The sequence below is a fragment of the Paramormyrops kingsleyae genome, chromosome 6, assembly GCF_048594095.1.
Source record: "Paramormyrops kingsleyae isolate MSU_618 chromosome 6, PKINGS_0.4, whole genome shotgun sequence".
Taxonomy (NCBI): domain Eukaryota; kingdom Metazoa; phylum Chordata; class Actinopteri; order Osteoglossiformes; family Mormyridae; genus Paramormyrops; species Paramormyrops kingsleyae.
The window spans coordinates 28,057,781-28,178,810 of NC_132802.1; the positions used below are offsets into that span (position 1 = coordinate 28,057,781).

The window sequence follows — 121,030 nt, forward strand, 5'->3', positions numbered from 1 at the left end:
CTTTTGCTGGTGTGTTTCTGAATTTGTTGGTGTGTTTTGCCCTTCAGTGCCTCCGTAAGAAAGACCTCGGTGTGTATGTTAATGTTTCCATGTCCCACTCTCGCCAGTGTGGGGAAGCAATAAAAAAGGCCAATAGGATGTTGGGTTACATCTCTAGGTGTGTGGAGTTTAAGTCAAGGTTATACAATTCCTTGGTAAGACCCCATATAGAATATTGTGTGCAGGTTTGGTCACTATACCTTAAAAAGGACATTGCTGCCTTAGAAAGGGTTCAACGTAGGGCTACAAGAATGATTCCTGGTCTTAGAGGAATGTCTTATGAGGAGATGTTAGTTCAGCTGAATCTGTTCGGCCTCGAGCAAAGGAGACTAAGGGGGGACATGATCCAGGTATATAAGATTCTAACAGGTCTGGATGCTGTCCAACCAAACAGTTACTTCAATATTATTTCAAATACAAGAACTCGTGGCCATAGGTGGAAATTAGTGGGAGAACATTTTAAACTGGATCTGAGAAAGCATCTTTGCACATTGTGTAGTTAGAGTATGGAATAGTCTTCCTGTTAGTGTAGTGCAAGCTAAAACCCTGGGTTCCTTTAAATCAGAGCTAGATAAGATTTTAACAATTCTGAGCTATTTGTTGAGTTCTCCCCAAACAAGCTTGATAGGCTGTATGCCCTCCTCTTGTTTGTAAATTTATGTTCTTATGTTTAAAAGCTAAGCTACATCTAAATGGTACATAACAGGCGAATGTGATACATATTTTACTGTAGCTCAAATTTCATTATTGCTAATTTTAACAATTACAGTGTTACACTGAAATTATGCAGCTTATCTTACTCATAAAAGATCATGCTTCCCCTCTGATCTTTTTGCTGAAATGGTCGGCCAATGGACACTTGTGTTTTACAACCTGGGGTATATTTAAATGTACTTCTTAGAAAAGTACAATAAGAGAAAAGGACTGGCTCTTCCACTACAGAACAAATACACTTACAAAAAAGAAAAGAGAAATGTTGTGGCAGGATCTGAAGCATAGCATGAAATTAGGTTCATACCAATTTCAATCCTGTCAACTGGGCCAACTGGCATTATAAAATCAATGCCGGTGGCAAATTTGAAAATAAGAGTTTGAGCTGCCTTGTCTGGCACTTTGTGGGTGATAGACAGAGATATAAATCAAGGAAAACCTGCTTCAACTGAGTAAACCTGCTATGACAATTTTGCTGTTCTTTTGCTCCTTCTCAGACACAAGAATCTCCACACCGATACTTGAATGATAACACAAACTCCTTTATTATTATCAGTATATATATATATATATATTAAAAAAAAAACATTCAGCAATTGAATCCAACTTTATGGTAACACAGCAGAACAGATTAAGGTCAGGATCAGGTAGGACCAGCAGGAGTTGACATTGTGGAGACTCTGCTTGAGGCCCAGCTTCGTGTGGCAGGGCAAATAGCACCAATGAGGTTGGTTTCCAGATCATCACAAAAAATAAAGAAAAAACAAAAACAAACAAATATATTTGTAAGTTTGGCCCTGACTTCTGAGAAAAAAAAAAAAAGTAGAGGCACGGGCTGAACATGAATAAATGACAATGTAATAACCCATAGCTACTGCTTTTCATAGCACTGTGTTGTCATGGCTGTAACAGGTAGTGGAGAAGTAGAGAGCACAAAGGGAAAAAAAATGTGATGGATTAGTTTACAGAAATACTGCCGCTCACTTGTACTGCACTTTGTGTGGAAAATAGTTGTACGATGAGCCTTTGTAAAGGAGCCTCTGATGAAGGTGTACACTGATGTATACTCTAATTTTTTATATCACTAATATTACCAAGAACAGAGAAAGACAAAAAAAATTAAGTATGAAAGTATGTATGGTATATTTCAGACATGTGTGTGTATCGGTGTACACACTTCCTCACACACACACACACATGCTCCCTTCACCTACCACAAAAGGCTGTCTGACACTTCCAGCTCAGGGGACAGGGATGTGTAAACATGAACAGGCCTCCACATTCCGAGTTTTCCTCTCTGCCTGCCTGGCTTTTGGATGGAGGGGAGGTGACATGAGGCAGCATCACGGTAAACACAACGCAGCCATGTGACAAGTGTGGCGATGGCTGTCGGTGTGAAGTGGACGTTCACCTATTCGCACGGCGGCAGAGTGTGCAGAGCCGGGGTTTTCATCTGACACGACAATACGGCAATACGGGAATGATCACAGATCCCCATAATACTCCCTCATGGTCAAATCACAATGTGCTGGAACCTTCCTTTGCCACTCGGACATGGGCAGGCACACAGGTATATTTCTTATTGAAAAATCAGAATAAAAATGGAGAATACGGTCCTAAGTATAGTGGAGAAACCACCAGCACAGTGATTTATGATGCAGGCTCAGGAAAGCTTCCTCTTCCCTCACTTGTATGACGGGCTTCTTGTGTGTGACCTTCTGTGCTGCGCATGTGTGCCTGCGGGCGTGCAGCAGGGGGTGCTGTGGAGCAGCACACAGCTGTACAGATGGTTGCAGTCCGGGAGTTGGCTGCTGTGTTGCCCAGGTGTCAGGTGGATGCAGGTCTGCTCTCGCCTGCGCCGGGACCCCAACCCCCACCCTGGACTCTCGCCACAGAAGTCGGCAGACTGAAACATTGCAATTCCGCTCAACCAGGCCAGACCATTTCATCACACTGGATAACCAAGGCTTTACTAAATATATGTTTATATATATATTTTCATATAAACATACATATATCTAAAAATAACATCATGCACAATTATTAAATCTTCTCAGCACAAAACAATTATACATCCAAGCACTTGTCACTCTATAAAATAACAGCATTAAAAACTGCAATACTCCTTTCTTGTAAAATGCATTTAAATAAACATCTTATTATGATTGTGTTAAATGTAACATCATATGAACTATAGATCTGCTTATATAAAATATATGAAAAAATATGTACCTGGGACCATGCCCAGGATAACTATGGGTGTAAGAATATATATCTGTAAATAAATTCTATATGCCTATAGCTTTATGCAATATACTAACTATACATGTTTTACTGCAGGTAGAAAGGAAGATTGCAATTTAAAATCCTGAACTGTAAACAGTAAGCAGACTTCCCTCTGCTGCAGTCTGATCTGCGACTATCCATGGCACTGAGTATGAACACCATAGCTATGCACCATCTGAAGCCAGGCAGTGAAAACGAGTCGCTACAGTATACTACTGTATCTCCCGCTGCTCCCAATGGCAGCCCATTTGATTTCAGACACAATCCTTCACATCTTCATTTGCTAGTGAATGGCTAAGGAGAGGATAAAAGATCAGCTTTTAATTAAACCAACCCAAAATGCAACGTCCTAGGAACCCTTATTGCATTTCTAGTGTGTTGATCGGGAAATGAAATACCTACAGTAGCAGCAATAAATCAAAATGTGAAGTTAATGAAAGAGTTACTTTGTTGGAGCTGACTTAATTCATTTAGTCATTTTTATGTTCGATATACAGTTGGTTCAGTGACAATAAGTGCAATTTATGTGTTAAGTCAATTGTCAATTGAACAGTAAGAATGGGAAGTACAAATCATTGCGAAAGGTCAGAGTATCATGCTTTCTTAAGCTCATTTTAATGCCCATTTGAATGGAGCCATGACACTTTTTTTTGTTGCCCACGCTCTGTCCTGGATACAAAGTGCCTCACTTGGATCCCACATGCTGTCTGAGCGTCTGTGCACACACAGGCCAGTGTCTAGAGGAGGGGGGAGTGTAATTTCGAGAGGTGATGTGAACACAATGCATCAACTAGCTGTGTATCTAAAACAGCTTTCCCACGTCATATGTGGCTCAGCGTCCCTGAACACGGAAGCTGGATGCCTCATACACTGAAGAATATAAGGGACTCTACTCTGATGGCTAGCATGGCTGTTCCCTTATAGAAAACCAATATATGTAAAGAAATTCAATAAGGAATATAATACAGATTTATTTATCTTCATAAACATTTATATAAGAATGTTATTTTTTCCAGGATGTCAAAATCATTGTAATACAATATATTTTAAATATACACATTATTGCCACTTTCAAAAATGCAAAAAATGCAGCATACATTGTTAAATCGTACATTTTTATACATTTTACAACATATATGTTCTTACATATATGATCCCATGTATAAAAATGGCAATAATAGATATATTTGTAATGTAAGAACCATGTTTTTTACATATCTAACATATCTAATAAACATATCTAACTTTTCATAAGGGCTGAGACCCAGGGGCTCACAGTGTCAGGACCAGACTATGACAGATAGCTTCTGTATCACTGGGAACTACCAATTTCATCATCACGTCCATTTCGACAAAACAGAAGTGGGAAAAGTGGCAGATTTTGTCAATAAAGGGTTTTTGCTTTTTTCTTTGTTTTGTTTGTGCCAAATTTATATATTTTTTTTTTGTCAGTAAGCAGCAACTACACGGAACTGTAGTTTGCTAATGCACAAAAATTAATTTTGATTTTTTTCTAACCAACCTCTAAAAGAATAAAAATGGCTACTATTTACAAGGAAACATGTAACACCTGGATAAAAAGTTAGGATGGTGGCTCAGAGAGAAAATGAATTGTCACCCTTCAACAGTAACAGAATGATGGTCAATGCAGAATCACCTTATGCTCAGTGTACTGTAAATACACACAAATAAGATTAAAACAGCAAATCCTAAACTGTGCTGAAACTATCTGGTGTTCCGGCAATGCTTGTTTCGCAGTTTCGGCTCCACACTAGACCGATAAGCATGCCCTGACAATTTCTGTCTGGAGGTAATCAACGATCGATTATTGAATTTGCTATTGATAAGCTTTTTCCTGCTGGGGAGGCCATACCCAGGCACAATACTGACATTGTGATGGACACGGCTGACTTGACCAATGGATAATAATTGACCAATGGATAATAAGAGGAGGGCCTCAAGATACGAGTGCACTCCGCCAGACTAGCCTGAACAGGACTTTAGCAGACGGCATTTGAATAAACCAGTCGGATGGATTTCTTACAAGTCAAAGTGTGTCTAGTCTCTCTTGGGACAAGGCAGAGAGAGGAGAGCACACCCGTTGTTGCAAGCCATACATTCAAACATAGGCCTACAAATAAAATAAAGCCTTTCTTGTATTTTATGCGTACCACTGTGGAATAATAAACCAGCAGACCCAAATTTTAACAGAAAGTGCAATATGGAGAAATACTATTATTACTAGCAATATATTATACTGCAGTAGTATTGGAACGACACATATTGGTTGTATTTTTTTAAATGAGCCTTTTGGCCAGTACCCATAGGAATGGCTGTGATCCCTACTGAGAGTGCGAAGAGTGTATCCTTTTGTTTGTGTTAAAGGGGTCAAACCTTAAACACACAGGGAGTCACGGGGAGGGGGGGTTCTCCTAAAATTGAGGCACCCAGTGTGGTGGGTAAATAAGTATGTAAAATCATGTATGACAGTGACAAGCAGCTGGGGTCACACAATCTCTACCGGTGAACTCTAAGGAACTGTGTTTATATTTAACAAAAAACACTCCCGGTATCGTTTCTGTGTGTCTGACACACAGCTCAGTACCACTGTCATTAGTACCAATTAAAAAAAATACAGGAAATGAATTTGTGCATTAAAGAAAATAAATAACATCAATAACACTTCTCAGAAACATACTTGACATTCTAGAGGAAACAGTGATATTAGTTTTTTCTTTCATTATTTAGACTTTTCCTTAGGCGCTTGAGTACAATCATTGGGTTTGCAAACCTACAAACCATTCTTGGCCACCTTGAAGTTTTTGACCACAGACCTCTCAGCCCCCCCCCACTGCAGCTAAATCTTCCCAATCAATCCCAGTAGAAAGACAGTGGAAAGGTCAGATTAAACAGATCACAACAGAATCCCAGTCCAGTGGTCATGCTCTGAACCACTCCAGCATATACTCCTGTGCCTTATTGCCGAGCATCGGGGGACCAACACATACATATCAATATATATTCAAAAAATACTACTAATAAAATAATAATAAAATAAAACGTACAAAAATGTATAAATCAGTAGTACTGTAGATGTAGTAGCTGTAACTGCAGTGGAATGAGAAAACGAAAATGTCTTCTGTTAATGACCCTGTGTCTTCCAGTTAAAGTCTGTAGATTTGGTAAATCCCACCAATAACAGGGCATTTTCTAAAGTGTGGGGGAATAGCAAAAATTCAATAATAACAATAGTAATACTACTAATAATAAGAAGAATCCCCTACTGGAGGATTTTCTTTTAGTGGTTGTGCAAAAGGGAATTGAAACAGAGAGACAGTGAGAGAAGGGGAGGTGAGAGTAGTGGACCTATGACTCAGAAGGTGGGCGAGATGCCTCCTGCAGCAGGGATTTGTATATAGCGCAGTTGAGGAACCTGGGGTAGGAGTCTCTGTGCATGAGAGTGTAGATCTGAAGCTGAGCATCCTCAAACGTGAAGGGAGTGGGCTCCTGCATCTTCTTGTTGATGACCTCTCTCACCCTGGAGTCCAGACTCACCTGCCATGAGAGGGAATAAGAAAGATTGCAGTTTAAGATTTCAAATTATATTTCATATTGCTTTCCCCATCCTGGAAGAAGAGGTCTGGCCTGATTTATGGATTATTTACTTATTAATCAATTAGAATAAGCATACTTTATGTTCCCGACATTCACACTTGAATGTAAACACAAAGATTATACACCAAAAATGTTTTTATGATGTGTTAATTTAGATTAATGAAGTATATATAAATATTATAGCACACACTTTACAGTATGAGATATGAATTGACATCACAGGAAATCATGGGACTGTTTTGCTAGTTTATATTTAGTAAGTAATATGGGATCATGTATATTGAAGATAGACAGGCATTTTCTGCTTTACGAATGTTCACGTTACGCCACTTTGCTTTTCACGAAAGACCTACATTAGCACATTTTTGCTAACTGAATGAAATCCGAAGAGGTTTTTCACTTTTATGAAAAAAAGAACCAAAATGAAGAAAAGACAACCAAAATAAAAAAAATTATAGTTTAACAAACAAACAAATAAAAGCAAAAATTAATTATGGGTTGGCCGAATGCCCGGCAGTGCTACCCTACTTAGTGCTTGCTGTGCACTGTATGATCGCTGCCATGAGAAAGTACAGTACGTGGTATAACTGATCAATCGTAATAAAAATAATAAAAAACTACAGAATCATGTATTTAAATGTATTAAAAATCTATCAAATTTCTGAAATGTTTGCTGGCTTCTACCTGTACTGGGTGAAAATATGAAGTGGGGCTCTAAGGAGAATGGTATGTATTGAGACACCCCTTCCTCATTCCAGAATTCCACCCAGACCACCCAAACTGACAGGAATCTTAGTGATATGAAAGAAAACAGAGCAGTGTGGGCTAGGAATGAATGGGAGGCTATGACTTGTGGTTTTACACCACAAGATATGGACAAATTTGTTGGTACCCTTACAGCTCACTGAAACAATGCTTAATTTCCCCAGAAAAGTGGTTCAATTAAAAGCAATTGTCTAATGTATACCTGCATGCCTTTAGTATGTGATAGAACCAATAAAATTGTGAAAAGAAATTATTTGTTTTTTATTTTACAAAGATATGCTAAAATAGTATGGACAGATGTGTTGGTACCCATAAAGAGACTATTTATCCTTGCATTAGTCATGTATCAGACTAAGCGTTTAACTTTAATTAGTATCACAGGTGCCTTCAAACTTTTCATCAGCCATTCAGCCTATTCAAAGGGAAAGAACATGCTAGTGTGTTGTTTGGTATCGTTGTATGCACCACACTGAACATGGACCAGAGAAAGCAAAGGAGAGAGCTGTCTGAGGAGCTCAGAAAGAAGATTATAGATATCTAGGGTGTAACAAGATCTCGTGTGACAAGATCTCGCGATATTACAACATGACAAAATTTCTCGTCGAAGTGAAAAGCGGTCTCGCGAAGGCGCTGCAAATTACCTGCTGTAAGCATGTAAGATGCCCCAGCCACTTTTAAATCTTTTGTGTGGCAGCATTTTGGTTTAACCGGCGGGAAATATGAACGGTGAAAGGGTGCAAGCATTGTAGGAATATAATGCCGTTCACAGCGGCTAACGTTACTGCTATGCAAAGCCATTTTCAGCACCATCATAGCTCTTTACTTAAACCCACTGCACCGGTGAAGAAAACATTAAAGGGCCAGACAATGCTTACAAATGTGTTTGTACCCCAGCTTTCACAGTCAAGTGCTAGAGCCACTTCAATAACAAAGGATATCGGCGTTTTCATTGCAGCCGACATGAGACCATTTTCTGCAGTAGAAAATCCGGGGTTTCGGCGACTCAACACATTAGAACCGAAGCATTTTCTTTCAAATTAATCAAATAAAAGGCTGTTTTCCAGTAATATATTTCCTCTTTGAAGTTTTCCTCAAAATATTGTTAAAAAATTGTCTCGTCTTGTTCTCGTGAACCCAATATCGTGTCTCGTCTCGTGGGCGTATATCGTTATACCCCTATAGATTACCATGTTACAGGTAAAGGTTATTAGACCATCTCCAAGCAGCTTCATATTCCTGTGACCACAGCTGCCAATATTATTAAAAAGTATAAGGTTCATGGGACTTTAGCCAACCTCCCAGGACGTGGATGCATAAGAAAATGCAACCCTGGGATGAACAGAATGATGATGGTAGAGAAAGAGCCAAGGAAACCATCCAAAACCATTCAAGCTGAGCTCCAAGGTCAAGGTAGGTCACTTTCTGATCACACCATCCGTCACATTTTGAACAATGATGGGCTCCGTGGAAGAAGACCCAGGAGGGAGGACTTCACTATTGACAGCATAAAAAATCCAAAGTAGAATGCACCAAAATGCATTTTGACAAGCCCCAAAGTTTCTGGGAGAATGTCCTTTGGACTGATGAGACAAAACTGGAGCTTTTTGGCCAGTCACATTAGCTCTATGTTTAAAAAAGGAAGAATGAAGCTTTAAAAGAAAAGAACACAAACCTACTGTGAAACATGGAGGGGGCTCAGTTTTGTTTTGGGGCTGCTTTGCTGCATCTGGCACGAGGAACCTTGAATCTGTGCAGGACACAATGAAGCCTCAAGACAACCAAAGGCATCCTGGTGGGAAACATACTGCCTAGTGACAGAAAGCTCAGTCGCAGGTCAAGGGTCCTCCAACAGGATAATGACCCAAAACATCCAGCTAAAAACACTTAAGATTGGCTGAGAAAAAAACATTGTACTATTCTCAAATAGCCCTCAATGAGCCCAGATCTTAATCCTATTGAACATCTATGGAAAGATCTGAAAATTGCAGTGTGGAGACGCCACCCTTCAAACCGTGAGATACCTTGAGCAGTTTGCTCAGGAAGAGTGGGCCAAACTACCTGTTGGCAAATGCAGGCGTCTCATTGTGAAGTAGAGATCGCTTGTTGGCAGTGATTGCTGCGGAAGGTGGTGCCACAAAATACTAAATTACGGGTACCATCTTTTTTTGTCTGTGTCATTTTCATTTGTTTAATCATAAAAAAAAATTCAACTGAATCAATAATCAAAAGCTGTCTAATTTGGGTTAAATATAGAATAAACAATAAGTGATGCCATTAAACTTTTGGCAGTTTTAAGTTATTTCAGAGATTATGTTTTTCTTTTGTACACCTCTGTATATACGTATATCCCATTCTTAATACATAGGCTTTAATATGGAGTTGGCCCACCCTTTGCAGCTATAACAGCTTCAACTCTTCTGGGAAGGCTGTACACAAGGTTGAGGAGTGTGTTTATGGGAATTGTTGACCATTCTTCCAGGAGAGCATTTGTGAGGTCAGGCATTGATGTTAGACGATAAGGCCTGGCTCGCAGTCTCCTCTATAATTCATCCCAAAGTTGTTCGATCAGGTTGAGGTCAGGGTTCTGTGCAGGTTAATCAAGTTCCTCCACACCAGACTTGTTCATCCATGTTCTTATGGACCTTGCTTTGTGCACTGGTGCAGTCATATTAGAACAGGAAGGGGCCATCTCCAAACTGTTCCCACAAAGTTGGGAGCATGAAATTGTCCAAAGATTCTTCAAATGCTGCAGTATTAAGGGACCAAGCCTAACCCCTGAAAAACACCCCCACATCATAATCCCCCCTCCACCAAACTTTAAATTTGGCACAATGCAGTCAGGCAAGTACCATTCTCCTGGCAACCACTAATCCCAGACTCGTCCATCTGGCTGCCAGACAGAGAAGCCTGATTCGTCACTGCAGAGAACACTGCTGTAAAGTCCAGTGGCAGTGTGCTTTACACCACTGCATGCGACACTTTGCATTGCACTTGGTGACGTAAGGCTTGGATGCAGCTGCTCGACCATGGAAACCCATTCCATGAAGTTCTCTACTCACTGTTCTTGAGCTAATCTTAAGGCCCCATGAAGTTTGGAGGTCTGTAGCTATTGACACTGCAGACACTTGGCGACTTCTGCACACTGTGCGCCTCAGCATGCGTTGTCCCCGCTCTGTGATTTTACTTCGTGGCCGAGTTGCTATTGTTCCCAATTGCTTCCACTTTGTTATAATACCACTAACAGTTGACCGTGGAATATTTAGTAGCAAGGAAATTTCATGAATGGACTTATTGCACAGGTTGCATCCTATCATGGTACATACTGCAAAATAAAACAAATATAAGTGGAATCTGAGTCATGAGCTTTCCTATAATACCCAATATACAACATCCTAGTCATCTCCATTTAGTTAATCTCAGATTTCAGAATCCATACTCAGCACATTGTTCACATCCCCCTCCCTCCCCAAGAGACGGGTGGAAAAAAAAGCTGTGTTGTTACAAAGTCACTCTTCATTAGATAAAGGAGGCAGAACCAACAGCCAAACAGCACCGCTTATGAAAATGATGGATGCTGTTTAGAAATACTGAACTTGATGAACCCTCTATCTCCTGGCAAGTTAAAGCAGTGCTCCGACTATTTATAGCCATTTTGGTTGTGGAACGTGCTGAAATTTATAGTTTCCTGTAGCCAGCCTTTGCTACAGAGCCGCTTTAAGGGCTTTTACTTGAAAGGGGGATAAACAGAGACTCAGAGAGCCTCCAAGCTGTGAACTTTCCAGCTGAGAGCTGGAGGAGTAAGGAAACCTGACAGACAGCCCCTTGGGCGCAGTCTAAATAAAGGACTTATCTCAGACCCCAATGAAAAGGAAAAAAAAACATAAAAATAAGTAACTTGCTGTTGTCAAGAGAGATCACCGACTTACATTGACAGGCTCCAAGAAACACCAGTGAGTACAGAGCTTTCAAGTCCAGAACTTTAAATAGAACTTTTATTTTTAATCTTCAACTCCATTTTTCACAGTAACAAAAGCTCAGTTGGGGGTTTGGGGGGAGGCTGATCTTCAGAAGGCTGACTAATTGTAGGTCTGACTTTGGCAGGGCTGTGATTTGTCCTCATTTATCAGAAGCCAGCCTATTGTTTCTGGTCCGCTATCAAGGAATCCCCTGCCCTCGACAGAGCCTGACAGCGTGAATCCCCAGCGGACTAACCCAGGGAAAGTATGCCTTCCTCTTCAGCAGATACTGTACACACAATGGCATGCCAGATTTAAAAAGAACGCGACGTGGCTGCACTGTGTGCAGTGTTAGAAGCGGTCGTGATTCTGCCAGTACAGCTGCTGGTAATGAACGTGGGAGAAGCCAGGAAATGGTTGGTCACACAGGGCAACAAATACATAATGTGCAGAATGTGCAGACTTTTGTTTTACAGGAACAGATATTGTGAAGTGGGCATTTTAGGGAAGTGCAGCTCCGGAGTTTGTAATGTCAGCTCGGAGCACAGTGCATTTATCCAAAGGGACATGCATTACTCCTTTTTAAGATGTTCGGTGTAAAATAATGCAGTGTATGTAAGTACTATGGGCAACTTAAAATTTTCCAGGTACGTGGGAGTCGAAGAGGCAGTGATGTGTGCAGGGACAGTGAAGGCACAATGTGGACCTTCGTGGGTTTACTGTGATGTCATAAACACAACTGCAGTCACTTTTTCCTCCCAGGATGAAATAGTCCAGAGCCTTTTCCAGAAGCAGATACTTTGCTATTCAGGAACAGCAGCAGATGCTCCATTACTCCAAGCTGAATAAAAGGCAAGAATTATAGATGCTGGGAGCAATTTGAGAACTACATTCATCCTGAGCATAAGGACTTAACCGAGAAAACCGCAAACCACCATAAATGCAGAGCATAGCGGCTAGAATCAAACCCGGGATATTGCTGGAATTACTTACTGAAATGCCTGGAGAAATGAAAAGAAACATAATTCATTTGCATTTGTTATTGCTGGAAATTTTTTACTATTGTGCCATTCCAGAAGGTACCATAAGGTTCTGGTCTTTGATTGCACGTTGAACCATGAAAAGCCATGAAGGTGTTAGCTCTGTTTCAGGCCTGAAACCATTAAGACCCATATCAATGTGGACTGCAATAAACAGGGCCTAACTGACTGATTTTTTGTTCACCTACAGTGGCATGCTAAAGTTTGGTCACCCCTGATCAAAATTTCTATTTTTGTGAATACTTAAGCGAGCATAAAATTAAACATGAAACATTATTTTCAACACTTTAAGGAATAATTAGTATATTATTTTTGTTTTGTACAATTTTAAAGTGGAAAAAAACTAAAGGAGCTCCATGCGAAAGTTTGGGCACTTCAAGAGATTTGAGCCAAAGAGATAACTTTCACCAAGGTCTCAGACCTTAATTATCTTGGTAGGGCTACGGCTTGTTCACAATCATCATTAGGAAAGGCCAGGTGATGCACATTTCAAAGCTTAATAAATACTCTGACTCCTCAATCCTTGTCCCAGCAATAAGCTGCCACAGGCTCCTCTGAGCACCTGACTAGCAATAATAAAACAATGGAATAATAACCAATAATAATAATAAAAATAAAATTATTGATGTCACAAGCAGAAGAAGGCTACAAGATGATACCAAAGCATTTCCAGGTAGCTCAGATCGTAATGTAATTAAGAAATGGCAGTTTCAGAAATGGTCAACATTTACAAGTTGAGGTTTGGAAGAGAAAGAAACCATTTCCGAGAGAACTGCTCATAGGATTGCTAGAAAGGCACATCAAAACCCCTGTTTGACTGCAAAAGACCTTCAGGAAGACTTAGCATCAGAAGTCTGCAAATGAACATCTAAACACGCCTGATGCATTTTGGAGACCAGTTGACCAATGAAGAACTTTTAGGTAAAGCAAAGGAATGTTAGGAGAAAATAGGGTGCAGAATTTCATCTGAAGAGCACCTTTACAAGTGTTAGGCATGGGGTTGTGTTGCAGCCAGTGCATGAGGAACATTGCCCTGGCAGAAGGAAGAATGCATTAAATTAAATACCTGCAAATTCTGGAAGCAAATGTCAGACCATCTGAAAAAAAGAGGATGGCTTCTACAAGATAACGGTTCTAAGCACACCTCAAAATCGACAAAGGACTTGTCTTAAGAGCAACAAATTGAAGGTTCCCTGACCTAAACATCATTAGGTAGGTTTCCAAACAAGTGATTTTATGTGCAAAAGCACTTTAACACTAAAAAGTGGTCAATGGAAACTTTTTCCATTTATTTTTAGCAGATAAAGTCAAGTTTGGCAACATTTAGCAAAAAACTACGGTGGAAACATTTTTTACAAGAAAGAATGGCATTTACGCAAAAGTTTTAACAAGTGTCAGGACTTTTATCATGTGTCTTTCCTACAGCAAACACGAACTTGCACACTGTGCAAATAGAGCAGTGGACTGTTGTTTTGCTGACACCAAATGCTTGTCTCACGCTCTATACTCGGCGCAGGTTGCCAGTTTGTACAGAGTAACTGCAATGCGCTTTTGGGTTGGAACTGGTGGTTGGTGGCTGCCTATTACTGGCCCAATAAAAGGTCCTATGTGCCGGCATTTGAAATATAAAACTGAATTTGTCGAAACTGACTGAGATCATAAAATGTTTAAGCCAGAGGTTTGGTGTGGTGGATGAATAAACATGTACAGTTTTGACTAATTGAGCTAATGAAATTATTTTAAAATGTCCAATGCTCATTAATTCCCTGTACAGGCAGTCTCCGGGTTATGAACGAGTTCCGTTCCCTAAGTCTGTCTTTAACTCTCTGGAGACGGATATCCCACCCGTATTTTGTCATAGAAACATTTAAAAAATGCCCCCAGAAACGTACTTTTCAAATATACATAGGTAGAAACTAAATATATTTTTAGAGCTTTGTAAGGAGAATAAAGTCCAGTGTCTGAGTCCTGAAGCAGCGCTGATCGCCCACCCATTTGCAAATAGCGATATTCATATGATAACGATATGATAATCACAGGGATGTTATTGGGTGAAGAAAACACGTGAAAATGCCCATAAAAAAAGCACATGTCTGGGTTTTGTTTACACTGACTGGGGACCTGAAACCCTTTATTTTGTGATTTGAGAGAGGAAATGTGGTGAAAATATATTGCTTCAATTCATGGATAACTGTGAATTTGGGTAAGCAGTAAAATTATAAAATTTCCCTTGTTTTCTAATTTTGATTGCTACTGTAAAAACGTGTCTTTATAAATAGATGCAAACTGTTGGTAACTAGGTGGTTATTTTAATGTTTTTCATTATCTTTATGAGATTTTTTTGCAAGTATAAGACTACAAAGCAATCGTTTTGTTTACCTTATGTTTCTCATGTCGTAAATAGCTTAAAATAGTATTGTTTGTATTTGCTGGAAAGAAGATTTTACTTAAAATATTAACCTTTGCAGTAAAAACATTTGTATAATTCACATAAATGATGCAACGGTGGTACGTTTCCCAAAAGCATAGTTGCTGATTATGTTAGTGACTTACAGAGTTAGAACAATGCAGCTGAATCTAAGTTGCTAAAGGAGGCTTTTGGGAAATGTGTCCCAGTTCAGCAGTAAAATGTAAATATATTTTGCGGAGTATTCCATTGTGGCGTTTAGCAAACTGAAGCATGGCAGCGGCAAAAACAAAAATAAAAAAGATGGTTTCTGAACAAAATGGCCTTCTTATTGTAGCCATAAAGGCACTGTCCACAAATAACCACACTCCCACTGCATGTAATGGAGACACACGAGGTCTGATGCTGAACTGTGAGGTTCACACATGATAACTACTTACAGAGAACATAGAAACATGCGAGTGACTGGCACAGATCGGGGCACATACAGGTACTGTAAACACACTTACATAAACTGAAGACACAGCCCAAGTATTTAGAACACCAAAAACAAACAGGGCTATGTGAATGCTGGGATACGGTAATAGGATCCGCTATGCAGAACCATGTCACCCGCGCTACAATATTATTATATATACAAAAACTCCTTGGAAGTGCAAAGCAGGTAATGTGTACCTCTGCCTTCAACCCAATAGAAACTGTTTTGAAGTGTGTGTGTGTGTGTTTGTGTGTATGCACGCATAAAAATACAACTGCCACAGTCATGGTGTACTTTCTTCCAACCATGACCAAGATTCTGCTTGTTTTGAGTTTCATTTTTGCATTTCAGCACCTTGATCCCCTGAGGCCCTCAACCGCGATAGAAGAACAACTGGAACAAAATAAATCCAGCCTGGATCCTGCTTTGTATGGTAGAGCTAAAATAGCTTAAATTTCTTTTCAACAACTATATACGGGTTAATTTAAAAATATGAGGCTTTAACTTCTACTATGTTATCTGCTTTTGTTGGTCTATGACAAGTAATGTTATAAAATTCTAGATCCTATTTCCAGAGCGAATTTAAGTTTTATGGATTTTCCTGGACCTGTACTGTATGTCAAACAAAAACATGCAGATGAAAGACATTTTTACCTCTTTGGGCGAGAGTATTGAGATGTAATTCTCATAGATCATCCGTGCCTTGTCCTCAATGGCGGATTTGTTTATCTCCTTCTTGAGGTCCTCGCAGGCCATCCAGAACAGCATGTTCTCCTCACTGTACTCAGTCCTTAAGAATTCCCTGAAGACGTTTCGACCAGCCGGGTTCTTCATCATCTTGTCGAAGGAGTGTGCCCATAGCTGCATCTCATCCACTGTTGGTTTGGCGCTGTAGATGCAGGAACGCCACAGATCAAAGACGCACTATGATCGGTCAACAACACCTAGCGCCTTAAACATCGGAAAATTCAGCCTCAATTCTCAGGACAAACAACCGACAAACCATAAAGATCCCAAACATTACCACCCCTATGACACCATTAAAGCCCCCACGAAACATTGGCCTATACCCATCCACACAAACATACTCTGACAGGTACTTCACTCACCACACGCACCCAACTTCTCTGAATCTTTATCAGGAACATGTTACACCCACGTGACAAAAGCATGCAATCACCATGCAACTGCATCCTTGTGATTCTGGTTGACTACAAGTAAAAGAATAGGGGGGCTGAAGGAGACCTTCCTGACCCGTTATGAGAGAGCAGGGGGAACCTACGTTAGCGTCTGGTATGTGTGTGTGCGTGTGGGCGCTCACCAAGGTTCATAGTTTGGTATGGGCTCCAACTTGGTCTCCAGGGACTTCCTTCTGGCCTGACCGCCGTCTTCATTCCTAACAGTAAGACTGAAAGGTGGTGAAATGGCATTGAGAAATAACTGCACAGCCTACACCTCAAGTCTGGTCAGACTCTGCTGAACACACACACACACACACACACACACATAAAGATGCTCGCATGTGCACATGACTGCAAACAGACGCATGCAGACATGGAGCAGGACACATGGACTTTCCCTGGAATTGGGCCACAAAAAAACCCGCCTTTTAGAAAACGGTACAATTATCAATGTGACACACTCAGACATGTAATACCAACACACCAAAGGGCACATAACCAAGATATTTTTCTTCTCTTTCTTTGATCTCCTTCACATTTACTCATCATGACACCTCTTGCTTCCTCCCTTCCTGTTTGCTTCTGAATCAGTTTTAACGGAAGGCAGAGTGACAGTTTCTGTTATTCTGAAGCAGGACATTATCTGAAGAAACTAAAAGCCAGTCAGCAAAGGGCAGGCTTTAGGACCAGGGGGAGCATGGGGCACTGGGGCCTCTCAGGTCTTGCACCTGGCATGGGTCGGTAGGCGCTGGACTCTCAACAGGGTCGCGTGACGGGAGGTTTAGACAGCCGTGCTGTCAAACGGCCATGCTTTTCTCCCCCAGTTGCTTTCCGGAAACGCAAAGACACGAGAAACAGTTCCTGTTTTCTGGTGCCTCCTCCCTGCAAGATGCTTAGCCCCACCCCGGCTCCAGCAGGGTTTCTGCATACCCCTTAATGCCAAACGAGTCACCTGAGGTTTCTCAAGTGAGACACCCCCCCCCCCCCCTTAACCTCAGAGTGTACCTGCTGGCTCCTTTCACCACCAGCCACAAACGGTGCTGTTAAACAGTAAATGTGAAAGATGAAAATGAGAGTCAGGAGAAGCGACTGGCTGTTACACCTTAACGGCGGTCAAACAGAATGTTCTTACACTAACGGAAGTTTTTCCTGAATATTACAGTCTGATTACACCAGTTAGTAAGACCAAACCTTTCACACCACTGCAAAACATAACGATCAGTCTATCTGGATATCTTTAGATGGGGGGTATAAAACAAAAGCTTAATCTGCATGTAATCTCTCAATCTGCATGAATTAAATGCCCTGTATGTTTGCAATATTCTAATGTTTTACTTTAATTGAGACAGAAAATGTTTTCTTCCTTTGTGAAACGTGCTGTCTGTAACTGGGCAGGTAACTGTGAGCGTGTGAGCTTGACACACATGTTGTTTTGTGAGTGTGTGACATACGAGGAGCCATTCCTGATGGGATTTGTGTGTGCAGGACCACTGGGGTGTCAGCACAGTGCCTAGCATGCAAAGCTTCTGCTGAAAACAGAGGGCAGATCACAGGCGGGGGGCAGGAATAACGCCATGCCACTGGGACCAGTTGCCATGTTAGGTCCTGTACTTTCTATAAGTGTAGTGTATTTCACCTTCCCATCAAAGAGGAACATAAACATGAATTAACTATAGTTAGTGAGATGATTTTTCTCACTGTCTGCATCTGCTTCCAGGTTAAAATCCTCAGGGACGTACGGTAGAAGAGACACCCTGTGCATGTGAAAGACGATGTTTTGCACGACACTTCATTCTGGCCATATGAAGGGATGCAGTAACATGGCCAATGAAGAAGGGGTGCATAAAGAGCTTAAAGAAGTAACGATCGACGAGGATAACAATACACAGAGATCTGGCCAAGGGTCTAGCGCACGCATTTCACACATACTCTAAATAAAAGAGTAATGAAAATGTAAACATGCAGAGTCACGGTCGGCGCGTGGCGCAGCGCTGGCGGGATGCGGGGACGCAGAAGGAGGGGCTTCAGCGACAGACATACCATGAGCAGCTACAGCAGCAGCACCAGCAGAAGCAGCAGGCGTTGGGCCGCTGCGTGGGGCCCCTGCGGGCCCTGCTGGGAGACGTCTCACTCCGCACCATGGGGCTCTCTCGCTCTGCCGGGACAGGACCTGTGTACTGAAACACGGGCACGGGTCAGTCGCCTGCTGCCCCTCCCTGGACCCTGCCATGTCACTTATAGCAGGAACACAGTATTCTAGCAATGTCACAAACACCATATTTACCAATATGGGTCTTTGCAGACATTACTGACAGGGCCGGTCAGTCCTATAGGCCAGTGGGTCTCAAACTGTTTGCCTGAAAACCACCAAAAAGCAGTGATCCAGTCTCCTGATCCTTTTTTTTTCTGAACCTCTGATCTCACGGCAAAGACATTGTTTCAGGGGTGACCATTGTTATCCAGAAAGGGCCAGTGTGTATGCTGGTTTTCGTTGCAACACTCTAATTATATTACTAATTAGAGGACTGATTGGCTGAGGAGTCCTCACACCTGGGTTTGAACAGCTGACCTACAGGTTATCCCAAAAACCTGCATACACACCGGCCCTTTGCGGATAAGACTGCCCACCACTCTTCTATTTTATGAGTATTCAACAATAAAATCTGCTGACCCAAGTGGGGGAGGCTGTCCCCCATGATTAAATTCACCAAGAGGGCGGGAGGGGGACAATTCTGGGGTGGGGGGCAGGGGGAGTGCAGACAAAAAAAGGATTAAAATTTTTTTTTTAGAATATTCAGTAGAACATCACGCGACTCACAGTTTGAGAAGCACTGCTATAGGTGTCAAAGGCAGCGGCCCAGGGTGCCAACCAGGAACTGCTGACAGCCGGGCACATGCCACACAGAGTCTGAGACACAGTAAACTGGCTTGGCTGCAATGTGGGGCTCCGGCCTCTGAGGGGGCATGACTTAGCCAGCCAATTTCACTTTGTCCAGAAAATTTTTAATAGGGCAGTCACATGATTCATTTTTTAAAATAGCAATTAATCACACATCTTGCCAATTAACTGCACATAAAATCAAGTTGCAATACAATCAAAAACAAGATTATAGTTTGTATATTCTGTATACTGTATTTTCTCAAACTATTCTCCCATTGGGTGAAATCAAAATTAATGCAATTAAAGTTAACGTGATCAAAGAAATAATAATGTGTTATGACTTCAAAGAGCATATTGTTTCTGATATATTACTGTTATCGTTATTATTATCAGTGATTATTCTATCATTACATAATGATATGCAATTTCTTTACTCCCTTTCTTTGAGCATTTATTTTGCCACTGCTGGAGAAGCTGGTCTGGGTGCCGCATGGGCGCCGTCCAGCCCCTAGGCGTCGGTCTTCATTGCTCCTAATGCTGCTACATGTCAGCGTCTTGGTGCAGTCTGAGGCCCCACAGGGAGCAGCCAACCCCAGCTTACAGTCCCCATGAAACACCAGGTAACACAGGAACCATTCATGTAGCTGATTAATTGAGCTCTCTTGTTCTGGAATATTACAAGCAAACCTGGTGCAGTGGAGATAAAATAGGATGACCAGCAACAACGTGGATGAATATAATCAGCACAAGGGTGAACATGCTACTGTGAAGGCCTGAAGCTCCGGAGAGAAGATGGAACGTCCATATGGCTGGCAGGAGTTCACATTGACTTCACTATTCCTAATAATAATAATAATATTTTCATTTCGGTGAGGGGCATGAAAAGACGCTAACTGTCTCCAGAGAGGACTGGGAATTTCCATGATCTATGACTCAGGGGATGTCTGTCTTCATTCATTTCAATTCTTAATTACTCTGTCATAATTTGTGCTGTAGATCACCGCAGCTGCTCTTTCAGGTGTAACTGAAAAATAACTATTTCAATTTTAGGTTTTCTCTTGCTTGTAGACTGGAATTAACTAGAGATGGGCGATCCACATTTTTTCAGTTCCGATCCGATTCCGATACACAACTGCCGATACCGATAAAGATTCCGAAACAAGAGCTCTTTTTACTTTGTTATACTTTATATATAATTTTTTTAAGCTAGTAAATACAGATGGAAATAATGTATGACAAAAAATATTTAATTAGGCTACTACAAACATACATAACGTACTGTTCCACCTCATTTGTTTTAAGCGTTTTTGAGGCATTTGCAGTTCAATACGAATATCTTCAAAGCTAGTATACACAAGTGGCGAATGCTTAAAATTTTAACAATTTTAATTTATTTTTCTCCCATTGGCGTCAGCGCACTTACACTTTGTTGCTATGGCAGCCCCTCTTGTATCACAAGCTGCAGCGAGTTCGCAAAACAGTCCAATTAAGTTAGCGATTCCCAAATCATCCATTGCTTTGTTTTATCTCGCAGTTGCGTGTGCTTTGTTAAATGGGATTGTCCATTAAACGCTATTCCCACCTCAAAACTTTATTTTACATAGATTGCAAATCGCTGTGCTACTGGTTTCTGTTAAAAGCGTAAAATACTCCCAGATCGTCATGTTTTATCTTACGCTCCTCGTACTGCGAAGGGTATGTGCATGACGTCACAGCAGGCGGAAGTCACTGTACTCACACCCACTGAGTGGCAAAAAAGACTGAGGGGCAGCAATAGCATTCGATTTGAATGCCGCAAAAAAACACATGTAAAATGGGAAAGACCTGTCGTGCGATTGATTGGCAAAAACTAAGTAAGTATAGGACGTGGATCAGTCATGCATGCTGGATACCCGATCCGTCAAATAGGTCTGGATGGGCACCGATACCAATCTGAATATCGGTATCGGTGAATCTCTAGAATTAACCCCCCCAACAAAAAACCATGAATCATGGTCTCTCAGCTTAGCAGGCAACACAATGTGTGTTAAGATCAGAGCCACTGGTTAAATGAATAAACTCTGGACTCATTTACACTGAGGTTTGCCAAAAGTACAGTACAGACCTTTGTGTTATTCATACCTCGCTGTGCACAGGGATGGTAAATTAAATGACAATAGCAATAATTTGAATTAGAACCGGTCAACGTGACAGGTCATATGAGTGAGTCACAAGCAGTGACCATCATCTCCATGCCATGGACGGTGACCTCCTCCTCTGAGACATACTTGGTAGTAGTGTGATCTGTTAATACTGTACATCGATGAAGAAAAGTGAATAGATAAACGACTGAATAAACCCAACACTAATGCCACCCGCCACCCGTTTGACTCCAGTGGCTATTTTTAATCAACCCTTAATTCCTTTCTGATTAAATCCCTCCTACCTGCCATGAACAGTGAAACACCTGCACTTTATGTCAGGCATCTGTACTGTAAGTAACAACAAAAAGTTACAAAGTAACAAAACAGAACAGAACCAACACAATGGACGGCTACAGAAGAGCGCAAAGCGGAGACATGCCAGTCGTGCTACGTTACAAACACATGGATGGATGGGATTTCAGAAAATTCCTATCAGACAGCGCATCAGAGGGCAGATCCCAATGAAAGCCCCCAGATCTCTTCCCTTGAATCTCATGGTTCGGGAAGCGTAATGTGGGTGCGCACACAAGCATGAGTGGAGTTTAAGTAACAGTGCCAGGAATAAAACGACAAACGCACTCTGGCCCAGTCTGAACCCCAGTAGATGTGGGTGCATGTTTCCCAGCATCCTTCAGGCTTCTTACTCCGGTATTTTTTTCCCATTTTGTCCTGGCATTCACTATCACTATATTTTTAACTGGTAGCCTAAAAAGGCAACCCTACAACAAGGTTTACAGCTTCATGCAATGTTCGCCATTTGGTATTCACTGGTGAAGAACTGGCCTTGGTTTTTTTTTTTTTTTTAAAGTTTTCCTGCTGGGGGCTCTCGAAATCACTCAAATGCACCAACAGCAGAAAGCCTGCAAATGCTTCCGGGGATTAAAGCCATAATATAGCTTCTGATACTTCTGTTTCAGTATGACACTGAGCTCTAGCTACAAACCTGCCCCCATCGTCTCACCCAGCCTCCGTCATGCTGACGCTGCCCGCATCGCCACCTGCCACACAGCAGTTCAGCTAGCATGGAGCCGGTGCCCTCGCCTCTGTTTGGGCTACAGACTCTGTAGGGGGCTCTGCAAAGTGAAGAATCAGTTCAGTACCTGGAACACCCAGGACAAATCAGCACAGGGTGTCCCAGATGGCCATGAAATTACGCTGCCCCCCGACTGGCTGCGGCCTCAAGCCTCGCCTTGACCCCACAGCGTAGGCTACCCAGCCTGCAAACGCCTCAAACTCACATCCTCCCTGAGCCATCATTGCTGCCCTTAACTGGAGAGGAGTTAGCGGCCAATGGTGGAGTGCCGAGAGGGGTAGGGTGTTACAGCCCAGCTCCGATGAAAATGAAAGACAAAAAAACCACGGCAAGTCTCTGGCCAGCATCTATGTTTACTAATGATCTAATTCGGGCAGGCGCCCCACTCCGTGGAAAGAAGCTTTTGGGAAACCTGGTTCTTTGGTGGGAGGGGGGACATGAGCCAGGAGTAGGAGAGCCTGCATTACAGAGCAGTGATGCCACGGGGGTGGGGGTGGGGGGTACGTCATTGCAGAGGGCTTTTTCCATGCCCCCTGCCAATGAAAACATTTGGCGCAATACAGATAAGGCCGAGACAACTCGGGCAAATGAGAAGATGGCCGTGACTGGCGATGTGACCGTCGCAATTCAGATTTTACTCATTGACAGTTTTCACTAACTCAACAATCCTGTGCTCACTGTAATTTTGCTAGATAGTATTGACCGAGCGCCTGTCCGAGATTTTAATGACATTCCCTACACTGATAACTGCTAGGACACACATTATTTCAGTCTGAACGCTTTTACATGTATGTTACAGGCAACTGTAACATTTTACTGCATTTTTTTCTGCAACTTTGCTATGGGTTAGATTTTGGACTCACATGAACATAACAGTTTGTGCTGTGTAGGTTTCCCCCCCCCCCCATAACACTTAATATTTAAGAGCCAAGTCTATTATGTATGTGTGTATGTGTGGGTATAAAGGTGTGTATATACACACACACACACACACACACACACATATATATATGCATGTATTTTTTAAGAAGTATGTTATGTGCCAGGCCTTCCAAAGAAAATCAATAAAGACTTGAATGCAAAAAAACATGCGAACGGAAATGACAGAGAAAAGGAAATGAAATGACAAAGTGTAGGGCATTGTGTTTTCACACTTAAATGAGCACAACCGATGAGATAAATCAAGAATTGCACAGCAGAGCAGCCGGTTTCCTGTCAGAAGGACACTTCCTATCTCAAAAAACCACATACACGATATCTCCAAACTCTGGTCCTGAAGATGTACAAAATATCACGGGACTCAGTCCTGAAAAAGAACAACAGTATAAAAACACATCCAAGGTGTGCTGCAGTACGACTACTGATAGGAAGACCATTTAATTACAATGAAGTATCTCTGTATTAAAATGACCCCTTAGTGTGACCTAGTGAATCCTCATCTGATTGGTGGGCTCGGGCACACGTCAATGTCTGGAAGGCCGTCTCCATCTGGGCCCAGGGACGCCCCAAAAAGAGCCCGATAAACAGCAGGTTGCTCAATGGCCCAGCGTAATCTTGCATCGAATAAATGTCATTTTGTAAAAAAAGAATCACACTTCCCCATATGTTTGGAGTTTTACTGGTTTCAGGTCACAAAGGACAAGGCTCTTTTCCGGAAAGAGATGACCGGATACGGAGTAGCCCTGAATATTCCAGCGTTAGCACACCTCATGCCGGCCTTTGACCTTGTCGTTTGAGAAACACACATCGAAGGTTTTCGACACCCTCAGTCAGTTAGCGACACAGCATCGGTCATAAGGTCTTACTGATGGTGCAAAGAGAGAACCTTATAAGGCCTTGAGGAAATGCTGGGGAAGTACTGCTCTCTTTCCTGATAGCTTATTTGAAGTGTAAAACATTGTCAACAACAGCAACATTCATAATGATCATCGCATTCATGATGAGGAGGATCCATGGTGTTGGTTTGGTTACAATGACTGGCCTGAAAAATCTGTATGAGCAGATGTGATGACAAGGTGTGCGTTTCCTGAGTGTATGTTGGAGAGGAAACACAACATCCTGTCAGATATAAGCATGAGCTCAATTTGTTACTTTCAGTCAGTTTCTATAAATAATGACATTTCAAGACATAGAAGGTACCAGTAATGGTGACAGCACCTTGCCTGAAAAGGTAGTAGCTATAGAACTATTGGCCAAAAAAACCCATTTCATCCCTTTTGAGACCTCGTGTATTTTGCAGAAACACAGACGCACCCACCCACCTTATCTCTCATTAGTTCATCTTCTCAAGAGGTACAATTGCAAACTGAAGTAATATCCTGTTATGTTTGCATGTTTCTCTCTCTCTCACTTTCTCTCAAGCTGATCGGTTTCATGGTGCGCAGCTGTCGAGAGTTTTTAATCACAACAATTTTCAAAATAAATTCTCTTTTTCAGGCTTTTAAAAGCACAACCTTTCACAGAGTTAAATACCAGATCTTGAGAGGGGATGGAGGTATTTTAGGCCTCAAAAATGCAGTCTTCCTAACCCCCCCCCCCCCCCCCCCCAATTTTTTTTTCATGTCTATGTATTTTTACCACAGGGTCATATCAAATATGTGTAGGCAGCAGATCCCAATTTTCTTCAAAGCAACTGGAGTTAATCTAATAGTGTGGAGGGAAATCTGATAAATACACTTAACTTTTTTATCCATCCATCCATCCATCCATCCAGCAGTCTTTTAACCACTGATCCTGGTCTGAGTCATGAGGAGGACTGCAGCCTATCCCAGCATGGCAGGGCTACACTCTGGATGGGGTACCAGTCCTATTATAATTATTATTATTTTTTAAGTCTCATGCATTTTTATCACTAGACTATTACCTTCTGACCTTTTTGATGCATTCCCACAAAAAATTTATTCTCTCCAGCCAAGGATTTACCGCTGGTACCATGTGAGGATCATCAGTGATTTTTAGAATTTAGTGATCAGTGGTCATTGTCAACACACCACAGCACACAACAACGAAATGTGTCCACTGCATTTGACCCATATGTGACTTTCGTGACATAACAGGAGGCAGCTAAATCAGCGCCCGGGGAGCAGTGCTTGGGGGCGGTACCTTGCTCAGGGTACCTCAGTGGTGCCTTGCTGGTCGGGGATTTGGACCTGCAATCTTTCAATTACAAGTGCGCTTCCTTAACCATCAAGCCACCACTGCTGTGTATTTAAAACCGCTTGGATGGATCTCAGAATAGAGCAAATAAAAACTGCACAAACGAGACTGTGATGAGTGCAGATCCATCAGTCTGGCTGGTATGAATGTTACAGAATCTTCCCTTCAGTCTCCCATAAAGACAATCTGAGGACCACATGGGTCACAGTGGTCCGTCAGTAAGCACCTTCTTAAAAACAAGGAGCTGGCAAATATTTTTTTTACAAAATTATGAAAACTGAAAGCGCCTCCGGCCCCGAGGCAAAGCGCGGATGCATCTCGCAGCCACTGTGATCCTCTTTCGAGTGCAGCGCAAAGAGGCACTTGCACGCAGATGGAAACCGCTTTCACATCTCCCTACCAGACGATTTTGGGGAAGGAATGTTAGGTTTCCCCATCAATGCTGACCAACGTGCTTGCCGATTTCAGACTCTACCAGAGCCCTAATATTCCTGCAAAGCCTCTTTCTACACCACTAATACTCCATTCACTAATACTCCATTGCAGTGTATTAGTATTATTACTTAAACAATTGGGGCAGTTGCATCAGATAAGTCCATACAGGGTATGTGCAAACGTGACACTGTGTTCAGTCCATTTGGCTGAAAGCACTTCCTCTTTGATACTGTGTGCTTGGTGTAACTGAATGCTAGTGGCCTGGCACAGAGCACCGCTACTCTTCTGTACTACTGATTTGAATAACAATCATCAAAAATGGAAGCACACATGTCTTTGCAGAAAAATATCATACACCTTTACAATAAAACAGAACTGCAACTGAGTTCCTATAATTGTTTTTGATTATTAAAAAAAAAAAATTCTAGCAGATGTATCTAAATTGCCCATCTAGCCATCCAGGCACCCCTGTGCTATTCGCTTCACTTTCTATCAGTGGATCTGCGTTACCAGTAAGAATTATGACCCCAGAATCTTCACCTTGTTCTCTTTTAACTACTGGAGTATGGCCTGACTGCGGTGGTTTCCTTAGCCTAAGACCACCCATAAACCTCTGCGAAGCCGCGGTCAGAATGAACGTATTTAAGAGCAGGAGAGGATTCTCCGAATGCCACTTAAGGGCCCATACAGCAGCATGTGTCCGATGAGCCAGCTGCTAGGATGCGAGTGGCCCGCTGTCGATTGGCGTACGTGGGTGACGGGGGCTAATCAGCGTGATGAAAGCGGCTAAACGTGGAAGTGAAACTAGGGCAGTGAATTGCAAAAAGGAGCCGACACTGCAGTACTGATTTACCAAATTAGCTAATAGCTATAAACACGTGTGAGTTACTCAATAACAAAAGTATATAGCTTATATTCAGTTGATTACACTTCATAAAGTTATCAGCATGTTACATGACTACAGATACGATAACAGAGTGTTAATGTGAAGTCAACACAATATTTCAGTTTATGGTCTTTTTTAATAATCTGGATATTACAGTATTATCACAGCTTGTCAAACATACAGCATGAGTACAAATTCATTAGCATAGGCCTTGAAACACTGAAATGTGCTTTGTAGCATTTTAGTGTCTGACTGAAATATCTCTTAGCAATGTTAGCTGTGTTACTGAAGCATTACCGGTGATAATCTGATGACACACTTTCCAAGTTTTCCTGGTTGTTCATACTGTATTTTCCATCCCCAGTGTGACCAGTATCCCAAGGAATCAAACATATGGCGGTGTGTTTCCCATAGTTACTCAGTATGTCAGCAACATCCATAGTTGTGACTATGCAACTGAATGAGCCCAACTATGTAAATTGCTAAGGGGAGTGTTTGAGAAACGCACCCCGGTACGATATTGGCTGTGCATCCTGTGTATCACAGTGTACTCCTGAAACTCCCTGCTGTCGTCACAATTATATCGTTTATATTGGTTTATATTGTTCACTTATCACTTTTTACATGCAGTTTGATTCTTGTTCACTCGACTGTTCATGTGGAAAAAGGTCTGAGGGGCACAAATAGCTATTTAAGTTAAATATCTATAATAAATATATATTTTCATACCTCTCCTGTCCAAAGCTGGGTGACTTACTTGGCTAGTCGTGCTGTTTTCATTACCTGCTTGATTCCTGTTTACATTCTGTGATGTAGGTGCGCTTCCGTTGAGGATTATGATGCAGAGCTACGACATCACAACAACTGAAATTGCAAGACAAGGTCAACAGATGTAGGGGTGCAGCTCCACCTTGATTTAGGCTTGACAGGTAAAGCTGGGATATTTACAGGATGGTGTATCCATGAAGTAACGTCTCACTTCCACGCCTCCTGCTTCTATGAGAAGCCGTGAGGTAACGTTGTTTACACAAAGTGCAGCGGTGCGTGTGATCGCTGCACAGTTCTAGGTAAACACAGAGCACTGGCGGCCCCCTCGATCAATCCACCTTGAATGTGACGCAGGAAGTTAGCTGCCAAAACCCCACTGTCACAATAACCACAGCAGCAGTGGCATCACCAAAACTGTTTCAACTGCCCCGACTAACTAGCCACAAACCTCTGTGAGACTGATTCTGTCTGTGTGTCACAGATGCCTGTGAGGACAACAGGTATAATTTTGGAAATCCATTTTTATAGAAATATATTTAACACTTAAATGGAAATATAGGGACTGTTGGGAAATAGAGGGAAGAAGATGACTGACTGAGTCGCTAAATGGTATTTACAGTGGCCAACCACTTCAATACAGGGGTATCACAATGTAAACAGAATCTGAGAGCATTCATTGTAATATGATAACTGCTCTTTCAATCCTGTCAGTCCATCAATGTTTTTTTCTGTTTTAATCTGTTTGTATTTTACTGTACTTGAAAATAAAAAAAAAACATATAAAACTATTAACAAACAAAAGAAATTAATCAGCATCAAATGGATGATGATGATAAAGCAGCACACTGTTTGAGACACCGGCCACTGCTTCCAGGCATGAAGCCAGCAGAGAATGCCTTGCCCACAATGTAAATGCCTCCTGACTTCCAGAATGGACAGTACTAAGAAGAACGCAGAGGAATCCCCCCCCCCCCATGTGTCCACACATCATGTCACTTTCCACACCTCGTCCACACACCCTAGGCATGCTGTAAGTTCATGAGAGGTTCACGCCAGCACTACATCCGCTCTACCGCTGAGCCTTCAACAGGACTATGGAGAACAGGGCTCACACACTACTTTCCTTGAGAATTAAGGTATTTAAGGATAAACCATAAGCTTGCAAAGAATCCACATTTCCAAATTGAGAAGTAAAACAACAGGAAGTTATATAGCTTAAGAGCAAAGAGATCATAAAGGAATGGCTGTACGAACACAGATGCCAGTATGTCTTTCCTCCTTAAACCTCAATCGCCATGTGTGTGAACAGGCACCTCACATTCATGCAAATGAATGTGACACAGAGAGGGCCGGTCAGCCACTGGTTATGCTTCAGCCAGCTGAGCGACCAGGCAGACTGTGGGGCACAAGGTCCAGAGTGAGAAGAAGTGAGGGGTACCGCTGACGGGCCCAGGCCGCACACCACCGTGAGCGCTGACGTTACACTTGCCCTTGGGTGAGGGGCAGCTAGCTGGAGCTCAATCCATACATTTGAACATAATGCACAGAAAGCATCGTGTACGCAGCCAACAGCCCGGCCTCTGATGGGCCGCACTTGTGTACTTTTTATAAGAGTAGTGCTTACGAGTTCATACATAGACAAAAGGTCATCAGAAAAATACTTTCAGATTCAGTACTAAATAAAACGGCAGTGACGTTAGACGTATCCTCTTAATATCCTACGACTGCTGACACTTTTCCAGGTGTTACCATGTGACACACATGCCCACAGATACATAAAAAGATGCTTTCATTATGAGATGCACTGTGCTGTCCTTGTAAAAACATGCCAGGGCAAATATATTTGGCTGGATCTGTGAGCGTTAAACTTAAAAAAAAATTTATAAAACACTCACCTTCCAAGGAGTCTGTCAGTCTGGAATAATCAACTAATGGTTCTTCCTCTCCTGTGCTTCTCTTTTCCCTTTGTGAATTTTCCCTCAAATCCCTCCATCCACCACTAAGCAGTCAGGGTGACGCGACAGCCGGAGATGCCACCCGGCCGAAGACCACTGGCTCTGCGTGACAGGACAACCACGGGCGGCAAATCAGACACCCTCACCCCGAGTCAGTGACATAAAGAGCCAGCAAGAGAGAGAGAGAGAGAGAGAGAGAAAGAGAGACAGAGAGAGAGAGAGAGGAATAGGAGAAGGAAAGGAGAAGAGCACAAAGCAAGTGCAGAAACCTGGCAAAAGGGAAGTTTTGAAACCTTGCAGATGTCGTAAGAGGCTCGGGGTATGTTTGAAACTTCCATGAGTCAGCCCCCTCCCACCTACAGAGCACGTACCCCAGCACGTGCCCAGAGCTGCCCTGAGCAGGTAGCGCTGACATGGCCACTCTGTGCTTGGTGAATCTGCCGTTTCAGACAGACTAAGTGACCACACCAGTGAGCTCACGGGTACCCGCTCAGGCCGGTATGACATGTATGAAAGGCCAGCCCCTCTCTACCGGGACAGACCCCGACGCACACTGCGGACAGCCAGCAAAACAAACTTTCATTAAATTGATCCTATCATAGTTTGGGGCCACGCTCAACTCTTCTGTACTTCCCTGCAAAAATAAACACTTCTTGTGACATTCACAAGTCACAGTTTGCTGGAAGATGATTAAGGACTACCGGCTCGGGAGAATCTAACCCGGACAGCAGCTAATGTTCATCAACAGTTGGTGGAATCGGTTGAGGCAGAACCAACCCACAGCTCATACTAAACTAGCTATACAAAAACACACACTGGATTCACTGGCAATCTAAGGGGGCACACGTTGTATTACCAACTGATTTTACATATCAATATCTTTATTTAAGAATTAGATATATAACTATGCAACGTTACAACATTTCAACTCTTATGTGGACTCCAGCCCAATTCAAATTTAAATTAATGCATTAATTTCTTATTAATCAGAAATGCTCTATAGGTTTCAAGTTAGTTTCTCTAACAGCCTGCTAGGAACTTCCCTAATTTCCATTTACCAGTCAATGCATTGTTTTGTTTCTTTGTGCCATGGCTTTCTGTCTTACTCACTTTCCTATCTGGGTGGTGATGATGTTCTGTAAGTCAGTAAACACTGTCTGTCTTTTCCACTCAGAAAATACACTGCACTCTTAATGCTTTGTTATAAGACACCAAACATGTATTATGAGGGAGGATTGCAAAATGGCAGCGCCCTGCCACTTTCAAACATTGATCGCCTTGCATGACAAGATTTCTGATCGGAGAAAATACATGCTGCCCATACATAGGTGATAAATACAAATTAAAATACACACACATTTGTTTAGTCAAACATTAGCCCAAAGTGCAGTTTAAGAAACTCTATATATAGGCTTGAGACATCTATAAAATTAACTATGGCCATAGTCATCATTCTTTATGAATTGTAAAAGTGTGTGTGAGGGGTAGGGATCAACTTGACCCTTTTGTAGTTCTGTTCTCAGGGTCTAATATAGCCTAGAAAACCCTTGTTACATTAAATGATGGAGATTATAGGAATTCTGGAACCTGGAATTGAACCTTAGAATCCTGACGCTAACAAGCTATAGAATGCACAAAAACCCAGTCACTGCTGATAAGCAAATAGGAAATACTATGACTATCATTTAAAAAAACACATTAAAAGGACTCCCCCTAAACTGCAATCAGAATAAAAACACTGTTATTTAGGTAATCATGAGAATCCAGCCTGCTCCTCCTCTGCCCTTTGCGGCAACAGAGTAACTTCCCATAAAAAGTGCCCGGACATCCCCGTATAACAGGAATTCTTTGTGCACTACTATTTTAGTGATAATTTGTGATATAATTACCCATCAAGATGAAGACATTCCTCGCATCGTAGCCTCGGGATCCGAAACAGAATGCTCCTCTTAAAGCTTTGGGAATTTCCTCTAATGCCTTTTTCTTGAATAAAAAAAGACGGTGTTGTGCCAAAATGTGACAGTGAAGTAACCTAAAGCATCTCTGGGCGGCCGGCCATGCTCACGCCCCCGAGTGACAGCTCCATGTCATTACTGCGACTCTTATCCGCTTTAACACATTATGACACAAGACCAAGTTGCTTTAACATGTGGAAAAAAGTGTTTCTTTTTTCAGAAATTGAATTTTACTTGCAACTGTCGCAGGAGATGAAGTGCAGCGATGCAGCAGTGAGAGTGCATGTGTAAGATAGACTGGCACAAGCAAATGCCACAGAAGGAAATTGACAGGGGCTATATTTAGGGCTGAACATGTGAAAATAATTGAAAGTGAATTCAGTTAAGCCATGCAGTCGTGGTACATGGCAGAGACTCAAAGGATAGGTTGCCTTTGCTGCTTTTTGGCAGAGGCAGGGGATAGGTCAGCTCCTGAGGCTGGACAAACCCTCGTCCGCACATGGACAGACCCACCTCCACATAGACATGCCTAAACCCACACTGACATTGCCACACGCACACTGTCATTCTCACACGCACACTGACATTCTCACACGCACACTGACATTCTCACACGCACACTGTCATTCTCACACGCACACTGTCATTCTCACACGCACACTGACATTCTCACACGCACACTGACATTGCCACACGCACACTCGACATTCTCACACCCACACTGACATTCTCACACGCACAGTCAGTCTCACACGCACACTGACATTCTCACACCCACACTGACATGGCCACATGCACACTGACATTGCCACACGCACACTGACATGGCCACACGTACACTGACATTCCCACACGCACACTAACTTTCCCACACACACTGACATTGCCACATGCACACTGACATTCTCACACGCACACTGACATTGCCACACGCACACTGACATGGCCACACGCACACTAACTTTCCCACACACACTGACATTCTCACACGCACACTGACATTGCCACACGCACACTGACATTGCCACACGCACACTGACATTGCCACACGCACACTGACATTCTCACACGCACACTGTCATTCTCACACGCACACTGACATTCTCACACGCACAGTCATTCTCACACGCACACTGACATTCTCACACGCACACTGACATTGCCACACGCACACTCGACATTCTCACACCCACACTGACATTCTCACACGCACAGTCATTCTCACACGCACACTGACATTCTCACACCCACACTGACATTGCCACACGCACACTGACATTGCCACACGCACACTGACATGGCCACACGCACACTGACATTCCCACACGCACACTAACTTTCCCACACACACTGACATTGCCACATGCACACTGACATTCTCACACGCACACTGACATTGCCACACGCACACTGACATTCCCACATGCACACTGACATTCTCACACGCACACTGACATTCTCACACGCACACTGACATTGCCACACGCACACTGATATTGCCACACGCACACTAACTTTCCCACACACACTGACATTTCTACCTCCACACACCGACGTCTCCACCCGCACACTGACATTGCCACACGCACACTGACATTCCCACACGCACACTGACATTACCACATTACCACACGCACACTAACTTTCCAGCACACAATGACATTCCCACAAGCACACTAACTGTTCCATTTCTACCTCCACACACCGACATCTCCACCCACACTCTGACACTCTCACCCACACACTAACAATGCCATCTCCACACTGACATTTCCATTCACACTGACATTCCCACCAGCACACTGATCTGCACCTGACCATTGCCAACAAAACTGCTGCTCACACGACAGGGATGCCAGTAAACAGCATCAGGTATCCTTTCCGAGATCTCCCCACTGTCCCAGTGGAATATTATCCTCAGCTGTATAACTTTCCTACAGTGAGTTGAACACCAGCAAAGGCAGCAGGCTAGAAGGCCCACTGCCTTCAAATGCCCTTCTGATCTAACATTAAACCCGGTGAAATATGTAAAGAAGAACACTGCTGCTTACGGACCGCGGCTCTGAGGCCTGCATGGTGACCATGGCCTAAAAGGGGGGGTAAGACAAAAGTGTCCAGAGGAAGCTGTGACTTTGACATGTGCTCTCTCACAAGCAGCCAGACTGAGGAAGCATCTGCAACATCATCAACGTTTGTCACGGTATCTGTCTTCAACAGAAGTGACACATAATAAGGTGCATAAGAGAATGAGTGTATGTCCGCATTTGTAGATCGTATAAACAATAAAATGGAGGGTAATATTCATGTTTTAAAGTCCCCCATTTGCTCCCGTTACCACCTTGGATTGTGTACTTTGTTCCTTCTTAAAGACCTGCACCACATGATCAAACGAAAACCCCAACATTACACATTATAGATCAGCCCAGAGAACAGTGATGTCACTGTCTCTGCTCAGCTTCAGACCTACTTCCGACTTTGTACCAAAGTATAATAAAGGATAAAGTCCCCTCTTCAAACTCCAAAAAGAAGTAAATACTGTACAAGATTGACATAGGTCACATTCTTTTTTTTTTTTATTTGACAAAGAGATAGGTGTATGGTTATGGTTTTCTGTTCAGATTCTAAACGTTTTGTTGAATTTAAGAATTAGATACTCTGTGCCAAACTGAGACAAAAGGAAAATGAAGAATACAAAAATCAAACTCAGCCCGAAAGGGAAGGACATACATTTAAGACATAATTTTGTCACCATCACCTCCGTTGTGCACTATTGTCCAACTCTGATCTTCTTGTCGTCTAACACACCCAATTTTGATACCAAAATGTTCCCAGTCATGTGACACGAAGAGTTTGCATGAGGGGAAAATTTCCTTTTCAGTATCCCCACTTCTCTTCTTCTCTCGAGGTTTCTGGCCTTGCGATGTCCATACCCAAAATGCATTAAGCTAAAACATGCGTGTGTGCTTGTTTGTGTGTGTGTGTGACATGTTAACCCTTAGAGGAGGGACTCAGTTGATCAGGGCTGTGAACAAGGGTTACTGGCAAGAGCTGCTTAGAAATGTTTGGAGCGGGGAGGTCAGCCGGAGATGGTGGAGGCGTGGACTAGCAGGCATGTGATCTTGGGCCGCCTGGAGCACTAGGCAGGCCAACAGGCCAGCTGTGCAGCTTACAGAGAATACAAACCCAGCCACACTCGTGCTGGGGCTGGTATTATTAGATGCCAAATCAATCAAGGTGTGGATGGAGGACTACCAGATCAAGATCCAGACATGGCCATCCCAATTTCAAGACCGGAAACCCATCGAAAACCTCTGGAATAATAGGAGGAAGACGGATAGTCACATTCCATCAAACAAAACTAAGTTGTTAAATTGTTTTCGCACCAGGAGTAGGATAAAGTCAGCCAGCAACAACGTGAAGGACTGGTAGCATGCCAATATTGATTGTTTAACTAGTGGTGGGTGATATGACGATAATTTATCATGACCGATTGCAACTGCATCCACAATAAGCATTTCAGAGTTATCTTAAGCATTGCAATAAAGTACTACTTAACACTATTATTATACAGACAGAACAAATCGGCAAGCACCTATCACACGATAGCGTGTGTGCTTGGAGGCTACAACAGTGCTACATCTTGTGTGAAACGAAGCAATTTCAGCATCGCAGGGCTGTTTGTATATCTTACTTGTTTGTCAATTACCTGTTTCACTGGATCTCAAATTACTGAAAAGAAATCTTGAATTAAAAACGTTTGATCTTTTCTACACAGTTAGCTAACTTTGTAAAAACAAACTTCATATACCATCGGACTGCTAAAAATATTGCACTTGTGTCACGAGGTGAATAACACACCGGCCATAGAGCGGTTGGCTAAGCTGACGAATAAACGGAGTGCGGCATGGCTGATGGGGAGAAACTGGCTCAAGAAAAAGGTCTAATTTGATTGTGTGGGGAAGGTTTGGATTTGTGAAATCCAACGTGCACCAGTCTACTGCAATTTGCAAACTTTGTAAAGATACTGTTCATACAAATGTGATAAATATTCACTCGTACTCAAAACTTTTGAAGCTTTACTATTTAAAAAAACAGTCTTGTTATAATGAGTCAATTTCTTATACGTACCGTATTTTACATACCTCAAAACAACTTATGTTATTTTATACAACAATTAGTTCCGACCAACATATCTGATTGGAAAAGAGGCGTCCTGTGAGTGCGGTTATCAGAGTATTTCACATCAGCCGTATCACTTCGCTTTACAGGTGTGTCTAAAAACTGTTACAAATGCCTCACTTTCACCAACATGGGGCTGGTGTTGGGCTGGTTCCCACTTGGTGCCTTTTGAGAACCTGCCTGCGTTTCCATTTGTCTCAAAAATGAATGACAACGAGTATGTTATTGTTTAATTAATGCTACAACCACTTGTTGATTAACTAACATTAGTACCAACCAGTTGTTGTTTAAAATTACTACATACATTCCAATTTAGTTGGTCTGTAGACAAAAAAAACTGTGATCAAGATTGTATTTTTCAGGTCCCCACAAAGATCTGTGAATGCAACCAAAAAAGTAAAAATGCCAAAAGTCTCGGATTTTGTTTGGTTAGTTATGGATAAGGCTTGGGCGGGGTAGGGGTGAAGGGTGCAAATGTGTTTTGCAAATGAATGTTCTCAATAACAAAAAAAATAATAATAATAAAATTAAAATAACAATTAAAAAAGCCTTTACACAGAGTAAGGCATTGAACAGCAAAGGGGTTGCTCAGGTATGACAGTGGGGTAATGGATGTTTTATTTCAGGGTCCTGCTTGCAGACTACATGTCTAGATCTACGTTCCACAGCTTTCTGTGCTTAAATATGGGAGGCGTGGCTTTGAGGGGGGACACGCTCCTTTACCACAGTAACAGTTGTTTTGACAGAGTTTCTAAAAAGGTCTCAGGGGGGCATCTCAGCTGTGGCTCAGCTAGGGAAAACAGAATCATATCACATTACAATGCTTACAAGACACCTTAAAATGATAACCCATATCAAAAATGATAACCCTGTTTCTGACTTGAGCCTGGTCTTCTTAAGGTTCTGTTTGACCACCACGCCACTGCATGCACCCAAGGGTGCAGTACGGACATGGATACCCTGGCAGATTCAGGGGGCCCAGGACTTAACAGTGGCCCCTGAACATGTAAAATTATGGATAAAATTGGGTTGGGGGGCAAGGTGACATTTTGCTAGGGGGCCTAGAATTTCTGACTACGCCCATGCTTGAACATAACATGTATGGAAACAGATGATGGGTAAATTCTCCAGTAAAACTCCTTTTTAAATCAACATCCTGATATTTTGTGGTGATTATTTGCTTTATTCTCAGGATGCAGGTGTCATTACATTAGACCAGTGATTCTCAGCTAGTTTAACCTGATGATCTACATCCTTCCTATGTCATGACCCAAATTCGTAATATTTTGATCCAAATTTATTTCACAAAAAAGTGCAGTAATGGTAAATAGAACATAGTTTTTTAACAATAGCACAATGCCTTCATGCACTTCACAAAAAAAGTCTGACATAATATAACACAACCCAATGAAAGTAGTCCCATGACCCACTTTTTGGTCGAGACCCATGATCTAAGAACTACTGCTTCAGAACACAAAGCCCTGGCTACTCATTTTAAAAAAAAGAATGGGTAGATTTCTGAGTACAAGACTGCCCATTCAAAAACAAGCGTTTCAGCATCCTGGCATCTCCTTTAATATGCAGGCAACCCTTCAAGAAGTTTCCAAAAGCTAAACTACAATGTTAAAACGAAACTCACTATGTGTCACACCATGAAGTAACAGGTACAAACCTAACCAGACATCAATGTCTGACTGCATGACTACATGACTGACTGTATACAGTATATCACAAATATATCACATTTATCAGTGTTATCTATTTCTCCCCGAAACATTTATGTCAAACAGGAAAATAACACAGCATCATACCAGCACATTATACCGTAAATGCACTTCAGTATATTAACTTTACTCCTCCTGTAACCTAGTTGTCTGCAAAAATACGACATATGTTTTTTCCTTTCAGGAATGTTTAGGCTTTTTTTTTACTTCTCCCAGGAAAACCGCATTACCCAATAAACACCTATGGCTCATGTAACCCAGAGTCCTCTCTCCAGTGAAGCCAATGTGTTTGATTAGGCCAGCCAGACATGTTCCAAACACGTCCTCCATGTTTCAGCAAGCTAGGCTTATCGTTTGATTCATCCCTAAAAGGCTGCAGTTTTGGGCCAAAAAAGAAAAAAAAAGCAGGCTGGAGTTACGCGCAGGATCGACTGTCGTGTAGCATTCCCCCCACTGCCCCCCCCACCCCCCCCAAAAAAGAAAACCAGAGCCCAGGATGGAACCTTAACTATGTGATATGGAATGTTGACCAGTGAGCTCTCCAACGAACACTACTTGGAACAGGAACGAGCAGAAGCGAGAGGATATCGTACCAGTATGTCCATCATGGCTTGGCGGCTTGCGGACAGATAGTCTGGAAATCCTCAACGTTGTTAACAGCCTGGGTACACGCATGTCATCCCCCTGCTGGCTGCCGATCCCTCCTGTGTCACAGGAACACAAGGAAGGATAGGAGATATTCTTACTCATGGTACAATGAACAACACAGGGTTTTAACTTTCCTTCTGTAACACAAAATGTTTAGTAACTTTGCAGATTTAAAACACAGAACCGTAATAAAATGTTTTGATTGATTTTTTGCTGTTTTGAATGTTATTTTAATTATTATTTAATTGATCTAGGGAAAAAAATGATATTTACCATTTCTTTTTGCAGGCCCATGTATAAATGACCATTGAGGTACAGTAATAAGTCACCACTTTGTCTTTTAAAAATGAATAATGTTCACGCATCAGGTCTATCTTGGAATGGCTCTGGCAGGAAAAGGAGCATATTAACAGGGATATGGACGAAAAAGCAAAAAAAGAAAAAAATAGCAAGGCCCACAAGAAACTGCAAGGCTTCCTCCCACCTAAGACTACACTCCAGTCTATAGCACTTAGCATAGCAAATAGCTTGACCTTGGCAGGGCAACTACCTACTCAGGGACACAGTGATACACTATCTAAGGAACATACAAGAAAAACCTGATAGCATCACTGAAGGAGTGTGTGTCATTAATGGCAGCTGTGAACCCCAGAAATTAGTCTTAGTTCTGAGTTTTTAAGCCTTTTTATAAAAAACCTGCAATATTAACACGGGTATGTGGTATTCATTGGTAATAAATGGTGCATATAAATTAAATTACTTAACCCTTAGACACAATCCAGGTTCAAGTGTAATTCTCAATGTTATTAATATTTGAATACTATTCCTGTCAGCATTGCAAATGGCTCCATTTGGGAGTAAACACTGGACGAAGCCTGGAGAAAGGCTGAGGTCCGATATCATGCTTCTCCTTTACAAGCTTAGGACCTGAGAGGAAGCAAGAAGAAGAGCCTGAAAGAAAGAGGAAACAGGCAACTAAAAGAAAGACAACAAAAAAGGGAAGGAGATGACACAGAATAAAACAAGAGTAAACGGTGACAAAAGATCTGTCAGAACAAATGAGACAGTGTTGAAAATCTGTCATTTGGAAACTAGCGTCCTGCATCCTGTGGTTGTTAGAAACACAAAGCTACTGGTATTCATTCAAATTAATGGACAAATCAATTACACTATCATTACTAACGAAATCGCTCCTGTATGTGACCATTAGTGTTGGGCGGTATACCGGTTCATACCGAAAACCATTTTTTATTATTATTATGATATGAATTTTTCTTTTATCGCAATACCGGTTTAAATAGCCTACACAACGTTCGGAAAGTGGCGCAGCTGGAAACTGTTGAAGGGGGGACCTTTTTCACTGCTGCACCGCTAAAAATGTACCGCAAAAGATCAGAAACGGAAGATATAGCTGACGTTGGAGTTGAAAATAATGAGACACTGGGGTTGTCAGAAAGTCGATTCTCAGATACTAATCGATATTAAAAATTAGTATCTGATTAGATACTCATTTTCACCATTATTGATATTGATAAAGCTCACATTTCAGCAACACTAAACTATTAAACACTTATCAAAAATGTTAACTTGGCCGGAGCACACCTTAACATTAGCCGTTTATCTATAAGCAGTTAGCCAACAAACATGTTAGTCGTATGTTATCGTTAAGGTAGCGGATAGGCGCATTGGCTAATAATAAAATAATATAGTTAATGTCGAAACAATGCAAAATCATAAAACAAAAAAGTGTCCTGTAAAATCCTGTAAAATGTAGTAAACGCCCAGTCATACTTAAAAAAATATATATCTTCGAAAAATACCGTAACATAAATTTTTGGTCATACTGCCTAGCTTTAGTCACCATCACTGAAGAACCAAAAAAATCTCTTTTGAAACAATGTTAAATTGGGCCTTCTAAATTTGACCTGACTACAACATACAATTTATAAGTGGCACACCAGAAAATGCAAAATACAGAATGAATCAAAATTCCCTGTTATAACCCATTCATTTGCCCCATCTTTGATTAATTGGTAAAATCTTTATGCTCCACCAAATTTGCTGAATGAAGTCTTAATCCTCATCACAAAAGCAATGCAAACATGTACTTGATTACTAGCAATGTTATAAATAAGCAGGTTTTTTTAAACCTGGGATATTTATAATGTTATACCCAGAGGCAACAAAAACATGAAGTGGATCCATTTAGCTTATCTTCTGCCTTTGTTCAAGCTCATGAAATACACACAGACCATCTGAAGAATGACTTCTACTGTTCATTTATTTCTATATACTGTATGAAATAAAATCAATACACAGTTCACATGAGATTAAGTGTGGTTTATACATACAAACATTAGAGAGAAAAACCCATAAAGGGATGTTGTATTGATATCTTCAACTCTCATACCATACAAACTTGACAGTTTGGTTTTCAGTGTAATTGAACTTGATTACACGCCCCCCCCCCCCAATCAAAACATTTTTCATCATCATCAGCATGCACCACACATAAAGTTGACAAGCCCATGTCTCGGTACTTAAAGGCCTGAAATTTGAAATTATACCATAAAAGTAGAGTAGAAGATGAATAAATGTGCTTGATAAGCATGTACCTTCCCCCATCCTGAATATGTCGCTAACCCATCATGTGTGTGTGTGTGTACAAATATTTTTAATGTACAAGCCATCATAACTGATTTGATAACTACTTTCCAGGACTATTTACATAACGACATCGTTTCCGATCACCAGACAAACCACATCAGACAAACCAAACCAAAAACAGGTAAAACTTCCTAAAAGAATCATACTTAAAACAGTTACTGTAATATGACTCATTTATGTCACTAAATTAAATGTCAAAATTGACGGACACTTAACCGCTATTTACCTTCCCTTTAAAGCGCGCGCTCTGCCGATCGGCAGGCGAGAACACATCCGAGAACCAACGCCGCCACGCGACATGAAAGCCCCGCCCCCTTACCTTCCTCCACAGTACGAGAGCGCGGCATCCGCTACGCGCCCAAGACATTCATTCACCAAAGGTCGCGCGCGAGCGCCGGGAGCGTGCCTTACTATACAAGAACGGCGGAGATGTGAAGAGAGGGACACGCAAACCCGGAGAAGAAGCAGGAAAAATACAATATTGGAGCTACAGCATCTGTACCCACCTAGGCAACGTGCAATAAGAACACACACACAAGCCTCACACGGAATCGGTTACGTCGACACACTGTTTATTTTCCAGACTGTTCCTATTAAAAGTCATTTTAGAATTTGTCAATATATTTTAATCATACAGAGACGATCCCTTTGAAACTGTGAACTTGTTATAAGGATGTCATGTCTAATACTGAGTTTTAAATAATTCGCATGTACAGAGGTATTGTGATTAAAACAATCGACTTGCATCGGTTCAATTACAGCACTCTTTCATAACGATACTCCAGTGAGAAATCGCAGCTTGCCCGCTATGCTGAACCGATGTTTCCTCGACAAAACTGTCAATTCAAACAACCGGTATACTCATGAAATACCGAGTGTGCGTACCTCTTCACGGTCTTCAGTATTATTCATTACATATTCATAAAATAAACACTCTAGAACACGAATTACTCCCTCTTTCAAAATACCCCTGCATGGTTAGAACTAGCTTCGCGTTATGTTTCGTCTTAGAAAATACAAATCTTAGCTGCGATTCTGAACATGGGGCAATTTACCAGTCACAAAAATTAAGCATACAAGTAAAAAATAAGCGGTAATCATTCTTCACTTACGAATAAGCGCGGTGGACTCACCAGCGAGGACGATCAGCCGCTAATTCCCGAAAAGACTTATTCAAGTATCCGAATGTATGTCCTGAACAATATTTTAATCCAGCAGTATTCGAATCATGGGGAATCGGGACAGTTAAAGGCGATCTATTCTTGAGGAATCACAGACCTTTTAAAAACGGGAAAACCCACCATCCAATGACTAGCTAACGATCTTGCCGTAACCATGATATAATACTTACAGTATTTGCATTAAAAGGACCTGGCGGGCGGCAGCCGTTTCGTTTTCTGAAGCACATCCGTTTCTTTTATATGTTTTGTGTATATAAATACAGTATCTTTTCCTCTACTGTTCCAGCTTCAGAATCGACACCCTTAGAAGCAGGCAGAGGTTGAGCTGCGCATGCGTTCACTTAGACAGTTCTACTCCGGCGGTTTGCAGAGGACTTCCTTAGAAATTGTCCTTTCCATTGGAACTTCTTTCATTTTCGTGCGCAAATCTAACCACCACTGGAAAATAACAGTTGTATTTCAATCGCTAAAACATATAAAGAAATAATGGGAACAGTAATAATGCAAAATAATTCCTGATGCAAAATTCATTACTTGCTGCATGAACACGTTCTCTCACCAGCACTTTAGTTTTTGAAGTTCTTTTTCTTTCCTCTAAGAAATAAACTGAAGGTAGAATGCATAATTTAAATGACCTCATGACTTGACGAGTGCAAATAATATTTATTTGTAAGCAATGACAACGTCTTGAATTATTCTGTACGTTTCAACACTATTATTGAACACTAAAAATGAGCTTCTGTTCGCAGGAACGCGATTTAATTCCCAGCAGGTGTCGCTAAACACCAACGATTGTGAGATACTGCAAGACTCTCTTCTGCGCGTTTTAACGTAAGCATTTTAACCTTGTTTTCCCGTTCCGTTGAATTTCTTCTCATTTTCAATAGCCCATACAGTACATTTGTTAAAGCATGAATCATGTGGTCACTTTCATATGCATGGATCACACACACAAATGTTCAGAATAAAGCTAACTTTAGTTTGGTAGACTCGGTGCATTGGAAAAGATTATATTGCTTGGAAAAGTTTAAGGTAGAAGAGAAAGAGGATGACTAACGACAAGATGGAAGCCCTCAGTTATCACCATAATTAATGTTGCTGGTAAGGTCTTGACAAAACACAGTATAGAAAGAATTAACATAAACTGAATAGTACCAATAATAATATTGATGATTACAATGATGATGGTGATAATGATGATGATGATGATGATGATAATATATCATAGGAATAAACATGCAAACATTTTATCACTCTAGCTGTAGAGTGAAAAAATCCCTAAGTTATCCATTAGATAACTGCAGTGCCAACCTATGTTGTATGCCAAATATCCACTTGGTGTCAGTCACACTCTTTCTTTGGTTTTAAAGATTCATTTGCCACTTTAATTAAAGGCAATGAACACCCAACGGATATCACCTTGTCTGTGAAAGAACAGCTTAAGAATAAAGTGTATTTGTCTTTTTAAGCTGTACTTTTTCAGTACTTCAGGGTACTAATTATTTACAGGTCTTGTATGCTTGTATGCTTGGTGTTATCTTGTTGAATTTACTTCAATAACTGGAAGTATCTATATCATTCTAAACATTCTAAACTATTTTTCACACATTTTAATGAACTGTGCCCAGAGATTCTCCTCAACTCTCTCCGAAAGTGGGGCAAATCTCGAGTGGCCAAGGTAAACACAAGTAAATACATGTCCATCCATGTTGGCACCCAACATCAAAATAATAAAAAGGACATATGCATTTTTTATGTTTTAAATTGAACCATAGAGTAGATAGGTAGATAGTGGTGCGATCACCCCCAAAATATAACTGGCCCTGATGGCCACCCCAATCAAAATTTTCTGCTAATGCCACTGTCCAATAGAAGTCTACTTTTCAATTTTATGGCATTGTTTCTCTGCAATGCACAAATGAAAATATTAAATGTATCAAATTAGTAATGGTCAGCCATTTTCCCATTTGATACTGTTATATAAAAATAGTATTAGTTCTGAGTTTTTAAGCAAGCCAAATTTTTTTATAATATATTGGCTTGCACTTGATGTTTCTATGCAATCTTTAGAAGGGATACTACAACTCTGTAATGTCACTTAGATATATTGCTGCAGTGATCCTACCACGGCAACCACGAGAGGGGTTTGCATTTGATGAGATTTTTTTTGTACCGCAGGAGATCTCAATAGGTGGCCCACTAGATACCTTCATTTGGATAGTGAATGCTCTCCAAATTTAAATGCAGTATATAAATGAAAGGCTGTATGAGATTTCCGAGCAAAATTCCAAATCTTGATAATGAAATTGGTGGTTGTTTGTTGCACACAAAGAAATAAATATGTGACTTTCCCTGGTGGGAATAATCAAACTGCGGAACTGTAGTAAAATATGCTCCTTGTCATACTAATAGATTTTGCACTTCATGATTCCTTAGTAATATACTCTTTGCATCAAATAATTTGACATTAATTTACCGTAACTAATAAGTACTCAAATGAAATAGCATGTTTAAACTCGTGGTTTTCTTCAATACAGGGAAATACTCTCTATACAGCTTTCCACTTAAAAATCACTTATCCAGTTAGATTCTAAGCGATTTAGAGGATTTCCTGGGCAGCATAGCATGTATTATATCCAGAAATGCCCAACTGGTATGCAGATGGAATCTAGCCCTCAAAAATGTGAAAGTACACAGCAGCATGACAGAAAAATCCTAGGATTCAGTTATTTTTAGATTTTATGGGAGGTCTTATTCCCACTCTTCTGCTACACTTACGTATCAATTTGATAGAAAAGAGGATGCAAAACTTTTTTGTTTCTTTTTTGCATTTTTAAAATTATTTCACTTATAACTCACTGTTTGATACATGAATCAAGAAGGACTAAAAAAATATTGTGTGAAGGTTTTGGCTTCTTAGATCAAAATCATTCTGGTATAGTTGCAGTACCAGTTAATACTAAGTATTGTAAGAACAGTGCCTCTGAGACCCACTATGGTCACCAAAATGATTGACAGCTAGATGCAGGTTAAACTCCTAATCAACCAGCATAAAGGGGAACAGACTCATGACCTTCCTGAGAGGAAAAGCCTCCCCAGTGTCGGACACTGGGGAGATGATGACCTCGCTCCTCACTGACATTCCCCTCTCCAGAACCTGTCTTCTCCTTCCCAGTGGTGGTTCTAGCTTATATTGCTCCCTGGTTAACCCCCCACCCCCTTCAGGCTCCCCCCCCAACAAAAAATGTGTGTTTATCTCATACTACCCCCACCCCCCAAGAAAGTAACACCATTCGGCACTGTAATTTTCATTAAGTAGTTAGGAAAAATACAAATAAATTATGATTAATTTAAAATGGATGTTACGCATTGCATTAGTACGGTTAGCAGTGTGCTATTTGATAGATTGCCCTGCTCCCTCTACCTCTGGCTTCCACTGGGGCAACCTGAGGTCAGCCCAGCCCCATCTCCCTCCCCATCTCATACTTCTTTGTGGTAGCCTGCCTACAGTAGTTACAAACTAGAAGCAGGGCATCCACTTCAACAAGGTTAATTGACCCACATGGTGATATGATATAATTGATATGAGGTGCAAATGGGTGGTAGAAAACTGGTTGCACAAGTGTCATGATTGATTTGTGTGTGTGTGTGAGTGTGTGTGTGTGTGTGTGTGGTTGCTCTGTGCCATCTGCAGTAAGATGCCACCTGCTCATGTTGCTCATACCTAAGTCCAGCAGAGAGATGAGACTGATACATAGTAGAGGACTTTGGACTGCAACCTCTATCCTTGGATCTCCTCTCAGCCTGACACCCCCTCCACCCACTTCCTCTCAGCACTCCTGCACCACCTCTCCTCTCCCTAGCAACCCTCACCCGTTTCCTTGGATTGTATAACTTGCTTAGTATAACACCATTGTCTCTGGGATGAGCCTTGTGAAAGATCCATTGTTTACATGGAGGATTTAGGTTTAGGCAATCGTGTTACAAGATACCCAAATAAACCAATACACCCATCGGTCTGTTCTTCCAGAGTAACGGAGCCACTGTAGAGGAATGGGCCCGGTTCCTTGAGGAGCACAATGCCACCATTATCCAGCAGATAACCATGCTGATAGAGGTAATGGTACTGCAGGACCTAACTGAGACACGGTGGACTCCTCTCCCGGAAGATTGGTGGAAACCACAGGAGATGCTCACCAAGCTCACCCTTCATGATACAGAGGCTTAATTCTACTCATTGAAGGTGATTACTGAGAGGGAGTTATGGAATTCCCAGGATGGGACCAGCTTCTTTCCCCTTTCCTCAATAGGGAGGCCCAGTGTACCTGCTATACTACTAATTATTTTCTTTGGTCAGACTACCACAGCAAGCAGTATTAATACCTGTTTAGGCAAGCTATCTGCTAATATTAGCACTTGGGTCAAAAACCTTGGCGTCGTCTTTTATCCATCCCTTAAGTTTGACAGGCAAATAAATGCAATGGTTAAGAGGAGTTTTTTTTCCAACTTAGGGCCATTGTGAAACTTAGGAGAGAATTCAGCTAATAGCTTAATGTTAATAGCTAATAGCTTAACCTTATCTAGCTCTGATTTAAAGGAACCCAAGGTTTTAGCTTGCACTACACTAACAGGAAAACTATTCCATACTCTAACTACAAGCTTTGTAAAGATGTGCTTTCTCAAATAAGCATGACAGGACTGTCACAAGTCTTACAATGGGCGGTAAGAACTAGCAAAAGTATTTCTGGAACAGTTATACCAGTTCTGGAGAGCATTTATTATCAGGGCCCACAGCATCATAACAGACAGTACTCACCCCCAGCACAACCAATTCACACTCTTACCATCAGGAAGATGCTGCAGGAATGTGACATCAAAGCCCTTGAGACTACAGGACAGCTTCTGCCCACAGGCCATCAGACTTGTGAATGACTCTTGCCCACTGCCCCTCCTCCGGCTAAATGAAGGCCGCACATCCAGGGATAAAATTAATCGATCAGGAAATTACCTTTAATTGCTTTCATTTGCTTCGGTGTTACCCACGACATTTGAAAAACCGTATTGACCCGTGTATAAGACAGGTTTTTTTCCCTCAAAATACTTCTGAAAAAGTGTCTTCTTATATTCAGGGTCTAGACGAAGAAAGTAAACAGATGGTTGCTCACAAGTATTTTGCTTTTCATATGAAGTTATTTTGTGTCATTGTATGCAGTGTACTGAATATGGTTGCACTAAGATGGCAACCCAAGGTGACTGCGGAATACTATTGACTCCCCGGTCGATAAATCCATTGCCCCTTAGTTTTTATATATATATATATATTAGTTATATAGTGCCCTCTATTGGTCAGCAGCCACTGGTGAAGGTGTATTCAGTGTGCTGGACAGAGCACCAGGGTAGTTGGGCTTAATGCCAGGACTTTGCAGTTGAAGTGCATTCAGTGTTATACCTGATTCACAAGTTAATACCTGTGTAAGTAAGGCATGCTGCAGTACAGAATGAAGCCACGGTGGGTGGAGACTGAGCTGTGCTGCTACCTAGGGGGTTGTAGAGGTTGTACTAGTAACTGACCATGTGCCCCTACAGTGGATGGCCCTTGTGAAGGACAGCAAAAGCCGGGATCTGGTGGTTTCTCTCCCTGAAGGAGGCTCTCATTCCTAATGCACCAATGGCCTGGTCATGGATATGTCAATACTAATGGTCTCCCATCTCCACATCTTCTGGGTAATGACTACCTTTGGGCTGCAGTGGTTCTGCTGGGCGTGGGGGGGGGCACAGTGACAGGAGGATGTACTCATATTCTGCAGAGGTGATTTACATCCTTAAGAGCGTTTTGAAGTATGTGTCATTTTATCTCTAGATTGAAACTGTTCCCAGACATAATTGTGATCACCTTTAATTCAAAAAGGCGTCAATGACCAAGAAATGCTAAGAAGAACCAAAGAGAGGACTGGAAACCTTTTAAGCAAGCTGAGGTGATCTTCAGTAGGTTCTCTCCAGTATTCTCTTTGGTTCTTTTTAGCATTTCTTGGTCATTAATGCCTTGATGGCAATTTTAAATACCTGGGTCATGCTGAGGATTCAGTGCTGTAACAACACCTCAGTTCCATTTTGTCTTCATATACTTTTGTGATACAGTATGTTCTGTGGGGGTGGGTCAGCATAAAATGCAAGGTTGTTGCTGGCTGACTCAATATTTTGGACTTAATCTATAATGTTAGGCAATGACAAATCAAGAAGACTCATTTCAGTCCTGCTGATTCCCCTCCAGATTGTAGGTGGGGATAATAATCTTTACAATTAACTCCCACTTAAGTGGGAGAAACTGTCTATTCTGTTATGGGTAAAAAGGAAAACAAGGTCTAAGCAGAACATTACAAAATATGATGCCTGAAATGGATGGCTGATACAATTTGATGGTTTCATAACCCTAAAAAGAGTCAATAGTGACATAAAATTAGTAATAAGACCAAGAACTGAGTATCTAAATCCTCTGTGTTCTTTATAAAGCATGTAAATCTTCAAAAGTATCCATATACCCATTTGTGAATGATTCCAGTGTCAGTGTGTACACTTCTCTTTTTTTTAAACCCTACTGTAGTTATAAAAGTTATAAAAGGCATACATTGAGTGTGTGGGACAATACTCTTCTATTATCCATTGAAGAGAAACAAACTGTAGAAGCAGTTCTGCTGTCTTGAGGTAAAGAGACCCTACATCAACTTGTCAGTATGATTTCTCCCTTGTGTCCATCTGTTAACCTTAATAAGCACAAACAACTTTCTGTGGGCCTTTACATTTTTTATACCTTTCAATCAGCAACATTTATTCAATTATTTTTTTCCCTTAAAAGGCAAGACCTTGATCTAAGGGTGAATGTGAGAGACAATATAGAATAGACCAGTCTATCACAATTAAATTACCTAAGTTGACTGACAACAAAAGCTCTAAGAAGCTTTGGTGGACAAGAATAACTTGATTTACTCATGCTTGGAAGGTACAATAATTGAGTTTACATTCAATATAAAACCACCACTTGAAAATAAAAGGAGCATTTATTGGAAAAAAACAATGAAAAAATAAACAACAGAAATTGCAGAAATAAAAAAGCAGACATATAATTAATTCAGTAAGGAGAATAAATGGAATCTAATAGAATACAACGTAACATATCTTTAGCATGGGAACAAAAACCAAAATGGTACAACGTTCTGCAGGTTTAATGTTACAGTACCACTTTTCCACTTTAGTGTCCAGGTTATTCTTAGTTCTGTATTTCAGAGAATCTGTGAGCATCATCTCAGCCTACACATTTGGGTTACTTTGTTAGTAATACCTTTTTAAAGGTATGTTAACAGACTTTGAGCTGACCATATATATTTTCAGAAATACCTTTAAAAGGCATATTGATCTCACCAATTCAGTGTTGAACATTTCACTTCATATTCAGGAAGGGCTCAATTTTTCAATGTTGAATAGTGCTTTTTGACTACTAGTATGAAGTTGCTTTTTAACAATGAAATGGGTCATTTCTAAACCCTGGTTAGAATTACACCAGTAAGGAGCAGCTACACTTTACAAGGGGAACATTGGTTAAAAAATTACCAGACATCCAGGTGCTAACCATCATGAATGAATGCGAGAAAGGAGTGTCAATCCATGTGTATCTCAGGAAAAAATAAAGGGGACTTTATTTAGGAGCAGACATACAAACAGAAGCATAAACCAAAGGACTGTGAGGGGTCAAAACAGGATGTAGGAAAGAAAACTATGGAGAGACAATGGCTGACCTGAAGACAGGGTAGACTTAGGTAACATTATAACAAACATGGACAGAACAACATGAGTGGGAAGCAATATAATGACCAGCTAAGGAACAGGGTATGGCAGGCACTTACACACATCAGGAGAAAATAAAGATTGATCAAGGACAGGTACACCGTAAGGGGGGAGGGGGGGGGGTCAGGACGATTCCAAGGGTCCCGGAGTGACAGGGGCCCTACAAAATTTGGAAAATAACTGGATTGGTCTGGACTGGGGGGCCCAAAATGATATGCTTTCATGGGGCCCAAAATCTTTAGCAACACCCCTGGGTACAGGAAATTAGAAACAAGTCAAACACTAGGAATTACGCATAACTGGGAAGAGGTGAGGGTAATTAGGAGCCAGAGGGGAGGATACAGGATGGCCAGCACTCTCTGCTGGCAAAAAGGGAACATGACAGGATTGACAGAGATGGACTGTGACACTAATCTGAGGTTAGGAAGATGACTGCTAGGGGTATAAAGAGGTGGTATCAGTGCAGGCAGGTAACATAATAATAATATAATAATAATAATAATAATAATATTAAATGTCTTGGCCTTCACCCGACATTGGAGAGCCATGGGGATGTCTAAGAATGAAAAATAAAATTTTCAATAAATACGTTGCTTAGCATTTATTCTTTCTCACTTTTAGTGCTACCAAAACTCACACACAGTGCTATATTCTAAATCGGTTTACTTAGCATAGTCTGGAATACAATTCAACCAGCATTATCTGTCATGGTGACGGGGCATGGTTCAGGCAGGAAATGAGGTGGACGATCCACTTGCAGCTCCAAAACAAAAAGGGGTTTTACTTAGGGAGGTACAGAACACTGGGAATCACACAAAATTAAAGACCACGAGGGGTCAGAAAACTAACAAAATTTAATACTGAAAACAAACTACAAAAACCATAAGAGAAACACATCCAGGGAGCAGGACAACACAGAGAGCAGAACCAGGAACAGGATACAAGGACCAACGCACCTAACAAAATTACATCATGACATCACAACAGCAGACTAAAGCAAAGAGTGAGGGAAGGCTCTTAAATACACAGACATCCAGGGAAAACATGGAATAGGTGTAACCTAATCAGTGAACCAATCAAGGGAGACACATGAGCAACGAGAAACAGATGAACACACTCTAAGAACTAAGAACACTTTCAGAACACACATAACTAAGAGAATTAACACACATTAAAGACTAAGAATCTACTGTAAGGACTACGGGACATACCAGCAGGAAAAACTAGAAACAAGAACACAGAAATAATCACAATAAACCTTGCGAAACTCTAGAATAAGAAAACACCAAATAAACACTAGAGAACAAAAATATAGGTGAGACTGGTCTCAAACCAACCTTGAACCCACAATACAAGGGAACAGAATCTCAGCCGCACACTCAGCCTAGGGAATACTCAGTCTGGGGAACTGGGAAAACACACTAGGAACTTAGGTACACTGGGGCGGAAGGGCAAGAAACAGGCAAAAGGACAGGATGGCCAGCGACACCTGCTGGCCAAACAGGAAGGGAACACGTAGGGCAGGATCGGACACACTGACCCTGACATTATCTCAGTATTCCAGTTGCAATATTAAGATACTGTATATTGCATTAAGAAATATACCTCAAAAATGTGCCTTTGCAAACCTATTACATATAGTAATAGTTAAGAAAGAAACTCTTTTTGAATGAAGCCAAGGGGAGAGTGGCATTCATTAGTTGAATTAGACATTATACCAAGTGCCTCTTAGAGAGGAGATGAGATAAAATCAATGAACATCAAATGATTCCTCTCAAAGCTGCCACGAGTCATATGCAGAAAACAACATTCTCTTGTTAGCTTTCTCACTTTGTCAGTAATTGATTATGAAACACATGTTCCCTCATTCCATTCAAAACAAATACCGGTAAACACTTAACCTTATGGGAGGAAAAAAAATCATACAAATATTTTTTTAATTATTTGTTTTCAGGAAGTACATTAAAAAACAGCTGGCGTTCCTCATAACTCTGAGCACGGTGGGTGATTGTACTCTACCTGCTTGTGCTGATGTAACAGGAAGAGGGGCGAGAGCACAGAGTGAAAGAGAGTAGCGCAGTCTGATCAAAATATAGGCAAAACTAGGCCACAGTAAAGTTAGCTTCCTATTCAATATTCAGTATTTCGGCTGTAATATGTATAAACAAAATCATGCCAGCCAATTTTTAATCACAGATTCTTGATGTCCAGTACTGTACAATGTACACCAATCATTTTCGTGATTCAAGCCCTTTCACTATTTGTGTTTAATCTTGATAATACCTATGAGAATAGATTATTTCAGCTGTAACAAGATGTTGGTTCAGCATTTAGAGTTAATGACAAGTCTTACACACCCTTTGTGTCATGCCCACTCCATCCTGGACTCCCGCAGACGTCGCGGCACGCTCCAATACCTGGTGGACTGGACGGGGTCCGACCCGGCTGACCGCTGTTGGGTCCCTGCTTCCTCCATGTCTGAGACGGCTCTGCGGGATGCTTTCCACATGGCGCATCCTGGGAAGCCGGCCCCCCTTCCGCGGGGTCGCCCTCGCAAGCATCGTCGGCCTCCGGGTGGCGGCCGTCAGGAGGGGGGTCCTGTCACGCCCACAGAGGCGGGGCCGGATAGGTGCATTGCACCAACAGGGGATTGACACCGGTTTTAAAAGCAGAACCGACATCATCCCTCGGTGCGAAGTATTGAGCCAATGTTATTGCGCCTAACTGAGCGAATTACCTGTCTCTCGTCTGCCCTGTTCTCCCTGCCTTACCTGTCGCCCTGGTGTGTTGTCCTTGCCTCCGTGCCTTCCCTTTCCAGACCCGTCCCCGTCCGTGACTTACCTGCCCCATCAAGCCCGTCCTCTCCTGCCTCGTGTGCCCTGTTCCTGTCTCTCGCTGTCGGACGGATCCCCTTGGTTACGAACCCGGACTACGCACCTCGACGACGATTACAGCACGCCTCCACCTCTCCTCTGCCCCGCTTCCCAGAGCGGGACTTCCAGCTCGAACCGTATATACGGTTCCCGGTCTTTTGGAAAGGAAGGTCTTTGTTCGCAATAAACCTTCCTAATCCCTGCACGTCTGGATCCCCGGTCTCCTCCTTCCGTGACAGAATACTTCGCCTTGGAATGGATCCAGCAGGGACCCTAGAGCATCGTGTGGCTGCCGTGGAGCAAGTCCTGGCTGCCCGCCGTCGCCGACGTCCTCCCACGGAGGTTCCCCGAGGAACAGCCCTCCCTGCCATCGAAGCTGCTGAACCTATGCAGGTGGACCGGACGCCCCTGACACCTATGGAACGAAGACGACGGCTCCAAGGGGGATTATGTCTATATTGCGGAGGAGCCGGTCACTCCATCGCCTCTTGTGCCTCTCGTCCTGCCCCCGGCACGGTTCAACTCCCGGTAGGTATATCCTCCTTTTATACGAATTCGCTTTCCCAGTTCACTGTGCCCATATGTTTAGAACGGGGAGGTCACAGATATGAGGGGAGGGCGCTCATTGACAGCGGGGCCGCCGGCAACTTTATTAATGCTAACCTAGCTGAACGGATGAATCTGACCCTGCAGACTGGCTCATCCGATTTCCGTTCGACGGGTGACCGGGGAACGTATGCCGGAGGGTACTATACTCTATCGGACTCAACCCTTCCAGCTAAGTGTGGGGGTTTTGCACACTGAATCATTGGAGGTTTACGTACTGCCTAAGTCCAAAGATGAAGTCATACTCGGGCTGCCCTGGTTACGTAAACATAATCCTCGTTTGGAGTGGAGAACAGAGGAGATTGTAGCCTGGTCGGACCAGTGTCTCCGGGACTGTATATCCCTTCCATGTCAAGCAACTGGCGTAGAAAGTCCCGAACCAGAAAACCTTGACGTCGTTCCAGCAGAGTACCTGGATTTCAAAGACGTCTTCAGTAAGGAGAAGGCATCCGGACTCCCTCCTCACAGAGAGTGCGATTGTGCCATCGACCTGTTAGAGGGGGCTAAAATGCTGCGGGGTAGACTGTATCCGGTCTCATTAACCGAGGAAGAGTCCCTGGAGACATACATCCAGGAGGGATTACAGCAGGGAATCATCCAACCCTCCACCTCACCTGTAACAGCTGGATTCTTCTTCATTAAGAAGAAAGACGGGTCTACGACCTGTGGTGGATTATCGTGCACTTAATGCGATCACGGTAAAGCGACGTGATCCTCTCCCTCTAATCCCTTCCTCCCTGGAACAACTGCGAGAAGCGGTTATATTCAATAAGCTCGATCTCCGGAGCGCCTATAACCTGGTACGGATTCGAGCAGGGGACGAGTGGAAAACCTCTTTTGTCACCAGTAGGGGGCAATACCAATATTTGGTGATGCCGTACGGGTTGGCTAATAGTCCGTCAATCTTCCAATCTTTTATGAACCGAGTCTTCCATGACATGTTGCACAAATTCGTCATAGTGTACATTGATGATATTCTGATTTATTCCCCTTCTGAGCAGGCTCATGTCCAACACATACGACAAGTCTTACACCGACTTCGAGATCACAAGCTCTATGTCAAGGGTGAGAAATGCGAGTTTCATCGGAATCAAGTAAGGTTTCTGGGGTATGTCATTCAGCCCGGAGCTGTAGCCATGGACGTGCAGAAGACCTCAGCGATCTGAGACTAGCTGGTACCCCGGACTCTCAAGGATCTACAATGGTTTCTGGGATTCGCTAATTTCTATAGATGATTCATACGTGACTATAGCAAGAAAGCCGCGCCTCTCACGTCACTGACCCGCGGTAAGCCTATCCGACTGCATTGGACAGCCGAAGCTGACCAGGCTTTCCTTCGACTAAACCAAGCCTTCAGTTCAGCTCCTGTTCTCAAGCAACCCAACCCGGAACTACCGTTTGAAGTGGAGGTGGATGCTTCGGAGGCAGGAGTAGGAGCTGTTCTGATTCAGCGTGATCCAGAGACAGGACGTAGACATCCCTGCGCCTACTACTCCAGAAAACTGACAGCCATGGAACGGAATTATGAGGTGGGTGACAGAGAACTACTGGCTTTGAAACTGCCGTTGGAAGAGTGGAGACATTGGTTAGAGGGAGCTCGTCATCCATTCGTCATTCTGACAGACCATCGTAATCTAGAATACCTCCAGTCTGCCAAACGCCTCTCTTCGCGTCAAGCTCACTGGTCTCAGTGGTTCTCACGGTTCACCTTTCGAGTCAGCTACCTACCAGGGAAGAAGAACGGAAAAGCAGATGCCTTATCAAGACAATTCGATCCCCCCAAGTGCGAGGATCGCACGTGTCCCATCCTAGATCCGTCTTGCTTTGCCTCTTCCATCACCTGGGATTTGGAGGAAACCATCAGGTTGGATAAGGAAACACGCAATGTCCCCTCCAGGTGTCCCCCGGGGCTTCTATACGTATCTCGTCCTCACCATCCAGAATTGATGAAGTGGGTCCACTCAGAATATGGGACTGGACATCCTGGTGTATCAGCCACCCAACTCCGTGTGGCTCGTCGGTACTGGTGGCCGGGGTGGCGTCAGCAAGTACAAGCCTGCGTGGACAGCTGCCCGGACTGTGCCCGATGCAAGTCTTCCTCGTCTCGTCCTTCTGGACTCCTCCAATCTTTACCCATTCCTTCCAGACCCTGGTCGCACGTGGTGATGGACTTCATCACGGACCTCCCTCGCTCCTCTGGTAAGACTGTGATCCTCACTATTGTTGATCGCTTCTCTAAAATGTGTCGGCTGGTCGCACTGCCGAAGCTGCCCACGGCAGTGGAACTCGCTGATGTCCTGTTACATGAGCTTTTCCGCGTGACGGGCATCCCGGAGGACGCGGAGATTCGCGTCCCGGGTGTTCAAGGAATTTTGTACCAAGTTACGTATCTCTCTAAGTCTTACCTCAGCGTATCGTCCCCAGTCCAATGGTCTTGCAGAACGGACGAATCAAGAGGTCTCCAAGGCTCTTCGACTTCTGTGTCGCACCGATCCTGACAGCTGGTCGTCGCATCTAATGTGGGTAGAATACACTATGAATTCTCGGGTGAGTCCAACCACTAAACTCACTCCCTTCCAGTGTGTGTTAGGATTTCAGCCTCCTCTGTTCCCCTGGGATGCCCCTGCGGGACTCGTACCTCACGTGGACGCTTGGTACCAGGAATGCAAACAGGCTTGGAGGAGCATCCACACTGCGTTGCGCACTCAAGCCGCCCGCAACAAGGTTCAGGCTGATAAACATCGTCAGCCGGGGTTCCCCTATCGCACAGGACAGAGGGTTTGGTTGTCCACCAAGAACCTACGTATCCCGGGATGTCGCAAGTTCGCGGAACGATACATCGGACCTTTCAAGATCCTGCGAAGGCTGGGACCTGTAACGGTGAGACTCCAGCTTCCCCGTGTTTATCGGATCTGTCCGACCTTTCACGTCTCTCTTTTGAAACCTGTCAAACACAGTCATCTGCGCCCAGACACGGAGACCCCCGACACGCCGCTTCCTCCCATCGAGGAGGTGGGTTCCCCCTCCCAGGTCCACTCCATCCTGGACTCCCGCAGACGTCGCGGCACGCTCCAATACCTGGTGGACTGGACGGGGTCCGACCCGGCTGACCGCTGTTGGGTCCCTGCTTCCTCCATGTCTGAGACGGCTCTGCGGGATGCTTTCCACATGGCGCATCCTGGGAAGCCGGCCCCCCTTCCGCGGGGTCGCCCTCGCAAGCGTCGTCGGCCTCCGGGTGGCGGCCGTCAGGAGGGGGGTCCTGTCACGCCCACAGAGGCGGGGCCGGATAGGTGCATTGCACCAACAGGGGATTGACACCGGTTTTAAAAGCAGAACCGACATCATCCCTCGGTGCGAAGTATTGAGCCAATGTTATTGCGCCTAACTGAGCGAATTACCTGTCTCTCGTCTGCCCTGTTCTCCCTGCCTTACCTGTCGCCCTGGTGTGTTGTCCTTGCCTCCGTGCCTTCCCTTTCCAGACCCGTCCCCGTCCGTGACTTACCTGCCCCATCAAGCCCGTCCTCTCCTGCCTCGTGTGCCCTGTTCCTGTCTCTCACTGTCGGACGGATCCCCTTGGTTACGAACCCGGACTACGCACCTCGACGACGATTATAGCACGCCTCCACCTCTCCTCTGCCCCGCTTCCCAGAGCGGGACTTCCAGCTTGAACGTATATACGGTTCCCGGTCTTTTGGAAAGGAATGTCTTTGTTCGCAATAAACCTTCCTAATCCCTGCACGTCTGGATCCCCGATCTCCTCCTTCCGTGACACTTTGCATTTCCAGACTTCTTTACAGGCAAATTTTGATTAATTTTTGAATGTTAGCATGTGGCTCATTCATTTCCAGACAGGTACCCTGAGTGTCACAAAGGGTGTAATAACTTATATAATAGCTCTAAGACAACCTGAGATACATCTAGTGAACAGTTGACTGTGGGGGACACTGATCACCCCTTTGATTTTCATGTTATGTATTTCCACATATAATTATTACTAATTTCAATTAATCTGTACATTCAGTGTGCATTGGAATGAATAAATAAATGGGCTAATAAATTAAAAATAAGTTTGCACGCTCTCCCCATGTTCGCGTGGGTTTTCGTCGGGAACTCCAGTTTCCTCCCACAGTCCAAAAGTGTGCAGGGTAGGCTGACTGGCATGTCTAAATTGGTCCTGTAGTTGTGTGAGTTTGTGTGTGGCTGGGTGAGTGTGTGTGCCCTGTGGTGTGTTGGCGCCCACCCAGGGTTGGTTCCCGCCTGCGCCCATTGTTCCCGGGATAGGATCCGGGCCCCCCGCGACCCCAGTGGGGATTAAGCGGTCATGATAATGGATGGATGGATGGATAACTTTACAACTAATTAAGACACTTGCATCATGTATATTGTGCTATAAGCAGTTCATTTTGGGACATGGTAGCAGGGTTGGTGATCATTGTTTTAAAGTTTGGCATTTAAAGTTTAAAGTGTGAGTAAGGTATACTGCAACAGAGGAAGGAGGCAGACCATGTGGTTCTACTATGTCAGCTAACTAAAGAAATTGATTAACTGTGGTCCTGTCTAGGGTGCTCGGAAAATGACATTTTTCGGGACTTTGCAGGTTTTGTAGTGTAGGAAAAAACTTATTCTGCATATAGGGTTCAGTACTATCTGTGATTTCAGGCATCTGCTGGGTGTTATGTCCTGCCCGTCATGTCTGGCTAGCTCTCCTCTCTGACATGGCCCTAATTAGCCACACCTGTTGCTTGTTGTTCCTTGTTAATCTGTATAAAAGTGCCTGTCAGTCTCATCAGCCCGAGTCTGGTAATTAACATCAGTTCTCCTGTTACTTGTACCCTTCCCTGTGCTACTCTTCACATTTTGACCCCTTGTGACCCCATTTTGTTTCCCTGTGCTAGTTTGTTTATTTTGCTGTACACCTACCCTTGAGTCATTCCTTTCCATGTCAGGACAGAATGACCGGACTGCGTAAGCGATCAAATAGCCTATGCAGCAACAACTCCCCCTCCAGGGGTGCATGTTCTCAGTGGATTACATTCACCACGTCCTGAGCCCTGCCATGTTAGCCCTGAGCCATGTCAACAGTAAAGCATCCTGAGACCATTCATGTGTGGGGTTGCTTCCCAGCCAAGGCAGTGGGCTCACTCACAATTTTGCCTAAGAACACAGCCATGAATAAAGAATGGTACCAAAACATCCCCCGAGAGCAACTTCTACCAATCATCCAAGAACAGTGTGGCGGTGAACAATGCCTTTTCCAGCATGATGGAGCACCGTGCTATAAGGCAAAAGTGATAACTAAAGTGGCTCGGGAAACAAAACATCGACATTGTGGTTCCATGGCCAGGAAACTCCCCAGACCTTAATCCCAATGAGAACTTGTGATCAATCCTCAAGAGGTGGGTGGACAAACAAAAACCCACAAATACTGACAAACTCCAAGCATTGATTATGCAACAATGGGCTGCCATCAGTCAGGATTTGGCCCAGAAATTGATTGACAGCATTCCAGGGCGAATGGCAGAGGTCTTGAAAAAGAAGGGCCAACACTGCAAATATTGACTCTTTGCATAAATGTAATGTAATTGTCAATAAAAGCCTTTCACACTTGTGAAATGCTTGTAATTAATAATAATACATTATTAATATATCATAGAAACATTTAACAAAAAGATCTACAAACATTGAAGCAGCAAACTTTGTGAAAACCAATACTTGTGTCATTCGCAAAACTTTTGGCCACAACTGTATGCAGACAAAGATGCAGACCGATCATTTTTGTAGTTATAGACCTTTTGCTACTGTATGTGCGCTAAATCTTGCTAATGACTACGGAAAGAGGCAATCTCTGCTGTACTGAGATATTGGTTCAGCGTTTTGAGTTGATAGCCACTCTTGCAAACCCCTTGATTTTACAGATTATGGGCAAATTTGAATTAATAGAAAGTTTGCACGTTCTTCTTGTTCAGTAGCTATTGCTCACTTACAAGCACTTATGGTGAATGGACATAATCAGAAAATCAAGTGGTCTGCAGTGTCCACTATCGTCCACTGCTTAAACCACACTTTGCTGAGCATGTCTTTTTTATTTAGTTTTATAATTATTAGTCCATTTATTCTACCCTTTGCATTTTGAATGGTGTAATTATAAATGAGTATGGATGTCGTTCTAAAATATGTCTACACTGTTATCATCTTCCCAGCTACATACCCATGCTGTGGGTGTGTGTGTGTGTGGGTAAGATCCATTGCGATGTCCTCACAATGTGATAAAACCTGTTATTTTGATGTTGTGGGGACCACAAGGGAAAAATCTATTTTATACAAATCTGTGACTGCAATCAAAAAACTGAAAATGCCAAAATACTTTTATTTTGTTTAACTACTTATGGTTAAGATTAGGGTTGGGTTGGGGGCTAAGGTTGTCACTGTTGGGATTAGCGTTTTCCCCATAGAAATGAATGGACGGTTGCCACAGACATACGAATACAGGTCTGTGCGTGTGTAATTGTCACATTGTGGGGACCAGATTTCACCACAATGTGATAAAGGCCTGAAAATCTTAACCTTGTGCAGACATTTTCTCGATTCCCGTAAGGATCACCTCAATTTTATAAAAATCTGTGCATGCAATCAAAAAACTAAAAATGCCAAAAGTCTTCTATTTTGTTTGGTTACTTATGGTTAAGGTTAGGGCTGGGTAGGGGTTAAGGTTGTCACTGTTGGGATTAGTGTCATGCCCATAGAAATTAATGGAGAATCCTCATAAAGATATGAATATGTGGCCAGTGTGTGTGTGTGTGTGTGTGTGAGAGAGAGAGAAGCGAGAGAGTGATAGATAAAAACTATTGAATGGTTTTTGAAGGGTGCATGTTGGTCTCACTTTGTAGTGTACCCCTTTGTCTTGATAATGTTTGAAACAGTCAGCATTCATTCATTCATTCATTCATTCATTTATTGTTTGAGCAGGTTCAACATTTGGTGTTAAAAGTAGCATGGGCTGTAGCAGCTAACACGTTAGCTAGGTATTTTGTTTAAGCTATTGTATTTGAAGCAGCATGCTCATTGTCACGGCCTGCCTACCTGCCCCTCCCGTTTTCTCCCTAGTGTGACTCTAACAAGCACACACCTCTCATTAATGCCCTTGTGTGATTCACTCCAATTGCCTCTTGTTTGCTCCCTTGTTAGTCCTTGTATAAAAGTGCTTGTCAGTCTTGCACTCCCCAGTCTATTCATTAATTTTGGCATGTTTGCTTGCCTGTGTTCCCAGTGCAGGCCTCCAATTTTGACTGAATGTGGAAATGAATGTTATGTTTAAAATTCTTCTCAATTATGTTTATGGTTATACATGTTCAGTATAATAATTCTAAACAATTGCATTGTTTATTTATGGTTTTTCATAAATGCAGTAATAGTTTACTGAAGAATACTTATATTAATACTTTAATTTCCTACAATTAGAAGTTGAACAAAAACAAAAACTGGATTGTTACATTTATTTCCACTTTTATTCAAATATAAATACAAATAATTTTGCCCTCACCAAATACAAATATAGGGCTCTCTGCACATCCCTGCTACACGCATATCCTCCCGTATACTTTAAAGCATCTCTAGATTATAAAAGTAGCGAATGAATGAGAAGACGAACAAAGCTCTAACAATGAGTGCTAGAGAGCGACTGAGGATCTGTCAGCAGGGTAATGCAAGGGCTACATTCAGATTTTTCTGTTTGAAACTTTTTGCATGTTTTTTTTTTTATCTTTTCAATATGCGGTTGGTTGGACCCGCAGATGGGGAACTCTCTGATACAGAGGGCTGACTGGATGTCAACCTGCCTCTATTGAGGCAATGTTTTGAAAAAAAACATTAGCTATTGAATAAACAATAAATTGATTGATAAAAAAGTTAAATGTGCCAGAGAAGGGTTCCATCAGCCTTTCACATCTTGTCTTCTTAGACTGAACCCCATAAAAAGGAATGAAAGGTACTGTTTGATGAACAATTCATTCTCAAAAAACATTGTCTTGTATGGCGTCCAATAGTGATATTTAAAATAAATGTTCAATAAGTGTAGGTAAACCATTTATTGTGGTCTTATCATATCCTCATAGAGATGGGGAAAACTATTTACATACGATTGGGCATTATTGTGGTACAGAAAAGTAGGGTCAGACCACAGATGCCTGCTTGCCACCTATACTGTAGCTCGAAAGTCACAGCCTGAGGTTGGTTGGCGGTCACAGGCAATGCCTTCAGAGGTCAAGGCGAATTTCATGTTTTTCACCACAGACCTTAAAACCAAACAGAGCATATTTTTCTGTCATTTTGAAACACATACAGCAGTCTTCATTTACTTCAGTTGATGCCAAGACGACATGAGTGGCTTTTAAAAACCGCTAGCAGTGGCAGTGACTGATCAAAGGGCCAAACTTGAAACCAATTGTTACTGTGCTCTCAGAACCTTGGTTTGTTCATGTTCATGGCTGTTACTTTAATACACCAATGTAAAACATTTGCTTAGTTGTAGTCTTTCTACTAGAGCAGATTTTGAAGGGAATATTAACATATCAATTGAATCATCTGCATTCCAGGCAAACAAATATATGGTGCAGGATTCATTTAACCGGTCTGTAAATTTTGCCAAATACACAGGTCACCTGACCAGTCTGAGGGATCAAACATCTGTAAATGGAATAAGTTACTAATGTGATGTCTAACCTATTATAATTGCCATCATTTATAACTACAGCTGTAGTTTTCCATTTTATGCTTCAGGTAAACACATTGTAGTGGCTTGTAGATATTAAGCTAAACAACAATAACGCAGCAACAATAAATTTGGCATTGCTGTTTTTGTGACAATAACTGTTAATATATGAAACCAAATGTATAAAAATAAGGATCTGATGAACTCCACATCTCCACAGAGCTCATTAAACAAAACTAGAGGATATTATAAGAATATCAAAGGTTATATGTATTCTATAGCAATTGTGGAAATTGTCACAACTAATGGGATGTATATGAGTGCAGTGATATTATTTATATGTGGTGGCCTTACCCACCTTGATAAGCATTTGTGGCATATTTACATTTATATTTTATGTGCAGTGATAAAATCTGTGCTAATGTGCTAATGTTTAATAATTAATTAGAATAACCAGCTGTTGTTGAAGACAAGGTTGGTGAAAATAGTCAAAAAAACATTCAATTACAACTGGTAAATTTGCTGAAATATAACATTAACACAGCTAGACACATTTCTTGTATTCTTCCTTGTCATGGTTAATAAGTTTTTGCACTTGACCTGGAATATCTTCTGATGCTGCTGCTGCCCGTTGAGGCTGAATCATTCAATCAGTGATCATCAATGCTTCACATACCTTCTGTTTCGTCAGTATTAAATTATTACAAAAAACTACATGCCTGCAGGATTTGCTACATCTAGAAGTTGATCTCACAGAGAAAATGTGCTGATGACTTTAGTTGTGTGAGTGCAGCACGCTAACTCACTATCCTCGAACCTTGAAGTTCCTTTACACGCAACACGTCTCAGAAAAATAAAGGTCTTGAATCCAGTCGTTTCTTTGATGTCTGTATCTTTACTGTATACTTAAAATTATACATAACAAAAAATGAATTTCTAATTGCTACAAATTTACATAACGTGACATGACATGACTATCAAAAGACTATGATACTCCTAGGCTCAATGCTTCTGCTGTCTTACGTGCTTTTACACACAATTACGTGTTAAGGATACTAATTCTTACATTGTAACAAATGCAAAGCTATAAAAAATATCCACATGTTAGAAATATAGTTACAAATACTAATGAAATATTAAATCCAAATATTGAAATGTACATATTCAGGTACAGCACAAAAATGAGCAAAGGCATAGAAAGTAAAAATCCAGACCAAGATTTTGTTTCAACCAACCAGTTGGATATGAAGAGTCACAGTGACAGAGTACTCAATGTGCTGCTACAAACTGCAGGAAAACAACCCGTTCCCGCACACTCTGTCAAGACGTACATGAACTGCATGAACTAACATGAACTGCAGTTCTGCTCAACTGAGCTGGGGTACATTAAGGGGCTACTGTCTGCCATGATGGCATGGTAAATGCACAGGACTGGGTTGAAACAATAAAAAGCTTGCATGCTTATTCTGTGATCAAGTGCACAGAATATTAAATAAAATACAAACAAGTACCCTTAAAGAATAGCAAATAGCAACATGTATTTTGACTACAGTTGGAAGTTTAAAAGTATAAAAGAGGGAGGGTATGTTTTTCTATTTATTTATAAGTAGATATTCAATTTCCATTTATTACAAGGTCAGAACAACATGAAGTCACAAATTCATTCATCCATCCATCCATCCATCCATTATCCAACCCGCTTATCCTAGATAAAAGGATTATTACATATATACCATATGTGTGCAGATTACGTAATTTTCCCCCCAATTTTTATAAATATTTTACACCTACAAAAAACCTTTCACTGTAATTGTTCCTTTGTCTTTTTGCGTGGGACATTATGTGTGGATAAGAGGAATAAAAGGTTTTTTGAGAAATGAGGCTGACCTTTGAGTAACAATAAGTATATATTTTGAATATATAGAGTAGCTCTTGGAGAAGTTCTCAGATGAAAATGGATGTTGAAAGCAAAGTCCCACCAGAAACAGTCTCACTAGACACACACGCTCGATTATATATTCATATCTTGAGCTTTTATGTTCTTCACTGCATTTTGATTTTGTAGCATTGCCTTTCTTAAGTAGAACTCAACATCCTTCTCTCATGTATTCTTAAGAGTGATTGATGTCTGAATCAGAGTTTACATAAACTCTAATTTTATTATTTATCAAATGCAAAATCCCTGATCAGGCTGTATATAATCTGAACAGCCCTCTCCCAAATGTAGACAGTTTTCTGCAGGTCATCCTGCAGGTAAAAAGGATCAGCTTGCGTTTCATTGGCTCACCTCAGTCTTGGCCAGTGTTTAGTCTTTAATATAAAATGGGCGGCTGGGTAGGAATGGCGCTCAAGCTGTACCTGCTGTGGTGGTGGCAGAAGTTGGATGAGCATGCGGTGTGGTCAACTGGCGCACTGTGGAATGTGCAATAAATGAATAGGCGTAGTTTCAGTCCTGCATGTCACAATCAGGACTCACAGCACTGGGGTAAAAACACATTTACTGGCTTTCACATTTCCAGTTGATCCATTCAGTAGAGATGGGGATGTAGTGTTCTACTAGGGGATGTGCAAGGAGTAGGGAATAGGGCAGAAGATGATGGGGCAATTCAGAGATACATTGTTGTCATTCCAACTGCAGATTTTCTAGTTCAATGAATGGTTCCTCACTAGATTTCTTCCAAAATGAGATCAGTGAACCAGATGATGCTTTTCATGACTGAAATACCCCCTGTGTAATGATGTCCATGTGAAGATTTACAAAGTGTTATTTGGGGTTTGGCTATTGTTGTGGCACAGAAATGTTAATGAAAGCCCCTCTATCACACAGCAATATCACACAGGATTGTGGGGGAGCGAGGAATCCATGCCTTCGTTGTGGGGGCCCCAACATCCTGTCCAGCTGTCGGTTTCAGTCTGCTATTTGTCATTCTTGTAAGATATGGGGCCACGATTCTCGTGCCTGTATGAGAAAAGCTCGTAAAAATGTTCAGCCTCTGGCTACAAATATAATTGATGTCCAGTCGGCAGATATGGACATTTCTGATGCGGAGGAATCTTTTAATCAACAGCCTGAGGAGCTATAAACCCTGCCAGAGTAAAGACCCATATTGTGTTACAATAACAGAGAATGGGATGGACCTACAAATGGACTCCGGTGCTGCATGATCACTTATCAGTGAAGATACTTACTGGGCTCTCTGGCCTATTCAAGCATCCATGTTAACTCGTGTCTTAAGGCAGTGGTTGAGTGCACCCCTAAAGGTGCTGGGGAGAGTGGTTGTTGAGGTGAAGTATTGGAACATAAGCTGCTCCCTTCCTCTGTTGTTGGTACAGGGACATGGCACTAGCTTGCTGGGCCGAGACTGGTTTGCAGCATTAGGCATCAACATTACAGGCATCAGCCTGGTACAGCAGCAGTCATTGTCGGCCATCCTAGACAGATATGCTGATGTTTTTACAGATGTACAGGTCCTGCAGTATCCATTGAGGTTGACCCCACTGTAGCACCAAAGTTTTTCATGGCTCACCGCATGTCTTCGACATTGCGAACCAAAGTGGATGAAGCTTTGAACCTGCTAGTGAAACGAGGAATTTGTGCAGTTGCGTTGAGATCCTAGAACTGTCACGGAAGGAGGTGTTAGCCATGTTGTATGATGCGCACCCAGGCGTTGTGAGCATGAAAGGTCTAGCCTGGGACTATGTTTGGTGGCCAGGCATGGGATGCACAGATTCAAGGTGTGGTCAAGGGTGTCGACTGACTACTACTCTAGGCTGCCTGCATCCAGATTTTGGGGAAATAATGCAGCGGAAGCAAGGGCAGATGTATGTGAGAAATCAAAAGTGGGTCAGGCAGTTCCAACCAAAGGATTTAGTGTTCATGTGAACCTATGGTGGGGGGCCCAGGTGGGTTCTGGGCACGATCGTTCATGTGTCTGGCCCGGTGTCATATAGAGTCAAAACACCTGACGGCGGCAACATCCATCGTCACCATGTTGAGCAGCTTTGTGGCCGATGGCATCCCCCTCGCATGTGCCTCCTCCAGCAAATGAGGATTCACTGCCCCCCCCTGGGGTTAGACCCTCTGGGGACAGCACAAACCACAGGCTGCTTCAGCCAGCTTCCCACTCAGTTTCCTAGTCAGCATCAGGGTCGTCAGCATCAGCACCTTTGTTGGTGTCTCCATCTGTTCAGCGGTCCTCCCGTTGTCGGGTTCTGCCCAAATATTGAGGATTTTGTAATGCATGGGGAAGGCGTGTGATGTATTAGGCAGTGTTCTTTGGCAGCTGCCAGTCTTTAGGGGGCGGGTGATTGTTGTTACCCAAAAATGTTCATAGGCACCCCTATCTGTGCGGTCGCGTTGAATGTTAACGTTTTTTTCCTCCTATCTGATTGGATATTTGAATAAACCAGTAATGACAGAACTCCCACTGACTGGGCTTAACTGTCCAAACATCTGAAAGAGTCAGTGTTGCTGTATATCTGTTCAAACTAAATTATCACATATTGCATTTCATAATTCAAATGGAGAAAAAATGACAGGGGGAATGATTTAAGTTTTGGGCTTTTTCCACAGTTGTTGCAATTCAAGTAAATAAACATGAGCAGTAATTATCCATATATTCTTTTTGGAACATCTAGTTTTAATAACAGGGAGAAAAGAAGCATGGTTTCATTCCCAGAAAAAGCACAACATTTTGTTAGCACTGAATAACATTGTGGCAGACCAAACAGCAGATAATTTAAAAAATATATTTTTTTGGTGGACTGTTTCATTTATTGAGCTCACCGCACTACGGTCAGACATGATCAAAACTAACCAAACTGTTTTTTTTTATATAGAAAAAGACTACTTGGACAAATAGGGTTTGAAAATTCCCTTATGTATTTTACGGTCACGCTGAAAAAAATACACTAAATATGATACATACACACACACAAAACTGAAACTTGGTTTTGAAGAAGACATCAGGACTATCTTTAGTGCATTGACATTCACTTTGTGTTGAAATTGTATTTACTAATGTCAGAACTTGATCTGCTCTTGGCCTTTCTTGATTTTGTCTTAATAAACTAAATGATAGTCACTTGTCTGCCTTATCCCAGATAAGTTTGTGAGAGGTGAAGATCAACACTGAGTTGATTGGAAAATGACTGTAATGGTCTGAGGGCTGCGATTAATGTGAACAGAGGGAAACTGGTATCTTTTAATACAGTCAAGCAAAGACTGAGAGCAGCTGGACTGCATGGTGGAGTTGCTGCCAGAAAACCTTTACTTTGTAGTGTTAACAAGAAAAAGACACTACTATAGGCTAAACCAGTGTTTCCCAACCCAGTCCTCGGGGAACCCCGGACAGTCCACATTTTTGCTTCCTCTCAGCTCCCAGCGCATCTATAACAGGTATTCGGTGTTCCTGATTGGCTGGGAGCTGGGAGGGAGCAAAAACGTGGACTTTCCGGGGTTCCCCGAGGACTGGGTTGGGAAACACTGGGCTAAACAACATAAACACTGGAGTATTCAGGACTGATAGCAGGTCTTGTAGATGGAAGAAACTCCATGCATGGCATGAGTTAGACCAACAAGTTTGAAATGAAAGTCTAGAAAATGAGACAGAACTGTTTGTGTGCTTGAAGAGGTGTTGGGAGGATTTCGACACAAATTATTTCCAAAAATTGCTGGAAAGGATGCTGTGAATCTGTACTGCCCTGATAAAGGTAGGGGGTGGTTATTTTGATGAAACTCGCACTTCACTCACATTCATTACAGTGCACAGTAAATTGTTGCATCACACTTCAAAACCAGTCACTTACATTTGTTTTAAATATATCTAGTATTTTCTTGTAATAAATTATTGAAAAAGCAGTGTATCATTTTTTTTTTTTAAATCGGAGGGTGGGTCCAAACTTCTGGCCTGTAGTGTATATATAATATAATGTGTAGATATGCGTATCTAGTGAGACCACAGGTTAGCACAAAAACAAATCTGTGCTCATTGTTAATCCACTTAATGAAACCCAGCTAACCCTGAACTAGACTAATTGTCTTGTTATGTTTTTTATAGGGTGAGCTGGCTGACTTCAAGGAGGATGTAAAGGATGATTGTTTATCTGAACTCTTTTGCCTTGTGGCAGAACTTAGCTCCAAAATACACCAAAGTTATCCTAGACCCATGTACAGTTGATATAGAAAGTATTGCTTCACGTTTTTCAAATTTTGTGTTCCAGTCTTATGCTAAAATAGTTTAAATTAATTTTTGATGTCATCAATCTACACTCAATATTCCATAATGACAAAGCAAAGGCTGGATTTAAAAAAATATTTGCAATTTTATTAATAATAAAAAACTGAAACATCACAATGAATTAAGTATTAAGACTTTCTGCTCTGTTTTACTGCCATTCTCTGCAGATCCTCTCAAGCTCCACGGTCTGTCAGTGGACAGATATCTCAGATGTTCTTTTGGGTTCAAGTCCAGGCTCTGACTTGGCCACGCTAGGACATACACAGAGTGGTCATTAAGCCACTCCTGCATTGTTCTTTGCATTGTTCTTAGGGTCATTGTCCTGTTGGAAGGTAAAACCTTTAGTCCAGTCTAAGTATCAGAGTGCTCTGGAGCAGATTTTCATTAAGGATCTCTGTACTTTGCCCATTCAGTGTTCCTTTAACTGAAAAACACCCCCAGCATGATCCTGTCACCGCCATGCTTCACCACTGGGATGGTACTGTGCAGGTGATGAGCGATGCTTGATTTCCTTTAGACATGATACTTAAAACTGAGGCTAAACATTTCAATCTTGATTTTATCAGACCAGAATCTTAGTCTGAGAGTTCCTTAGGCCACTTTAAGCAAACTCCAAGTGTGCTTTCATTTGTCTTTTCCTGAGGCTTTTACTGAGCCCAGATCAGTGGTACAGTATGTTGCAGTGATGAGCTCAGCCAGAGTGACCGTCCGGTTCTTGGTCACATCTCTTTCCAAGTTCTTTCTTCCCCAATTGCTCAGTTTGGCTGGGCAGCCAGCTATAGGAAGCGTCTTGATTGTTCCAAACGTCTTGCATTTAAGGATTATGGAGACCATTCTTGGGATTTTTAATGCTGCAAAGAAATTCTTCCTGAGATCTGTGCCTCAAGACAATCTTGTACGTCATCTATACAGGGAATTGCTTCGACCAATTGCTTTGGTTTTTGCTTTGATATACATTGTCAATTGTATACATTGTCTGTGGGACCATTATAAAGACAACTGTGTGCCTTTCCAAATCATGCCCAATCAATTAAATTACCATAGGAGGAATCCAAAAAAATGTTTAGAAATATTTCAGAAATTATTAATAAAAATGGGATGAACCTATGCTAAATTTCAAGCATCATAGCAAAGGGTCTTAATATTTATCTCAATGTGATGTTTCAATTTTATTTATTTGCAAGAGTTTCTAAAATTCTGTTTTCAGTTATGTCATTATGTGGTGCTGACTGTACACTGATGAGGGAAAAAATGAATTTGAATGATTTCAGCATAAGGCTGCAACAAAAAAAAATTTGAAAAAACTAAAGGAGCCTGGATACTTTCTAAATGTTTGCAACTGGCTGCACCACAGAACATAGTGATGGTCATGTAATGTCTTATACAGGATAAGCGTTATATTGCATAGCAGCATTCATAGAGTGATATGTAAAGTACCATTGTGATTAATGGGAACCTGGTCATTGTGTGAGGGATAGTCATGTGACCTAGTCATTTGTGTTGATTCATTCCAGCTGTACCTATTTGCTATACATTTCTATAAGTTTATGTTCAGTCTCTATATCTCTTCTCCATCTCTCATTAATTATTGACTCAATGCACATGTCTTAGTATTGTGTTGCTGTGCCGCCTTCGGAGTCATACGCATATTCATATTAACATTTTGGGATATATAAAGAAAAACTTGTCCTGGAAAAGTTCACACATTTATGGTCCAGAGTAGTCATACGAATGCTTTGGAGGAAATACAAAAAAAGTGACATTTAGAGTTCAAATAGAAATGTGCTGCTAATTTGTATTAACAGTTTTAGCACATGGTGAAATGTGCTTTATGTATACGACTTGCATATACATTTGCCGATGTTCAGTTTTGATATACAGCAGAGAAGACTATTCCATTATGCATGAGTTTATAAGGGATGAGTGATGAAGATGACATACTGTAAAACCAAGTGCATCCACGAGAATAATAATAATTCCTGCATTGCTTTTTTCTATTAAATTCCCCCTTTGTTTGTTAATTTGTTTGTTAGTTTGTTAACAATGTCTTGCGTTCAGTTTGAAATTAACAAGTAATATACAGTATGTAGGCTCTTTCTTTTATTTTTTCTTGGGGGGGGGTTGCATTGATCATATTTTGGGACATTTTTTCAGTCGCCATTTAGATAACTTCAATTTTATAAAAATCTGTGAATCTAGTCAAGACAGTAAAGATGCCAAAAGTCTTGTATTTTGTTTGGTTACTTATGGTTAAGGTTGGGGTGGGGTAGCAGTTAAAGGTGCTGTGATTGGGAGAAGGGTTTTACCCAATAAAAATGAATGGAAGGTCCCCATTTAGATAGGTATGCCAACGTGTGTGTATGTGTGGTCAGGTATTTAAATGTCTCCAAATGTCCCCTCAATGTGATGAAAGCTTGTTATTTTGACATAGTGGGGACGATTTTTTTTTAATCATTTTATAAAAGCCTGAGACTGCAATAAAAAAACTAAAAATGCCAAAATTCTTATGATTTGTTTGGCTACTTATACTTAACATTGTCATTGTTGGGATTAGGGTTTTGCCCATAGAAATGAAAGGATGGTCCCCACAAAGATTTGATTACAAATGTGTGCATGTGATTGTTTGTGATGCTGTTTCCAGTGTTTTCAGTGCAGCGTGTCCCCTTCCTTGTGCCCTTTGCTTCCCAGGATTGGCTTCAGACCCACTGTGACCCTGTACTGCATGGATGGATGGAGATCCACTGTGTTGTTTATATACTTGTACTAGTTATGGGCTAAAGGTTTAGAAGTTTTTTGGTTTTCCAAGAAAACAAAAACTCTTGTAATACATTAACTATTAACTTTAAAAATCAAAAGAAAATAAAACAACCTTTTCGATGGCAAGGCAAATTAAATGGTCATATGGTATTTCCATTGAGGTCTTTTGTCATTCTGGTTTAAAAACTTATGTCTATTTATGTCTAACCATTTTAGCAGGTCAAAGGTAACTGTGGCTTAACAGGGTTGCATTCAAGACAGGGAAAACTGGACATTTATCATAAACCCTTAAAAAAAATAAAAATAAATAATAATAATAATAAAACAATGGCCTGTCTTGGCCAAATGTCGATTTAAAAAAATCTACCAAAAATCGTTCTATGCCCTAGCAGGTCCCGACACTCTGTGGCGTCCTCCGCAGAGGGTTTTAGGTCTCGTGTTCTGTTCTTGTGTTTGCTGAAATATGCTACCATTGTCTGCGATACACATGAGAGGGTCTCAACCTTCTCCCGACCTCCAGTGTTTTTTTTTGCCAGATTGTTATTAACAAGACATTTAAATCATCTTTTTGTTTACATGTGCCTTCTCTTGTGCTGTAGATGTGGTAGTATTTCAGTTGCGACTCAAAGCCTTTCCATAAATGAACTATCCATCACTTTTTCCCTACAAAGACACAAACGTTTTGAACCATGTGTCACGACAATTCAGATTCCTTTACTAGAAATGCGTGAGTTCACATGTCTCTATTTGCAAGCTGCTGGGGAATGGGGAATGGTCCTTTATTCCAGTGTAAGTAATGCGTACAAATGAGTTTAATTAAAAGAATGCTGTTTTGATACTGAGCTTTATGCACCGACATGTGAAAGCTGAACAGCTTCCTGCAGTTAAAGACATGTCTCATTACAGCTTTTAGTTCATAATTGCAGTTTTCAATTCTGGAACACTAAGTAAAATGCAATTGAATTTAGAAATCAAGGAGATCTAATTATGTCAGTAGTAAGAATGTACACATACAGTGGAATTTTTTATTTTGTATGAGATTATACATGAATCAAAACACATGAGTGCCTGAAAAATAGGTAGCACATTTTATTTAAATCATATTTAAATCATATTGGTTTGTGTCACAAGCTGTTGATACCCAAAGGTAATTTCACACCTCACAAGAGACATCTTAATTAGGTTAGAGATGTTGGTATGTGAAAGCACAAGGTTAGGAAATGGAGGATGCCAGAATTAAATGAAAACTCACAGCAAGCTCCCAGTTTACTATACAGAAGATGTGAACTTGTCAGTGTGCATTTTCTTTCCCTCTTCCCTCGCCTGCCACAAGATATCAGTGAGAGTTCACCCTCACTCCAACCCTTTTGATGGACAGTTTTAATACATCGTTGATCCCTATTGGTGAGCAGTACATTAGAGGATGATAAGAAGATGTTATTCAAAAACCTTCTCCTTGACCAGATTTTCGCATCTTGATGACGTGATTCACTTTGAAAATTTTAGCTCCATGTTGCATAACTCATAATAAAATAAAACAAACTGCTTACTTTCTTGTGCTGAGAAAGTATTAAAGAACCATTTGAGGGAGCAGTGCTAAAAAGCACTATCTGACAAAGTTTGGCACTTTTTATATAAGGACCTAAAGCTGTTTGTCATCTCTCTCAAGCTTTGAATTATATGCATTGCCAGCTTGGCACTATTACCGATGGAACAGGGAAAACTTCTTACTGCCTTCAGCTTGCTTACACCAGCTTGTTCACCCAGTGAATGATTTTTGAGGAACATCATCTGAGCATGTTGGATCACAAAATAATGCACTGCTGGGATTTTTCTTTGTTTGTTCCTGACCACTGAAGCTTTTTGTCCTTATGCTTGTTTGTAGTTATACCTGGATGGTCTGGATTACCTATAAAGGCATGCTGAAATATAAAGTGTAAGCTGATCTGTGCTGCACAACAGTGTTGCGACACTAAGTTTCTAACAACAAGAAGAAGCTAGTTTTTTAGAGGTGGCAGGGGGCACACACAATGGGCAATTTAGCGACACGGAATCCCCTAATTGCATGTTTTGTGCATGGGGGGGATATGAGTATATGTATTGAACCAACAACCTAACATGTATGAAACCACATTGTTCCCCACTGAGCTACAATGCTACTGCTGTGTAATTGTGGAACAGGGTGTAAATGTTGCTGCTAGAGAACAGCTTTAAAGAGAATAACTTTTAAAAAGGAAATTCATTGATGGTCTGCTGGGATGTGATTACCTGTAACACTATGCATCATAGATAATAGAAGATATGCAATAACATTTTCGAAGTTGGCTAGTTTATTCTGTACAGATTCCTGTACTAAAGATCCTATTTCTAAGGTATAGGACATTTCTTAGACATAGTTTTCTTGGTGGGTCTTGTAGGCAGAAGAGCGATGGCAGGAAATTTGGTGAGCAACCCATTCTTCTACATCAAGGGACACTGACTCCAGTTCAACAAAATGAGTTGATTTTCAGTCTGTAAATTCAACGTGAGGTTATATTTCTCTGTATAGACACTGTAATATGGGTTTCTCATGCAGGATTCTGCAAAAGGCAATTTGTGTTTATGTAATATAGATCTACAGTGCCTGACAAAAGTCTTGTCACTTAACCAAGTTGTAGGAACAACAAATAATAACTTGACCTGTAGTTAATCAGTTGTAATCAGAAATGGCTTATAAGAAAGGCAAAGCCCTCTAGATTATGCTTATTATACCAAAATAAAGTTTTGCATCATTCATTGAGTTTTGTCATGTAATTAGGACGGAAAGGTCAACTTTTACCTGGACAAAAGTCTTGTCATATACAAAAATAATGTAGAAATTATACATATACTTCATTTATAATACACAAACATGCTACAATAACATCAGAACATAAAGTCATGGTGCCTTGGAAAATAAAATTAATAATGTTTATGACTCCCATGAGCTTGGAGGACCACATCCATACGTCTTGGCAATGACTGAAATAACTTGTTGATGAAGTCATCTGGAATGGCAAAGAAAGCAGTTTTGCAGGACTCGTCTAGATTATTTGGTTTCGTCTTCCAAGCCTCCTCCTTCATCTTACCCCAGACATGCTCAATAATGTTCATGTCTGGTGACTGGGCTGGCCAATCCTGGAGCACCTTGATCCTCTTCAGTTTCAGGAACTTCAATGTGGAGGCTGAAGTATGAGAAGGAGCGCCATCCTTCTGCAGAATTTGCCCTCTTTTATGGTTTGGAATGTAATGGGCAGCAAGAATGTCTTGATACTTCAGGCTGTTGATGTTGCCATCCACTCTGCAGATCTCTCGAACACCCCCATACTGGATGTAACCCCAAACCATGATTTTTCCTCCACCAAACTTGACTGTTTTCTGGGTGAATTTTGAGTTCATGCGGGTTCCAACAGGTCTCCTGCAGTATTTGCGGCATTTGGTATGTAGTTCAATGGATGATTCGTCAGAAAAATCAACCTTCTGCCACTTTGCCACTGTCCATCCTTGCTGCAAGCTGTGGGACTTGGCAAATTCAACATGCTTTTTTTGTTGCGTTCTCGTTAATGCTGGTTTCTGAGCACTAATTTGGCCATGGAGACTACTGCGTGCGAGAATTCCAGAAACTGTTCTTGTAGACACAGCGGTTTCTGGTGACCAGTTCTGATGTAGCTCTGCTGCAATTGAAAAAGGGTTGGCCCTGGACTTTCGAAGCAACAAACGGTCCTCTCAAACAGTTGTCTTACGGGGTCTGCCTGACCTGGGCTTGTCATGAACATCACCAGTTTCTTCATATTTTTTTTTTATCCTCTCCACTTGACGTTTGGATACATTAACGATGTCTGCTACCTCAGCAGCAGACTTGGTCTGTGGTTGAATATTTGGCATGTTGTCAGAAGTCAGGTTGCACTTCAAGTGAAGGTCTGGTTTGCTAGGGATCTTTTTATACACACCTGGGATTATGTTAATTACAATATTTGTCACAGGTGAACCTCTAATCTGTGATTGGTTGAATCATTAAAAGACATGACAAGACTTTTGTCCTTGCAAAAACAGGTGTTATGGACTTTAACAAGCTGTGAACATCAGGACACTTTTTGACTGTTTCATTTTGCACCCAGTTATTAATGTGAAAACCCTTGGCATTAAATTGATCCATTCATTGTAACAAGTGATTGATTAGAAATAAAGTTATATGCCTTTTTAAGTTACTATGTCCTTATGTGACAAGACTTTTGTCAATGACTGTATATATCATAAGGTTATATACTGCAGTTTACATCATTAACACAGTAACGTTTAAAGGCATTAAAGTGGCGATACACTATATCACCAAAAGTATTGGGACACTTGCCTTTACACAGACATGAACTTTAATGACATCCCATTCTTAGTACATAGGCTTTAATATGGAGTTGGCTCATCCTTTACAGGTATAACAGTTTCAGCTCTTCTGGGAAGGCTGTCCACAAGGTTTAGGAGTGTGTTTATGGGAATTTTTGATCATTCTTCCAGGAGAACATTTGTGAGGTCAGGCACTGATGTTGGACGAGAAGGCCTGGCTCACAGTCTCTGCTCTAATTCATCCCAAAGGTGCTCTCTACACACTGTTCTTGAGCTAATGTCAGTTGGCAACTTCTCTACACTGTGCGCCTAAGCATGTGTTGTCTCTGCTCTGTGATTTTACGTGGCCTACCACCTAAAATTTGACTTAGGACCATTATCGCAATTTATTTTTAACAAGTTAATAGTACATTTTTACATTGTGTTGTTAGTGTATAGTTCTAACTTGTATTAATCTAACCTATATTATCGGCAAGTATGTATCCTGTGACTCCATTGTAAATCAGCAATGCAGAGCGCTCACAGGTCTTGGGATGCTTGCTTAATTCAGTAAGAATATTGCAAATTAATTGGTTGTATAACAAAAATCAAGACTTTATTAATTTGTTTACAGAAATATATATCACATTATAAACAAAGTGCTGTTCTAAGTAATACATTCATTTCAAATGATTCAAATTCATTTTCAAGTTATAGGTCTAAAAGAGCTGTTCTGGGTTAAAAAACTCATTGACAAACAGCCACAATGGTTGCTTTTTAACTAGCAACACCTTTGCAATAATATAAAACACCAAACATTTGTGTTTAGTATTCCTTTGGGAGCCGAAGACCACAATTGGAATTAATAGCAAAATGGCAAGAACAGAACTGAATGAGTCAAAAAATTATGACACTTAACAAAGAGAAAATGTCTGTGTGGAAGATATGTGCAAATATGTTAAACATTTCTTGTCAATTAATTTTTGTTATGAAATCAAAAACCTGCAACATTTTTACAAAATTAAGCATGTGCCCCAAGGCTTTCTGTTAATTCTGTATTTTAAGTGTTTGTACTATTTAAAAAATGACTGCAGACCTGTGAGTCAGGTCAGGTTAGGTTAGGTCAGATCAGGTCAGGTCAGATCAGGTCAGGTCAGGTCAGATCAGGTCAGGTCAGATCAGGTCAGATCAGGTCAGGTCAGATCAGGTCAGGTCAGGTCAGGTTAGGTCAGGTCAGGTCAGGTCAGGTCAGATCAGGTCAGGTCAGGTTAGGGAGCATGCACTGGCACTGGTACAGTGTGTTGTCGCATCCACCATATGACAAACACGTCGTGATCCTGCTTGCGACCCCCCAGCCAACATGCGGTTCAGTCCCACCCACTGGAAATGGCTGTCTATATGTCGTAGCCAGGTTTTATGTGGGCGTCACCTTGGCCTGGTCCAGCCTCTTGGGTCCTCAGCAATGAGGGTCCTGCAAGCCGGATCACCCTTAGGGAAATGTGCCACATGGCTAAAGTCCAGTTCCAAGAAGTGATTAGGTCTTTCAGCAAGACTATAATCCAAAACATACCTCCAAAACCACACAGAAATGTTTCATAGTCCACAGAAAAAGGCTTTTGCTATGGTCATCACAGTTCCCTGAGCTAAACCTCTTTGAACACATGTAGGGTGAGCTGAAGAGGGCCGCCTACGACTCTCAAAGATCTGGAGCAATTCATCTCAGGTCACTGGATAGCGTTCATGTCTCTCAGCCATACAACAGACTTTGTCCTCTTACAAAGATATTAAAAGCACCACACTCCCCTTTCCAGCAACCTCATGACCCCCCCATGCTCTCTCAATCTGTCTGCTGACTTCATAGGAAGAGTCACCATAGACATGAATGTCGCTGCGGAGGAAAGTGAACCTCTTGATGCAGCCAACATTCTCCCGTCAGACAGATGGTTTGCCCTAGAGGTTATTAAAGGCCTGGATCTTGGCTTTTATCCAGGACACTTGCAAGCCCAGACACTCAGACTCCTTGCTCAGTCTTTGGAGAGCCCTGATCAGAGTCTACATTAACTCCACGAAGATTACAGCATCATCGGCAAAGTCACGATCAGTGAATCTTCCCTCACCAACAAATGTCCTTCAACTCCCCAAGACCCTGCCTAACATCCAGTCTATGCAAGCATTGAACGGAGCAGGAGCAAGAAGACACCCCAGATGAACCGCAGAATCAACTGGGAAGAACACAGAGATTCTGTCTCCACTCTGCCCAGCACTCACAGTACCAGTGTACAGGCCAGTCAAGACGTCCAGGGACTTCAGGGGAATCCTGCACGATGTACCACAGTGTAGCTTGTTCAACGGAGCCGAATGCTATGTGAAAACTGATAAATGCTGCAAAGACTCTCTGCCAATATACGCATTTGCACTCGATGAAAACCCTCAGTGCCAGGACGCAGTGGTAGACTTCTTTGGTGTAAAACCAGACTGCTTCAGTCACTGGTAAGGCAGCAAGTGATCAAGGATTCTTTTGAGGATGTCCCTAGCAAAGACATTACCCAATATTGAGAACAGTGTTATCCCTCTGTGGTTGCCACAATCTTTCCATTTCCAGATAGAGACAACAAGCCCCATTTTCCAGTCAGTTGGAATGACGCCTACCTCCCAAATGGAAGCAAAGATTGCTTGCAATTTCAGAAGGACAGCCTTACCACCAGCCTGGAGAAGTTTGCCCCAGATACTGTACCACAGATCCCTGTGGCTTTCCCTACCCCTAGCTGGTTCCCCACCTGTGCAATCTCAGTCAGATTGGGTGGTTCACAACTAATCAGAGGATCAGCTTCAAGAACTGTCGACCCAGAGATGTACAATATTCTAGCCAGAGGATCAGGTTTATACAGTACAGCTGCTCAAAGTACAGTAGCCAGCCCAGCGGGTTACAGCTGCTGTGCCATCCATAAGGACAGTTCCTTCACCTGCTTTGACTGCAACACTTCTGATCTCCATCAGGCTTGGCCCCATTGGCTCTCCAGCGGTTTCAACTCCTTCGGGGATGAGGTTCCCGAGGGCTTTCCCCCATCCCACTTCGTGTTCCCCCATCTCCTTCGTGTTCCCCCATCCCCTTCGTTTTTCCCCATCTTCTTCATGTTCCCCCATCCCCTTCGTTTTCCCCCATCTCCTTCGTTTTCCCCCCATCCCCTTCGTGTTCCCCCATCCCCTTCGTTTTCCCCCCATCCCCTTCGTGTTCCCCCCATCCCCTTCGTGTTCCCCCATCCCCTTCGTGTTCCCCCATCTCCTTCGTGTTCCCCCATCCCCTTCGTGATGCATGCAGCCTTTGTGTGGGCAGCTGCAGCAGAGCTAACGCCAGGAAGAGAAGAAAGGAGCCCTGTCACCTTTTCAGGTGAAATGAACAGATAAACAATATGTATTATTATAAAATTTTGAATGTGATTTTATCCATCCATCCATCCATCCATCTGCTAACCATGTATGCTGGTCAGGGTCATGGGGACATGCTTTTATGTTGTACAGTTATTTAGAAAATATGAAGAAAAAAAAAAAAAAGGTAATAATTCATATGAGTACTCACTCAAATGGCTAATTACCATTTAATTTACTGTACTGTATATCTTATCAGTTGTGATGCCATTGTATTTCTAATATAGGTCATAATCACACAAGCAGTAAAAGGGGTCACAAAATAATTAAGCCGAATGACACAAGGACAGCACATCTCTGCCTCATCCCCCTGTATGATGTGACAGTCCCCATGTGTTACTGTGCATAGTTGATGCATCACCACCTGAAACCCATCCAGGACAGATTTTCTGCTCCCCTGCTTTACCCTAACCCTACTGTCATTTGACCCGGGGCAACAACTGTGAATCTCTTCATCCACGATGAGAAATTCAACCTCTATCCAACACATCCTGTCAGAATTCTGCATTTCCCTTCTGTAACACAGCATCAGCAGCATCCAGTGCCATCTCATTTCCTCTTCTATAATAATCTCTAACATGCTCTAACGAGACTCCCTTGTGACCATTCTACAAGCATCTGGCATCAGACCTCTCCAGTTCATTCAGGATGCCACTGCATCACTTGTCTTTGACATTTATGAGTGTTTCCACGTACCACTGCATGGCTTTGCGGAGTACCTGTCATCACCCAGGATAGGTTTGGAACCCTGACATTGGATTTTCAAGCTGACAGTACCATACATACACCCTGCTTTCAGACTTTCATCAAACTATGCAAATCTGCAAATTACCACAGTTTTAGCCCTTATTTTCCAGTGTGCTATTTATTTACAGTACTATCCAGAATTATTGGAACCCTTGTTAAAGTTGAGTAAAAAATAATTGGCCCGCATGCATTTAGTATTTTTACAATTTCCCTTTGTTAGTATGATAACACTGAGTCTTCTTGTACAATGCTTCATGATATTAGTGTAGAGAATAAGGAATATGAGACCATTCCTCAATATAGAATTGCTCCAGATCTTTGAGAGTCATAGGCGGCCCTCTTCAGCTCACCCTACATGTGTTCAAAGAGGTTTGGGTCCGGGAACTGTGATGACCATGGAAAAAGCCTTTTTCTGTGGTCTAGAACCATTTCTGTGTGGTTTTGGAGGTATGTTTTGCATTATAGTCTGGCTGAAAGACCTAACCACTTCTTGGAAGAAGCAACAGATTCAATTAAAAAATCTCCAAATACTTTGTGGAATCCATGACACCATGTATCCTAACAAGCTTCTGAAGTCCAATGGAGGAAAAACTGCCCCACAACATCATAGGTCCACCACCACACTCAACAGTAGGGATCAGGTTTTTTCTAAATAACAAACCTTCTTTTTATGAGAAACACAATTTGTATGTTTGTTTTTTTTTCCTATTTTGGATTCATCTGACCATTGAACCTGATTGCATTAACAGTTCCAGTAGCATCGAGGAAATTCCAGACACTTACATTTGTGGTGTAATGTAAGCAAGGATTTCTTCCGGTATGCCTTCCAGATGGAGATGGCATATAATTGGAGTTTAATAATGTAAAATATAAATGGTTACCTGCTTTAGTTAAGTATTTCTTATTTATTTCTTAGTATATTGTCGGTTGTTCTTGATCCAAGGTATGGTTGAACAAGTCAATCTTCCAACACACGTAATTAGGGCTGCACGATATCACATAACAATGTAATCGTGATTATATGACGCATCCACAATAATCACCTGGGCTTCAGATGAAGTACATAAACATTTGTCTGGATGCTGGATTTTTGGAACTATACGAACAAATTCTTACACCCATTATTTGGTAAACAGATTTGTAGTATGCCTAAAATATTAATGAGATGCATGTTGAGATGCCCAAAAGTTAGTAATCTGTATAAATTCAGCCTATCCTTATGTTTATTAAATTTGGTTATCGGAGTACACCCCATACTACTATTTTGGTATATCATGGAAGCGATAAGCACTGTAAGTGGCAGTGCAGAAATGGACATACATCAACAGCCATAACGTCTTTTAAAAGAGGAGATATCGTGGTTAAACGGGTATAAAGACATCGGTGGTCTGGTGGTCCTTATTGCAATTTAACATCCAACACCTTTATTAAACATATGGATACATTGAGTTTATACAGATTACTAACTTTTGGGTGTCACAATACGCCTCTCATTAATATTTTAGGTGTATTACTAATCAGCTAACCAAATTGTGGCCATAAGTAAATGCCAGCCTGAAAAGCTGGCGTCCGGGCAAATGTTTATGCCCATCATGTAAAGCCCTGATGATTATTGCGCATGCAGCATATAATAGCAATATGATATTGTGCAGCCCTACACAAAATTATCACACAAAAGCTATTATCATTCCTTTGTGGAAGTCTTAAGAACAACCATTAATACATCATCAATCTGACCATCCAAATTACTTACAGTGGACCCATTAGTGACTGCTACAAATGTGCCATGTGCCATTCGCAGTTGCTTCCTACAATACAGGTGAAAAATGAATACCATGCACCAGCTGGATGGGTCTGTTTAAAAATGTATTACTCAACCTCTCACCAATGCTCATTTCTGAATAAAGATGGTGTACGCTGATTTTCATTCTTTTATGTACACAAGTAAGCCAAATGTTATAATTTGAGGAGCACAAAATATTATACATGTACATCTTTGATAACTTGAAGCTTCTTAAGGTGGTATGTGGCTCAGTATATATGAACTCCTGCTGCAGTTTAAATGTTAAATCTTTAAATGTTTTAAGACTATTCTATTTGTATTCTTCTGATGGTGGTTTGTGGCTTAGCAGGTTAGAATACAATAGAGAAACTCCATTGATTGTTGGGAAATTGTGTCTTTGCCTATTCCATCTTGCTCTTCTTCACACACACATACACACACATACTGTACACACACACACACGCGCACAGACACACACACACACACAGGTTTGTCATTATATCTTTGTGGGGACTCTCCATTCATTTCTATGGGGAAAACTCTAATCCCGACATGACGACCTTAACCCCTACCCAGCCCTAACCTTAACCATAAGTAACCAAAAAAAATACCTGACTTTTGGCATTTTTAGTTTTTTGATTGCATTCACAGATCTTTTGGGAGGACCTGAAAAATGGTCCCCACGACATAAAAAAAAAAAATTCACATTGTGAGGGAAATTGTGAAGGTCTCCACAATGTAATATAAACCTAATCCACGCACACACACACACACAGACACACACACAGATGAGAGCAAGCTTGGGGCTCACAGCGAACAGTCACCCACCATATAGTGCCCCTGAAGGAACAAAAACCAAACACAGGGAGCAGAACCAAAGACAAGCAGCATAGATTTATTCCATTTATGGTTTTTGAATGAGACTTGAAAATGACAGACTAAGGTTAATACAGATCACAGAACATTAATTGTTGAAAAATGTTTCCATCCCATATTGACCAGTTTAATATTTCCCATCCAACAAAACACCATGCTTCAATCTCATTACCTCTTTCCAAGATACAGCTGCAAATTGGCTGCCTATTCAAACTGAATGTAATGAGTTCCCAGTGGAGGCATTTCTGTGGTAGTACAGGTAATATGTGTCCCTTAGTCATTAAAGGACCTTCCTGGTGTTTAAATCCAAGGTGGCTGAATGATCTAAATTTGTTAGAATGTATTTATACAATCTTTCAAATGAATTCTAATCAAACGTCAACATGAATTAGGTAGAAGGGCTGGAGATGGCGATAAGACTGAATGATACAGCTGAGACCAGACAGAACCTTGATATCTGTAGGACATGGTATAATGGTTTGTCCACTAATAAAGCTTTAAACAGTTTAAGCACACTTATTATGAGCAGGGAGAGGGTTGGGAAAATTTTGGCCTGTTGCGCTAAATCATTATGTAATGAAAGATTTATTGCTGAAGCTGAAACTACTGAAGAAAGAATGAAATTCACGTAATATTAATATTTCAAAAGTACATGTCAAAGTTTCCACTGTGAACATAGAGTCTTCACAATTTTTTAGACTAATTACATATTCCTACCACAGAAAAAGCAGTCAAAAGTAGGCTATACCCGATTCTCCAACTGAAATTTCAATACTTTCTGATGCAATTCTCAGCTTGAAAGGAGGCTGGTCCATAGACATTTATAGTTCAAGAATAAATTATTGCCCTCACTGCTAGATATGGTTGAGCAATCTATCACTGAAAGTCAGCTACCGCCCTCACTGCACAAAGCTTGTGTGATTTTAATATTAAAACCTAGGAATTAGTCTACTGGCCCATTTCATTAATAAACTCCAATGCCTGATTTAAATGGCTTTGTGAAAGAACATCAAGCTTTTCCATAATACACAAAAGTGTTATTACAAATGCAAAACAAAGACAACAGATGTTGTCACTTTGTAGGGAAAAAAAAACATTCAATAGCATCAAACAGGGTTTCTTTTTGAAGTGCTTTACTGCTCTGGATTTGGCAGCTGTTTCTGCAATTGGGTCAAAAAACTGTACATCAGTCTTAAACACTATAATGACAAATAATATTGGTTCCAAACTTTACAGTTTATAGGAGCACATAATGAGAATGTCCACAGTCACAATTGATGCAATTGTCCATAGCAATTAGATTATTATTATTATTATCATTATTATTAATAATAATAATAATAATAATAATAAAAATAGTAAGAAATTCATGATTTTGAACATTAAATTGGACCATATACTGACAATAGTATACTTCTTAAAATAATTTAAAATATTCAATACTCGATTTACTAGGTCTAATTTAAAACATGGAGTTTATTCAAGTTTCACTTACCTTGTTGTTCTTACCACAAGAAAAAGGAGGGTTAAAACACTGAAAGACTTAAGGCACAGATACAACAATTCTTGAAATATTCACAGATCTGAAATTTCACATTGAATTAAAGACTCAAAACTCAGAGCTTTTGCCTAATTTTAGCATTATTGAAAAAAATAGCTAGAAATAAGTGCAATGACAGAGGTCATATTTGCTCGTTATGAAGAAATTACAGAAAAATAGAAGGAGATATGTATAAAAGCCCAGTTATGAACAATAAGCAAATTTCTTCAAAAATGGTGAATTAGAGGGTGCATTGTGCTACTGCTGTTACATCATTTCAATGCAAACATACTATGCCATTGTATCAGGAAAGCAAAAAAGACCATTTACTTGTACCAGATGATGTCAAAGTATACCACTGCATGATTGCTTACCTCACAAGAATAAGAATAATTAACATTGCACCTTTATTGTGCAATTTAAATATAGATACTCTTTTGGTATATTTTCCTTTATTCATTTACAATAGGTTTGACAGTGCTATGCATACTTTATGTATGGCTGTATATCCTATCCCTTTGATTATCTGCGTGCAGGTAGGTAATGTCCCAGGGAGGTTATGCACTGTTACAGTTGTCAAGCTGAAGGTTCCACTCAACTGATAACACATGTAAAACCGGAGAGATATAGGAGAGGACAGAACAGCTGGTTGTAAATGTGTCCCCCTTCTAGCTTTGCAAATGCAAGTTACATTTTTAGATGATTCTTTGAGATTCAACCACAGGTAATAAGATGATGGTCTCTGGAGGACGCAGATAATGCAATGTGACTGCATATAATCCAAAACAATTACCAAACCCATTTACGTGATCCACATGCCAAATTGTTCTTGCTTCATTCCTCTCCCTGAAGAGACAGTAAAAACTGTAATATCCATCATCCAGTTGTTTTTCCTGATTGTGGTCGGGGAGGAGAACTATCCCAAGCAGCATAGTGCACACACACATCTGCAGTACACCCTGGACAGGGTCATGTGGCACGTACAAACACACACTCACATGGTGTGGGTGAGTTAGAGACACTAGTCAGCCTAAGTGCATGTGTTTGGACCACAGGACAAAACTGAATAATCCAGAGGAAACTCACACCACATGTGGAGAACAGCAAACTCCAGACACCCAATGCTGAGGTAAAATTCATTCCCTCACCCTGGAGGTGTGAGGTACAAAGACTGACCCACAATGTAGTCCCCAAATAGTAATATCACTATAAAATATAAAATAGTAAATTCAAATTTCTATAGATGATCTGATGGTACTTCCTGACCTTCTCTGACTTAATAGTAATATATGTGATGTGTGACAATGTGCAATGAACCCTTACTTATTATGTTGATGATGATCTTTTGCAAACCCCATATAAGAAGTGACAGGATGATCCAGTACCGCTTTTACTGACATACTGGTCATTCAGCAAAACTTAACTCGCTGCCATCAATCATCTAGGTAATAGAATCACATTTTCTCTGGGAATTATTGTTACAGCAATATGGTGTATTATTATTGATTTTCTGACATCAGGAAAAAATATATATGTTCACACATGCGTTTCAAGAACCTATCATTGTCATTACATAGACTGTGTGTCATTCTCATGGATTTCTGAATGGGAAAACTGCCATATTTCTGAGATGTTGTGTGTTTTTAAAGAAAGAGACACTTACAGCAGTTTTGTACCGGTAGGATATAAAATGAGCATATAACAACACAATTTATTTATGCAAATTTCAAATTTTTGTAAAGAAAATAATTTCTTGAAGTTATTTTTAACATTGAAAGATAGTGAATATCAGACAGTTAAAACACACAGTATTTTAGTGTATTTATTAGCAACATATAGGCCAAATGTCATGAATAAAGGCAATTATCTGAACAGCAACACTTTAGTATGAGACATTCTGTGTTTTAAATACATGACTGTTTGGGTTCTAATATATCTCTACATTTGACAGTTGCAGAGAAAGTGAGAAAATGTATTTTGTCATTTTGCAGTTCAGCACTAGGTGGGTGGAGGCAGAGAGTGGTGGGTGGGATGTGTTATTCTGCAACTTACTGCATGTTTTTTTTTTCTTTGTTTTGCTCTTCTCGTCTATTCTTGCTAACTTGTTTTCAGTATCTTTGTCTTTGGTGATCACATGCCCACAATGCATTTCTATAATTGTTATCTATAGTTCCTTTAGATAATAACGAGTTGCACTGATGATTCAGAAGAAAATTGCCAGCAAATTATAGGACTGCAGCAGTTCACTTACTGTTGCATGTGGAGACCGTGACAGTCAATCTCAACTGGATCACCCTCTCCATATTTATACATGGATAAACAGACTTTAAAAACAGATGTTGTACTGGCTTATATGGTGCTATAGATTCCCTGTGACTTGACAATTTACATAAAACTGCTCCGCTTGCTAATTATACAGCATATTCTCTGTTTCTCTGCCTTATATTTCTCCTCTAATATTTTGACTTATGTCAGCACTAAGCTAATATGTTTTTAATGAACTGTACATAGTCTATTACTCTACTGGTCTGCTTATTGGTTAGAATCATTGCCATGCATTTAATACTTGCTATAACCTACAGTATGCTTGTATGTTTAACCACTTCACTGTGGAACCTAGGGCAAATGTGCTTTAAATGTACTCGCTGGAGTGAAACCATTATTCTGAATATAGTATACGCCTTTGCACCATGGCTTGTACATTATTCTGAGGGCAAACCAATCAGAGACTCTGAGAGAACAGAGGGTCTCCATTGAATGCGGAGCTTTCAGAACATTCACTTCCTCGGTGTTACCATTTACCATAAATATAGTCATTAAACTGCTCTTCCCAATCTGTAACCAGGTTCCTCTTCAGTGATTCAAGAATATTAATAGAAACAGTCAGAAAAGAAAATAGTCGAATCTTTACATGTTCTGCTGCCTACCATGACACAGAAAATAAATTACAGTATGTATGAATAATTGTTTTCTAATTTTGGTAATTTTCAGGTCTAAACTTTCAACTTTGGTCTTCAATGGAATATTTGCGTGTGTGTGTGTGTGGATTAGGTTTATATTACATTGGATTACATTAGCTTCATGTATATTGGAACAAATGTCCCCCACAATGTGATAAAGATCTGTTATTCCTTTTTCAGGTGCCCACAAAGATCTGTGAATGCAATCAAAAAACTAAAAATGCCAAAAGGATCATATTTAGTTTGGTTACTTATGGTTAAGGCTAGGGCTGGGTAGGGGTTAAGGGTGTCATGTTGTGCGTTTTTCTCATAGAAATTAATGGAGAGTCCCCACAAAGATATAATGCCAAATGTGTGTGTGTGTGTGTGTGTATTGTTTTTAATTATGCATACTATTTGTCTTTACCGGACTGGATCATAATCCACAGGATTTGAGTATTGTAAGAAATTGCCATGGAATTGCACTTTTCTGAAATGTAACTCAGATTACCTTTGTTAAGATGCAACCTCCTTTTGGTACACATGTATGCTTTGTGCTACTCAACATTCTCATCACTCTCTCCACAGGCTGCTGCAGTCACTGTTCTGCCAATCTCTCAGATTTTGCCATGATTGATTTTCAATACGGTGTAGCGTTTTTAAAAAAATATGTAACAGATTTTTTTAATATAAATAGCAAGCATGTGTACTAACACTATGAGATTAATAAATCCGGTTTATATATCGACACACAAATGTCCTGTCCTTGTAACATCTTGGAGATTAGTTTCTGTAGAGAAACTGAAGCAGTGCATCGAACAAAATACCTAACTACTACCTCCGGGCTAACATTATATATAATACATTTTATTAATTTATTTTTTAACTAGGTAGTAAGTAGCAAAATATAAATTATTTAAAAAATAAAAGGGTTAACCACTATGTCCATACTGAATTATTTTGATTATCAGTTAATCATATGATCAAACGACCAACTAACTGATCACTGTATATAATCTTTATTTAAAGAGACAAAGTGGCATAGAAACAAAGATCCACTGTTTCCTCTATATTAAACTAATGATCATACTTTGGATGCATCTCGGTATCTGGTATTTTGATGGTTATTTTGATGGTTATTTTCAAAGGCAGCAATATTCCAGCATTTTGGAATCTTGCCAATAAAATTCGCTGAGTGGGGCAAGGTCCTGCCATATTTTGTTGCCAAGATTTGAAAATACCGCAGTATACTGTATTACGGTAATATAGGAACAACTTTAAAACTTTTCAAATAAGTTTGCCCATTTGACTACACTGCTTGTATTTCTGTTTGTTGCAATATATCTGCCCTCTGCTGGTCTGGTGAAATATCATTGCTGTAAGCATGCGTTGACCATGATTGTCTGCATCCATGGACAAATATAAAATGTACACGAGAGTCTGTATGTAATGTGAAATATGAACTAGGCTTAACACACCAACGTTAACGTTGTTAAGTGGTAATGTCACTTTATGCAATTCACACACCAAAATACATTATTAGTCAAAACCAGAAATGTGTCTATAATGTGAAGAACTGTATGTTACACAGAAGCAGTAAAAAAAAAACGTTAATTTGCTGAGAGGAGCGTTTCTGTTCAGTGAGCAGGTAACCGGGTTGCTAAAAAATTTGGAACATAATTGGATTGGTGTGGGTTGGGGGCTCAATATGACATGCTTTCATGGGGTTCGAAATGTCGAGCTGCACCCCTGGGGGGTAACATCGCTCACATTAGGAGCTGGATGTATGTTGTAGAGCTACGCTGGTCTCAGAATCTGTCACTACAAATAACCAGCAAGCAAAGGAAGGGTGGTTGCAAAAAAGTGCATAGAGCTGTGCTGCAGAAACTGTCAGCTTGTGGTTAATTTACCATCCTTTAGTCCATTTCCCCAGGGAAATAAACAGGAGCTGCTCTGCACACCTGTCAATTTGATTTGTCAAAGAGTGACTCCGTAATGCTGAATGACCGGACAAATTAGTTGAGAAGGCATGTTTCATTACCAAGATGTTTTTGTTGATACACATTTGTGTTTGTTTAAGATGGAATAAAGTAGGGATTTTCAATAGGCGAGACAAAGTTTCATCATGAACATTGGAACAATAAGGATTGACAATGCAACCGGAAGTCAGCCTTAGATGCATACAGTATATGTGTGCGCCACACGAAGGCCGCTGCACACCATCTATCTGATTGTAGATGTGGTGTCTTAGTCTTTCTGACTCATCACTGTGCCCAGCGTGATGCTGTTGCCTGGATACCTAAGAAAAAGAAAGCAAATAACTTGTTAATTTCAGTGAGATGTGATGCTAATGTGGGCAATCTGCTTCACAGATCAGACTTTGAAATTTTAATACTGGTAATGTGGTCTTGAACACATTGTTTTAGTTTCCTGTGTGTGCGCGCGTGTGTGTGTGTGTGTGTGTGTCTCTGCCTGAGTACATGTGCACGTGCTTCACCCTCCCCTCCCCCCCACCTCTCATCTCATCGCCAGCATATATTTAGTGCACAGGGCTCAGAAATGATTAAAACCATTACAAACCAATCTAACCAAATATGTTTAATCACATTATAACTGTGGGGTATTGAATCAGGGCAATATAAAATATCTGAATGCTTTCCAGTGAATAATGTGTGATTTCCATGCTGAAAATCAACTATTGGCATGTATTTGTGAGGTCTGTGGCGAGCTGCCTTCGTTCCTATAAATCACCCTGCCCCCAACCACACACACATAGGCATACAATCCATCGCGTTCCGCCCTCCTGAATAATTCATAGGGCTTGGAGAGAGGCGCAATGCGGAGAAGCCAGGGAGGATCAAGCTGCACTGCAAAGGAATAAAGTAATGATTCCTTTACATCTCAACCTGGAGTCTTTTCTTATCCATTTAACATAAAACTGTTTAAACAAAGACTTAAATACATTGCCTTGTATAAAAAGCAAAGCCACTACTTTATTTTCTTTAAATTATCTAAATGAATTTTAAATTTATTATGTTAATATGTATTTCCATGTTCAGAGTTGGGGGATTGAATCTTGCCCCTGCTGTGTGTCAAGTTAGGCTCATTGGGCCTTAATTGCTTGTAGTGTGAAAGCACTGTGAAGGACTTGCATCTCAACCAGCCTTGTTTGCTATGCTACCTCTGATAGGGCTCAGACCTTGTCAAGGGTAAGTCGTTATATAACTGGTCAATTTCATTTAAACAATGAATATGTGTATCAACATCTCATCAATGGAATAACTGTCTGGAGACATCAATGGTCCTTTGAAGCTGCATGTTTTGTTCTTTCCATTATTTTTACAAACTGTCAAGCTGTTGTAACACATTAACTTATAATAACTTTATTTGTAATTACTTTACATTATTCAACACCAGTGACTTATAGGCACTACTTGTAATGAAGATGATGGATGGATGGACGTACGGATGGATGGATTTTCCATTGTCTATACATAAAGTATTATGATGTATGACCCTTGGCTTTTCTGTGAGCTTTGATAAAAGAACTCTGGGCCCAAAGAATTTTGCCTACTGGGGTATTATAAAAGATGCTCGATTTTCTTTTCATTTCTGTGAACATATATTGAAATAAAACTTTGATCATTATGTATGTAGATTGAACCCTGTGTTTTTTATTATGTAGTCCTCTTATTTTGATTTCTGGACTCAACGGATTTAACAAGTATCCCTTTGGATGAGACATCAGTCTTTCATCTGTGCTTCACTATTGCAAATTCTAAACATACTCTGTTTAACCAAGTGTGCTATAATAGGTCTCCTATGAATTTCTGGTAAAGCCGACCAGCATGGATCAGTAATGAGTCTATTCATGAGCATCTTGTGCAGGGATGGTTATCAGAACCATGTGACACAGAGACATACATGTAAGGAGATAAAACACTGAATCATGTTTATTGGGAATATATATATACTGTATATGGTATAACTCATTTTTTCCCATATTAGGTCATATTGAGTTCCACCTCAATGCACAGCATCTTTGCCAACTCACGGGTGTTGAAGATGTACAGACACCTCCAGTGTGCATACTGTCAGCCACCCACATCTTTGGTCTCCGCAGGCTACATGCTCCATCGAGCGATGCATATCAGCTGGAGCAGAGCACTGTCCTACCTTATAACCTGTATAGGGGTATGCTGATGAGAGGGAGTGGAGCTTAATGCGGTACAGTAGGAACCCAGGACCACACTGCAGGATTGCTGACCAGTGCATCTCTGTTTCCCCTTTCCCAGGATAGAGAGGAAGGGGGCAGTAATGGGACAATCTACCATCTGAAAGATATCAGAAATGAAGGAGGTCCCAAAATAACAAGGCTGCGCAGGTACAATATGAACAGTTTTTGGAAAAGGAAACCCAACTGAGCATGTCACACGTCTCAGGCATCACATTCCGGCCCAGTCATTAACAGTGATACAAATTAGAGCACAAAAATGTCACTGGTGGATGAAAGTAACTGTGGTCGCCTTACCTCCCCCCTTCCACTTGCATTGAAAAGATCTAATGACAGATATTACTTTGTTTGTCTTTGAAGTTGTTGAGAAGTGAACAAGATAAGTCTGTGATACAGAGTGGGGCTTTTTAAATACGCACCCAAAATACACCGGCCCCTGTAAGGTGTCATGTTCGGGAATGCAGGTGCTATACTATCTATGATGATGTCATGTGTGCAAAAATTATCCTTTTTTTTTTAGAAAGATGCGCACATAACAGCAAGAGTTATATGGAGAAAAATATGTGTGCAGAACCCATGTTTATGATTCAGATGGGAAAAGTTATCAGTCAGGGTATAACTTTTGAGATGTGTTAACTAAGCAGCTTATTGCCAAGATTCTCATCATACATTTGCCATGTTTGATTAGTCTGTTCCACTTAATCTCTGTCTCCAGCTTCAGCGGACCCTCATTTATATGACGGTACATGCCCTACCTCTCTATAACATTTATACTTTCTGCACAGGCAATTCATCTTGACTTGATAAGATGCAGACTGTTGTTTTGCAGGTAGTTTTTAGCAAACAAGGCAGCAGATTTTCTTATGTTCCTCATACATAGTCTTTAGAGGTGGACATTTCTGGTCCTGAAAGTAAAAATCCAGACTAAGACTTTGTTTCAACCAATCGGCTGAGTTTTACGCGACTGTGACTCGTTACACTCAACTGGTTGGCTGAAACATAATCTTGGCTGAAACTGGATTTTTACTTTCTGGACCTGACATTTCTGTCTCTAGTAGTCTGTCCTGTAATTTCCTTTTCCTCTTTGTTTTAACACTCTGCTTCTGTGCTTCTGTCTGTGGGAGCCCGAGTTTTCTCTCTTACCTTCTTTTTTTCTGATACCTGTGGTTTTAAGAAATATATGCTAATTGTTACCACAGTATATCCTCATATTATTATTATAGTTTAATCTGCATAATTGAAAAATAAGACTAATTATCAATAATAATTTTCATGAATATGAACGTGTCAAGGGAAATGTATATTGTGAATAAAAATCAAAAATATGTCTGGTGTTGTATTGCACAGCTCAGAGCTTGTTTCATCACTCCAAACTTAAATACAAAATATTTAAGTGCCCCATTGATAAAAGCTGAACTTGCTCAGGTCAAGTTGGTGAACAGGAACATGTGGCAAAGCAATATTTCCTCATCTGGTCCTCGGACCCACGGACGGTCCACGCTTTCGGCACCTGGGAGGGAGCAAAAATGTGGATTGTCAAGCAGGGAGCTCAGAGGACCAGATTTGGAAACACTATGATGGAGAGATTTGATGAAGTGATGGAGGCTTTATTTGGGAAGTGGGGATGGGGAACAAATAAAACAAAAGGGAAAATATGCTGGTAAATGGATGGATGGTTTATGGGGGCGACTGTAACAGGGGACTGGCTTTGGGAATTGTGGTCAGGGGGCATTATCTGGGGCTGAGTGTAAAACAGAATTCAGTTTTGCTATATGACCAGCAATGAAGAAGATGTGGAGTGAATGAATGGGCTTTGTCACTTTGCTTTGCCTGGTGCCTGTCTCAAAGTACTCAGCAGACCTCACTTTATTCACAGGGAGTTCAAAGAGCCTCGTGTTGATATCCTGAACATAGCTTTGAATTTCTGCCTGCAGGCACTGCATGCTCTCAGACAGCCCCACAGCCCCATCCTGCAGAAACCCCGAGTTGTGGCTCAGCGCTGAGACTGTCTCATAAACTTGAATTCCACACAGACAGTGAGTGTACATCGAAATACTTTGATCCTCCTAAAAAGGGCTGCAGTCCTTTGAGATTTCCACTTGTGAAACTACTTAGCTGAAAAATTGCTGTTACTCCCACTCCTTTCCAAAAGTTTCTCTCATGAAGCATCCACATTTTTCTGCTATTCGAGTTCATCCCCTTGAAAAACAGATGCGAGGCCAACTTCAGAAGTATTTTTGACAAAAAATAAAAGACAACAGTGCATTCTAACGTATCGGCTGTGAAACCTGCACTGATGTGGGCTGTGGGCTGGAAGTAGAGGCTTTGAAGATGAATTCATCTCTGGGAAACCCCAGTTTATGCAGGACCTCTGCAGAGGTCATGACCTGTTTGTCAGGTGAAGATTCCCATTAGAAATAACAGCTGTACGTATCATGGACTAGATAAATCACGTGTGGTAAGATTTTGTCGGCCACCTGAGATAAGTATGCCTTTATTGAATTAGAAAGCAATAGCAAAAGCAGAGTCTTGGGCGGTCACATTGATATTCATTCTGCTTTGTCTATTCTGATTGTACATAGTATGTACAGTACCTGTAGAGGCAATATTAAATTAATTTTTGGAAGAAAAGATTGATATTCCAAAAGTTACTGTTATCTTTATAAAGAAAAATAACTTTATTAGACAAGACCATGTATGAAGTTAAGCATATCACTGCTAAACTGCAATCACAGACAATCACGCGACGGTAAATGTGGATAGATAATAAATATTAAAAACTAACCCAAGATACCGGGGCCCATTTGGAGGGCCCTGCATGTTATCGGGGCCCCAAAATGTAAGGCTTCGCAAATTCTGTCTGCTGTGGCACCCACATTTCTGCAGATTGAACGTTGAAAGGCCTACCCATTCCAGTGGGGGGGGCAAAATGACATTATGTAACGGGACTGAGAATTTCTAGCTACGTCCCTGCTGGTGAAACTGCTAATGAATTTCAAATTGCCCATGAAAGCCTTATCTGTACACTGCATTATCATTTTTATTTCTACAAATTCACCTTAGTAAATAAGAATGAACATGAAATATGCAAGAGGTCATAGCAAGTGTGAATTAATTTAAGCGTAAAAGCATTAGCTCCAAGGGCAAAAAATACAGCTGGGACTTTATATTTTTTCTCTCCATTCAGAACTGGAAGATAAAAATCCTTGCAGTAATTCCTAATGATGAAAAAAATGGACTGATATTGTGGCTATCACTTTTAGTTGCTAGACAGGCAGAATTAATTTCCATGGTGAATGAGTAAACTGAGCCATCCGTCCATCCGTCTCTTATCCATAAACACCAATTCCAGGAAGCACAGGACACAAGGCAGGGGATGGGGCAAGACACACACACACACACACACATACACAGGTTTGTCATTGTATCTTTGTGGGGACTCTCCATTCATTTCTATGGGGAAAACTCTAATCCCAAAATGCTGACCTTAACCCCTACCCAGCCCTAACCTTAACCATAAGTAACCAAACAAAATATGAGACTTTTGGCATTTTTATTTTTTTGATTGCATTGACAGATCTTTGTAGGGGCCTGAAAAATGGTCCCCACAACATCAAAATAGCAGGTTTTTAGCTATAGTGAGCAGAATGAGGTAGAGAAACAGATGTATTCCAATGTAGCTGCACTTGTTCAAATGGAAAATAGAGCATTTATCATTATCAATATGGTCATAAAAACTTATTAAATTATGGTTTGGCCGCTTTCATCCCCTGAGCTCAACCCTAGTGAGAACTTATGGAGCATTTTGAAAGTAAAATCTATAATCTGTTGGCAGTACATCTCAAACCAGCAGCTCTGGAAGGCAACACTGGCATCTTCTAATAAAATAGGGGCAACGCCTATATGTGCGCTCACAAGTATCAAGGTTCAAGGTTCAAGGTTCAAGGTTGGTTTATTTGTCACATGCACAGATGTACAGGTACAACATGCAGTGAAATGAAATGAAATCATGGATGAGAGAGCTGTTACAGTAATTTGAAGGTATCGTCATACATTTGGTTTCAACCCCCCCACCCCCACCCCCACCCTGAGCAATAGATAAATTTCGCCAATTAATTTATATTAAAAACATTTCAGTACAACACAGGACCTGGCTACTAACTAGCTAGATCATACCTTGTTCACAAGAAAAACTGTAGTTTAATGGAATATAACCACGGGTATTTCTTTAGATTTTTTTCACTGGCTCCTTTGCACCCCCTAATTAAATGGGGCCCTAGGTGATGGCCTATATCGCCTATAGGTCGGACTGGCCCTGGTAGGAACCAGATCATCCTCAAACTCCCCACCCCCATAAATACATACAGTACTGCTGCTTCATTCAAAGAGGGGCTTATGCATAAACATGTATCCTAATACATTTTTAGGAACAATACTGTATGTTTACACAAAAAAATACAACAGATCTCTGTTTTGAGTCTTTTATGGCATATTAAATGTTAAAAAAATTGCTGTCTGCATAACCATTTGGGACACTTTATTTCATGCTTGAATGAATAAAAACATGTCATTATCAGGTATTGTTGCTTCTTTTTACATCAACATTCAAAAAGCATTGCAGATAATAAAAAATTACCTAAACAGAATTACCTGTTTTTAGAACAAACCAAAAACATAATAATTAATATACTAATTTGGAATGTGGTGTATATTTATATTTGTGAATGAAATTAGAAAATTTATGCCAAAAATTTACATCAAGTGTGCAAATGCTGTTTTAGCATGCATCTTGCAGAACTCATAAATTCTGTAATTCATTTTATTTATCCTGTTAATGGCCCGGAGACTGCGTTTGCTCGCACAACGACTGCAATTTGCAGTTCAGGTCAACTAGGAGCAACTTCCTTCATTATGGGAACTGTGACAAGTGGAACCTGAGCCTATTTATCATCACACACCTTTAGAGAAAACAGCAGTCTTAGAAAAAAGCATAAAAGCATAAAACAAAACCGTATCCAGCGACTTCTAGTTTTTATTGAAAATGCACTGGCTATATACTCTTCTTTCTAGATATAAATCAGTGAAGTTCATTGGTGACATAGACCCTAAATAAAATTCATCAGGGCTTGCTGGACTATGTGTGTGTGTGTATGAATGTGTGTGTGTGTGTGTGTGTGTAGGTGTATGTGGTCCAGGTATACCTTACCTTGTGGGGACCAAACGTGTTTGTTTTACATTATGGGACCAGTTTCCTGGTCCCCATAAGGGAAAACACTATTTTATAAAAATCCATGACTGCAATGAAACAATTAAAAATGCAAAAACTGTTGTATTTGGTTTTGTTACTTATGGGTTAAGGTTGTAATAGATGGCGTTAGCATTTTTCCCATAGAAATGAATGAGCGGTCCCCATAAAGATATGTTTCCCTGACATTTGTGTGTGTGTGTGTGTGTGTGAGAGAGAGAGAGAGAGAGAGAGAGAGAGAGAGGTCTCCTCACAACAGTTATGAAAGATAGATGGACTAATAGTACAGTTCACTTATTCACTATGGAAATTTATTCTGCTTGTCCAGCAACTAAACATGATTGCGCAATATATTTCCCTGAACTCTGTGTGTGTGTGTGTGCGTGCGTGCGTGCGTGTGTGTGTGTGTGTGTGTGTGTGTGTGAGTGCATGTTTTTTTTTCCAAATTAGGAATTACTGCAGGGATTTCTTTTGTTTCCAGTTCTGCACACATTTCATGTGTGATACTGTCTGCAGAAGTTGATGAATGTTTTAAGACTCTATTCTTTCAACAGTTGTTGCATGGTAATGTGTGGCTCAGCAGGTAAGAATGCTGTGTTTGTGACCTGAAAATCACCATTTCAAATCCTAACATTAGTAGTATGATTTACTTCTTGGGCTCTTGAGTAAAGACATGAGCTCAGTTGTGCCAGGACTGGCTGACCCTCCTTTCTCAAATAATGTACATCAGTCTGGTTGAAAGCATCTAATAAGTAAAATAGTAAATACATTAAATGTCAATTTAATATCCCTCAAAGGCCATGCAAGGGTAAAACAGTATCCATATTTACAAGATTTTCTTTCTCCTGTAATTCTTTCTACCCTTATCTATTTTACTGTCAATTTTGGAAACCTACCAGTTTCTAACAATGTCTGAAGAATTACACATGAAGATATTTGCAGAATCCAAATAACATTGTCTTTTAACAAGAGTATATTATGCAATTTTTAGACTTAAAGCAGTGAGGTGACTGCCCTGGCTTTCACACCTCCAGGATTGTTTCTTCTGACAATCCATAGAGCTGAAGTTATGGGAATTGGTGAATGTGAGTGCGTGACTGACTGCAATCACATCCAGGTAAAGCCCTGCCTCTGGTCCTAAGCAATATCTTATTATTCAGTGCCTGTCAAAAGTCTGGGTACATCTACTGAAAATAGTTTATTTTTCAGCAAGATAACAACTAGGAGCACACCTTGAGGTTATGTAGTAAGTTTTATCTTGTGAACAAGGAAAGAGGTGGAGTGCTGTGACAGATGACCTGGCCCCCACAATCTCCCACAATCCCCCGACCTAAATCGTATAGGGCTGGTTTGGAATGAGTTGGATTAAAGAATAAGAGCCAGGTACCCAACTTGTGCCCAGAACTTGTGGAGACTCCTTCTGGACTGTTGGAGCATTCCAGGTGGCAACATCTAGAACAGGGATCATCAACCTTTTTGAAACTGAGAGGTACTTCACGGGTACTGAGCCATACAAAGAGCCACCAGTTTGATACTTAAATAACAAATTTGCTCAGTTTACCTTTAGTTATATATTATTATTAATGATTAATGATACTACATAAATGCAAATGTGATGAAAGAAGAATAGCAACAGGATAAAATAAAATGCTGCTCACTGGTGAGTTGTGCTATTTTTAGAACAGGTCCGCAGGCAACTCATGTGGTCCTTGGGGGCTTCCTGGTGCCCACGGGCACCATGTTGGTGACCCCTGATCTAGAAGCTGGTTCAAAGAATGTCAAGAGTCTGCAATGCTGTCATTGAAGTCAAGGGGGGCATTTTTAAAGTCTACGTATATCTTGAGGGATAAAAATTGAGAATGTTGCAATATTTTATATGTATTACTTCATTGCCTCTAGACTTTTTACTATAAGGTGATTAACATAGCTAAAATACAGGCAGATGCAATAAAAGCGGGTGTGTCCAGATTTTTTTTCTGGTACTGTTTGATGTTGGTATCAGTTTATCACAAACATGGACCCTAAAGGGGCCCACCGCCAAAACATCACCCCATGAACATCACTCCCCCACCTCTGTTGATGCCTCAACCAGTTGTGAGTCATTGACTAGCTCCATCCATCTGGACCATCCAGTGTAGTGTGGCATGAAAATCAAATCCTTCATCTGGGTTTAATGCGACTGAATGAAGATAAAGTCCTTTAAACTTGGATACCTCAAATCCAACAAGTTAACCAGATAAGCAAGAAAGCCTGCTTTGACAAGACTACATTGGGCAAGAAAGCAGATAAAAGCAAATTACTAATCCAGGTGTTTTTTTTTTTTATATATAAATAAAGCAAGTGAGACAAGTCAGGGGGGCAAAGTCTTGCAATTTAGCTGCTAGTAGAATAATCAGGAAAATACTAAATAATACTGCAGCATATTGTTATTTAAGCCTATATCATTATGTCAAAATTTGGCAAGTACAATTGATACTAAATCGCATCATATTTACTAGTTAGATGGGTATATATCACATTCTGCTCGATTAATTGCAATCAATTTTCTTGGTCTATTAAACAGAACTAATGCATCAAAAACTGTTGTCCAGTCACCAGGTGGTCCTGTACAGTGCCAGACTGACTTGGGTAGGATGTAGCAGAGAATATCACAAATGTATTTTGAGACAGGGAATGGACGCCGGGACTAGATTGTTGATGTTCTGGAACACTATTGTTCACCGAATTCAGGTTATCCATCAGGATATCATATTACCATCTTATTATGTTTCAGATCTTTTCACACCTCTGACAGAAGAAGATAATTCAGACCATGGAATAAAAATATAGCCCACAGTTCCAGAGCCCTGCCGTTTCACTTTGTGACCCATACAATTTGAGTGCCAAAAGTTGCATAATTAATACTCATAGATAAGCGTTATTTGCAAAGGCAAACCCTTCTGTACACATGGATTTTAGGTCAAAAAGGGCACGAGGGAAGGAAAACCATGGATGGCATGCGGGTCCACTGCAAGGCACACACACAATGGAGTAATTTAGAGAGGTCAGTTTGCCTAAGTCCATGGGTGGTTATCAATATGCATACTTAACTGTTCTTGTGTTCTCGTGTACCTGTTTTATGTCATCTTCCAATGCAGAAGCATAGCTCCAATACTCAAGAAGAAAAATACTGAAAAATCCCTAGATGTCATGCTTGACCAGCCCCAAATATCAAGGATGCATCGGTTGCATCCTCACCAAATGAAAACAATCCCATTATTCATTGCATCCCAAGTTTGATCTTGGGAGGCAAGTTAGCAAGAATGCTCTTGCCAAGAATACAAATATGTTCTTTGCATACATTGTATTTCCAAACACCCAATGTGTTTTGAGTGTGGTTGGAAACTAGAGAACCTGGAAACTTGGGTGGAGGGTGACATGCAAACTTCACAGATAGAGAGCAGGGGTGGAATTTCAACTCCCAACCATGAAGGTATGTGCAAATTCTATGAAGAATGAATAATATGAATTACAATTATAAAACATTTCAATACACTACAACCAGCTACATCAACTGTTTTAATAATTTAAATAAAAACAAGTAAAGCAAATAAGTGTTTTCCACCTAGGCTGCTAACGCTTACATGCCATTGGTTTCGCACTAAGTAAATTTCACATACGTTTAAATGCGCTGTTTGAGACTAGCATTGCTGGGCACTGTTCCGCTAATCCACTAACTGCTAATTAACAAAGCTAACTTTTTTTTTATCGGATTAGCGCTTCCACTAACTTTGAAAACCGGCGGGAAATTTAAATATAAATTTCACAAATCATTAAATACATTATTTGACATTACCAATATAACTCACCAACTATAGCTTAGTTTATTTGAACAGTGAAATATTTAATTAGAAGAAAAACAACCATAAAAGCCAGAAAAAACATTTAAAGGAGGATAAAAGCCCAGAGAATCAGTGTGTGGCTGAAGATGCTCAGCTGGTTTTAATTTGTGGAACTGATTGATTGTTAATAACAAGATGAACACAGAATAAACAAGAGCAAAGGAGAAGTGGAGAAATCTTTATTAGCTATTATTGTCGCCACAGGAGCCAAACATTTCCTTTGTGTTTGGATTTATTCAGATCATCTTACTTGTCTTTCATTTCACAGTCATTAATGGGTAGTGCTATTATTTTGGTCATTTCAAGTTTTTAAGCCCTATTTTAGTATTAAAATTAATATATTGCACAGCCAGTTTTCAATTCAAATTGATTTATAATTTTAGCTGTACTGCTGGATGTCTTACTGGTGAACTTGAGTCGATTTACTCCTGCATATATATATTTTCAATGCCCTGCAATGGGTTGGCCCCCCGTCCTGGGTTGTTCCCCGCCTCGTGCCTGTAGCTTCTGGGATAGGCTCCGGACCCCCGCGACCAATAAAAGATAAGTGGTTTGGAAAATGGATGGATGGATGTACATTTTCAATCGGACTCAAACTGGCCTAGGTGCTCTGCTCATGATCCACAATTTCCCCCATGGGCTTTGACCTAGAAGTAACAGAAGTAGTTCGTACAGAGAAGAACCTTGAAGCATAGCAGAGGATGTAGACCATGTGCAAAAAGCACAGCGCTGTAAAGATGTCCAATTCACTGCTCAACTAAAGGGCGCTTTTCCACCGCACTAGGTACCATACTTTCAGTACTTCAAGAAGGTACCAAAAGTATGGTACTTCAAGGTGTTGGTTTTCCACTGGCATGAAAAATGGTACCGAATGACATCACAATGCAAGGTGGGGTAATATGTACTGAATTCGAGAAATGGCTGTAGTATATTATAGGGCTGGACGATGTGTGATATTAATACTAACATTGCGTGTTATGCACATTCAATTCTTATATCGCTAGTCAGCTAGATGAAGATCAGGCTTTTCATTACCTCCAATTTGGTACTAATATTACAGAGCAGGGAGTTTAAATCTTGCTAAAACATTTTACTCTGTTAGAGGAAAAAAAGCAAGTTTTGCAATTTTAATGATTATTAATTTTCAAGATTATCTAGTTTATGTTTAAAAATCAGTTTAAAGTTTTCCTCTGCTGCATGTAATCAAAATCATTTTCATCCTTGCTGTTTAAATAACTCCTAGATGGGTTGATGAGAAATTTATGTTGAACTCCTTTTTCTTTAATAAATACCCCAATATTTATTACAATAAAATCACTTTGCAATACTTGAAAAATTTTCAATACCGTGCTGTCATAGTATATTATACAAAATACTTTATTTCTTGTTATGCTATCCTGATCTTGTTGTATCTGTTCTTCCAACGAAATCACAATTATAGCTTGTGCTACTTCATTTGTCCACGCATCCATTATTATTGATTTTATTATTTTTTTCGTCTGTGGCGTGATAGGTCAACCGGTAAAAGCCAAATACTAACAAGCTGAAAGGAGCCATATCGTCACCTATTGTACCGGAGACAGATATACTTTGGTCAATAAATCAATTCCCCTCCCATGTATGTATACGAGGACACAGACGGTAGTCCGGTTAAATGGCATAGTCAAGTAGCTCGACTTAGCTGTGCATGTAAACGTACTGAGTGCCAGATATTGCTTCCTTCCATTCCTACCCTGCTCTGTTACAGTATTGCTGATTTACTGCCCACCCAAAAAAATCCCTATATTTCTCTCTGAACTCCTTACCACCTCTTTCTGCCTCTCCTTGCATCTGCTTTTTTGTGGTGATGTTACTATGCATATTGAGCAACCTGACAGCAAGATGATTTCTTTTCACTCCTTGACTGCCACCACATTACACAGCATGTTTCATGCCCTACCCACTGTAAAAGCCACTCACTGTACTTAATCAGTGTGCTCCTCTGATTTGTCTATTTCCAACCTTCATTCTTCTGTTTTCCTGCTCTGACCACACGACCATCTGGTTTTATCTTCCACTGCATTTTGCTCCTCAGTCTGAGAAATGGCATATTTCACTTCGTATCACAAACTCTGTCGACTCTTCCATCTTGTCCTAAGTTATTTGTGCAACTTTATCCATGAAATGTAGCCCTTCCTCTCCTCATGAACTTGCCTCCCTTCTCAACACAGTGCTATCTGACATTATATTCTGTTGCCCCTTTGAAAACGTGTGCTTTGCTAATGCCCCTGCTCCTTGGTATACTCCAGAACTTTGTTCCATGAAACAGAAAGGCCGTAGACTTGAGCGACTACTCAAGAAAACCAACCTTACTGTTCATGTTGAGACTTGCAAAGAAACATTACTTGCTATAGGATTCTTTACATACTGAGAAATCTGTCTACTACTGCAATGTCATAAATAGCAATAATAGGAAGCCACATGTTTGTTTTACAATGTCAAGAGACTATTCAAATCCATTGATCACAATATTTCTGCTACCCCATGGATTATCTGTCTAAAACTACTCTTACAGTATGTCAGTATATCTGAGGTTTGTGACATAATCACTGTTCCAAATTCTGTCACTTGCTCACTTGACCTTCTTCTTACACCTCTAACTAAGAAACATCTCCTGGTGCTTGGTCCCCTCCTCACCACCCTATTCAATTTATCCCTGTCCATGGCTAAGTTCCTACTGCTTTCAAATTAGAGGCTGTCATCCTTATTCTTAAAAAGTCTGGCTTTGAGCCGACTAACCTTGCTAACTACTCCCCAATTTCAAATCTTTTCAAAAACATTGAAATGCATAGTCTACTCCCAGCTTCTCTCCTATCTTCAAAATAATAGCCTTCATGAACCACTCTAGTCTCTGCCACCTCCATAGCACATAAACTGCTTCAGTTAATGTTTTAAATCACCTACTTGTTGCAATTGACATCGGTGCCATAATCCTCCAACTTTTGCTTTCGACACAGCCTCACACCCAATTTTGATTCAGAGACTCCACAACTTAGGAGTTTGTGGGCAGCACTGACAGAAAACATTTCATTACCCTATTAGGTCATAAATCAGACACCTCAGTTATTACATGTGGCGTCCCCCAGGGCTCTGTCCTGGGGCCACTGCTCTTCATCATTTACATTCAACCCCTATGTAACCCTATTTACGATAGAGTAACAGGTAAACAGTTATCTTTAACAGTATTTGGACCAGTAGCAGAAGATGCTAAGTCTTTAAGAGCCAGTGGTTCGATATCAATAAGGACAGAAAACAGTAATTTGCGTTGTTGTGATCACCCTTTGTTTAACAACAGGAACAATAACAAACAGTGTAACAATTTAATTCAGAGAATGTATATAAAGAGATAAGAAAATAATGAAACCGGCATAAGTCACCCTTAAAACAAAAGAAATAAACCCAGTTCCAAAAAATAGTCTTATTGCTCGTTGGGGCCCTTTTTTCTCTTTTTTTTCTAGTTAAATCAGTGTCATGACAGCACCAGTATCTGTTCCGGTATCAGTACGCCAGTACTCATGGATCCTACCACACAGTCCGTGAAGAAGGGAAGATGAGACTGCGCAAGGACTTTTGCTCGTGGGTCCGTGGCTCGCCACCCAACGTACACTGGGAATCTTTCGGGGTTCAGGGTATGAACATCCAATTCAAATCCAACCGGAAGGGCTTCAACTCTAGGTTGGGCATAACTTCCGATTCATGTGCATCACTGGAATGAACCTGGCAAAAAAACCTGACCTACGGGTTGGCCAAAAGAATTCCAAAAGCTCATTACATTCATATTCTATCTATCTCATGCATTATCACCAATCAATAACATTGCACTTTATATCAACTGGTTCAAATCATGTTCTCGAGAAGGTTCAGTCGTACGACCATAATATATCAAGTATCAGATCCAAGTGTTTATAGTAGTGAACTATAAATATACCCTAAAGTGCTTTTACATCCATGTTCATTCATTTTAACAAAACCAATTTCAAGCATTTAGGGTTATCGCTATTCAAAGTAGTAACAAACCCACAATACAAATACAATACAAATGAGAACTACAATTCGCGCAAAACAAATAATGCAAGAACATTCATAGAGATCTAGGAGGTACTAGTAAGGCTAAGCGTGCTTTATCATCCCTCCATGCACCGGTAACAGTGAAGGAATGCGCTAAATATTGACCTCTTACATCACTGACAAGAAATTCACATACATATGCTTTAACACTTTTTTTCCTTTTACAGGTAACCTAACAGGTCTCAGAGTTTTTTTTTATTTTTTTCTCACCGTTGAGTCAATGAGTGGGTCTCTTTAAATTGGTTGACTGATCAGCGGCAGCCGCCTGCTGATCGCGCTCTCCTAAGGATGGTAATTGATTTGGAATTCAGCTAGGCAACGAAACAGCCATGAAGTCTTTTCAGTCAGGAAGTAGCCAACAGGAAGTGAAGGCGGAACTCGATTGCCTGAAGCTTTGGAGCTCAGCGATTGGTCAGCTCCTCACAAAAGGAGCATGGGAATTGTAGTGCGAACAGTTTTTTTCAGGGGGAAACCCGCTCTTTTTCTATCTTTTTATGCATTTGATCACTTATTGTAGATGGCGTTTTTTTCCTAAACTTACCTTTTTAACAAACACATATTTATTCATTGTCATCACTTAACTATTTTTCTTTATACATAGAAAATGTACTTTGATTAATTAACTTAAACATTTATCTCAAGACTCAATTAACTTTAAGAAAGGGATTATTATGCCAGGACTTCGTTCTAAGACCTGGTTACACTCTCCCCTCCTGAACTCATGTACGTCCCTGTACATGGAAGAGCTTAAATGTGCTTTACCTGAGGGGGGTATGGGAGGGAAGGTACAGAGGCTATTTGATCTTCATTCAAAACATCGGACAACACAGTGGTCAACCCATGGAGAAATGATTTAACAACTGTGACCAATGGGTTTCCGAGTTCAGGATAATCCAGTCGCCTTGGCGGTTGACGTTCCCTTTTGGATTTCCTGACAGGAGCATCTGTGACTGTCATTCTCTCTGCTTCCTCTCTGGTTTCAGTTCCATCCATTTCCGGTTTCTCTCCTTCCACAGACCTCTCAGTCCTTGTTCTGTCTACTTCCTCCTCACGCTCTGACCGCTGTTCATTACAGATGTCATTGACAGCATCAAGTATGGTCTCTTTCTCCACAGGATGTACTTCAGGTAAGTGGGTATCAGGCAGGTCACTTTTAATGGGGTCAGTTTCAGGTACTTGGTCGATTGGGGCGGTGCTTTCAGTAGGTAAATGTTCTGTATTACTACAATGGTTGGTAGGTCTGCTGGACCTCAGAGGACTGACTGGGGCATCGGTAGACATATCTGATGGACCAGACAGTTCAGGGGGGCAATCTTCGGCCTGGGCATTTACTGGGCTCTCGACAGAACAGGGACCTGGAGATACAGTATACTGCCTATGTTGTTCATCAGACAAGGATTCTTTGGGCTGTGCTAGACCTTCATGGACTGTGGGGATGAACACATTTGAGACCTCACTGAACCAGTGGACTGGGATGAATCCATCTTCATCCTCCTCTGAAGGGTCAGCATCCAGAACAGGATTTGCACGAGTTGCTATTCTGCGCTTTGTAGGTTGCTTGACAGACTTGCTGCTTTCCTCCATAGGTAGGAATCCACATGGGAGGAGTAAGTCCCTGTGCAGGGTTCTTAATGGACCATCACCGACTTCGGGCTTGACAGCATAGACAGGTAGGGTACCTGCCCTGTTCACTACTACGTGGACGGTAGACTCCCACCTGTCCGAGATTTTATGCTTCCCCCGGATGCGGACGTTCCGGACTAGCACTCGGTCTCCAGGCTCCAAGCCTGAGGCGATCACTCGTCTGTCGAACCGTGTTTTGTTCTTGTGCGCAGTCTTTGCAGCATTACTCATGGCTAACTTGTAGCTCTCCTCAAGCCGTGATTTAAGGTTCTGCACATACTCGGAGTGTGACGTGTGTTGCTTGCCATGCAGCGGTAGTCCAAATGCCAGATCGACTGGTAGGTGGGGCTGGCGCCCGAACATCAGCTCATAAGGTGTGAACCCCGTCACATCGTTTTTAGTGCAGTTGTAGGCGTGGACAAGGGGTCTGACAAAATCACGCCAACGGGACTTTTCTTGGTTCTGAAGGGTGCCAAGCATATTGAGTAAGGTGCGATTAAATCTCTCCACAGGGTTGCCCCTGGGATGGTAGGGTGTTGTCCTCACCTTTTGAATGCCGGCCACTTGACAGAGTTCCTTTATCATGCGGGATTCAAAATCTGGCCCCTGGTCACTGTGTAGTTTTTCTGGCATCCCATAGTGCACCATAAAGTTCTCCCACAAACACTTTGCCACTGTACGGGCCTTTTGGTTGGGAGTGGGAATGGCCACTGCAAATTTCGTAAAGTGATCCGTGATCACAAGGATGTCTCTAGTTCCACTTCTGTCAGGTTCAAGGGAAAGGAAATCCATACATAGAAGTTCAAGGGGTCTTGTGGCCTTGATATTTATTAGGGGTGCAGCTCTCTCTGGAAGTGCTTTCCTCCGCACACACCTACCACAAGTCCTCACCTTTCTCTCCACATCTACAGCCATTCTTGGCCAATAGAACCTGGTCCGAATAAGGTCCAATGTGCGGTCAACTCCCATATGACCCATATGGTCATGGAGGCTAGTCAAAACTGCGCCACGAAGCTCAGCTGGGAGGACAAGCTGGTAAGTTATTTTGGGACCTTCTTGGCGTCGTCTGTACAAGACATTATTCACAAGTTCAAGGCGGCTTAATTCTCTTAAAAAGAGAGGAAGATCAGGAAGTTCATTTCGCAAGGTAGGGGGAGGTGTGTCACCTGTCTCGATTTGGGAAATGACGTGTTTTATACACTGGTCAGCCCTTTGTCTATCCACCAGCTCTGCTTCAGACAGGTGAGGGACGGCGGGAAGTTCACCAGACTGGTCTGCTTGTTGATAGCATTGGGGCACCGCATCTGCAGAGACGGCAAGGCATTCGACTAAAACAACGTTTCCAGTGTTACTGTCATCAACATGGGTGCTGTAGATAAGTTGTCTTTCACAGATTGCTTGTATGACTTCCGCATTAACAGCATTGGCATTATCTGGGTCAGAGAGATGGTCTTTGGTGAACTGGAAAATGCGTTCCCTCTCTTTCTGTGACTTTGGGTCATCTTCCAAGGTTCCGTGTGGCATGCGTGACAGACCATCAGCATCACCATTCTGTTTCCCAGGTCGGTAGAGAAGCTTGAACGAGAATGTGGACAGTGCTGCCAACCATCTGTAGCTCGTCACATCCAGTTTAGCTGAGGTCAATATGTAAGTTAGCAGATTACTGTCAGTTACAACAGTGAACTGATTACCATATAGATAATCGGCAAACTTTTCGGTGACTGACCACTTCAACGCTAAAAATTCCAATTTATGCGCCGGGTAACGACTTTCACTCCGTGATAGCCCTCTGCTCGCATACCCAATTGCTCTCAACTGGCCCTCCTGTTCTTGGTACAAAACTGCACCAAGTCCAGTGGTGCTGGCGTCAGTGTGCAGTACATAAGGTTTCTGAGGATCTGCAAAACCTAGCACAGGGGCGGTGGTAAGTTTTTCGATTACAGTCTCAAATGCTTGTTGGCAAGCAGGGGTCCATCGCTCCCCAAAGGGCTCTTTTGGGTCTCTGTACTCTGGCCTTTTTGTCACTTTAGCTCTCTTTTGGGGAGGTGGGTAGCCAGAGGTTAGCTCATGGAGGGGCTTCACAATATTGGAGTAACCTTTAACAAATCTCCTATAGTACTCAGCGAACCCAAGGAAAGATCTTAATTCTCGCAGGCTCTTAGGGACGGGCCAAGTCTTGAGAGCAGCAGTTTTTCTTGGGTCAGTTTGTACTCCATTTCTAGACACCACATGACCAAGGTATCGGACTGATGTCCAAAAGAAGACACACTTTTCTGGGGAAAGTTTGAGGCCAAATTCTTTGAGACGGGATAGCACCTTCATCAACCTCTCCTCGTGTTCTTCAAGGGTCTTGGAGAATATGATTAGGTCGTCAAGAAAGACCAGTACTTCTTTCAAGTGCATGTCCCCCATACATTTCTCCATTAGCCTTTGGAACGTACTAGGTGCGTTAGTCACTCCTTGAGGCATCCTATTGAACTCCCAGAAGCCAAGTGGGCACACGAAAGCTGTTTTTGGCTTATCTGCCTCTTCAACCTCTATCTGGTAGAAGCCAGATTTTAAATCGAGGACAGAAAACCACTGAGAGCCATTAAGTGCACAGAATGTGTCCTCTAGCTTTGGGAGGGAATACGCATCCTTTATAGTCTGGAGATTCAACCGTCTATAATCTATGCACAGGCGGACTTGGCCATTTTTCTTTCTCACAACCACGATTGGTGATGAAAATGGAGACTCTGAATCTCGGATGACTCCTGCATCAAGGAGCTCCTGGATGTGGTTTCGAACGGCCTCAATGTCCTGAGGGTGGATTGGTCGTGCGCGCTGTTTGAAAGGTGTGTCGTCTGAGAGTTTTATATGATGTGTTACTTTGCCTGTTCGCCCAAAATCTGCATCATGTTTTGCAAACACGTCATGCATGCTATTTAGTTTCTCTGTGATGCGTTCTTTCCACAGAGGCGGGATAGGGGACTCACCAAAATCAAAGCTCAGAGTGGACTTTTGGAAGGACTCTGCTTCCGCCGCCTTTTGGGATGGCTCAGCTGACTCTGCATTGTGCTGCTTTAACAAGATGGTCTGGTAGGTATGCATTTGGGCTACTGTGCCCTTTGGGGGAATAACAACATCATGATCGGACTCATTACAAATTATGACTGGTAACTTATAGGGTCGCCGGAGGGGAAGATCAACCAGAATGGCCTTTACAAGCAAGCCACCAGGCAAGGAGGGTAAGTTTGGGTGTTCGATCAAGACAGATTTCCCATTCTGGAATCCATTAACGGAGGAAACCCCCTCAAGTACGACAGTTTTGCCAGCTGGAACAATTTGAGCACTCTTCCCCAGTAATTTCACAACACCTTGGGGCTCAGGATGGGTTGTCTGGTTGTGTCTAACTTCAAGTACTTTAAGGACTGCTTGATAGCCACGTGGGATAGGCTGATGCTTAACCCCAGATTCGGAACAGATGTTGTAAAGGGCATCAAGGGTGTTGGTGCCTATAAGCACAAGGGGTTCTGTAATGGTGTTAAGATTTGGGACCACTAATGCAAGTGTGTTTACTTCAATTAGCGCTCCAACAAACTCTTTCGGGAAAGTTACAGCTAGTTCAATGTACCCCAAGTAGGGGACAGACTGTCCTGCTGCTCCTTCTACCTGTAAGAGGTCATGGAGTGGCTTAATCTCCTGCTCTGAGAGATGCCGTTCATAAAATGACTGGGGAATAGTTGTTACCTGTGAGCCTGTGTCGAGCAAGCAGGTAACTTCTTGATCTTTTATGTTCACAAAAGCTGTACTTTTCGTACCGATGAGTCCTTTAGGAAATTTGAATTGGGGGCTATTGTCTGATTGTTCAATGCTGGTGCATGCTTGTGAGTTGACTATGAGGTTTAAAGCTGAGGGACACTGATTTGTCTCAGCCCCTGTCTGTCCCACCACAGGAGCCGTTAGTCGTTTAACTGTTAGCCTTCAATTCCCACTCACTTAATCTCTTTTCCAACTGTTTTCGTTTTTCAGCCACCAAAGCAGGATTGGGAGCTTCGGTACACGTAGAGGAGATATGCCCATCCTCTCCACACTTAAAGCAGTACCAGGGCCGGGGTTTGTTCATCTGCTTTGTTCTTATCTGGGTTTGCATGTTAGCATTTATTTTGTCTGGTGTTCGGCTCTGGGGTTTCTGCGCAGTTACTTTTCTATCTTTCTTTTTCTCTGCCATGAAAGAGGTCAACTGGCTCTGCAGGGTGGCAACCTGCTTCACAAGGTCTTCAATGGCACTGGGACAAACCTGTGGTTTCTCCTTCGGGTTTGCGCATGCACATGCACTCTGAGACTGAACTTGGACTCGTTTTGTGGCACCTATATGTTTCCTCATGCGGCTGGCTCTAGCTTGCTGCCTGTCTTCCTCTGTGCGCAACATCAGCAGGAGTTCTGCAAATGAAGGCGGGCGACTTCTCGCCTGTTCAAGCTGCAGGGTAGAGAACAGAGCACTGTCCCAACACCCTCTACAGAACTGCTTTAGAAGGTGTCTGTCAAGTTTCCCTAGTGCAACCCCACCCCTTTTTACTACAAGGTTTAATGCTACCTGCAGCCGATGAAGGTAAGCGGAAGCACTCTCCCCTGGATTCTGGAACGTGTTTAAGAAACGTGCAAAAAGTTCTTCCCCATCCTCAACAGCGCCAAAAGCCGAATCAAGTAGCTGCAGGTAAGCTAAAGGGGGTGAATTGGGCCGTAATCCTTTGACCACATCAGCTGCGGGAGAAAGCAAGCTCTCTACAATCTTTCTGGTGATCTGTAGGGGAAGCATGTTAGGATCACTTAGCAGCAGTTCGATATGGGAGCGCCAGGTGTCATAATCAGTCTCGTTATTGGGCCTGGGAGTTTTTCCAGAGAAGGAGCGAAGCCTTACTTGGGGCTGGAAATGAGGACTGATTGCTTCGCTCCTAACAATGTGTTCAACCACAACCTTTTGAATTTCTGGTGGATTCATGTCATTTGCTGAAAGTGAAGGGGTTGTACCTACACTGTTGATTGGGATGGTGTCAGGGGGAGGAAGGCCATCATTTCTGTGAGCGGTGTCTGAGGATAAGACAGGGGGGTGCTGTTCAATGGAGGTAATGGTTAGCTGGGTCTCAGTGGGGGTTTCAGCATGGGTAAGAGGAACTCCCTCTGATACAGAGCTCATTGTTTCAATATCTTTACTAATCTGGGACATCACTCCCTTTAGCACGTGTCCGTACTCAGCACCGCTAAGTTCGGCTAAGGCCTTAAGTTCTGACAGGTAAGTTTTGGTAATATTACCACTGATTTCTGTTTGGTATGCACCGCTCAAGGTTCTGATGTTGTAAACAACAGAGGGATCATAATGCAAGGCATATTCGTATGGCAATACTGCACTTAATATTTCTAGAGCTGTGCCGTACGTATACTCAACGATCAGGTTTTGGTAAAATTCAGATTCACATTCATCAACTAAAATGGTTCTTTTGATAGATCCATATTCTTTAAGGAAGTCAATAACCTGTTCATCTTGGTCTCCTACTTGTGTCAGTCCACTAACAATAACTGCGTTTGGGATTTTAACTCCACACCTCTTTACAAAGTCCATATTGGACACGCGTTCAATATTGATATTCAAACCAACTGGCTCCTGGCTGGCTCGCCAAATCTGTAACCCTATTTACGATAGAGTAACAGGTAAACAGTTATCTTTAACAGTATTTGGACCAGTAGCAGAAGATGCTAAGTCTTTAAGAGCCAGTGGTTCGATATCAATAAGGACAGAAAACAGTAATTTGCGTTGTTGTGATCACCCTTTGTTTAACAACAGGAACAATAACAAACAGTGTAACAATTTAATTCAGAGAATGTATATAAAGAGATAAGAAAATAATGAAACCGGCATAAGTCTCCCTTAAAACAAAAGAAATAAACCCAGTTCCAAAAAATAGTCTTATTGCTCGTTGGGGCCCTTTTTTCTCTTTTTTTTCTAGTTAAATCAGTGTCATGACAGCACCAGTATCTGTTCCGGTATCAGTACGCCAGTACTCATGGATCCTACCACACAGTCTGTGAAGAAGGGAAGATGAGACTGCGCAAGGACTTTTGCTCGTGGGTCCGTGGCTCGCCACCCAACGTACACTGGGAATCTTTCGGGGTTCAGGGTATGAACATCCAATTCAAATCCAACCGGAAGGACTTCAACTCTAGGTTGGGCATAACTTCCGATTCATGTGCATCACTGGAATGAACCTGGCAAAAAAACCTGACCTACGGGTTGGCCAAAAGAATTCCAAAAGCTCATTACATTCATATTCTATCTATCTCATGCATTATCACCAATCAATAACATTGCACTTTATATCAACTGGTTCAAATCATGTTCTCGAGAAGGTTCAGTCGTACGACCATAATATATCAAGTATCAGATCCAAGTGTTTATAGTAGTGAACTATAAATATACCCTAAAGTGCTTTTACATCCATGTTCATTCATTTTAACAAAACCAATTTCAAGCATTTATGGTTATCGCTATTCAAAGTAGTAACAAACCCACAATACAAATACAATACAAATGAGAACTACAATTCGCGCAAAACACATAATGCAAGAACATTCATAGAGATCTAGGAGGTACTAGTAAGGCTAAGCGTGCTTTATCATCCCTCCATGCACCGGTAACAGTGAAGGAATGCACTAAATATTGACCTCTTACATCACTGACAAGAAATTCACATACATATGCTTTAACACTTTTTTTCCTTTTACAGGTAACCTAACAGGTCTCAGAGTTTTTTTTTATTTTTTTCTCACCGTTGAGTCAATGAGTGGGTCTCTTTAAATTGGTTGACTGATCAGCGGCAGCCGCCTGCTGATCGTGCTCTCCTAAGGATGGTAATTGATTCGGAATTCAGCTAGGCAATGAAACAGCCATGAAGTCTTTTCAGTCAGGAAGTAGCCAACAGGAAGTGAAGGCGGAACTCGATTGCCTGAAGCTTTGGAGCTCAGCGATTGGTCAGCTCCTCACAAAAGGAGCATGGGAATTGTAGTGCGAACAGTTTTTTCAGGGGGAAACCCGCTCTTTTTCTATCTTTTTATGCATTTGATCACTTATTGTAGATGGCGTTTTTTTCCTAAACTTACCTTTTTAACAAACACATATTTATTCATTGTCATCACTTAACTATTTTTCTTTATACATAGAAAATGTACTTTGATTAATTAACTTAAACATTTATCTCAAGACTCAATTAACTTTAAGAAAGGGATTATTATGCCAGGACTTCGTTCTAAGACCTGGTTACACCTAGGCCAGATCATTCGCCGCATTCACCTAGATTTCCACCTCTATGCCAGTGACACCCAGATTTACTTCAGTACCAGCTCCATAAACAACCTGCCACTTGCACACATCAAATCAGACTATGGATGGGCCAAAATTTGACAGTAATAAGATGGAATTTATTGTCTTTGGGACAAAATTCATACTCACAAAATTAGGCTGATTACCCTCCAATTGGACCACACCACCATCTCCCCCTCTCCTCTGGTTCACAACCTTAATGTTACCTTTGACCCAACCCTCTCATTTGACGCACACATACATTCACACATACAACAGCTTTCTTCCATCACATCATCCAGCTTTGGCCCTGCCTTTCTAACTCTACTGCTGAGTCGCTCTTTCATGCTTCTCTAACCATTTTGATTACTGCATCTCACTACTCACTGGTATTGCTGGTAAATCTCTCAATAAACTTCAAATAAACCAGAACTCTGCCACCCACCTCTTCACACACACTTGCTTCTACATTCTTCAGAGCCTTCACTGGCTCCCTATAAAAGAATGCATCCACTTTAAAATACTTCTTCTGACATTCAAAGCTCTTAACAGTAAGCCCTATCTTATCTCTCTGAACTGCTTCTCCCCTGCCAGCCTCCCCGCAATCTTAGGTCCTCCTTTTCTGATTCTTGCCTCATCTCCCCTTCCAAACTCCACAGCTATGGTGATTGTGCATTTTCTTGTTTAGCCCCCCGACTTTGGGACTCCCTCCCTACTGATATTTGTCAGTAAATATTGGTCTCAGATTTCAAAATCAAGCTAAAATCATTTTTGTTTACGTGAGTGTATAACCTTTCCAGTCCATAATATGCTTTGCCATTTTATCTGTTTACTTGGTTCTATGTAGGCATCTTTGAGAACCTGAAAAGCACTAAATAAATCAAATATATTATTATGGTGCTCACTGAGTGGATAACTTCTGTCTTCCATCTGGCATTCTTATTTAATGTCCACATCACCTCTGCTGACTCTTCTCATTCCAAAGAAGTAGCAACTTCTATGAACTCCTTAACCTGTCAAGGAATGTATTCCCGGCAAACCAGTGGAGAAACTTCATTTCAGGCACTTGCATTTTTGACCTTGGGCAATGCCCACAGCTCTTGACCATAGTTGAAGATAAGGACATTGGGATTGATTGGTACACTGTGAGCTTTGTCTGATGAATGAGCTGATCTTCATCCTTGGTGCTTCATGCTTGGCATCAAATCACTCAATTGTGTGCTGGAGGTCCTTATTGGATGAGGCCAATACCACATCACCATATAACTTTTTTGGTACCTTTCATAAGGTTCTTTGTTGGCTTGTCATTTCTTACTTCTAAAGGTAGCCCTAGCAGGAACTATTTTAAGTAATCAATTTTTTTTGAAAATTGCAAGATAGTTGACTAAATCTACTTTAGATTCAGTTGACTAAGTGGGAAGGATGATTCACAGAGTGGCTCCAACAAAAGGGGTATTTATAAGCATAACAGACCTCAAAGGGGAAAAACAGAAAATAAAGGGACCATCGGGGGTTAATAACAAACAGGGAAAACTAAGAATGAGCTAAGAGTAACCATTAAATAACAGAACTAGGGAACAGAGCAAAAACAGGGAGCATGACTGGAAGACCACAACTACAAACACAAAGCAAAACAGGGAATTACCATCACGACTACAACTAGCACAGAGAAACAACTGCAGCGACTGACTAAGGAAATGAACAAAGGCAGGCACTTAAATACACAGGTGACAAGGACTAACAGGCAAAGGGCAAGTGTTAACCTTAGCAAAAACAACCAATCAATGAAGGAACAGGACAACAAGCAACAGGTGAAAAAGGCAAAACTACAATAAGCCATATTTTATGTACAATATTGTACTGTACTGAGGCACCGAGCAGACCTAGGAATCGCGGTAGCGGCGAATGAAAATGACGAGAGGCAGACTGACACTATGTTGTTCTTTATGTTACTCCTTAAAGGGACCGCACAATGAGCAACAATAACACGAAAGCCATGAATAACAAGGAAACACAGGGAAGTTACACTAAGGATGGTAAAGCACACACATGGCGGGTAATTACACAATGGCTAAGACATGCGAGAAGAACAGAGTACAACTACAGTTAAAAAGGCATACATGTATGCGACACAGAAGTTCCTACACTAAACAATACAAACAGGGGCTATATACACGTGCTCGTGAGGCTTGCTGGGACATGCAGATACCATCAGCGCTACAGTATAACGTGCTTGAATTATACATAGTTCAGTAATTTAATTTGTACAGTTCTGTAATTTGAAAAGTGTTTGAATCAGCTGTACTGTATTTTGAAAAAGTCAGTAAAATTTTGTAAACAGCGATGCTATCTGTTCTATTACCTTATATTCATGCAATAAATATACAAATGTCAATTAGATGTTAATCTGCCTTAGACATATAGAAAAAAATCATGATCATCCGCCTATAGTCATTAATTTCACCCAGACAAACGTGATCACTATAAGCGGATTCCACTGTAATAATCGCACAACAGGTTAGACTGGTCATATACTTTTGTCTATATAGTGTATATGAGTATGTGATAAAGGGGTGAGCTGAGGTGACTATGCTGCCCCTCTTGGGTGGTAAGAGACATTTAGACTTTGATCTATTGCACTCCCTTGTCATTAAACATCTAACACTTTGACAGTTTTTATGTACATTGTATACAGTAAATTGCAAATGGGGCTATTCTGACTATATCTGTACAGATTAAATGTAAATGTTTTTTTGGGGAGGTTATCCATCCATCCTCCAACCATTTATCCCAAGCAAGGTCACCTATGACCTGGATCCTATCCCAGGCAACACAGGCCACAAGTCATGGGCACAGCTTTTATCACTTTACAATTTGGTAGCCAATTAAGGTGAAATTAAAATGAGCACTTTAACAGCAACTGCAACAGTTAATTAGTCTTACATGAAACCATTTCAGGTGATATGAATGCTATCAAATTTCAGCTTGCATCGGTTCTGCTGGAAGCAGGCAGTGTTTCAGCATTGTAAGGTCCTTCAGGAGGCAGTACACATTTTTCGAGGGCAGAGTGACCGAGATCAGTCATTCACGCTGACAGGTGGCACGGGCTCATCCCCTCGCTGCAAGGGTACCCTCCATTCCAGGAGGCAGGGAGCCATATTATGGGGTGACTGCCCTTGATCAAATGACCAGTGGAGCTCTGATGTGGCATTTCCCTGCCTTTTTATTGTATCACGACTGATAAGGCTAGAGAGAGCAGGGAGCCTGAAAGGAAGCAGCCATAAATCTCAAAGCTAACTGAAGCGCTGGCTGGTTTACTGAGGCGGAAGATGCATTCTGGGTATGGAATACTATGAGCAACAGTTTAGGTGCTGTGATTATAAATGTATAGCCAAGAGGGGGAAGGTGTGGAGACAGGCAGAAAATAAAAAGAAAACACACAGCGGTGCCTCTGGTGGGACTGAACAAATTTGTATGTCAGAGAACGGAGTATGATAGTAATATGAATCTCAGCAGAGAACACCAGGTACAATTAAAGGAGAGAGTCACAAAACAGTGGGCCTAGGGTTTGTTGTTGTATTAAATCCCTGTACATTTCTCAATTGATTTGCATGCCAAGTATCAGTGCAGATACATTTGAACATGTCTAACACTATTAGGATATTCTCCGATAGTGCAGAGAGATGAAATGTCTTTTTTTTTTAGTGCAGAGCCACTCTGGACTTCAGGGCTGCTATAATGACACCTTGTGGGATGTCATCAGCAGATCTAGCAGGTGGAGAGTGAAGTTAGGGGACAGAATGAGATGTGGCATTCTGCATGCAGATGAAGGGCCCGGAGACAGCGGGCTTAACATCAGCATGCACAGCATGCAGCCCCAAGATCAAAGTGTCATCATTCATTTTCTTTGTAGGTCTATAGTCCTTTCCCCCAAATTTCCACATTTTTAATTGCAAATCATTTCACTGCTACTTTTTAATTTAAAGTGGCCCATTCTCTCTTTATCTCCTTTGTGTTATTTCCAGGTAAAACGATGTTTAAGGTTCACTGAACACAGAAGCCTGGAACTGTGCGGCTGCCTGGCATTTTAGGATAAATGTTTTTCTGACTTCTTTCATATTAAGGTAATGAAGGTAATTCATTTTCTTTGTTGATTTTAGTGTAACTCATTATATGATTTTTTTATGTTAACATGGCTTATGAACAAACTGCAAAGAATATATAAACAAATGAACTGTTTTATGGTCTCCTGACAGAAAAAAATAGGAAGAAAAAACTGTGTGACTGTTTCAGACAGAAAATGATTTTGTTTACAAACATGCATTTACAGGCAACACAGAGAAGTTGTTCCACCAGAAAAGATTGCAGGAGTTTTATTGGCCAATTTTTTGGACAGCTTTGTGGGACAAAGTAATGACGTATGAATTTCAGTAGCATAAGCCAAGCTGGTCAGTTTCTGGTCTAAATCACTCATCAAATCAGCACCGAGATCAATCATTAAATCTATTTTCCTTCACCTGCCCACCTACGGTCCCTTAGGAACACATTTCACCAGGAGTAAATCAATGAAGAGGAAAGCCTTAAATATATTTAGTCATTAGGGTTAATGTGTGTGTGTGTGTATGTGTCTGTGTGTGGATTATGTTTCTATTACATTGTGGGGACCAAATGTACCCCACAATCCCATAAAAACCTGTTATTTTGACTTTCTGTGGACCATTTCTCAGGTCCCCACAAAGATCTGTGAATGCAATCAAAAAAGTAAATGCCAAAAGTTTCGTATTTTATTTGATTACTTATGATTATGCTTAGGGCTGGGTAGGGGTTAAGGGTGTCATGTTGGGATTAGAGTTTTCCCAATAGAAATGGAGTCCCCACAAAGAAATAATTACAAACGTGTGTGTGTGTGTGTATGTGTGTGTGCATATGTGTGAACATTGTGCAGAGGGGTGCAATTTTACATGTAACCATCTAAAGGAATATGTAGAACTGCATATAAAATATACAAATATAGTCGAAATTAATATTTCATGTTTACCAAAGGCAATAGTAAACGTTACAGATCAAATTCCGTAACCCTCTGCAAAAATCTTAAAATGTGAAGTTCTGATAATTCTGTGAAGGAGCAGCACTGAGGAAAATAGCTACGTTTATAAACAGCCGGGCAGCATGGTGATACAGACAGCGCGTGTGGGGACTGACCAGCGCATCAGCTCCCGCTGCAAACAGTGCAAACAATGTGACGCATGGTGTTGCATGTGAGTTGGGGGAATGTCAGGGTACTGGGGGACTGAGCATACTCAGTTCACAGTTTTTTTTATTTGCATGCACTATGAATAGCTTGTTTTTGTTTTCCCTTGAAATGAGGCATTTTTCTCAGCCTCAAATTTCCTTCCTAATCCTCATAACAATGACTTTTGACTGATGCCAATGTTATCTGTTTCTCCAGTTCACGGTGCAGTAGTTTTCCTTTGTTTTCTTTCACTGCTCTGATTCTGTTAACCCCATTTCAGCTCTGTCTCTTTCTCCAGTGGCTAAATCACATGACTCTGTCCTCTGTCCAGATCAGAGCATTGCAAGCATCACAGAGATGTATCGATCGAATGCCAGTCGTCGGTTAGTGAAAAGCCGTAGCAAAGCTGATATTTGAAGACTAACCTATGTTTGGTTTGACCAAATATTTACGCCCAGACAATGAATCAGTAAATATTTGCCTGACTCTTCTATGTTGTTAATCTCGCCCAAAGTCACTTTGTTAAAAAAAAGTATTTGATAAATGAATACATGCAAATTCATTTAGAGTCTGAGCTTGCTTTAATCGTCTTTATGGCTTAAAAGGTGATTTTTTAAATGTTTTGTTCAATGCTGCATTCATGAAAACAGGGTCTTTTGTTTGTCTACCTTCCAAGACACTTAGATTTATGACAGAAAAGACAAATGTAGCCTGAATACTGATTGATTGTATCCCCTTAGCTCCACTAGCATGTTTATTTGCATTGTAGGAGTTGAAGGAAGACTACTAAATATACTGCAAGGACTCAGCTCTAATTATTTGAAAGACTAGGAAGATTCATGACATGGATGAATGTATGTGAGTTTACGTTGCCGCCTTAATATTAGATGCAAGGTGGAATGCTAAAGAGAGACATTAAGAGATTAAGGGTACTTCAATTTACGTTGTTCCTAAGCTAAAGCCAGAGATATTCTGGGTGCCATTGCAGTCTCCCAGGCATCTAGGAAGATACTTGCCCTTGGGATTCAGATGTACGGCCAATGCAAGTGAGTGCATGGAGATGAGGCAGTGGGGGCAGAGGAAAGTCAACACGCAGCCCATTCTAAGCAGATCCACATTCACTTTGGGATTAAAAACATAGAAAACAAAGCTTGCCAGTGCCATTAATCCGCAAATGCTTGTAAAGCAAATTCCTTTAATCTCAGACTACATTATTGTTTGGGTTTTTATCACAGTTTTATCACAACTGTTTGCGTTTTCTCAGTCATGCTCTCGCTGTTGGCAGTTCATCCATTTTAAATGTCCAGCTTGTTTCCTTTAATCTGTTCTGTCAGTGATGTGTAGCAGGCAAAGATGAATCAACTGCAATTATATTCTGATCCATTTTTCCCCCCAAACAGATGCTCATAACTAAACTGTGTGTATGTATGTAGCTGACATTTTGAGGAAATCCAGGAAACGAGATGTCATATTTTTTTCTGTATGAACTCCATTAAATTCACTTTTTGTCAGCTAAATACAAGCAAATGGTTGTGCACTGTGCATTACGTCCAATTAAGCATCTAAGTTAATAATTTATTTGCTTGGTGCTTCTTCCCAAATGTTGCATTTTATTGCCTGCATAATAATTTATGAAAAAAAAACAATATGTGACTGGGTTGGCATAGGTTTAGTGTTCCAGGAAGGATTTATTTTTTTAAATCCCCAAGACTGTAAATCACACTTAACCACTAAGTATAAAAATCAGTCCAAATGGTACATTTCAGGCTTGCATGAGCTTTTTGCAGCATTCCAGCTTCACTCCATCTCTATTTTCCAGTTTACGATGCCCTAATGGATCAACAATTGTGCCTTAGCAGTCTGTGTGCCTCCCTTCAGTCTCCATGCCAAATACAAGTCATTACCGTTTTATACCACAGACACAAAATCCACAGGGCCTGAAACTCTAATTTACTGGATTAAAAAAAAAAACAAGAACTAAACAATTTTCAGCTGATTTAAAGTGTCTTTATATTGTTGGATACGACAATAAAATAAATTTTAAAATCATGTGTGAAATTAATCATATTTTATTTGTTGCAAAATGGGGATTTTATCAATGAAAGTTGATAGTGTAATTTAACACTTTTAATTTTTTCTTCTTTTCTTTTCTTTTCTTTTAACAGCTAAATGTCATTACCAGAGTCATTAAAGTGAAGTGTGAGGTTGAGTACCTAACTCAGGGGTAATTGTTTGAGTCGTCAACCTTTATATTACACAACCTAGGTCATCTATTAGTGCCGTGTGGTGAATCAATCAGGCATAATGTATGCTGCAGTTATAGTCATGCTGCCTGACATTGATGCTCATTTCATACACAGATAATGGTGCTTGGTTGATGAGCCTCAGCAACAGTAGGCAAGTCATGGCCTACAATTTATACAGTGCGTGTAAGCAGACTAAATTCAAAAAAGTGTAACTATTTAAATTGATAGGAAAATGTAACAAATACAAAATAAATACTTGGTTTTAGAGAGAAACTCAGAATTTCTCTTCAGTAACTAAACACCAGAGATGTGATGAAGAACATGTAACA

The 121,030-nt window shown here is 41.2% G+C and overlaps 1 protein-coding gene and 3 long non-coding RNA genes across 12 annotated transcripts; 1 reads left to right on the plus strand and 3 right to left on the minus strand.

The window, feature by feature from the left end:
• Positions 1–3,982: 3,982 nt before the first annotated feature.
• Positions 3,983–42,450, minus strand: LOC111851093 (regulator of G-protein signaling 20-like). 9 transcript variants are annotated; one of them, XM_023825638.2, is made up of 7 exons: positions 41,175–41,193; positions 38,227–38,337; positions 29,716–29,877; positions 18,519–18,655; positions 16,619–16,705; positions 15,952–16,186; positions 3,983–6,591 (listed from the first exon to the last, which is right to left on the minus strand). In XM_023825638.2, exons 4-7 carry the CDS (start codon positions 18,617–18,619, stop codon positions 6,403–6,405), a joined length of 612 nt encoding a protein of 203 aa, XP_023681406.1. In that variant the 5' UTR covers positions 18,620–18,655; positions 29,716–29,877; positions 38,227–38,337; positions 41,175–41,193; the 3' UTR covers positions 3,983–6,402. The 9 variants fall into 9 exon arrangements, with proteins under 9 accessions (XP_023681406.1, XP_023681402.1, XP_023681403.1 ...); XM_023825634.2 differs by lacking the exons at positions 29,716–29,877; positions 41,175–41,193 and adding an exon at positions 42,300–42,450; XM_023825635.2 differs by lacking the exons at positions 29,716–29,877; positions 41,175–41,193 and adding an exon at positions 42,082–42,220.
• A 17-nt stretch (positions 42,451–42,467) lies between these two features.
• Positions 42,468–47,918, plus strand: LOC111851095 (uncharacterized). Its single transcript, XR_002839938.2, has 3 exons — positions 42,468–42,960; positions 46,160–46,372; positions 47,716–47,918. It is a non-coding gene; the product is annotated as an uncharacterized lncRNA (long non-coding RNA).
• Positions 47,919–103,457: 55,539 nt separating this feature from the next.
• Positions 103,458–104,612, minus strand: LOC140591745 (uncharacterized). The gene is made up of 2 exons (XR_011992058.1): positions 104,477–104,612; positions 103,458–103,933 (listed from the first exon to the last, which is right to left on the minus strand). It is a non-coding gene; the product is annotated as an uncharacterized lncRNA (long non-coding RNA).
• A 7,062-nt stretch (positions 104,613–111,674) lies between these two features.
• Positions 111,675–112,818, minus strand: LOC140591654 (uncharacterized). The gene is made up of 2 exons (XR_011991937.1): positions 112,694–112,818; positions 111,675–112,150 (listed from the first exon to the last, which is right to left on the minus strand). It is a non-coding gene; the product is annotated as an uncharacterized lncRNA (long non-coding RNA).
• Between the last annotated feature and the right edge of the window lie 8,212 nt (positions 112,819–121,030).

Bases quoted from the DNA above. Each gene is read 5' to 3' on its own strand.
- LOC111851093 (XM_023825632.2), bottom strand. From the start codon at position 19,374: ATGTGCCCGGCTGTCAGCAGTTCCTGGTTGGCACCCTGGGCCGCTGCC. The intron at 18,656-19,296 runs GTGAGTCGCGTG...CCCGTGTTTCAG, and splicing joins ATAGCAGTGCTTCTCAAACT to TACACAGGTCCTGTCCCGGC. The intron at 16,187-16,618 runs GTGAGCGCCCAC...CTGCATCTACAG, and splicing joins ATACCAAACTATGAACCTTG to CGCCAAACCAACAGTGGATG.